We start from the raw sequence: 144,179 nt of genomic DNA on the forward strand, positions 1-144,179 counted from the left end.
AGAACCTTGTTCGTCAAATCTGGAATCTGGTTTGCGCTGGCATGGTTTACAGCTGAATATCGGATTAAGGTAAGTTTAATCAAATACGTACACATTTAAGTTTTATATAAATAATATGATGTCTTAGTACTACTAATATGAGGCTTTATAAATGCAGGCCAACAGTTTGTACAATATGCATTTAGGTGTTCAAAATTTCGATCAAAATTTATAAGACATTATGGTAGTAGTTCTCATAAAAAGCTCCTATAAAATGTCTTATGTTAAAATCGCGGTGCGAAACGTATCAAAACATCAAGATAAGATGACGTACTTGCATGTACTTCTTCCATGATTGTTGTTCCTCCCTGATAAAAGCGATGTTCAGTTTTTACTATGTCAAAAACTGTTTGCTGAAGTGGAGTTGCCACTTCTTTTAGACCACTTTTGACTTTTGTATCGAAAGCTTCATCAGCGATAAACTTTACTGCTTCGTCGATAAATGTCGTAATCTGTCTGTGATAAAGTTTAAAATCATCTTCATTCAGCTTTGGATTTGGGAGGTGGCATAAATTGTTTCGAATATCTTTCACATTTTCAATGTCATGTTATTGTGTCGACGTCACGTTTTGTAAAATTTTGGTTAATATCAGCCAGTACATCTGTACATCCCATGTCTCCAAATCCGTGCCGGATCCATTTTGAGGGAAAAAATCGTTCTTTCTCTGTAGTCCAATTCCCCAAAGAAGAATTTCTTGTTTTTTTGACTGCAAAAATATATCAAGTGTTGTACCCGAATCTAGGACGTACTTTAAAAGAGTTTTTTTCTAAGCAACAAGTACACGGGCTTTGAATGGTGAAAAGCAATTGTGTAAAGTAATCCCGTCCTTTCTGTTCTTTCTCGTCGAACATAATTCCTGCATCAGACATGTCTTTGACCTGTAAATAAACGCAGCTTATAGTAAGGCCACACTAAATTGGATCTTTGATCGATGTATTCCCTGAACACATTGTTTGAAGATGTAAATACTTTCCGACTTTCCGACGCAGCTACTTCCCTTTACAATTAAACAGTATTATTTCAAAAAGAGAATTCATTGATGTGTGTAGTTTTTAAAGAAATGAAGCCTAGAAATGGTTTAAATAATTTTTCAAAAATTGCGGATCTCGGTTAGAATTGTGTTAAACATCTAAAAACGATATGTTTTACAACATAGATGAGCACTGTCAGCATTTTTTTTCAAAAGGCAACATAACTTATAAACTTTGACTGTGCACTGTGTTGCATGTATTACATGTACAAAATAGAGAAATGTTTTTTCAAGACTTAAGTTAATCTAAATACGAGTTTTTAAATAGTTATTTTCGCCATTTTCGCCAAAAAGACTATCAAGTGAATAGCGTCATGATAAATAATGTGACCTCGTAACTTCTTTGAGTTGAAAATAGCCTTAGCCCACATGAAGATGTTTCATTGTTTGGTCTGAAATGACGTTTTCAACTTATTTTTGATAAAATAAAGTAATGAGTATAAAAGGAAACAGTATGGTACGAATACACAAGCTTCTATACAACAAATATTATTCCGAACATACTATTCATTTTTTTTTCAACACATGCCATTGCTTTTACTACCTTCTTGCTTAAATGTTCCTTGATAACAGCCTGAAAACAAATATCAAACTTCAGCCTATAGTCACTCAAATTACATGCCAAACCTTACGCTTAAAGTGTCGTGTATCAAAGCCTAATACAGAACCCAGCATTCAAGTGAAATACATTTGAATCAAGTCCCAATTAAATGCCAGAACCTTCAGATACAAGGCAACTGGGTCAAAGCCTAACTACTTTTCCCATCATTTAGCTTAAATGCACTGGGGTTACAGCCTAAGTACATGCGACTACTTTCAGCTTGTAGGCACCTGGGCTGGTATTCATAAAACATCGTGTAGTTAGCCGCTGATCTACGTGTCTTTAAGGTGACGTTTGAGGTACATAAATCTACATTTAGCTTAGAGGCACACGAATCAAAGCCTACCTGCATATGCACCAACCGTCAGATTACGGGATCATGAATCAAAGCATAACTTTTTAACTAAAGTTTCAGCTGACAGGCACTTCAACACAAGCCTAACTATATACCCGATTTACAGCCGGAAAGTACATTGATCAAAGCCTAGCTAGGTAAATTCAGTCTCAGCTTTAAGGCACGCGGATCATGCTAGCTCGATGCCCACACGTTCAGCTTTAATGTACCTGGATCAAAACTTAACTACATGCTACAACCCTAAAATTAAAAGCACACGGATACAAGCCTAGCTACATGCCCCAACAAATGGATCAATTCCTAAATACATAACTCAAACTTCATATTAAAGGCATGTGTAACAAATACTTACTACCAACCCCAACGTTAAGGCATCCGAATCAAAGCCCAACTACTTGCGCTTACCTTAAGCTTAAAGGCGCGTGAATCAAGCCCTAACTACATGTTTCAAGCTACAGCTTAAAGGCACATGATGAACGTCCTACTACATGCCCCAGCATTTAGCATACAAGAACGTCATAAATGCCTGGCTGCATGCACACACTTTTAAGCTCCCATGAACATGCATCAAAGTCTTATTACATAACTCAACATTCAGCTTAATTGCACCTAGATCAGATAATAAATACAAGCCCTTCCCTTCAAAAGCACTTGAATTAAAACTCAAGTGCATGCCCCAAACCTTAGCTTAAAGACACGTTGATCAAAACCTACATGCTGAATACTTCAGCTTGAATGCACACGTATCAGACCCTACGTACATGCTCCAACTTTAGATATAAAGGCACTCAGATCAAAGCAATACAGCATGCCCTAACATTCAGGTTAATATCAAATCCAAACTGCACGCACCAGACCTAATCTTAAAGGCACACACACACCAATGCCTAGATACATGCCCCAACCTACATGCTCCATTTTTCAGTTAAACAGCACCTGGGTTAAAGACTAAAGGCATGCCAAAACATTCCGCATTATTTTACATGGGTAAAACGCCTTATTACATGACCCAACATTTAGCTTAACGGAACATATATCATCGCCTGACTTCATTCACCAAATTCTAAAGCGTACAGTTACATGAATCAAAGCCTTACTACAAAACTCAATACTCAGCTCAAAGGCACCTAGAGCAAAGCCAAAACAAGCCCTCACCTTCATTTTCACGGCATATGACTCAAAGCATAGCTACATGCCCAAAATTTCAGCTTAAAGGCATACGTATCAAAGCCTACTTACATGCTCCAACCATAGACTTAAAGGCACATGAATTACAGCTAACTACATAAATCAACATCCAGCTTAAATGCGAAAAGATTAAGGCCTATCTGCATGCTCAAACGTTCAGCTTTATGGCATATGGATCAAAGACATGCCACAACCTTCTGATTAAAGACACATTTACCAAAGCCTAACTGCATGAATTAATCTTTACCTTAAATGCACCAAAACATACACACTAAATGATCAGACTTTTATCTTTAAGGTACATGGCCTAATTTCGTAAATTTGTTTCAGCCTACAGTCACGAGGATCATAGCAAAACTTCATAGCTCAAACTTCACCTTAAAGGCAACTTAATCAAAACCTTACTGCTTGCCCTAACCTTCAGCATAAAAGCTCGTGGTTCAATACCTTACAAAAAGCTATAACCTTCAGCTTAAAGGAATCCATCTGTATGGGCGAGACTTGTTTCGGGATTTAAGCAGACATGTAAGGCGTGAAAGAAAATAAAACAATAGTGTTCACTGTTATATCAGTGTCCATAGCAACGTCCTTCGACATACCCGGAGCACGTCCACAAAACGCATTTTCAACATTTATTATATTGCTTACTATCACATTTGCGTGTTTTGTGTACAATATTTATATGAAATCCTACAGAAATAACTACTTGAAGTTAAAACATCAACCCAGTTTAACAGACAGGGTAAACGCCAAAGACATAGAACACTAAAACAATGCCGTTTAATACAGCGTTGTAGGCGTGTTTGTGTGAGATTGTGCGAGTAGGATGTATAAGCATCAAAACGTAAAGCTGAAGGAATGTGTATGTTTAAGCGAGTACCGTGTGTTTTCATCAATATGCGCGTTTGTAGGTGTGTCTTTGTTTGTGCAAGTAGAGGGTTTGTGCATCAATATGCAACGTTGTAGGATTGTGTATGCTTGTGCGGTTGTTTGTGTGTTTATTGATATGCGTTGTAGGTATGTGTATGTTTGTACGAGTAGGATGTTTGTGTATCGATATGCAGCTTTGTAGTCTATGTATGCTGAGCTAGTACTGTGATTGAGCATCAATATGCAATGTACATCGTCTGTGTATATTTGTTAGAGTTGGATGTTTGTGTATCGATATGCAACCGTGTAGGTGTGTGTTTAATTGTGCTAGTAGGGTCAGTGATCGGTATGCAGCTAAGTAGGCGTGTGTATGTTTGCGCGAGTAGGATGTTTGTGTATCGATATGCAACGTTGTAGGTTTGTGTATGATTTTGCTTGTAGGGTCAGTGATCGATATGCAGCTAAGTATGCGTGTGTATGTTTGCGCGAGAAGGGTGGTTGTGCATCAATATACAACAATGAAGAATTGTGTATGTTTGTTTGAGTAGGTAGTGTGTGATTCAGTATGAAACTTTGTAGGTATGTGTTTGTTTGTACTAGAAGGATGTGTGTGTGTGTACCGATATGCAGCGTTGTAGGACTGGTATGTTGGGTTTTTAGGCATTATTATACACCGTTGTAAGTATGTGTATTATACTGCGAGAAGGATGTATGTGTATAAAAAGGCAACGACGTGTGTGTGTGCGTGTGTGCTTGTATGTGTATGTGTGTGCGTTTGTGCGTGTGTGTGTGAGAAGAGTGCATGGTTGTGCAAATGGAACGTTAAAGATGTATATGTTTCTACTAAAGTGTTTGTTTGCATAAATATGATATGATTAAGGTATAGCTATATCTGCATGGGTAGAGTGTATGCACATGAATATGTAGCCGTGTAGGTGTATATATGTACCCTATTGCTTGTAGGGAAATTACGTATGGAACCCGTCGTTCTTGTACATCATCTAGATATCTTTAAATGTAGAGATTCCGCAAATAGTGCATTTGAAAAGCTCTATCAAAGCATCTGTGAAAGGGAATTTCAACACCGTTTTTTTTCTTAATTATTAGTATTTCAGAATCTATATTGAAATACCTCCTCCTGCACAGTTTTGAGTTCCCAAGATATATTTCATAATATTCATTATTGTAGTTTATGATATTGAACTGGAAGAAATGACCTTGATTGTCTGTGAATAATTAGATTGTTTATAAATCCATCCTCTTTTGTAGGGTATAAAGTTCATAAGGTAATTTTCAAAAGGTAAAAATGAAAACCAAAGCCAGTGTTTAAACTTGATTAATCATTTAATTAAAAAATGACTGCTAAAATTATGGATGTATTCCTACTTATTTGATTTAAATTTCAACATGAATATTAAAGTAATCTTTGTGTTTTGATTTCAATCATTGCGTGTTACTAAACGAAACGCTTCCAATACTAAATCAAGTAAACAAGAATATAGCATTACAATCAGACTGCAAGCTATTAAGACACCAATTGATCATATTATAAACCTTTTCAATGTCAGTTGTATATCGTTTAGATCTTGATAATGCTGGTCCTTGTCATTATTTAGCGGAATGTTATTTGTGTCAGAATTAAACTAATTCATATTGTGGTCGTAAAGATAGGTTTACATTTTGCCATTTAACTTGGCCTCTAATTAGATTGATCCGTTGGTCTAGTTTGCGTTTAGTATTGTATTGTCTTTGCTAAATAGTTTTAAAACATTTTTACTTTAGATTTATAAGATTACGTGAGACGTTAGACAAACAACAATTTTGAACTGTGTGTAACACCAATTTAACGATATTATAGAGAACTTACGTACACATCTTTAAAAAGATTTTATACCGCAGCTTTACCTACATTTACAAGCATGTCAGTATTCTTTATAACGTAGCACCTTAAACCTTGCTTATGTTTGAGGAGGTCAAATTGCATAATAAATATAAGCTTCAACAACATTATGTTATAGTAAATGTATAATTTGGTTCAATGACGTTCAAAAGAATAGTTATCGTTCAATTATTCTTAGTACTTTTAATTGTATAGTTATGGAAAGCTTTATATTATTCTATATCTATTTTAAGTACATATTTCATAAAATTCGATTCAACGAAAAGATATTATACTAACTCGTTGTATGAGATACATATTTATATGATAAACTACAGAAACAAACGCAGTAGCCAAATGACATAGACAAACCCGCACAAGCTTATTTGATTCACTGCAATCGTCTCTGTCTACACGAATCTTGCGAATTCCATTTCATCTGGTGTTTGATAAGGAGTTAAGCTCAATTATGTTTTTGTTATATAAAACGATCCAAGTAAACACGACCAGAAAAATAAAACGTTTGATAAGTTTGTATTTATGAAATCATGTACTGAAAGAAAACGCATTCGTGTTAGTTTAAGACAACAGTAAATACAAATTGTTTATATTAAATATGATAACTTACCTATCTGTTCGAATATGGAGGTAATGCCATCCCACAACTAGCGAATATAGGTAATCCAAAACATGCTTCTTTATTTATAATGAATACTTAAAGTAATGATCAACTCGTAAGGTTTGATATTGTCTTATATCTATTTTAAAAGAACAAAGCTTTGCGCATCATATTTCCAAACACGTCATTCTAAATATTATATCGTGATGTACAATTTCAACAAATAGAGGCTCCTTGAATTTAAAACGTATACATCTTAGTTAACAGATAATGACCAACGAACTTATCTAAACACTTTCGAGTTCTTAATCGAATCTAGGGTTTTAAGTGTTTTATGAGACAATAAAGCATTATTTAGACAGTCATGGGCTATTGCATTTGTCACATATATTTATTTATCTGTTACATGAATAATGAGAATATATATCACAATAATTGATTGGATATTACCCCCTTTGTTTGTCTCGACATGTTCACCAAATACATTGCAATTCCTAAACTGTTTGTGTTGTTGTATTTTGAGATTAGTGAATAATTAGTTTACTCACGTATTGAGTGAGTAAAAACATTTAACAAATGATAAGATTGCAATAGTTCAACAAAGCAAAATATGTCGATTTATTATATGACAATTTAAGTACGACATTTGGAATTACATATTCAACTATTGTATCAATGTGTTATCTTTTGTTTGCTCAAACGGTGAAGGCTAAATTAGTGTTCAAATACCCAAACTATCGCAAGGGATTATAAAAGATGTGTATCTTTACTCTGTATTGATTGTTAGCATTTTTCCACTGCGTTTTTTTGTGATTAAAATAACTCAAGGTTATCGTCCGCCTTATGATTCAATGCACATCAGGCTCTTTATTATTGATATTTGATCAGTGCTTCTTTAAAAAAATATTATTGAGCAGTATGGTATTGCTGAAGAAAAATACATTAATAAATATGAGATAATTTATTTGTTGGCACATTCCTCAATAAAAAACCCGTTTTTAATATGAATGTTATGGTACAAAACGACCTGTTTCACTGGCCTTGAATCGAATAGTATCTTCGGGCAATCTCCGACGTTTGGACGCTTCACACGTCCGGGCCTTCACGGACGTTGTTAGTCAATATATCTTCGGTCACTCAGTGAAATTGAGAGGCTGAACACTTCTGAGCACACTTTTAATTAATGAGCGATACATTTAGAGCCCTGCTCGACCTTAAACGGTTGAATAATTTCAGGTTTTAACCGAATTTGATCGGCGGTATATCATTCTGCATTCATCGATCTTGAAGGGCATTTACTGACTCTGGTAGTCAATAAATCCTCCTTGAAATGCCGAACAATTTCGTGAACTCTGACTTTGATAAGCGCTGTATTTTCGGTCTTCGTTGCAGTTGTACAACCGGCTACATATGTGAAATTTCATCACATATATAAGCGTTTTGAAAAATGCTGCCTTGAACAACATGCGTTATTCTTTCTGTTATTCATGATGTTACTAAAGCATTTTAACAGTTGTAATTTGTCAATAAACAATTAATGGAAAGTCTTTTCAGCTGTTTGTATTTAATATAGGTAATATTTAACGGTACATTTACAATCGGTATACTCTTTTTAAATCCTACACACTCGGTTTTACAAAGGTGAGCAACCGGTCATCAATTGGCAAATAATTGATACATAACTGGTAAACAAATGTTAGCACATAATTATCACATCCAATGGATTATCACACTAATTGCTTTTATGATTTACCAGTTATGACGTCAGTCTGCCTACAGTAATCAGTGTCAATTTACACACTAAAAACGGAAAAGTGTAATAAATGATTTGAGAATAGCATAAGGATGATAACAATACAAATGTGAACTTGTTTCTGACATCATATCGAGCGTACCCATTTAACTACAGAAGTAGTGCGTAAGCGCGTCACTCGGTACAGTCAAAAGCAATGCGTAAACGTTACATTAGGTATCGTTAGAAGCAACAGGATAGTGCAACATTGCGTATCCTCAGAAGCATTTGGAATCGTTAAGCTACATTGTGTGTCTAAAGAAGCCATGCATAAGCGCTTCTTCGTGATGTAAAATTGAATAACCTTTTGAATTTTACATATAATAATATAATCTTCACTATACAAATATATATTTATATGAATTCATTTTCACAAATTTAGGATCGTCCATCCTCCACTCCGTGAATCATAAAATATATTGTTTGTAAGATAATTATATCAAATACATATATTGTGTAAATATTTTGTTGATGAAAAGCCGTAACTTAATTTTGAATCCAAAAACTGCTGAAGGTCATTTGTATAACTTAATACCTTCTTCCACAAACCTATTTACTATCTAAATGTGAAATGAGTCTTTACACTGTTTTACACCACATGTCAATTTATTGTGTAATGTAGATTACCAATTGTATAATGTTATACATGTTGAATATACAGTTTTTGTGATATTTCTTTACTTTTACTTTAAGGTTTAATAAATAATGAGATTAATTATTTCAAACTATACCCTTTTACAGATGTATGCAAGATGAACAAATGTGTTTTAAACAATTAAACATAAGGCTAGTTCATGGATGCAATAAAAGAGGAAGCATAGATATAACCTAACGTATATTATATACCAACTGATGCTTAAAACAAGCATTGAAAAACATGGGCAAATTCATTTATATTTAATGTCCGTTGTTCTTGAAACGTATTACTCGAAAATTTATCTCTTTTTGTGATTTTAAAAGGCCAACACTGCGCTGCAAATTAGATGTGTTTACAATGAGTCTTTATTACATACAACACAAGAAACTAACATTATTAATTTAAAGAAGAAGATTTGCATGACAACTTGATACTGATGACATATGTAAAAACAGTGAACGTTTCACACATATTTGATTTACCTGTAATTTCGCTTAACATGTATTTCTAGGTTCGGGTTTTTAATGTTTTGACTTTGTGTCCACACTTTAATGATACTTAAAACCGTTGATAAACAAGGTAAGAACTCAGCAATTACATTTACGCAACAAATGTATAATCTCAAGAATAAATCTTTATCAGAGTTATTAATTTACTTTGTTAAGAAGTTAGTTCTCTGAATGTCATATTTTGAGGCTTTTTGTATTGCAAGATTTCTTAAGTGGTGTATATTTCATTATTTTAAGAATAACAAAGATACTACTTCACGATTTAAATGGCATATTTTTCTAGACTATAATCTACACGTATCATTGCGTATTGTTTAAATGAATAAATACCCTTTTACTGCTTGAATCATAATAAGTTTTGTGAAGTTGAGTCAGTGTGACACCTTATTTCGACTCTTGTTCAGTACATGGGTTGCACTTTATTTATTCAATTCATGAACGCTGTACTCATGTCTTTATCGCGCAGATAAGGTTTTTTTTGTCGGTGTTATGGGTTTAAGTATGATTTTCTTTCTTAGGTTTGTTTAGAGGCTAAATTGCTTAACTGGGTAACTTTCAATGTTTACGTCCGTTCACATTTAAACTGCATTTAAAATGCATGGAATTAAAATAAATGTGGTCGGTTGGATGGCCTTCAGCATGATTGGTTTCTCAGGTTTGTATTATAACTTTTTAGCTGTATAACTTTATGATTGTTTAACTGGGTTTAATTTTCATTATAAACGTTATATTCTCCTGTTTAGCTGTACATTTTTTAATCAGATGTTTCTGATGTGCAACATATCTTGCCGTTGCAAAACTGTATAAAGCCTTTTAAATACCAGTTCTTCAAATATTATTGTAAAATATAAGATACATAATAACTCGGCATTATCTTTATATTACTTCCTCCAAGTGCATGTTTTATATTTTCTGAAAATTGTGAAATAAGGTCATGCTTGTCATTTCAAAAAATGTGTATTTACCTTAACCCTGCGGTATCACCTCAATACAGAATACAATTTGAGAGGCTCGAAATTACACATAATACACAAAAAATTAATGTTCAAACATGTTTTTAATAAATATAAAACATAAGGACGAAGTACACGAGAAACAGGCTTACCAGGCTAATAGGCACATAGTGCATAATACCCAGGGCACCCTTTCACAAGAAACACACAAATATGGACAACGGGCACAACGCACAGGTACATAGTGACAACGTCCACAAACACATTGGGACAGAGAACAAATACCACGATCACATAAGGACAGCGTACACTGGACATTAATATATCGGTACATAGTACACAAGGCATAATGACGGAAAAAATACACAAGGCATAAACACATAAATATACAGTACTAATGATACAATCACATAAGGGAATGTTCATCAGGCAAAACCACACCACATAGGAACAAACTAAACAAGAAACAAACTCAGAAAAATGTACACAAAACGCAAGCACATATTTACATATCACACAATGCAAACATACATAAGGACGAAGTACACGCACACGGGGATAAAGTATATAGGAACAATTACTTTAGTAAACAATACCCATGGCAGAAACGCTAGAGGACAAGGTCAAAAAGGTAAAATCACATGAAGACAAAATAAACAAGCTACATGGGAACATATGGGGACAAAGAACAAAATAAACATATCAATAGAAATCGAACAAGGCAAAAGCAAAAGAGAGGACAAACTTACAAGGCACAAGCACATAGAGACAGAATAAAATAAGCACAAACAAATAGGGACAGAATGAACAAGGCACAGATACATATCGTCAAAGTGAACTAGTCATAAAAACATATGGATAAAGTTGACGAGGCACAGTTACAAAATGAACCAGTACACGAGTTATAATTAACAAGTGGAAAAGGTCCACACGGCACAAGCACATATTGACGAATTACTGAAGGACACGAACTAAATGATGAAAAGTACATAAAGAACTGTCACATGAATAGGGGATACTAACGCCAATAACAGTAGTGATGCAAGGACATATCGTACACGTGAGAGAAGAAAACAATGTACATTAAAAATTACAAAAGTTGGCAAGGCAATATTACGAGTAGACACATATATGTAACATTTTCATAATATGCACAAGACACAACGACACAGGGACACCTTACACAAAGCACAGACACAAAAGGACGAAGTAAATAATGAAAAAGTACATGGAGACGGCGTACATAAACCAAAGCACATGAGGATAAAGTACACATGCAAAGATGGAATCAACGTTACATGGACACATGCGCAACAACTTTCGCACGAAGTCCGCAAGCACATGCACATAGGTAAAAGTATGCATTGCACAAACAACAGGTTTGGACAAATCACGTGTACGCAAGGTACAATCACATGGAGGCAATCACATTGGCAAACCATGGGGACGAATCACACAAGGCACAACACGTAGGAATGCATGATACAAGTACAAAGGGGAAAGTACACACGCCAAAAGCATATGTCAACAACGAACACATGGAAGAGGAAAACTTGTATACACCACAACATTAACGCAAAGTACACAAAACATAAGCACATCGGAAAAAGTACACCAAAAAAAAGGGACACAGACGGCAGGGCTAATGTACTCAACACTCACATGGGGACAAATATACGGGGCATCATGCGAGCAAAGTACACAATGCGCAACACGAATGACCGAAAATGATACGACACAAGTACAAAAAAGGAAAAAATAAACAATGCACAAGCACCTTAAGAATAATTATACAATCGGAGTCACATAGTGACAAAGTAAACAATGCACAAACACATGGAGACAAAGTACGAAAGGCACACACACAAAGGAACAAAGACCACAAGACACAAGCTACTGCGACTAAGTATATACAATAAACACATACGAACAACCTATACACATTAGATAAGTAAAAAAGGCTAAAGAACATGTGCACAAAGTGCACAATTTAAAACATCAGGGAAAAAACTACACGGAACACAAGCACATGGTAACAATCACATAGGGACAACATGGGGATGACTTGCACAAACAAATATGTACGGAAAACATGGCAGAATACAATAGGGACAAAGTACACTTTTTAATGAAAAGGCGCAAAGGGACAGGGTACACAAAGTTCAGGTTTTTTTTTCAAAGCGCCCAAGACACAAATACATAGGTACAAAATACAAAACGTACACGCATAATTATATCGAAACATTATACTTTGCACAAACCCATACCATGCGGACTAGGTCTACAAGACGAAAATACATGTCGATAAAATGAACAAGGAGCAATCACATAAGGTATAAGAACACAAGGTATAAGAAAAAGTACTGAAGGTACACATAGGGCATAAACACATGGGAACAAACTGTTGAACTGTGAATAAACAAGGCACAGATATAAGAAAATAAAATCAACATGACACAATCAAATGGAACAAAAATACACAAACATAAAGAGATAAAGTACACAAGCTAAATGCAAATAGAGACAGAAAGTGCAATACCATACCAATTAGACCAGGTCGAAAATACATGTCGATAAATTAAACAAGGAAATATCCCATATATACTAAGAACAAACTGCGCAAGAACATTGGCACAAAGTACACAGGGTACATGAATACAGTGATATTGTATACATAAACAAACACATGGAAACAAAGTACACAAGTCACAAGTATACCAGGACAAATTACACACTGCGCAAGCACATTGGCACAAAGTTCACAAATACAATCACGTAGAGTCAAAACACAATCACAAATTCATATCGACTTAGTACTAAAGAAGCAAGAACATAGGGTCAAAGTACATAAGGTACAACCACATAGCGAAAAGGTTACAAGGCACAACATCATTTAGAAAAAAAAAACACACAAAAGGCACTAGGTACAAATCTCGAAGAAGGCACAAACAAAAAAGTGACAAGGTATGCAAGGCACAAGCACATGGCGAAAATACACACGCCAAAAGCACATGGACACAACATACCCATGGAAAAAAATCAACGCTAAACATATTTTGCACACAGTTAATAACTGGTACAAACTGGGGAAATAGAACACAAGGAGCAGGCACATGGGAACACAGTAAACAAGGCACATGTACAGCAGGCACAATCGTTGTGGAACAATGAAGAGATGACATCATGGGTACAATGTAAAATGCACAAACATTAAGAAACAAAAAACACATTGCACATGAAGAAATACACGAATACACACATAGGGTTAGAGCATAGAAGTCTCAAAAACAAAGATATAAAGTGCACAAGAAACAAGCACAAAGTGACAAACTACACACGGTGCAATAACATACTTTGAAAATGCACAAATCTCAATGGCATAGGGACACCATGCTCAAGGTAAGAGTTGCGAAAAAGGTACACAAGGCACTAGCACATGTCGAAAACACAAAAGGCGCAAATCGCTGAATACTCTAATTCATACGGACAATTCGGACAAAGTACTTAAGGAAAAAGCATATAGCAACAAAGTACCAAAGGCACAAGCATAAAGTAACAAAGAACACAAGCCATAAGCATATATGAACAAGTACCCAAAACACAAGTATATAGGAACAAAGTAACCAAGGCACAAGCATATAGAAACAAACTACCAAAGGCACAACCAAATAGAAACAAGGTACCCAAGACACAATCATATAGAAACAAAGTACCAAAAGCACAAGCATATAGGAACAAGGTACCCAAGGCACAAGCATATAGGATCAAAGTACACAAGACACAATCATATATGAACAAAGTACCAAGGACACAGGTATATAAAACAAAGTACCAAAGGCACAAGCATATAAGAACAAATTAACCAAGGCACACTCATATAGAAACAAAGTACCAAAGGCACAAGCGTATAAGAAAAAAATACCCAAGGCACAACCATGTATCAACAAGGAACCCAAGGCACAATCATATAGGAACAAGGTACCCAAGACACAAGCATATAGGAACAAAGTACCCAAGGCACAAGCATATAAGAACAAAGTACAGCAAACACAAGCTATTAGGAACTAAGTACCCAAGACACGACCCCAGCAAACATTTTATATCGGCCCGACGTCGGGCCGATATGGAACACTTCATCGGCCCGACATCGGCATTTACATAGGGCCCATGTCGGATGTGCAACACGGCTCGACATCGGGCCGATGTCGGCATATTTTTAATAGTCGACATTTAGCCAGCATGATGCCGATATCCTTCCTATTTCGTCCCAATTCTTATACAGATGGATTGTCATGCTCAATGACAACATAACAAGATAGTTAAACACAAGATTTTGTCTTGGTTTATCTTCCGAGAGAAAAAATAATAATGAAGAGAAAATCAACCGTAAACCTGCATGCATTTTATATACTTACAAATTACTACATAATAAAATAAGCTATTTGATCTTATAAATTTTTATTATTATTATCATTGCTATAAATATTTAAACAATTGGATTATCACAAAATGTGGATAATACCCCTGAACAGTTTATCAAAATGTTCAAGTTATAATACAAAAACATGCCATAATACACACAGCCTGTTACTGTATAAATAAACAAACAAACAAAATAAGACTTGAAATAAAAGTTATTTCATTGAACAATACTTAAGGTAACGCTACTGCATTAAACATTAAGCGTTTTTAACAAAATATTGCTTTGTTTTTTCATCCCGGTGTTCCAAGGATGCACTCAGATATTTGCGTCTGCCTCATTTCCCTCCCACCATCTCTGTCCGATGCTGTCTTCATCAAGGCGGCATTTTTCGCTCGCACCTCTGTTGTTGCGGAATTTCACGACAACCTCTGGAATAATTGCATGTACTGTTAATACATAGGCGAGATAGGTCTTTTCCAGGATATGGGTATTTACATAATGAATTTTCAAGGAAGTTCGTGCAACTGTTTGGGGATCTTATAGTAACTGTTGTGATGCCTGCAGAACAGTCCTGCCATTGCCACTGTCACCTTCAAATGCCTTGGTGGTGTTGTCACTGACATTTATTCATCCTCATCTGATTAAACACGCTTCCTCTGAAATACATTACATTTTGTTACAGTTACAAATGCATTAGTCGGTTATCCTGATCATTCTCCCCTTTAGGTAAATTTAAAGGCTGGCATAGTCAACCTGCTTTTTCTAAGTGTGAAATAGTCAAATACCCTAAATCACCTGCGTTTTATCAGTACTTTCGATCTTAATTCATTAACAGATGTATCATAAATTCATTTGCCTCACAAAGATATACATATGCATCCTGACAGACTGATTGTAACTAACATATTATGAATATGAACACGTTCAATATAAATGGTTATGCACTAGTCAATCGTAACCACGGCCCCCCAGCTCCGGGGGTATACCGGGGATAGCCGGGCAAAAGGGCCGGGTGATTGCGGTGGTTTTGTCATAGCGCCAAATTTAGCGGGGATTGGGCTTTATATATAGTCTCCGGGGTGTGGGGGCATTTGGCCGGGTTTAACCATCAGTTCGTCACCGCAGGGCGGAAATTTTACCCGGGGTTGACTGGACTGAAAGTCAAAGTCCCGGCTATTCCCTGGACCTGGGGGGGGGGCGTGGTTACAATTGACTGGTGCATTACAATTGAGACGTAAAGACATACCCCCCCCCCCTATGATTGTCTTTATTCCTCTATTTCAGTCTCTCAATTTGCAGGTGTCCGCTCTCTGCAACTTTGATCGATCTTTCCACAATATACAATACTGTAAATTACAATGTCTCAATTATGATTCATAATTGATAACAAAATGTTCTGTTTTAAATTTGTCTACAATGGAAGCAGATAAATTGATCGTTCAAACCCAACCAATTCATCAATGTAATACTTTGCTTTTGAATGCACATAATACCTAAATGTAGATTTTAATCAAACTCATAAAACAACAAAGAGAACTAGTCACGAAAATATGTTACACGAATTCCTTTTCAACATATTTACTCGAAATAAAAGTATTTATATCACTTTTGAGAATAAAACTATAGATTAACAGAATATAACTATAATAATTCCTTATATTAATGCGTTCAACAACGATTCAAAGATTACTTACCATTGATAAATACTTAAAGTATGATTTGACTTGCATCATCTTTTTGAAATGGCACAAATACCGCAGTAAATATAAAACTAAATAATTTCGTAGATAAAAATCAAATAAACATGAACTGAATCTATTAATTACAGAATTAATTTAAAATAACCATATAAACTTAAATTGGTTTTATTATTTAATGATAATTAATTTAAATATTTATTAATCGCCAGGGGAATTAACTGCTAGTGAAAGTTGCAACATATGCATTGCTCTCCCTTGAAGCAATACCGAGTATACATTGGGCCAATATCGGACCGATATCGACATATTTATAAATGTTTTTTCCATAAAAAAACAAAAGCTATTGTTTATGTTATAATGTTTAAACCTTCGAATTTAAATCATATAGTATTATTACAAATACAATGATTCAGTCAATATGCCCATATCGGGCCGATGTCGGGCCGATATCGGCAAACACTGGCCGATATGCCGATATTCAGCCGACATCGGCCCGATATGTTCATGTTTGCTGGGACCATATTGGAACGAAGTACCCAAAGCTCAACCATATATGAACAAAATACCAAAGGCACAAGCATATAAGAACAAAGTACCCAAGCAAGGCATAAGTATATAGGAACAAAGTACCCAATGTAAAATTATATATGAACAAAGTACCCAGTGTAAAATTATATATGAACAAAGTACCCAAGGCACAAGCAAATAGGAACAAAGTACACAAGACACAATCATATATGAACAAAGTACCAAGGGCACAGGCATATAGTAACAAAGTACCCAAGACACAATCATATATGAACAAAGTACCAAGGGCACAGGCATATAGTAACAAAGTACCCAAGACACAAGCATATAGGAACAAAGTACCCAAGGCACAGGCATATAGGAACAAAGTACCCAAGGCACAGGCATATAGGAACAAAGTACCCAAGGCACAGGCATATATGAACAAAGTACCCAAGGCACAGGCATATAGGAACAAAGTACCCAAGACACAAGCATATAGGAACAAAGTACCCAAGGCACAGGCATATAGGAACAAAGTACCCAAGACACAAGCATATAGGAACAAAGTACCCAAGGCACAGGCATATAGGAACAAAGTACCCAAGGCACAGGCATATAGGAACAAAGTACCCAAGACACAAGCATATAGGAACAAAGTACCCAAGGCACAGGCATATAGGAACAAAGTACCCAAGGCACAGGCATATAGGAACAAAGTACCCAAGACACAGGCATATAGGAACAAAGTACCTAAGGCACAGGCATATAGTAACAAAGTACCCAAGGCACAGGCATATAGGAACAAAGTACCCAAGGCACAAGCATATAAGAACAAAGTACCCAAGGCACAGGCATATATGAACAAAGTACCCAAGGCACAGTCATATATGAACAAAGTACCCAAGACACAGGCATATATGAACAAAGTACCCAAGACACAAAAGTACCCAAGGCACAGGCATATATGAACAAAGTACCCAAGACACAAGCATATAGGAACAAAGTACCCAAGGCACAGGCATATAGTAACAAAGTACCCAAGACACAAGCATATAAGAACAAAGTACCCAAGGCACAGGCATATAGGAACAAAGTACACAAGACACAATCATATATGAACAAAGTACCAAGGGCACAGGCATATAGTAACAAAGTACCCAAGACACAATCATATATGAACAAAGTACCAAGGGCACAGGCATATAGTAACAAAGTACCCAAGACACAAGCATATAGGAACAAAGTACCAAGGGCACAGGCATATAGTAACAAAGTACCCAAGACACAAGCATATAGGAACAAAGTATCCAAGGCACAGGCATATAGGAACAAAGTACCCAAGGCACAGGCATATAGGAACAAAGTACCCAAGGCACAGGCATATAGGAACAAAGTACCCAAGGCACAGGCATATAGGAACAAAGTACCCAAGGCACAAGCATATAGGAACAAAGTACCAAGGGCACAGGCATATATGAACAAGGTACCCAAGACACAGGCATTTGTGGACAAAGTACAAAGACACAAGCATATAGGAATAAAGTACCAAAGGCACAAGCATATAGGAACGAAGTACCCAAGACACAAGTATATATGAAAAGTGTACTCAAGACACAAGCATATAGGAACATAGTACCAAAGACACAAACATATAGTAACAAAGAACACAATGAACTAGTACATAATAACAAAGAACACAATAAACTAGCACAATAGGATGGGCTATATATAGCAGAAGGAACAAACACATAGGGACAATGTACACAAATCGCATCAAAACGGAGGCAAAGTACATAACATAAAAATACACAGGGGCAAAGAACAAAAGGCAAACTTGCATGAAGACAAAGTACAAAAAGCACAAACACATAACTACAGATTGCAGAAGGCAAGAACATGGACAATGTACACCTATCAAATTTACATGGAGACAAATAAAACAAGAAAAATACACTGGCGCAAAGTACAAAATACACATTGGCACGGAGACAAACTAGGCAAGGCGGAAGTACATAGGGACAAGGTACACTTGACACTGCTTCTTACGGGCGCAAAACATACGATACTGTAACAAAGGCCTGAAGTACACAAGGCAAATGTACACTGTAACACAATGCAAAGTGCACAGTCAGATAAGGACAATGTACGGAACAAAATATCATTAAGTGATAAGGTACACAATGCACATGCACATGTGCATAGTGTAGACAAGCACAATCCCATTGGTACGATGTACACAAGGTATAGTTTAGACCACATTGGTATAGTTTAGACAAGCACAATCGCATAAGGATACAACACACACAACAAAGGCACATGCGTAAAATGTAGACAAGTACAACTGCATAGTTACAAGTGTTAGAACAAAAGGCATAACAACACAGATGTAAATAAAAAGTTTACAGTTGTATGGTGATAGTTTTCTGAAATTTAGAAAAAGTAATTGTATCCAAATGAAGAAGTGGTATTAAAATAGTTATTGTTTATGTGTTAACATTGATACAATCGACCCTTTTAAGTCTGAATACGACTAACATAACATTGCAGAAAGCCTTGCACCAGAAAAGATTTGCTCCACTGTCCAAAATATTGAAGAAGCTTACCAGAAGTCAGCATGCAAGCCGATTGGATATATTACAACGTTAACCTGGATCGTTCAACAAACAGATATAAATGAAATGTGCACGTAAGATGGCTTCTAGAGCTATTCACAACAATATACTGTTGATTTTTTTTTTTAAATAATCAATTGTATTATTACTTCGGAACAAATACGTTATCAAATGACTCAAGCGTAGGGTGTAGAATCATTTCAGTCGACAGTGAGATATTTGAGAACTGCTGTCAATATATAAAATTGTTAAGCATAAGGCGGTGTGAAATTGGTATATCGATATCAACATTAAATTCAATAGACATTATTTTTAAAGACCAAATACAGAATGACAAGACAGTTCTTTAATCAGCTCGACTAAATCATTCTAAGTCCAAATATTAAGCAGGCTCGTCAATAAGGTCGACAGTTGGCTCTAGAGTCAAATTTCGACAGTTGGCTTTTCATTCACCATTAGAAACGACAAAGTTAAAAAGCTAGCCGTATGATACGCAAGCTGGAGCAATGGAAATTGAGATTTTATATATCGAGTTGAATAAAGGCCAAGCTCACCATTTGAAATTTACGACGAGCCAAATCAATGTTCGGACATTGTCGTATAGAATATCGAGTACTTTATTCTGAAGGATCAGCCAACATCATGCGACATTATTATTTTCCTTATTACTTTATGTTTAAAACAATTATGACACCGTTCATTAGATATTTAATTTACAGAGAATTAAACGAGTTGCTGAATTGCGTTGCTCAATCAATTTTTGGGTGGAGTGAGCTTGAGAAAATAGAGCCGTGTGTCCTGCACATGCGTACTGCACTTCGAAACAAACGTGTAGACTCAATGTTTGCAACATTGCCCTTTAGATGGGAGTCCTGTGAAAGTAAGCTTCATAATGTTTTAGCGTGCACGATTCTTTTTGGTTTTCCGTTTTCTTAATTTGTTACAATGACATCATCACCTATAATTGTCTTATCTAATTTATTATACCAACAGCCTGAACTACTTTTATCGCTTTATTTAAAAGGGGTTTCGACGACAAAATCACATATCTGTTAAAATACGATGTATATGTAGCTGGCACTGTCACTGTGCCTTAGAATAATATGGAATGGAAAAATGTAAATAATTCGCCAATATAATAAAATGTCTATTACTATTGCAGGAGTATGGTGTCAAGTCCGGCACGAATACACAGATGATCAACTCAGGTGTATTGTAAAGTGCCTTCAAATACCCAAAGCTAAAGTTATTGGAGGAACTCTTGCTTTAATATGCTTTGTGTTATTTTGTCTTACCGCCGTTCGATTATTGCCCACGTTTAAAGCCAAAACCTATATGGTCTGTTTTATTCTTGTGGGTGTAGTTTTACAGGAAAACTTTAATGCAATCGTGTTGTATTTGATTCCAGAAATTACTAAAGCAAGAGGTGCATTTTACTGCAATTGCTGTTACATATAGAGCAGTGTTTAATGAATGTGGTGAATTATATGAGGAAAACTACAATGAAAAGCCTGGATTTCAAATATAAACCATGTTAATATGCACAAGGTATAAGCCCAAACGACCCAGAATGAGAACTGTTTTAACCGTTTGTGTATCAAACAGTATAACATTTTGTAATCATTTGAAAGAAAAGATAAGCTAATATATGTCGCTTTTATTGTTATTTGTTCCCAGTTTTAGTGCATTGATGCTTTTTATTATGAAACTCTATGACCACACAGTTTTAAACCTTTTATTTGCTAAAGCAGACTGTGTGTGATGCTCATAGTTTCAATAATGACGGCATCGTATCTTTGAAAGGTTTTTCGGTTCTGTACTCTGAATTGTATTCCTCCGTCTGCAGATAGAGTTGGGATCTCTTTTCATTGCAGTTCTTGGGGTTTACCTATTAAGTTATTATTATTTGTTTTATTACTTAGTTTCCTCAAGTTAATGCATACTTGATAAGATTTACCTTTTAAGTTTTTTCTTTATTCAAGATTGTTGGGATAAGAGTGAGGTTTGTCCATGTAAACTGGTTTTAACCCCCAGTAAATTTGCATTTTACTGACCGTTCCAAGGCGGTACCTAACAATCCTTGATAAACATAACTAGTTTTTTTATATAGTATATATGCACTGTGCTGTTTGTGGAATTTTGTGCAGTTGTTCCATGTTTCTTGTTGGTGACTTTGTTTTTGTGTTCTATGGCATTGGCATTGACACTGTGCCATTAAACGGTTTTTATGTTTATACGTTTGGCTACTGAGCTTATTTCTGTAGTTTTTCATATAAATATGACTATACAGGTTGGATACCGTCTTGTAATGGTCAGTGAAATGTACTGGAAGGCGTTCTATCTTCAATTAAAAACACCTTATGTTTGATGATTGAAGATGAACAGCAAATCGAGATCATGGAAGAAATCGGTTGATTGCAGTAAAACAAACTCGCTCTGAAAATTGGCCTTAAGAAACCAGTGGATGACAGTAAATATAACTTAGAAATTCAGTTGATGGTGGTAAGCATAGTTTGTTCTGAAAACGGGTCCTAACTCGTTCTAGGAATGGGCCCAGGAGTTTTCAAACTATAATATGTACTCGCTTAAACCTTAGTTGTTTTTTCGCAAGCTCTTCATGTGTAATTTAAATGTTGACATGGCTTTACCAACTATATTTAGAAAACAAACACTACGGCAACTCTCTTAAACTGCGGACTACTTGATAAAGCGTATAAGGTTAAACACAACAGCCTGAAAATGAAACAAAGCTTGAGAAAGAGCATGTTTAAACGCTTGCTTACCAGCGGTCTTTTTCACCAAATGTTGCTGCTAAGTCAATACAGTCTGCACTTTGGGACATTATTAATTTTAGCGGAAAAAAATTCTCCGCCTCCCACTTCCTAATATCCGTCATTACAAACCTCATCCCGGCCTTTAGTTAAATGCTTCAAAGTGCAGAACAGTATGTCATCTCGTGTCAGTAGGAGTGTACACTAAACCAGATGTTTTTAATAATTGTAGCGGTTTTTGTTGGGCCAATTCAGGGTTGAGTCTGCCAATGTTAATTAATTTTCACGGTCAATTGATTATTAGAATGATTTTTAGTTTAAAGTAGTCATCGCATTTTCTAGAACAAAGCTCAAATGGTTTTCACAATAATTTACATATGCACATCAGTTTATTGTACTAAATGTTCTTTGTTTTCGGTGTCATGTCGGTAAAGCACGTTTGGGGTTATTAACAGACGGTCATATGTATAGACAATTCCTCTATGTAACTAACCATATCTATTTTTGGACCCACCATTTGCAAGTCACTGGCTACTTTACACATGTAACAATAAGTAAAATGAGACAAAAGACCAATTTTGAATGTCATGGAACGGCATAGGCAGACATGGGATCGAGCTCTGGACACTCAGATTGAAAGTCCAGTGGGCAAACCACGGGACACGGCAAATCCAGTTTGCTTTAAAAACTTGGTGTTACTAGAAGAACACAATAGGAAAATACATAAAAAACTACCATAATTAAGACAGTAGTATTTCTGTATTTTTACGATCGCTCATAGATAAGGGCATGGAAACTTTGAATGATTTTATTCCCAATTGAATTATATTTGGATGCTGAAATGATGTTATATGGTCTACTGCATATGTAAACGAATCGAGTTTTTTAACGAGAGACTGGGGATAAAGCATGCACATCATGGAAAACAAGGCAGCTACCACAACTGAACTGTTTGTTGGAAATGTTTATGTCGACATGATACCAAAAATAATATTGAAATATTCCTTTCGTTCTTAAATGATTGTAAATAGGCCAGCTGACGCCCATATCAATTGAAATTAAAACCACTTGCAAACGGCAATTAATATATATATTGGATTTTAGTCAGATGTTACACATTAGTAGTCAGCAAGCGATATCATATCAAATGCTATCAAGTTTACATGGGACGAACAACAAATTTTAACGTCATTAGATCGATGAAATGTAAAGCTTTTTCGCACAACGAATGATTTAAATGTAACTTAGGCATGTGATGAGAAAATGTGATTTGCTGTCAATAACCGCTTGATCAATGTTCGTCCTGTTGAAAGAAGGAACTATACCAATAACAGGACTATGAACATATTTCAAAATGCATATCTGGATACTGGCATATTCTTTGATAAATTATTGCGAAGGATTTGGTATGTTTTATATATTTTCTTATAATACATTTATTTCATGTTTGCATGTTTAATGATACTTGATTGAACTTTTTTATTGCTGTAAATATCTGTATAAAACTGTTTTGTTATTGATATGAGCATTTTTGAATAAGTCGTTACTTTCATTTTTTTTTCTTTCAATTTTAAGTATGAATGATATATCGCATTTTCAACCTAATCGCCCTGCATGTAATCAAACTGATTTTAAAAAAAAGTATGTGAAAGCTTTCGCTTACATTTCAAAACTTCAAAGCCCGATTAGCTATATTTAAAAAAAAAGGAACAACACTGTAAATAGGGCAGTGGTTGTGATACTTCAATAAGTTAAAGGTCAGGTGTATATGTTTAATGTATCCTTAATACAAGTATTTCAATTGTTGATGTGATCCCATATTGTTTTGCTATCAGTTGCATGAAGTGTATAGAAAGTAAAATTGTGTAAAAAGTATACCGGACATTTTATTCCAAACAGGATTTTTAAAAGATGCTTTTGTTGTTATTTTATTCAACGCATTTCTCCCCAAGAACATAATATTGTATATGTGTGCTAGCCAATATTATATATAATTAAAATGATGAAAAGGGTTTAACTTAAGTGATTATTGTATAATGTAAACAAAGTTTTTTCATTGATCCCCCGTCACGACTTCTTATTGAGTTTATTGGCCAAGAAACCTTGTCGAGAGAAAAAGCAGTCACTTGTATAGAGCTGGACTCAAATCCGGCGTGTTATATTAAATGGGAATCAAGTATAATTGGTGACTTTAAGTACACGTTATTTGAGCAGTCAAAAAGTCAACAATAATTTTTAACGTTACTATTGTCGATTTTGGAAAACAAATAAGGTGCAGTGCTGAATGTCCAGACTTTGTGAATGCTCCCTCAAAATCAACAACCGTTATCTTCGCAAGTAAGTGCTTAACAATGGGGCTAGAGTTATTGTGTCGATGTTCCTTGGATCATGATTTAAGCATTCTCCCTTCAAGCAAAATAACAAAGTATATCATTACATCTGGTATATATATTCACATTATATAGTTATTCTTAAATCTTGCATGGGAAGCATTTTGTTTGATACTTACTCAAACGAATTAAATTAAAAATAAATTATATACTAGTATTGTCAATGAAGATTTACTAGTTAGCAAGTTTCATACCAATACATACCTTCCTTGCATGCTTTTACAAGAGCTGCTCCATCGAAACAATTGTTTAACGATGGAATAGAATGTACTATATTAATGTGGATGTCTTCTGTTACACATATTTTATGTGATGTCGTCTATCTAAACTCTTACAGAAAAGCCGAAAGTTGTAATTCAACCATCGTCCGTTTAACCAGTTCCACTAAACACCCACTTAGCGCTCACCTGTTCTGCAAATGCCTATCCTGATGGCAATATCACTTGGACGTTGATGAAAGCGTCTAATTCACTACAATCACATACAAAGATGTGTTTAAATGCATCTACATGCACTTATGAAATGACTACATCTGACGTTGAACAGGAGTATTTGTGCATTGCAAAGAACGAACATGGCAGTGACAATGGGTCCATAATTGTACCAGTTCGTAAACGTGCATGTAAAGATGGTGAAACAACTGTTAATTGTTTTGTGGCTCTTGTTAAGTATCCATTAGACCTGAACAATGATCATTTTAACAGGAACTTAGATGGCTACATCGCATGTCCGTTTGGTTAACATATGTGACGCGTCATGAGACTTTTGGCCCGAAACCGATAGCCTCGATTTCGAGAAAAACGTGCGCAAAGTTGAAGTGTAAAAAAATAAGAAAGTAATGAAGTTTTTATCGTAAAAACAACCATTAAACAATTTGTCACCCTAGATTGTTCAGTCAAATATATTCTTTAAAATGTAATCTTCATAGAAATAGTGTTTTTTAACCACTTTCTTTCGTATTGTTTATTACGTTTGGTGTTATCTCCCGTAGTTGTCATGAGCTATTTTTAACCCAAATTTGAGGATGTAGGTCAAGCTGAACCAAAGGCATTTATATCAAATTAGGAATTTGTTGGTAAGTAGAATTATTTTCATTGTTTAAGCATATAATTTTACAAATGTGTATATCTTTAATGTAATGCAATATATTCTAAATTCGGTCAAATGAATGGAAATTGATCGCAGGAAAAGAAAGCGGAAGTGAAATTTGACAGTCTGACATTGAAAATGTAAACAGATCAAAATCCAGCAGATATTCTCTTTTTGCATACTTATGATGACTGAAAAAGGACATAATCAATTTTTCATCATCTTACCGCGGCCAACTATCAATACAATTTTTGATGGATTTTACGAATTAATTTTGAGTTGCATTTTAACTGTCTTTTTAGCTATGTTGATGAATTTAAAGTTGTAGATGAACTATTTTTTGCAATGTTGATTTATGTGCATAACATATCATCTCATGAGGTTCAGGTACATTGAAATAAATTTCTGTTATGATGAAGATGATCATGATGATTATGAAAATAATAGACTTATGCAGATGGTGGAAATGTTTATATAGAATTAGAGCACAATACTCTAAAAGCCAGGACCAATATTACTGACTTTAGCTGCAAGCTGCTTTTTGAGTATGCATGACATTCAGACTACCAGGAACTTTCTTTGGCATGCAATATTGTGTACATGTTGATCGGCCGGGACATCACCCCAACTATAAACAGTTAAAGATTTGTATTTCTGTAAATACATATTTTTAGAACATTATGATCAAATGTGAATTTCAGGTCAAGCACCTGCTGTACATAGAACAACAATCCATTACAGCTTTGATTATGCCGAGCAGATCTTCTGCCCATACTAGGCACAGCAAGAGTGCCCTGCTTTGAAGTGTTCTGTAAATCATATGGTAAATTTTATTTATAAATTGAGTGGTTAATACAGTTTTGCCACTTGACTAAATTATTATAGAGGAAATGGAAAACCTTTATATTTTGTAAATTCACTGAAAAAACAGTGAAGCCCTCACATTTGCTCTGCGGCCCTCTTGTTTAAATATTTTATATCACCTTTATTCAAAGTTCTTACTTGAACATAAAATTAAAGTGTAAATAAATATATATATATATATATATATATACATCTTTTCTATTTCAAAGTGTGTTTTTTCAGGTTCACAGATATCTCAGTGATAAGGGTTTAGCTGTTAGTGGCCAATGGTGTGGTACCTCATTTCCAACATTATCCATATAGAGAAGACTCTGCATACCTGCACATTGACAACTGTGTTGGGTGGAATAAAAACAATGCAGCCATTTGGTATGATTGACAAAAACAGTGTTGAAGTACATCACTTATGCACTGCATTTTGACACACGAGAACATTAGAATAACAAAACAATGTAACATTTATTATTTTTTCAATACAAGTAATCAGAAATCTCAAAATATTCATTAGTCTTATAAAAAAAGTTGGGCTTAAATCTGTTCTCTTACTTCTCTAAATGTTATGGATTGAAGGCAATCAGTTCAATAAATTGTATGTAATTCTATGTTTAAGGGTCTGATGTATTCTGAAGGGAGAGAAACAGCATTTACTTAAATGGAAGCAGGTGACATAAAGTTCAGTCTTGTGTGAGATTTGGTCTGTGGAAGGTAAGTTGTAAGAATGTTGTTGTTTTTGTTTTGTTTTTAATTTTGGTGCTTTAAATGTTGATTTAAACCCAAATTAAAGGATTTTGTGTATACAAATATTGACGTTTGGTACTTTATTTAAACACTGAAGTTGGTTATAATACCTTATTATGTAAAAGAAAGCTTGTGTTAAAACAATAGGTATAATATCATAATATAAACAACATGTTTATTTATTCAGACCAAATGGAGGCAGCACACATCCTTTGTGGATTGATGACCTTGGCAAACTGGTTATATTCTTTGACTGGTTGGAGTACACCAAGTGACCCCTGAAGTCCATTCCAAACTTGAGGAAATATCATCACTTCAGGTATAACAAAAGTATTATAGACTGCCTGTGTATGTATATCTATGAACATAAGTCAAAAACAATTTTAGATATTTTGTCCATTTTATTCAGATGTGAGTTTTGATGTTCAAGTTAATTTGCATAATTTATTCCAAACACTAAGTAATGTACATATGAACATTATTTTGCAGAACTTCAGCTGACAACCCCGTGAGTGAATTTATGAAAGAGCATGCCAAGGACAGTGAGATTGTAGTTAAAATTGACAAGCCCACAACAATGGCTTTTCCATGGAGAGTACCCTGAACGCATCCAACTAAAAGGACTTAATGCGAAAAGGCTCTGATCCCTTAAATAAGTGAAAAAAACAATAAACTGATATGTAATCTTTATAAACTAAATATAAGATTTGAGAATGAGCCCGTTACTGAGCTGATGAAAACGTGTATCAATTTTGTATTGACAATTATTTATTCAATAGAAACATGTTCATGTGAAATTAAGCTACCAGTGATTTTGAGTGAAAAACTGTGGTTTTAGCAAATGAGTGATAGAAGGTAGCTACACCCTGTCTTTTGTTGGTAGAGCCCCTCTGCCATATAATGGAGACCGCTATATGATTATTATTAATACAAACTTAAAACAATCTGGCAGTTGAAGCCTATAAATGCTTGAATTGAAGACATTTATAATATTGTTTGTCAATATTAGTTACTTCACAGCCTGATAAAATGCACCTTAGCAACCTTTCAGTTTTTCTTCAATATCTTTATTTTTAAAACCTTCCTGAAACATTTTCAGCTTTAACTTTTACCTATGAATAAGCATCGAAAATATAATTTGTCATGTACTATGTGACCAATTGCATACCTCTTGAAACTACATAATGACGTGTACATGCTAAGTAGTTAGTATGTTAAATAAATTGCTTTCATTTTTGTAAAATGTTAATGTTATGTTTATTAAAATAAAAGTATATATACGAGCTTTTCATGTTTTATGAGCAATGAATGACTATTATTGCATGATAATACAAAAAATCACATTTGAGGTAAATTGGTTAAGTTGGTGTGATTATAATCATGTTTGCGGCATGTTGCCCTGGTAACCAGGATAAAGAACAAACCCTTAAATACCATTCAAATAAGATAAATTATAGTAAATTACAGGGGTAACATACTTTTACTTCTAGATATATACATTGGTTTGTATTAGGTGCAAGTTCCAACCTAATTCCAATTTATTGTGAAAAATTGCCAATAAACTACTGTACTTGGCGAACAGTTTTTATTTATTCTGATTTTTTTTTGAATGTCAAATACATACACCATGTACAGTAAGGTTTGAGGATATCAATTAACAAATCAATTATTATTGAATGCTTCATATGGCATTTATTGTATATTTAAATGCAAATTTAACCCCAAAATGCCTTTTTCAATAATGGTTGCCATGGTAACCAATTAATTTTCATTTATTTTCTCAATAATAATCGAGAATGGTTTTGAAAATATATTGTTGTCGTTATAATGTGGGAATTGTGTATATTGTAGTGATGAATATTTATTGCATCTGTGAATACAAATATTTCTATAAATTCTTGAACTTTACCGAATTTCCAGCTGTTTCTTAACCAAGTGCCCTTCTAGTTTTTGTCATAATTTCGTTAAAAATAGGAATTTTTGAATTTTCTTTTCAGTATTTTTATCCTAAAGAATAGTACAGTCAGAAAGCACTCATATCTCATTTTCGCCCAAAAAGTGGTTTCGGGCCAAAAATCCCATGACTGGTCACATATTTGAATATTATGAACTCTAAAAGTATGTTATTAAACATATTGCAGTTATTTACATTTATGATCGACCGTAAACAACCATGCTTTAATGTCGTACTTGATAAATGTCAAAGTTCCATTGTAAGAATATCCTTAATTTTAGAACTGACTGGTGAAGATTCCGTCATTTTGGGCGTCGCAATAGGTATTTCTGGCGGAACATATTTTTTTATTATTGCTACAGCTGTAATGTATTTATGTTGACGTCGAAACCAAGGTATTACAAAAGTTCCATTCTTAATATTTCAAATATGATTTTTTAATGCTGGCAGTGGTAACTGTAAGAACTGTTTTAGCATTTTTTGAAGTTATTAATATTTTTTTTACAAATACAACGTGTATGCATTCTTTTGATATGTTTACGACCTCTTCATTATTTTATTTCAATAGCAAAGCTACAATTATGGAAAGAGGATACTCAGATCGAGATTGCCGAGCTTCAGCCACCGTTCGTATACCAATTTCAATATTAACAATATTGTCTGAATTAGTTAAATGAAGAACATCATGAATGTAAACGTAACTTTTACAATTCAAGAGGGTGTCAGTTGAACCAAAGTTGTTGTCTGCTTTGCGCACCAGGGATCGTTTGTTCGAGGTCCTTTACTATAAGCCGCTTAAATATACATCATATGTAAATCAACTGTTTAGAGAATAGAATAGAGCTGAGATAGATGTAAATTTCTTAATTTTATTTTCAGGACAGCTGCAGTTGGAGATGGTAAATATATTATATGACGGAATAATCTTGTTCCTATTAACGATTAATTTAAATTTTGTGGTGGTATTCTAGTGGTGTTTACACATTCAAATAGTAGATGTAAGCTAAACAACACAGTTTATCCTTGATATGTTTTTGTTCCGAAGTGAGTGCATGACATTGTGTTCGAAAATGTGAAACATGTTACAAGTGTCAGTAAACCGTCTCATTCTATCTTTCATGGAACATAATATAGAAGTAACACAAACACATACTGACGGCGCTGAATATGCTGTCATCGACAAGGCGCACAGAGATCAGGAAAACATTGCTCTGGTAAAACATTTCTTGAACGCTTTAAGTAAAATACACACAATAACTGTATATCAGCATGTATTATTGGTCAAGACTACTTATGAAGTCTACGGGGCTGGACTTGCGAACAATATAGTATATAGTATGAACACTATGAGACAAAAAAATATATTTTCGCTTGAAATCCTACAATCCGATTATATAGTGATAATAACAATACCATCATATAGCTAAAACGTCATTGCTTAGTCAATTATATGACATACTTTTATTTGTGAAACCGGACCAAGAAGGGTGTAAATCTTACTTGGTTTGTAAAAAATATTGATTGTATATTAATGATAGAATTATCAACTTTATCAAGCTAAACATAGGTTTGTAACATACTATTGCAGAGAACTATTTTAGGTCAGTTTAGGTGAAATGCATTTGAAATTTCAGTGTATATGAACGACATGCTTTTCATCTATTCACAGCCATCGAGCAAAGATATGCCGACATGTGAGGCTAAGAATAAATGCTTAGAAAATGCAGCCACTGAAACATTAGTGCAGGTAGAACAGCCATCAATCGAGTATTGTGTAAACTCATCGGAATCAGGTCCTTCTACGAAACCTGAAAATAGGTAGGCATACGAGGGTTGATAATAAATGTCGTCGACTTTCCATGCAAATGATATTTATTTACAAAAAAAAGAAAACAGTTTCAAACTCTCTTGAACAAGTATTAAACGTTTCATTAAATACGCTTGTTTATTACGGATTTTATAATAATTTAAAAACGGTCATGTCAGGGTATCCGGAGCAACACGTCGACCTTGACTACGTCAAATTGTACGTAAAATCTGCTTGAAATAAGATGTAATAAGGGATATTAATATTAAAACAAAAGGCTAGGTAAACACATTGGTACCTTGGTTATGAATAATTTAGTACATGTATCGAATATGTATCTTTTATAATTATTAAACTATATTCAGTTGATGTTATGCAATATTTTTAGTTCGATTTTAACCCTCGGTAAGACAATGCAGTTATACTTTTTTTTCAAATGACACTGTTAGATTTAAGGTGTAATACATGAATATGTTAATGACCTTCTACTTCATGTGGATATGGCTGGGCTATCGTTATAGTTTGGTAATATAAGATATTTATTTCTTGTTTTAATGTGTAACATATTCTTTATAAATCAGCTCTATCAATACATTACAGTGGATTTCAAAGCAAAGACGATAGTTACACAACAGGTATAGTGAACACTTATTTTCTAACGCGCACATTATAAATGTAATTCGGTACCCATACTGAGACAAAACTTATCAGCCATAATCTATGTCGTAAAAGGTGTTATGATGGTACAAAGGAATATGCACTGTTTCTAGGTCTCAACGCATCTGAAAATTCCAATCAGGAAATAGCTTTATTTACAAGGAAACCATCGTTTGCAGTCATTGGTGAAGTGTTTGTATTATGTCCATAATGTTGTACCGGATGGTGACGTCTGTCTAATGTGTGTTTTTTTAAAAGGAAAGTGAAATTGCCTTTGTTTATAATGTTAATGGACGTACATTTCTCAAGTATTATTCTTACATTATAGAAAATATCTGAATTAATTTATATTGCATTTAATGTATATGTTAATGCATTTTAGAGATGGCTCATGTTTTAAGCTTGTTGGAGAGAAACATTCTAAGAGCACTAGTAGTGCCTTAAACTTATGTAGCTTAAAACCACTGCGATTGTACCGCTTTAAATAATTTGCTGTTGAACATTTTGTGCGTTAACTAATGTCGCAATTTAGTAAACTAAACTGCAAATGAACGACCATAAAAAACACTCACATGGAATTTCCGCCCAAAAACATGATATGGCTACAGCACCTACAAACATCAATCCCCCCGATAGAAGAGGGTCGATCCACCAGGCATGACACAGTCAGAAACCAGCAGCGTTACACTGTGTTGAAACTTATTTGCTTAGGTTAAAGTCTCATTTTTGTTCGTGTCAGGACTCGCACCTGCCGTAGACTGAACTACTTTATCAAAGGCATCATTTTGTAATGTGGTATTTTCAACCACAACACAGCTGGTCTCTTTAGGTATACGTGTTGTCGGCATTGAACCACAAACAAATTACAACACCCATTAACAATCTTAAATCGTCGCAAAAGATTACTTTAGTTTGATTTTTCGCCAACATTCCTTAAGGGAACTGAATGTTTATCAAGCTTACCACTTATTATAAGTGGTTGTGGTGAACTGGTGCCTAAATGCTTCCTATTTATTCACAAGCGATTTACAACATAGATTACTTCAAAAGACCTCAAACAACATTACCACAGGTCACAGCCGTTTCATTTATCGACACAGAAAATCCTGAAACCATGACGTCGTATTTTACACTTACGTTATTATACTATAAGAATTATTTCTGCCATTCAGCAAGATCTTACCGTTCAAGGTAAACGACATCAACGTCTACATACAAACCGAAAAAAGAAATAAAGTATAGCACATGATATATTGGTATAAATCTCCTTAAAACGTAAACAAGCGAGGGAACGAACACATATGTGGCTCTGCGATTAGTGTATAGTCAGGCAATAAAATAGGTTGGAACATCTTTTTTTCTAATGTCAATATAAAATACCTTTGTTATAAAAACCCAATCGTTTTGTTTGTCTAAGGCTTTTGTAAAAATGATTTTTTTTTTGTATTAATATTTAAAAACATTTTAGACAGTCTCTTCTAGTGACTGTCTGACCCATATACAATGACAAAACGCGATCATAGATATGAGCGGTTCCCGCGGAACATATAGTTCGTGGCCAATACCAACTAGCACGTTACTGATAATAAACACGCCCAAGTAACTTTGTAAGGCATGTATCGTAAAGTCAACATGCTTAATCCATATTCAGCATATATATAATGATCAATGATACCTGAACACGCATTCATTTCGTCCACATATGAAGGAATACACGATATGTCATATTTGGTGTCATTAGATGATGCCATTCATCGTAATTATATAATATTTATATAATGCCCAATCATACATTATTGTATATCCCTTCATTGTATCAAAACAGGTTTAGACCAATACAATACCATTTTTGCCACATTTCAACCTTTAATCACTGTATAACGGATATACCAAACTGTTTATTTACATCAGTAAATTATTTCGAGTTTAAATTCGTTAAATTATTTATTGGAGGTTGCAGCGATTATAATGAAATTATCATCACCATTTAGACTATATGCACATAAGATAAAAATGAAATAAGTTACCCCAAAATAAAGATTGCTATACTATTATATATCATCAATTGAATTTTGATATAAACTAGTATTAACTGTTGACGTGACGTCATAAATAAATGGTATTTGATTGTTTTATAGAGTCTTGTTTTTTATCAAGGTAAGAAAACGTGTGTGATAAATTTCGTGTGAATACCTAATACAATATGTTCTGCTCTGTATTGCAAGATTACCTTTATGCATATTTGGAAACCTAGAAAAAGAGTGTATTTTCAACGTTATCACACACCAATGCTGTGAGGCAAACAGCTTGGAATGTATGCTGATTTGAACCAGTAACAAGAAACCATAGTTCGAGTCAAAGATGAAGTGTGATTGCATTCCGCAATTCCCGATAGAGTATGACGAAAAAGGGTGTCCAAAAGGTATATTGCAATTGCTGGAATAGACCTATTCTCGTAATACAGAAATAATTTAGTTGGAAAACTTCAGTCCCGGTCTTATTAAAGGTATTTATCGGCAGTAGGTTTAATATAAACACTGTTAACGCCTCACAACATCTGCTTAAGCGTTGTATTTTCAAGAGTTTTAAATTATGATGCAATGGAAACTACGGGGGCCAGTCTAGAAATAACAAAAACAAGTATAAGCCCTGTTGAAACGCACAGGTTAACGGCCCAATAGGCGTTGGAGAAGATACGCGAAGCTTATACTCACTATAAATACACCACACATGCATACATATAGATTTATCGGTAAATGATGGGAAATGGCTTTCGAACGGCCAGTAAAACATAAACTCACAGTACCACAAAACTACCCTATCGAACGCCAGGCATTTGAGCTATGGTACCAAAACGAATAACGTATGTTGGTAAGACGCGATCGGTGCTGAAACCCGGGTTCTTCCGTATGTATACTTAATTATCCTGAACCATAGAAATAAATACATGAAGAGATCGTTTACATCCTTTACACCATCTACAGAGATATTTGGAATATATGCATACGGAAAAAGGATCATCACTTCAATAGTAACATTTGTTACCTTGAATACGAACGAGTAGCTAAGTAATGTGGATTTAAGTTTGTGTACAGACAGTCACATTTTTAATAAATATTAATAAAAACTTTAATCGCCTATATTTTGTGTTTCATTATCTCTATGTGTCAAAGACATCAACCAAGTGTGATGAATAACCAATTGCCCAGGACTTCTTTAAATTCTATTATACTTTACGACAACAATAATTACAATATAAGAATTCTAATATCGAAAATTAAATACTTGCCCCAGTTGCACAAACAACCACTAATAACAGAATCAAGCTTGCCTTATTATTTTTGTTTTGGTTTTGATTTGTGTATATTCATATCATAAGAGATTTGAGACTCTTAAGGGAAGTTACCTTTAGGATAATTGTAATACAATGCTTCATGTCTTTTAAAACTAAGTTTTAATACCTAGTTTGGCTATTTACGCCTAAGATATGTCGAGAAATTAGGGCTTTAAATTTAACGCTTTAGTACGGTTCTGGCATTGTCTTTCGTACAGCGCCTGCCAATCATCAAACTGTGTTCCTCTAAGTTGGTTATCGATAAATCTTTTGGTCTCTGAGCTTGTTCCTGTAGTTCAGTGTATTCAAAATGACGTTAAAGTTGGCATTCTGCAAAGTACATTTGTTATATGCTTTCCGGTGATTTTAAGAGTGATAAAGAGTTGTTACTTTTCTCTTAAGAACAGATAAGGAATTAAGGAACAGCATTTTCATCAACAATTTTCATTTAAGCCTGTTTTTTACTAAACTTATATATGCACTCATTTTGCAATATATCCATTGATAGACAAAGTTCTTATTTGTCATAATTGTGAAGGGAAATTTTTTCAATTATTAATTTAACCCTCTAGGTTTTATCGCATGGTGTTTATCTAAATTCACTACCGATTGCATTAAACAAGTTCTAGTGTTTTGTATTGTGGTATGCTGTACATTAACGATATACATAAAAACGCCGTAGGAATCAATCAAAGAATATTGGTATACTACAAGTGCTGTCGCAACATGAACACCGATTTATAACTATTGCGCCTTAATATTTGATAGTATCAAAACGCTACAGGGAAAGTGTAATCATCAAAGCTATACTATAGGGACACGCACAACCTAATCCACTTGCCCTCTTCAACAATTGCTCTTTCCATGGAGTCTATCATCTCTAAATTGGTTTTAAATGGACGACGTGACCAGTCAGGCTAATAAAATATTTCCATTTTGCATACCTCCATAGTTTTCCATACACTGTATCTTTGTTTGAAGGACGGAATATGCCTAGAGTGGTGTCCATTCCTCTCTGCGGCAAAGGATGCATTTCAATTAAATGGCTTTGAATAACACTTTTGCAACTGTCCACGTTATTCATCTTGTCGCGGATGTGGCGTCCATTCTGTTTTCAAGGTGTGCTTTTTTGCAATTCACCTTCAAACAAACATTAATCTCTTTTACATCCCATGTTTGTTTGAATATTTCGTTTGTCATAATAGGCAGCATTTGCTTTTGCAGTGATTTCGCTGTAATTTTCAGTCATGTTTTGCTTTAGATGTTGAAAATATATCAAAAAACAGCAAAGGCAAAGATTGATAAAATTATAATACCGCGTCTCCTTTTTCGTATATTGCTGGATGATTATTAAAAGATCTATCGTCACGTTGTCTGTTCATGGTATAATAAAAGACAAAAGACACGACTTATTTTATTTATTAAACGTTAAGTGAAAATATTATCTAGCACACAGGATAGGCATTTCCGGTGAATTTAGCCGTGCTGGAAAATTCCATCTGGCACACCCCATGCCAGATGAGTCACGCGCTGTGACGTAATATTTTTTTATTTCTTTTATTTAACACTTTTTGTAGCCAGAATTATGAGATTTCAAAAGATAAACATAAACAATAAAGATACAAAAATATATCTTCAAAACAAAACTAAATAACCCTTTAAAGACGTGAAAATGAAGGAACTTCTTGACGTAGGCAGAGAATAGAAAAAACTGCGCTTCATGACGTCAGTAAACATCATCGCACGCCCCTTTTGGTGGAATGTATAAACATGCACTTTTCTTTGTATTTTTTTCATTTAAAAAAAAAATGAAATTTTTGGTATGCAAGAAAAATTATATGTCATGTGTGTCCGATCCGGATACAAAAATCCGACCCTCGGGTGAGCTTCGTAGCCGGTAACTCGGCATGCCAACGCAGGTGCCCTCGTGTCGGATTGTTTTATCCGAAACTGAAACACATGATAGATCCAGCACTGCATCAATATAAATATCATCATACCAATAACGCTTTCAATACTTAATGAACATGTCGTTTTATTAGAAAAGGTATACATGTATCAATTACTGTAACTAAATATGTAGAAAATAAATATGTGTTTCTAATCAAAAATCAATCTCAACACTGCTTTAATTGTAATACATATAGAACAAAGATATTTGACGTTTCATTATCCATAGTGGCGCATAGTCTTGTTTGGACGAATTAAAATATGAGGCTTTTTAATGGGCGTGATTAAAAACATACATCCAGAATCTATTTGGTAGCGATAGTCGAGAGGTCAAGCTATAAGTGCATCGGACCTCCGGTGTGACCCAGGTTTGATCCGTGTTAGAAACGTTGTCAATGATCTGGACTAGTTAACTATAACTTGCGTGAGTGAAGGCAGTTGATTAATCGCTGCCATGCAGTATGGAAGGAATGAAAGTCGGGATTACCCGGTTGATGTATTTTCTCTTAAGGAAATGATATCCGATTCAGGCTTTACGTTGTTAGCAATCATAACAATTCATATAAAATATACATAACATATTAAAAATCTTTTTTGCATTCACACCAAAAATCATACGACTCGCATATTTGTTTACATATCAGTCAAACAAGCGCACAACGTTGATATATATATACTTCACAAGCGTCTCTTACACTGAATGGTCAAACTGTGTTCTCGACGAAAAGTGTTTAAAGTCTTGTATCTAGGTACAATAGTTATGCAAACTACAGAAACAAGCTCAGTAGCAAAATGTTTAAACATAAACCCGGTTTATTGGCACTGGGTAAACGCCAAAGACATATAAAAATAAAAACAAAAAATCACAAACAAGAAACATGGAAGAACAGCACAAAACTCAACAAACAGCCCATAGCATACATACTATTTATAATAAACTAGGTATGTTTATCAAGGATTGTTACTTAGGTAACGCCTTGGAACGTAATTCATTGAGTCTATCTCAATAACAAGTTTGTTTCAGTAGGGAATTTACCAATATGTTAAAAAATGTAAATCATACAATGTATGTAACAATCTTATGCCTAAAACCCCAAATTATAACAGTAAGTATATATCATGCATACATCAAGGAGACAATATATATCTTAAGTATGATTAACTATGTGTCTTCTAACACAATCACAAGATGTTTAACTATTGAAAAAGTCGTACATTAGTTACATCTGTATGATGATTGGTATAAATTGTATTATTGTTGTTGTTGTTTTTTTGCAGTAGATGATATTTGGAGTACGGCGTCGAGAGTCCGAAAAAGACAAGGATTACTTCCTGTTTTAGTCGGCCGTACAAAAGGTGGATAGTGTCGCAGGCCTCTTAACAGCTTGGAATGATCGCAGCACGAAAACTTCAACTGACAGTTTAAACTATTCAAATGTTTGCCTTCAATTTATAAAGTACAATCCTGTAATATATCTGTAAGGCAAACCGTATATAAACTTCATGCCATTTATCTTTCTTTATAGTTGTAACAATGAACAAGAGTATACCATCAGTTGAGCACTGAAACTTTTTGTAGTTTTATCACAATGTTTGGTAACACAGAATCTTCGTTTCCAACCTTCATACCACGATTTGAATCATAAACAGTGACGACAATGTGTATTATAGCCAATCAAAAAAGGCTTCCACTAATTTACTTCCATTCGGCCCATTTACGATTGCGGAAACGGTCATCTGTGTACCTCCAAACTTCATGTCTACTTTGACAGTCGTTGCGTCAAAGTCAACATTGGGTACAATAAAACACAAGCCCAACTTTCTGGCATTCTGTAACAAGCATTGGTGGTTCGTCGTCCTCTGACTTGTAAACTTCAATAGTTTGATTCTCTCGAGTCAACGGAGAGGGTTTGAAGGTATGAGTAGCCGTTGTTTGTCCAGGATCACTTCCTCACCCTTCTTAACAAAGACCTTGAATATGTCTTCACATTTGTTGGACCCATCTCTTTGCACAATATGTGACAACGGATGATGTTCTTCAAAAAACGGAGCCGATGTACTAATTCCTGAAATAAGACATAAAGTATTTACTGTACATAGTTACTGCCAAGAATGATACCTGTTTAAAGCGGACAACATAATCTTACAAACAAATTATAATATGCGTCTGCTTTTTGTACTTCATCATCTTGAAGCATGCTCTTCTTTCTTTTTTTCAAAAAAGTTTAAGTTTTCATCAAATAATTGACATCATTTGCATTCCTTTACATTTCTCTAATAATTAACACAAGGATTTATAGATATGAAGAGATAACTTAAACCTACCATACGAGTATTTTGATTTCCGGGTTGATATAACTGATGGGTTGAATCCATATAAGACAGCTCCTGAAAGAACACAACCAAACATATGAAGCTTCAAACATGATACGCAAAAAAGAAAAAGCAACATCGCATTCATTAATAAATTGATAGTTTAATGTATATTTGGTAGTAACAGTTGCTTCGGGCATGATGGGATTTTAGACAGTGGTTGAATAATGAGAAACGGGGTAATAACAGGAAAGGCGAAAGCCTCGATAAGAAAAAAAGCCGCATGCTAGAGCACATGGCATCGGATCTTCTATGTCATAGTATTGCATAATTACCGTGAACAATAGCTGAAGCGCTGTTCTCTGGTATTATCAAGTCTACTTTCGGGTAATTCTTTAGAACGTCTTTGATTGCTTCCTGAACTACTTTCGAGTCTGAAAATCCGCCAGCCATAACAACAGCATCCAATCGTCCAACTCGGTCTTTCCCAGCAGAATGTTAAGATGTTGTACGATTTTCGAAACTGAATTTTCGAAGGCCGATAACAAAATTGAATTGTCAATCTGGAGTTTACCTTGTATGAGTTCATATGTTCCGCTTTCTAAAGCACTTTCAAACTGAGCAGACTTTGTTCCTTCACGCAATGCGAATGGTAGTTTAATCGAAATAGTGTTATTAGCCTTGGCATTACTTTTACCAACAATTGTTCTCTTCTTCATTTCAATTTCGGCATCAAGCTCGCGTTTTGATTCGGCTTGTTCAATGTCGTGTTTTAGGCCATTCATGATATCCGCTCCAAAGAGACCTTCAAATATTTCTAAAAAACCGTCATCGACAAGAGTCCCTCCCCATTTCCCACCTATAGGCTCTATAAGTGCCTTTAGGGTGCCGTCTTCTTGCACTTCATGTGCGGAAATGTCGACAGTTCCACCTAACAAGACAAGTAGAAAAAATGAAACATCAAATCTCAAATTGATGTATAAACTTAAGTAATAAAATGATTATTGATTAAGGAAATCGCATACGAATTTGCCTTTTTGATTATGTTTTTGTCTTGCCTAACATATGTCGCCATTGATGACAAGGGCAACATTTGTCCAAAAGTAGTGCCAATCATTATTATAGCAGATAGCTTAAATACATGACTGATTAGTATGTGTGACATTCTTAAACCCTGTCATAAGATACACTGCAATGTCAAAATAAATGTATTCAAGCTACACTCACCTCAAAAATCAAGAACAAGAAACTTCAGTCCCGTAGGAAACGGTTGAATTGTTGCATCTTTTCCTGGCTCTTTAAGCTTTGCAAGTCTTATATGTTTGCAGTAGATAGCCGCAGCTTCTGGTTCGTATGCAAGTGATAATTGATCTTCTTTTATTCCAGCCTTAGAGAAGCAAAGATATAATCGGATTGTATCTGACACTTCAATGTTTTTCAACATTTATATTCAAATATAATGTCACACAGACCCAACTTAATGAAACTGAAGGAGGCCCATATTTTCTATCAAAACCATATTTTCATAATCAAATGCATTAACGATAATATCATGATACAGTCCAAATGAAAAAAGATGCCGTGTTGTCACAGCAGGATGTCAAATTGTCGGTGTGACGTTCATGTTCTTAATGCAAAAATTAAGAAAAACATTTTATTTGGAATTTTAATTATGACGTTAGGCGTATAAAGTTATGATGGTTTAAATTACCATGAAAAAGCCTCGTATCGACGAATTATATGGATGCATTTTAAACTAAGTATGACGACAAACCATTTCTGCCGCCTCAACCATGAATTCTTTGGCATCATCACTCCAGATAGCAGGGACGGTGATCACCCAACGAACTTCATGCTCCTGGAGTTTTACCCTCAGCCCAGCCTGCTCCATAAAATGATTCTTCAAATGTTTAATGGCAGCGGCAAAAACTTCCACCGCAGGCATCTTTCTCCCTTGTGCATCTTTTATAGTCATTTTCCGTGTGAGTTTCTATAAAGTGGTTAATTAGACATCAAAGAAAATTATGTTTACGTTTCAAACAGATAATTGTTTAGATAATTAACAGTTAAATAGTTATGTTAAGTTTTAAAAGTGGTACTACCTGGATGTTATGCTTATATCAACTATAAAAGTACACAAGTAAAAAACAGTTACTGTAACTAAATAATGGTATGCATTGTTCAATTTTCAAAACACATATAAGTAACAACATACTTTCTCTCTGTGAAGATCCATTTTGAACCTTCGAAAATATCGCCAGTCTTTATGTTCTTTTCTTTTTATAAGTCCATCGTATTTCTCTTCCGCCTTTAAGTGAATACATATCAGCAATGTACGACATATTTCGATGTAGATCACTGTCCGAAAGCAAATATACTTATCTGCCTACGTTGGTGAAAGATTCCAACACCTGGACTGTCAAACTATTATTCTTGTAACGGTTGCTATAGGGTTAATCCCCGATCATTGTTAATATCCTCTTTGATTGCGAATAAAATTAAAAGTAAAGATAATAATAGTAATCCGGAATACAATTTTTTTCGAACAAACCTCGAATCCGAAGTAAGATTCCGTCTTTTCACTGTTGAACAGTAGCACAGTAGGGGCTTGCGGAAGAATCTGGCCATCCCAGCGATTTGAATATATCTGTATGTAGATAACGTAGGTCCATTTTCTATTTGCACAGCGTATGTGATAATACGACTTGTAATTCTACAATTATTAGTATAATTTAAACCCATTCATTCTGATTCAACTGAAAACTGCTAAATGTAGCTCGCTAATTTTTATTACCAAACGTTTTCCCGGTTATGCATCTGAAAACACTTATTCTAGTATCATTATTTTACTCTTTCATACGAAACTTGCAGAAGAAAACACAAAGTTTAAAAAATGGTCGTAGTAGGGTGCGAACCCGCACCAGTTAAGTAGAAATATAAAAAACGAGACTGATACCTGTAGGCCACATGGTCTTTTACCAAAGAAAATGAGAATTTGGACCTTTTTTAGAAAACAGTGATAACATCACGTGATAATGTCAAACAACCAATTACGCTACAACGAATCGCTAAATCCCGTTAGAAACTGAATTCAAAAGTCTGGTCTTCAGGAGAAAATATCAACATTTTCTGAAGAGTTCCAGCTGCCAGTATCTTAGTTTAAATACTTGATTTGCAACCATTACTCTATGTGTTTGTACAAAGTGCATTTTAGAAACCATGGTCCAGTCCCTTAAAGACATGTCCGACTTGTAAAGCCATAATATTGATATTATGTCTATTTCCCTGGGGTAGTGGCAGGGTGCCAAATAATTAGCGAATTGATAATGTTGTCAGTGCAAACTTTAAAGGTTAGCCTATTGATTAAAAAAATACCTCTTGGCACACAGGTATTAAATCAATACTTGATCAAACGGGATATATTCATATGTTAGGCTTAACCAAACTAGAATGAATACGCGGAACATTTCTTCAATTGTAAAATCCACTCTTGTGGACGAATTTTATTAAACCTGATTCGAACAAATCAATAGCTCATCTAAAATACATGCGTTAATTATATATGATAAAACATTTGAGGAGTATTTCAATATATTGCAAAACTGTCGAAGCTGAAATCTTATACATTTCATACACTTCCACTTCCATAACATACTTGGTAGATGGGGACAACAAACTGTACCTAAATCTAAAATAAAGTTTCTCTTTGGCCGATGTTGTCGACGAAAAGCATTACTTTTAAACTGTCATTTTTTTTAATTTCCATGAATGAAATATTTTTAAATTCATTAAATATATTTGACCAAAAGCGTTGACCTTAAGAGATATTTTAAATGTTTGGGACCCAGAAATACTACAATGCTTGTAAATCTACAAGTTTATCAATTTAAACGAAATTGGCAAAGACAATGTTTTCAAGTATGTTATTATATCGGTTGTTTCAGTTTATCAAATGTGTTATGTCATGTTTAATATTATAAGTTGCTAGCCACATTCCCCAAATAATTATATGTAAATATTACCAAACGTCTGAACTGAAATAGACGGCATGTACCCACCACCCTAACTTAAATGTCTATGTAAAACTATGTAGGTTGTTTGCACGTTAATGTGCTTAACTGTAAACTGATGCAATTAACAAATATTTATATATTTGAGTAAATTACCTAATTAACAATTAAGACTGGGATAAAAAAAGTGGATGCACATTTACATAACAACAAAATACGACCATTAAAAAACTGTTATTACCAAGATATAAATTAAGAGGTCACTAAAATTTAAATTACCCTTTTAGCATTTTTTAGACACAATTATTATGTTTATTTTAATAAACCATTTTCGAAAGCCTCGTATCCACGTATGATACAACAGCATTGTAATAGGTCATCAAGTACAAAGGTAAATTGGCACAAAAATACTATGAGTCCTGTATGTAATGCCTGTAACATACTTGTTGCATTTTATGGTTGTATTGTTTCAACAGATAAATAGTAACGTAAAATAGACAACACCAAAACTAGAAATTGGATATAAGTTTGATGAAAGAAGTTAAATAAAAAGCAGTTTTGACAAAAATAGATAATGCCGCAGGTGATCTACAGACATTTAATAAACGACATGATTAAGTATTGCGGCTGCTTAAAGTAGTAGTTTGTAATTTTGGCTTTACGTTTTTAAGCAATTAAGTAACAAAATAAAATGCATTGCTTCCCAGCGGCTTAAACGACATTCAAGAATTATTGAAGGCTTTGCTGTTTCTGGAGTTTTGTACTGTTCTTCTATGTTTCTTGTTTGTGATATTTTGTTTTATGTCTCTGGCGTTTGCCCAGTGCCACTAAATCGGGTTTATGTGTAAACATTTTGCTACTGAGCTTGTTTCTCTAGGTTTTTGCATAAATATTTACATACTCAGAAATCGGTATGTTTAAAGGGGCAACATTCGCTGCCTCGGCAGCGAGTAAATGGGGAGTGGCTTATTGTAAATTCCCTCAGCTATGTACCTGTCTGTTAAACTCAGTGTTCTATCTTTAGCACACACAAGAGAAATGTAAACAAACAGGGCTGATCAGAGCAGACGATGTATTTCCCAACACTACAATCTTCTATATGAAATAAAGATGACCACGCCAACTTTTCCAGATGTTTTCTTTGAAATGATTGTTTCCTGTTCCTAACTGGCATTTTGTAAGCTCGACTAGATGTTTTTTCTGTATGGGACATCCATCTCAAATGTTTAGAATCAGCATTCTCATTCCAATCCAAAATAGCAAGGTTTATTCTCAGTCTGGAATCCAAAACTAATTATTTTGTCAACAAACAATAATAATGCTTTATTGAATGCATCCACAACCCTAGTACAAATTAACCTTATTGTAAACGAGTTCAGCAAGGAAACAATTCAGATAGTGTTGACACCTTTAATTGGTAATTAAATGTCACTGGCTGGAATCTGGTTTGTGTATTGATAACTGGAAATCAAACGCACATTTTGAGTCAAAAAGGAGGGAACTCAAACACAGTTATACATGAACATTTGCAAGCCATGGAACTAGGTACTGTATTCCTTTAAAATAATAACTTTGGGCACAATAAGAAGACTCAAATTATGGAACAAAATAATCAGGACAAAGATATACATGACTGAAGAACAATAGGAGATATTCACTTTACCTGGCTGGGATATAAACATTTGTAATGATTACAAAGCTTTTGATAGAAAAGCGAAGGAGCAACTAACATTTAAGCAAAGAGGCTCATAATTTTTTTTTTTAAAACGACAAATATGAAAACAATGTTACATATTTCAACCTAGGAATGATTCACTAGACTTATTAATTACGTAACGCTTCAAAAGTAAAAAGTGTTAATATCATAGAAAACAATTAGACTAAAATGTAGCATATGAAGCTGATGATATCTATCAATAATTTTCGGAATAGCAGGTGGAATAAAAACTTATCAAAGTTTGTTCACTTTTATTACTACAGTATTTGATAGTGAGGCATGTCGTCTGCTACAAGTAAGCTGCTAGGGATGTTAACATCAGCACGTGGTAATGTTTACAATAGAGAGTTCATAACCCCCAGAACACCAATTAGCAACTCCCCCGGCAAATTCAAATGTTCAATCTGACAGTTGGATTTTTTTCTCAAAGTCATGTTTCTAGTAATGTTTCAAAAACAAATTAAGATTTTTTTATTTGTTTAACCTTCATTCTACATGCCTGCAAAGTTTCATGTCTCAACTTTTTGTAAGCATTGCATAAATTTGGAAAATGTGTCCCTGATGTGAAACATGAATAAAATTATACAAAAGCTTGCATCAGCGCCACCTGGAGGGTTATATAGTCCTGTTGCCCCTTTAAGTCCGATGCAAGTAGATCGCGAAATAATTTAATTTTGCAGCTAAAATTAATGTCTTAACTCTTGGTAATCTTAATTATGTTTGCAATAAAACACTTCACTGGCAACCAGTTTAAACTTAGATCGACAAATATAAGTTAAACTACTTCATATAATTAATGATATAATTCGATATTTTACGAACTATTCTACTGATGTACCGGCATACATCCGAGGTTGTTTTAGATAACAATGGCCGAGGAGTTCCGAATGTGAACTGTACCCGTCGTTCAAAATGTCACCTAGTTTTGGAAAACGAAATGGTATATTTTTGGTATTTGATTGCAGAAAACATTGCACATTTCAACGGAAATAATAATTAAAATGAACAAAAATCGTGTTTTTTGGTACTGTAGAAATATTAACTAAAAAAAAATAGGTTTGTTATAAAAAGGCATGTCATTTCGTTCATTATGTTCAAACGATTTCCTATATATAGAATCATTTTAAATAGAAAAGGAGATATCTTTACCTCTTGCTGTTAAAGTTCATTCATTACAGCCCTACCGTAATTAGGTAGTGAAAAACCGTTTTTATCCAATTTTACCATTAAAAGTGATGATTAGGAGTATTTCAATATAATGGATTCTAAAAACAGACTCAAGTGTTTTAAAAAAATATTTAGAGCAAACTTTAAATATAAGTTTCGCACACATAGTACATGCCTATGGAAAGCGAAAGCACGAACCTGAAGAGGATCTCGTAAGTACTCCTCCCTATAAGAGTAGGCGTAACCAGAAAATGTCGTTCCAAAATCTATCGCCGCAACAATTATTTCATTTATATTTGTTTCACTCATCTTTTTTCCGTTTAACTTTGTATTGAATACACACTTACACACTTTCTCTTTGTTCAAACTCAGGGCAATACCCGTCGTTTTCCTATACGGGTAGGTTTATTATACACGTCATCTTCATATCTATGAAATGTAAAATTAAGTTGTTAACCATTTAGTTATTGGGTACTGTTAAAAATGATATCTTAAAGGCTAGTGCGTGCTCTTATAAAAGATATCAAATATCGATTCAAGTGATTCGTTATCAGAGTGAGTGTTAGCAATAATCTTTATTTTAAACTTGAGAAGTATTATTTAACTTAATACACGCAAACAAAATAGCAACTGACGGATACTCGTTTTTATCAAACCAGTCACAACAAGAAATAATTTTCAATTAATTTATTAAAGCTTTTCGGCACAATAGTACATTTTCTGAACAAATTCTAAATAATCATTGACTCTCCTCTGAACTTGAAATAAATATATTATAATGTTATTAATTAGGTTATTTCATATTGGCCTTGTTATTTTTCCAAGGTTAGCTGTATTTGCCTGAGCCCGAAAGGGCGAATTCAAATACAGCTGACCGAGGACAAATAACTTGGCCAATATTTAATCACCTTATTAATAAGTTTTTTATTAATTAACTATTACCATTTTGGTTAAAAACATTCTTATAACTTACCTTTAGGTCACATTGAAGCCGAATTTATCCCTTATTAATGCATGGTGTCTGCATTTCTAGACTTGACTTTGCTGATTTTGACATGCATCTTTATAGTGACATTGCACATACTTATGAATAAAGCACTGTACATTGTAAGGAAGCATGTCTTTTCGTCTTAATTTTGTAAATCGTTTGCCAACACGTCAAATGTTTCACCTTCGTCGTCCATTTTGTCGGCGTACAAAATCATAATAGTCGTAAAATCCACCTACGGGTTAAATACAACTGTTATATCAAACCGTACAAAGTGGTTCAATCGTTCAGTAGGTTCAATTATGCCAAATATAAAGGTTTATACAAACACAAAATTTTCAAAACAGTCGGAAACTGAAAACAAAATGGCTACCCTTTAAAATTAATTTCCAGCGTATTTCTCATATAGGGCGAGTTCCGACAGCCAATGAAAATGGCTCATTTCTCAAATCCTATATTAGGCGAGTTTTGTAGCCAATCAAAGCGGAGTAAACTCATATTAGGCGAGTTTTGTCGATATTGGCCGAGTTTGGTCGATATAGAGCGAGTTCTGGCATATATTGTCTTCAATTGTCTTGTTTTGATACGGCAATAGTCTCTGTATCTCGTTAAATACGTTATAGTTGATTAATAATGCTAAATATTATTGAGACACGCGTTTTGATCACGCTTCAAACGAAACTATTATTTAAGAGGTCTAACCTTAAAATTCTAGGACGAGTCCCTTTAACCAGTATACAAATGAATATTTAATACATTTTTCTTACAAATGATTTGCATATGTATCATCGATTAAGATATATATTTATTATGCTTTAAACTGCTGATATATGTCACGAATAATCTAAGGTAACATAAATTATTTGAATCAAACACTGAGGTCCATATTTCACTGACCGTTCAAAGGTGGTAACACAGATCCTTATTAACAAAACAATGTCTATGTTGATGTATCTGTTGTATGTCTGGAGTGTTGTCACGAACAAAGCGAATTATCGGATTATTCATATAATCTGATACTGTAGAATGTTTAACAATTTGGTACAATTTACATAACGATGATTATGTTTCATAATTGTATTTTTTATATGAATTTAATAATATTATTTGAATTATCTTAAAGTATAATATAAAATTCGTTTATAAGTGATAAGTCTTTGAGTATTTCAAATTTGTCGAGAAATAAATATGGTTTATAAAGCAATACAAATTTAATTTTATTTCACAAAAACACGTTATGGCTGAGAAAAGATACAAAGTTGAAGTTTAGCTGACAAAAATGCAGCATTTTATAAATGGACAAGTTCAACAGAAAGAGAAATATCTTGAGCGACAAACAAGGAAATATATTCCGAAGTGCATATTACCAAAACTAGATCTGAAATACTGTAATGATGATAAATTGAAATAGAGTGCATAATACTTTTTACGTTTTATACTGTAAGGCGCCTTTATGGAGTAGCACAGAATTAAGTAATATGGTATATTATAATTAGCCATTGAGGTTTAATGCATTTTCTTTTTCGGGGGATTGAGTGACATACATGATAAATTATTATTGTCTGGTTTATGATTGAAAACAGATCTGAAATCTTTACCTATTGAAGAAATTCATTACTCTTAAAGAAATAGTGATAGTTAAACATTTGACGACATATAAACTTATTGTAAAATAAAAAATATTTGAAATTCATTGAGCAGTTTTTCGGTTCATATTTGCTCTTAGTGGGTAGCAAATCATAAGCTTAACTGTATTTGATGTTCCGAATACAGTCTGTCATAGAACGCAATCTGTATATGCTTTGTAAAACAAACTATTAATTTTACCTTTTTATCATGTCAACGTTTTCCCAAATAAGATTTACCACAATTAATAATTTTGTTTGATATTCCAAAAATTTGAATAAATGTCAAAAACAACAGTTCTTATGAAGGATACCGAGTTTAATTTGAAAGAAATGAGCATAAAACTCGGTACCTCTATCGTATGAGACTATAGAAGACCACAGTTAATATTTTAGCATTCACAAACCATTTAATAATTTTAAGTTTTCTGCTATTAAATACAAGTATACAATTTTGTTATTAGTAATTATTATTTTTTTCATAAATGCACTATTGAGTGAGCAATAAAAGGTTTATCAGTCAAAATTAATGTTTATTATAAATGTTTAATATGTATTAATTTTGAATAAGAGTGTTACTTTAAATTAAGCATACTGTTTTCAGGTAATAAAACAATTTTCAAATTTAGTTGCGTTTTGCGATGCAATTTAATTCAAATGTTTCAAGAGTTTATTAGTGCATCTTGACTTATCTTACATTTTTTGTGGTGTTTGTGTTTGTGTATGTGGTATTATTTTTTTTCGGTGGTTATATCTGTGTATGTGTTGTTTATATGTTTGTATCTATGTTTAATTGTCGTTAGGACCCTTGCTATGAGGTCCTTATTTTTTTTTAATTTTCTCCTGGGCTTGTCCCTGTTTTTTCATTGTATTATTAGGCGACAGTGTTTTAACAAAAAAGCTCATTTATTTCAATAAATCATAAATTTAAACTTGAAATATTCTCTAGCTGTATTTTATCATCGTCGGCAACCACGGTACTTTCTTCCGTTACACTTCATACATACCGTGGGACAATTGACTGACAAAATCTCGTTTTACTGAATATGCATGAGACAGGAGACAACTTTTTTTCCAATGAATTTGCATGTTACACTTAAATAATTTTCAAATATTTAACAGTGTCAGTAGCCTCCGTGACACTCCATCTTGACTACTGCATAATATTACTGTACTGCGAAGACGGCCCCGGTTCATTTCCGGCCATCGGTAGAATATTTTCAACCGTAAAGCATTTGGTACTTCGCGGAACCAATGAAACTTTTTTCCCGAATAAGATTACTACACGTAACACAATTGCTTAAATGTACCAAAAGGATGGAAAAGGTCGAAGAAAACCGACTTTTATTTGAAATAAAGGTGCAGAAACACGGTATTTCTACATTATGAGATGAAAGAAGATCGCAGTTAATCTTTTAGCACTCATCAATCATTTAATAATTTTGCGTTTTCAGCTTTTAAACACACGGTTACAATCCTCTTATCAGTAATTAGTAATTTTCATAAATGCATTATTTAGGTAGTAGCTAAAGGTTTATCACTCAACGTTTATGTTTGTTATACATGTTTAAGTATTGATTTTGAATAAAGGTGTCACTCTTATTGAATTGTCGTATGTTATACATCACCATCTTAATTGTCAAATCCCTAGCAGCAACATGGTTTATCTAAGCTACATGTGACATGGTAAGAAAGGTTCAAAGGCATTAAACGTTAACCAGCTGTTTGAATAGATTAAATGACGTCATTTTTTATCAAACTAAAGTCGCATTCATTTAAATGCAATAATACATCAATCGACCGTAAAATCAGGTATTCTCAAAACGTGCATTCTAAAACGATGCAACTACTTTAATATTTTTTTACAATCAACGCGTGTTTCGTACATTTTATTTTGAAAGGAAGATAATATTAAGTCATTTAAGCATAAATATTTATTAAGGTTTTGTAAACAATACATAAAGACGTCGCCTTTCAAAACGAGTTAATGCCAAAAGGTTTAATGACAACATACAATTTCAGCTTCAACTACTTCTAGTACTAATATTTCTTCAACTTCTGACCAGTATATCATTTAAAATGGAATGATTATTATATATGCCATTCCTCCATATGAATGAAGAAATGAAAAACATGACAAAAAAACCTAATATATTGCTTGCACACTGTGAGTGTTATTTCTTAATGTTAAGCAAAACAACGTGATGGGCTTAAATTGTGTTTCAAGTTGTGTGTTTTTTCTTTATGTTGTAGTTAATGCAAACTAACGCTTAAAGATATCGGTTACCAACTATAAGACTACAAATATTATTTTTTCGCGGCAAAAACAATCCATAGCAGCTGCTGTGATAGCAGTTTCTAAATACAATGTGGCAAAAAATTAATTAATATTCTTGTTATTTTTTGTTAAGTTGTTTAGGTTGCCAAAATATTACAACGTTTTGTAAAATTGTATGTTGATGTGACTCTGGCAGTTTAAGGGATGAGGTCAGGTGGGAATTCAGTAGCAGAGTGCTACTTACAGCGATATAGGGCATTATGTACAGAGAAACTCATATTCAAGCTGTGAATAAAGTAACTGGACTGATTGACTTAGAATAAGTATAATTAACGCAACACATATTTGCCATTCTATATACATCTTAAGTAATGTCATTAAACATATCTGTTTCTTAAGAATTTTGGTAAATGATAATCACATAAAAGAATATTTTACTAGTATAGCAGTGAAAATTCAATATCTCCCTAATTATTCAAACACAAATAACTGAATTATAGTATCTCTGTTGCAAACATCATGAACAGTTCGTATCGCGGTCACCATGCTGTAATCAACCCTCGTAACGCGATGACCTTCCTAATGCTTCCTATCAACGTCTTTTGTCACGTTGTAGGAAGGTATTAATAGTGAAGCTGACAACCCCTAGGCTCTTAGTATTATACAGGGCGGCTGTAAGGTGACTGTGTGACTTCTATTTTAGTAGTTCGTTCTCATCATTAAGATAAAAGCAATATTAACAGATATATTTACACAAGCCCCGGGGTATTATTAACGGAACTCTCTGTAGCGCCGTTTTAACTATCAACTGCAAAATGTCGCAGTCCTCAGCTACCATCGACTCCAGTGCCCGCAGCGTTTAGTTGTCCCTATGGCTTTGCTTCTAGAAGAGGATCACTCATGAAACTAGTTGACGGATGCACTAGCTACCTGTGCCTTAATGGCGAACGAAACGTGATACCACATAGATAAACACTTGCTCTTACGGCACTAGGAGTTTTTGTCCACAAATACCGCAATGTGGTGGGACGTATTGGAGAAAAAAATATTATGCTTAGTGAAAACGTGTCAGACATGCGACTTGAGGCATGCGAGTTTCACATGATGCATTTTGGAATAAACGAACATGGTAAAAGCATGTTTTTGCTTCGATATATGCTCTGATACATTGTTACATGTCTATAAGCATACAAACATGTTTTTACCATGTTTGTTTATGCCAAAACATATCATCTATGTATTTGTCTGTGTGACCACAGTCCTAGGCTAATTTCTGCATAATAAGGTAGAATGGAGATCTAGCCTTCACCTGACTTTGCCTGTTATATCACCCCATGCTTTCAGCATGAGTTGGTTTCATGTCTCAACGTCTACCTGTACATGGAATAGGCTATTGTTTCACAAGAATGAGTTCATTCATGTCGAGCACAATCGTATGCACAGCCAGATTTGTGCTCTCTGGATTGGGTTCCATGTCAGTGTCTCTTCCACTAGTTAACCAGACACTCGATCCGGCATTTGTGCGATTCTTTTAAGTCGGGATATATATATTCATCTGCTATTTGCGTCTCTGGCGTCTCTGTTCCAGACTAGAAACGTGTTCAATGATTCTATGGGACCTCACTCGCTTCTCACATACCACAGCCCCAAATGCAAGAACCTTGTGCTCTCCCTGAACTCTTGCCTGAATACCAACAGTACTGACGGTAAGTATATATCCCAATAAAATATTTTTATTGGCACGTGTGCTTTAGAATAATGCTGCGAATGCTTTTCAGTATCCGTATTACACATTATACCTTGGTGATATGATTTTGCAAATAACTGTTTAACAAACACCAGCTCAGCTACGTCATTCATTAACTCGAACGTAAATTGAGACCCTCTTTCACTCAGTATGTGGGAAACCAATCCTACATAATTGACCTTAAGTAATTTGGTCTGTTTCTATACTCGGCAGAGCTTAAGCTTTAAGGTCGTCTGCAGCGGACTTAATTACCGTACCGGTTTCCTCTGTCCGATTGTTGGTATTTAGACTCCGCTCCTTTGGATAGGCTCATCAAGATATATATTTGTTTTTGTGTTTGCTTTTGTGTAAGCGGTATACATAGGGGATAAAATGATAGGACGGTTTCCTGTATCACGTCGAGTTCGGTGTGTAAACACGTATCCGTCGAGACCGCAGGTCGAGACGGATACATGTTTACTCACCGAACGAGACATGATGCAGGTCGCCAGAAAATCGTTTTATCGTAATATTTAATATTCCATTTCTTAAATACCTGCCTATTCAATTACTCCTTTTTGTTTTTTGGTTTCAATTTGATTTGATTTTACCGCCATCTGCCAAATGCGCGTATGAATTCGAATGTGTTAACGTAGTTTGTGTAATGAAGTCAGGGGAGGCTACTACAGCCAAACGAATTCAGAACATTACAGAATTCACTTAATTGAGCATAATAATAACAAAATATTTTATATTTTAGCAAAATTAACAATTATTTAATGTCACAGCACACAAAAACCATCAAAAAGCGGTACTTATTTTACGAGTATACACTAATCGTCATTTCCTGTAGACGTAACGCGGCCATTTTTAAAAAAGTAAATATACTTGGGACTTTTTGACGATAATAATATGCAGAATTGAGGAAAGTTCGTGAGTCAGTCACTATTTCTATCGATGACTTGAAATCGCCTTCTTCTTTATATTGGCGAGCTGCTCACATTTATGATAATAAACATGGATAATCATTAATGCAACAATTTATGAATTTCGAAATGGACAACAACTAGTTCACTGAAGTAGCTATCTTGATAGACTGGAAGTGTTCTCTCCTTAACGCTTATCCTCATGGTTCTTTGAAGAACATGATAACCATGTTCCTGAATATTTACATGCTTCAGAAGCGTGAGTAAAGTTAGATAGTTTAATGTGTTTAAAGGTTGACAGGTTTTACCAGTTTTTTTGTTATGCTTGTTTTAGCAACGCGAAAGTAGTTCCAAGATTACGCACGGTACTCGCATGATACGGAATCAGAAAACGATAGTATCATGGTACGGATTTTCAATACGCCGTGCTGTATTTTCATTGTTGGATATGGAAAAGGAATTTGATTGGCATTTAATAATAGTGACTATGTTTACTGTGGAAATGCTTTCATCTCAATTTCGACTAATGAGTTCACGGCGAGATTAGATGATCGGTCGTTTAAAAATCACGTCATTCGGTGAACACCAACATTTTGCGTTGCTTTACAAACTTCAGCATGCACTTAAGATTAAATGAACTTGAAACGTCAATTACCTATTCAAACTTCTTAAGTCGCCAACTTAAAGGAAATTCTTAAATTGTTTTCCTTTTTGGTTCGTATTTAGTTTAAGTGAAATATAATAAACATTTTTATTTGTGTTTTTGCAACAAATGTTGATGCCTTCCAAAAATGTCATACGTTGGACAACACAGCAAAACAAGAAATTACACAGACATCCGTAATGTGTTTATTATGCAATATATTTATATGCACATTTTATTATTTGGATAGAGATTGCATATATTATATTTTTGTTCAAATATGGCTTTACAATCTAACATCAATATTGTTAACTAGCATTTACATTTGAACACCAAATTATTAAGAGAGCAAGTTCAATGGCAATAATACATCCTAGATGCCTAACAATTAACCAACATTAAGTTTAGAACACAAGTTGTAAGGTAAAACAGGCACAAAATGAAGGTCCTTCCGCCTTACACAGTCACAAACAAAACGTCATACACAGTTGTCGGGATATCGTCTCTGCATGCAAAGATTTCTACGAACGAAAATCAATAGGGTTTGTCCAATCGTTTATTAACATAGTGTTAAAGCTAACCAGCCACAAAAATAAAATCAGAAAGTAGAAATACAAAAGAGAACAATAGTGGCACATCTAGAATGTGGTCTGTTTGTGGTCTCTTACTCGTTCCGTGCTATTGCTTTAACCTGGTGCCACCTTATATGGTTAAATTTGAGTTAATAACATTTTGCTTTCTCTATAATTCTCATTTATAAATAAGAATGCAATGCTCCGTTTAGGCATAGATGTGCAGGTGTTATCTTGAAATCACTTACAAATTTTGTAGAAAGCCCAAACCATAATAAAAACAGTTCATCCTTTTACACCAATTTACTTTTAACATGACAGCGGTATTGTTAAAGGTAATTTTTGGCCCATTAGATTATCGCTTAATATTTTCACCTCAATTTCCATTCCTTAAATCAACTGCATCAAACAATATATTCGATGAACGGAACCTTCTCGGATTTGTTAGTATAAACATTATACATTTTACAACAATTTGCAAAAAAAATTATGCTAACTTATGCAAAGTCACTCTCGTAGGCACGATGTTGTGCGAGAGCATGAAATTGTATTGTGGGGGAAACTGGAGTACCCGATAAACCCACTTGTCCGGCTTTTTAACCACTAACCAAATTCACATGGGCCCCAGGCCAGTTATCGAACCCGACCGTCGCCTTGGTGAGAATCGAGTATGCTAACCACTGCGCTAACCGGACAACCTCGATCGTGAATCACCATATATGGATTTAAATAGCGTACTAGGCATATCATGTACATGTCTGGTCATCGAAATGAAGCCTCGGGGTCTATATAGATAATTTATGAGAACGAATTACAGTAAGGTTTTCTAAAATGATATTAAAAATTATTTTAACAGTTCTGAAAATAAATAATTAGCTTTTGGTGTAAACATATGTATTGAGTTGCGTTATAAATGGTATTATCGTGTATATGAACGCAGTTGGGCTGGTTAAAGTACGCGTGGAGTCATTCGGACACCACATACTATAAGCACCCAAACTGCGTTTATACCCCGATAGTGCCATCAATCAAGCGAATCATTCCTGAAATGAGAACAATTTTGTTTGATTTACAAGTAATCGAAGGTATACGTATGTCAGCTTAAAGTCTTGCTACAACTCCTATAGGCATGATCTCTTTTCAAAAATCAACTATACTTCACAGCAGTCACAGTCTATTACAAATTTAAGTATATTGACTACTGAAAACAACGTGAACAACTTTGGCTTGTAGCCAATCCAAATAACAGCAACTATCATGACCAACAAGGCCTTAATACACCAGGCTATAAACGAATTATTGGAAATTCTTCCAACGGCGGTAACAAGGCATAGAAAAGCAAGAACTCCCCCAATACATATAGCTGCTGGACCCAAAAGGCACCTAACAAAACATGCGACTTGAGCATCTGTGAATTTGTGGAAGTTTTCACACCATACAACTGGAAAAATAAAAAGTACATTATAACACTGGGGAATCAAAGACACATATTTTTCAGACTGTCATATCCCCTGCTGTATGAAGAATAGTTTTTTTCAGCATTTTGATACTGGATAATTATAAACAAATATCTAAAACTACATGTGTACCTTAAATAAAATGTAGGTTTTGTTTTATTTTAAGCTGCACTCTCACAGATTGAATGTTTTGACAGCTTTATTTATTTTTTGTCTTGGAACGATCCAAATTATGCAAACATGCATGAACACCAGTAATGTAAACTTTTCATATTTAAGTTAAGAAATTGATGATTTATGCATTTTCTTAAACCGTGAGTAACGCTTTTCGCCATAAAACATAAATTTTCGAACGGAAATATGAAAATCTGAAATCTGATCTTTTGTCAGCAGTCCTTTTTCACTGTTTTTTTGATAATCATGCAAAAATTGGCCCATTCAAATACAAAAAGGTTGTCACAACGGAAAATCTGTGAGAGTTCAGCTTTAAGGTGTTTTTCTGCTAGGGTGCCAATTTGTGAAAACAATATAATGTCAAGTATTCCATTTAAGCAAATTTGTTTTAAAACAATATGAAGCAATATGATATGGGTATGAATATATCCAGCGTTATGTGTCTTGCACCTCATTCGATAAAATCTATCTTACTATAAATTAGAATGTCAAAACCTAAAACAGACTTTGGAAGTAATGCTCCGGACAAAAAATAAGTGTGTAAATGAACACAGCGCAGATACCAAAGTAATACAGAAAACAAAGGTTCCTTAACACTGCCATTCCCCTCAAAATGATATATCTAAGTTTGAATTTTGAAGGCTAATCTATACCAATTAAACCATAGGGGTTGTGCTTTGGATACAATTTAAGTATAGAAAAGAACAAACGGCAATAACTTAGTTATGGTTCCGGTGCTCCGGAAAAAAAATAAGCATAAAAAGAAAACAAAGCTTAATAAGGATGAAACTATTTTCACAATAACAATGGAAACAATATGTACATCTAATTATAACAAGCGCTGGATACTACCGTCGAATACCATTTTAAATCAATGCGCTAAAAGTAGTTCAGGTAAAGGGCATAGCAAGTCCTCTAAGTTGTCTCATAAGTGAGAGTGTCGAAGTACAACTTATGATAGCATACTCCTGCTACTAAATTAAACATATGTTAACCAATGACTTTACTTTACAAATATCAATCCGTTTTAAACAATCGGGCAACCAAAAACACTACGAGGCTTACCTTCACAGAACTTCCATTTAAACGGATATGCTGGAAACATTGAACTAACATGTGTGTCTCGAAGCGCATCGCGCATGTGCAGAACACACGATTCTATGTTCTCATGCTCTCTCAAACCATACATTGATTTAGCAACGCAATGCAGCAACTCGTCTACCAATCTGAAAAGGCGTATCACAATAATTGTAAAAGAAGACTTACTTTTAAGTATAATGGTGTTGGTTATAATATTTAAGCAAGATGGCACATCCTTTAGCAATAAAATATTAAGTTCGATAGCCCGAACATTCTACTGACTCCTCATCAGCTCGATGTTCTGTTATAATTACAAAGTTAAATCGGTGAGCTTATCCGTCTTTCATCTCACGTTCAGCTCGTTATTTAAAATCATGAATTCCAAAGGCCCAGCTGGTACGTCATGCTGCTTTAATTTTAACTTCGTCGTTTAAATGTCGATCTAAATATCAAGGTGAATAGCGAGCTAATTACAGCAAGACAATAACAATTCGGCTCTAATTGTTTACATGGATATCTTGTTAATCAACTCGACATAAGGGTCTTATGACTTAAAGAAAATCTGAAACACTTAGGCTTTTTTATATGTAACGAAAGATCCAATTTCACGAAGACTAATACTAAACAATGTATTTTCAATGACAGTATATTTAAATATATTACTTCGTGGCTGTATATATGAGGACTACTCAAAGTTCGAAAATAGTATTTAAAATGATTCTACACATTACCGAAAACGAGTTTTGAAAAAGGTAATGATTAAATTTCTTGCTTTCATATGTTTCTGCAGTTAATAGTTAAAGGACGGCACTTACGTGCATGTTCCGTTCGTTATACTAACGAACCAACTTAACATTCTGACATATCCAATATGCTCGCATGCTGACTTCTCGAAAACCTTTGAGATAGCCTTGACATCGGTACAAACATGCTCCGGCGCTAGGCTTCCTGCAATGTTATGTAAGTCGTATCTACACCTTGTATACATATTGCGTACTAAAGTAATGTTAACATACACGCAAAACGGTTTACCAATAGTTTTGATGCGGTTTATATCAGCATCTTATAATACAAAAATAATTGAAAAAATACACTTTTATAGACTGCGTTTAATATAGGGGTAAATTTCCACCACAGGTTGGTCTATGTAATTTGAAGATATTAAAAGCTTTCAATATTATTGTTTATAATATAGGCAATAATAGTCCTCCCAGCTATGATAAAAAATGATTTAAACGTTTTCATACAATTTAATTGTGAATTGCAGACGCAATAATTTAAATAATCATTAATTTCTCATTAATTAATCATACTTCCGTGACACTTCAAATGAACTTATATGCATAATCTATTTACGATATATTCTATAAGCGTTTGTATTGTTTTCTACGGAATTCTTATCATCAACGCGTATATAAATATTTTTACAAAACATGCAAAATTTGGTCTTTCAGTTTAATTTCGAAATTGGCAGTTTCTGGAACTAAACGTTTTGCTGTTTACGTCCAATTTACGTTAAGATCTATTTATGTGGAATATAACATTCACAGCATACAAACTTTTCACAGCTTACGTCCTGTTAAGTTTAATACCTATTCATGTGGATTATAATGTACACCGCTGACGTGCTGTTAACGTAAATACCTACTTGCATGTGCCTTGTGTACTTTGTATAAATGCTTTAATGCCGTGTTCACTTTGTTTTCATGTGATTGTGTACCATCTTAGTTGTTTCTATGTTGTGTACACTGTGTCTCTAAACATTGTGTCTCTATATGGTTGCACCTTGTGTCTTTGTGTCAATGTGATGGTGCCAAGTGTTCACTTTCCTGTGGGCAAGTGCTTGAAAGTTTAATTTTGACCATTGTGATTGTGTCCTCATTAATGGTCACTGCATGTATGTGCCTTGTGTACTTTTTCCCCATGTGATTGTGACTTGTATGTGCTGTTGCCATGTACACTATGTCTCAATGCATTTGTTTTTGTGTATTATGTCTTGTTTACTTTATATTAATGTGCATGTGCCTTGTTTACATTGTCCTAAGATGTAAGTCATTTCATTTCCAATTGCGGTAGTGCCTTCTTCAATATGTCAAGACGTGTTTGTTTATCCTGTAGCTTGTCATTGAGCGAGTGTACCTTGTGTAATGTGTTCCTTCTCCTTCTCTGCCAGCTCTTTGTGTACATTGTCCCCATGCGTCTGCCTTGAGTGTATTGTATTTCTTGTCCCTTTTCGATTGCTTCTTCTGCAATATGTCACGGTGAGGTTGTTTCATTCTGTACCTTGTCCCTGTGTGATTTTACATTGTGTACGTGATGCCTACTTGCCTTGTGCACTTTGTCCCTTGCGATTTGGCCTTGTGTTTCTTGTCAATTGTGCGTTTTGGACTCTGATTTTATCCAAATATTCACATCTGTTAATGTCTTCGGTTTTTACCTCATGTGCTGGTGCCTTGTTTATACCTTGTCCCTTTGTATTTATGCCTTGTGTTTTTGTTCCTTTGTACACGTGCCTTGTGTTCTTCGTCATTATGTGTTGTGTCTTGTGTTTTTGTCCCCTTGTGTTGTGCCTTGTGTACTTTGCCACTATGTATTTGTGTCTTGTGTTCTTTGTCCTTATGTACTTGTTCCTTATGTATTTTGTCCCTATGTATTTGTGCCTTGTGTACTTTGTCCCTATGTGTTGTGTCTTGTGTACTTTGTCCCCATGCATTTGTGTCTTGTGTTCTTTGTCCCTGTGTACTTGTTCCTTGTGTACTTTGTCCCTATGTATTTGTGCCTTGTGTACTTTGTCCCTATGTGTTGTGTCCTGAGTAGGTTGACCTTATGTATTTGTGCCTTATTAACATTGTCCCTATGTTGAAATGGGCCGTGAGCCGGTAAAATAACCCGGTTACTTTAGCATCTTCACCCGGCTGATTTTCCCGCATCAGCAAAAATAAATTATGTTATTTTTGGTAATGTTTTTTTCTGAATACATCCGTTTAAAACCCTGATTGTTGGTATTGTTTATTTTGGTTTCCGCGCGTTCCTATTACAATACAGCATTAGCTCGAAACGTGACGTCAATAGTCGCATCACTCTCTGGGATGTTTTCAAGTACTAGGTTTTGGTTTTTCAGCGTTCCGAATACAATAACATTAGCTCGATGCATGACCTCATCAGTTGCATCCCCTTCCGGGGATGTTTTGAAGTTAATAATTTGCGAAGTAATGGAGGGTGAAAAAAAGAATATTTTTCCCCAGATCCCAAAAGAAGTAATTTTGCAGCATGACCGTGTCTGGCCTTCTGTTAGTCCTATTTCCATTAATCCCACAAGGGGCGTTGCCCCCTTGACCCCAACTGTGGGAGGACACACATGCCCACCAGGGATATTCCCTTTAGGGATATTCCCTGCTTCTTAAATTATTTTCTACACCCCTGGATGTATTTGTTCCTTGTGTACTTTGTCCCTATGTATTTGTTCCTTGTGTACTTTGTCTCAATTTATTTGGGCATTGTGTACTTTGTCCCTATGTATTTGTGCATTGTGTTCTTTGTCCAAATGTATTTGTTCTTTGTGTTCTTTGTCTCTATGTATTTGTTTCTTGTGTACTTTGTCTCTATGTATTTGTGCCTCGTGTACTTTTTCCCTATGTGTTAATGCCCTATGTACTTTGTCCCTATGTGTTGTGCCTTGTGTACTTGGTCCCTATGTATTTGTGTCTTGTGTGCTTTGTCCCTATGTATCAGTGTATTTTGTCCCTATGTGTTATTTTCGTGTGTACTTTGTCCCTATGTGTTGTGCCTTGTGTGCTTTGTCTCTATGTGTTTGTGCCTTGTGTATTTTGTCCCTATGTAATTCAGCCTTGTGTTATTGTCCCAATGTGTTGTGCCTTGTGTACTTTGTCCCTATGTATTTCTGCCTAGTGTACTTTGTCCCTATGTTTTTGTTCCTTGTGTACTTTGACCCTATGTCATAATGCCTTGTGTACTTTGTCCTAATGTGTAACTGCCTTGTGTACTTTGTCTCTATGCGTTGTGCCTTCACCAAGGACTAGAAATATTGGTTAAAAGAGGCTTAAATTCATCCCACAAGGGGCGTTGCCCCCTTGACTCTAACTGTGGGAGGACACACAGACCCCCCAGGCCTACTTTTGGGATATTCCCTGCTACATAAATTATTTTCTACACCTCTGAATGTATTTGTTCCTTGTGTACTTTGTCCCTGTGTATTTGTTCCTTGTGTACTTTGTCTCAATTTATTTGGGCATTGTGTACTTTGTCCCTATGTATTTGTGCATTGTGTACTTTGTCCTAATGCATTTGTTCTTTGTGTTCTTTGTCCCTATGTATCTGTTTCAGTGTACTTTGTCTCTATGTATTTGTGCCTCGTGTACTCTGTCCCTATGTGTTAATGCCCTGTGTACTTTGTCCCTATGTGTTGTGCCTTGTGTACTTTGTCCCTATGTATTTGTGTCTTGTGTTCTTTGTCCCTATGTATCTGTGTATTTTGTCCCTATATATTATTTTCGTGTGTACTTTGTTCCTATGTGTTTGTGCCTTGTGTACTTTGACCCTATGTAATAATGGTTTGTGTACTTTGTCCTAATGTGTAACTGCCTTGTGTACTTTGTCCCTATGCGTTGTGCCTTCACCAAAGACTAGAAATTTTGGTTAAAAGAGGCTTAAATTCATCCCACAAGGGGCGTTGCCCCCTTGACCCTAACTGTGGGAGGACACACAGACCCCCCAGACCTACTTTTGGGATATTCCCTGCTACATAAATTATTTTCTACACCCCTGGATGTATTTGTTCCTTGTGTACTTTGTCCCTATGTATTTGTTCCTTGTGTACTTTGTCTCAATTTATTTGGGCATTGTGTACTTTGTCCCTATGTATTTGTGCATTGTGTACTTTGTCCTAATGTATTTGTTCTTTGTGTTCTTTGTCTCTATGTATTTGTTTCAGTGTACTTTGTCTCTATGTATTTGTGCCTCGTGTACTCTGTCCCTATGTGTTAATGCCCTGTGTACTTTGTCCCTATGTGTTGTGCCTTGTGTACTTTGTCCCTATGTATTTGTGTCTTGTGTTCTTTGTCCCTATGTTTCTGTGTATTTTGTCCCTATATGTTATTTTCGTGTGTACTTTGTTCTTATGTGTTGTTCCTTGTGTACTTTGACCCTATGTTATAATACTTTGTGTACTTTGTCCCTATGTGTAACTGTCTTGTGTACTTTGTCCCTATGTGTTGTGCCTTGTGTTCCTCGTCCCAATGTGTTTTGTCTTGTGTACTTTGTCCCTATGTATTTGTGTCTTATATTCATTGTCCCTATGTATCTGTGTATTTTGTTCCTATGTGTTAATTTCGTGCGTACTTTGTCCCTATGTGGTTGTGCCTTGTTTTTCTTTGTCCCTATGTAATTGTACCTTGTGTTTTTGTCCCTATGTTTTGTGCCTGGTGTACTTTGTCCCTATGCATTTGTGCCTTGTGTACTTTGTCCCTATATATTTGTTCCTTGTGTACTTTTTCCCTATGTGTTAATGCCTTGTGTACTTTGACCCTATGTTTGTGCCGTGTGTACTTTGACCCTATGTTTTATGCCTTATGTACTTTGTCCCTATGTGTTTGTGTCTTGTGTACCTTGCACCTTTGTATTTGTGCCCTTGTATACTTTGTTCCTTTGTACACATGCCTTGTGTACTTTGTCCCTATGTATTTGTTCCTTGTGTTTTTTGTCCCTATGTATTTGTGCCTTGTGTATTTTGTGTATTAATGTCTTGTGTAATATTCACGATTTGTTTGTGCCTTGAGTACTTGGTTCCTATTTATTCGTGCCCTTGGTACTTTTCAACTATGTGTTTGTGTCTTTTGAACTACGTCTCTATTTGTTATGCCGTGTATATTTTGTACCTTTGCTTGTGTACTTTTCCCCGATGTGTTTTTGACTTGCGTACGATGTCACTATATCGTTGTATCTTTTGTAATTTGTACCTATGCTTTGGAGTAAAATTGAACTAGGCTTAAACCTTTAATTGTCGAGGGTATTACTTGTTAGTTTATGCCTATTGCATAAATGCGATTCTTTAAGGTTACAGTAAATAAACAACTTGTGATTCATCATACCCAATAATGACCTAAATACAACGTTTTCAGAAAATATGAAACAAGGAAGATAACGATGATTCATTTTGATTCTTTAAACTTACCAAAGTTAATCTTAAGAAATGTATATAAACATGCTGTTATAAAGCTTACGGACTGAAAGATATATATGTTGTATTTCAAGAACATCTGATTTTAAAAATGTAAAGCTTAACATACGTAAATAACGGTTATATTGAAAGTAAAACAAGGTTAAACAATCATGAAAACATAAACAAACCTGAGAAACCAATCATGCTGAAGGTCATAAAACCGACAAAAATGCTTTTAATTCCATGCATTTTCATTGTTTGTTAATTTTCACACCTATTGAAAATATAAACCAAGCTCTATGTTTATCTTCAACTTTTGATATTCGAAGTTTAAAACTGAACTGAATATATCCTTGACAGATAAACAAAGTTAACCGAGCAGACAATCCACTAAAAAAACTAACAAAAAGTAATTAGAGCCATAAAACCTTATTTGCACGAAAACGACTGGATTATGATATTCAGCAGTCTCATAAATACAGTGCAATTGATTGTATTGAACATAGAGACATATGTTACCACACCGACGCCAATATTTATGTGAAAAAACTACAGAAACAAACTCAGTAGCCAAAAGTTTAAACATACACCCCGTTTAATTTCGACCGAGCCTCGAATGATTCCAGCAGAAAAAGATTGTTGACTCGTTCGAAAAATAACCAATGCTAGTTTAGATTGTAGTGTAGTAAAATATGTCATTTACACCGTGAAAATGTGTCTTTGTTATTCTCAATAAAAGTATAAACAGTATTACAATACATTGGCATCAACGTATGACAAATGTAAAGTTTAAAAAACATTTTTTTGTTATTTATTAAACCTTTTAGAAATATACATAGGTGTATGAAATGAAACCCAGATCTACATTTATTGAATCGTTAATATTATTAACGATTCTACAAAGTAAATAAATATTACTAAACCTATTAATTCTGAATGAATAATATATATGTCACAGTACCGATACCTCCACATGTGGTGAGGAGGTGTGTAAGCGGTCCGGTAGCTCAGTCGGTAGAGCACTCGCCCTGATAGCGAGGGGTCCCGGGTTCGAGCCCCGGTCTGGCTGCACACTTTTCTCACCCTGTGACATTTGGCGCCCAATGTGGGGCCGTGGCAGCACTGTTTGGCAGCATAATGCGCTCTCAGTGTTAATTATGTGCATTCCTTAGCACTGGTGTTCCTCAAATTCGAGGACGACTTTCCAGTTTGCGGGGAAGTATGTCACGGTACCGATACCTCCACATGTGGTGAGGAGGTGTGTAAGCGGTCCGGTAGCTCAGTCGGTAGAGCACTCGCCCTGATAGCGAGGGGTCCCGGGTTCGAGCCCCGGTCTGGCTGCACACTTTTCTCACCCTGTGACATATACTATCGATAATTTACTTCGAAAGGACAAGATACCAGATGGTGTCGGGAACATCGGAATTAGATATTTTACTATGTTTGTCATATTTAACCAGTTTAACTATTTAATAACTATACCTATAAGTTATTTTGACTCCTTATTTTGACTCCTGATTTTGACTCCTAATTTTGACACCTGATTTACACCTGATTTTGACTCCTGGTTTACTCCTGATATTCTTCCCGCTGTTACAGTATTCCGTGCGTCTCGATTTGTCATTGTTTGCTGCAGTATATATTAATGAGACAAAGCAATAAGGACCACAGAGTTTTCAGAGTTCAGTTGGGAGAAAGATTTCTTTTATGAATCATAATATTCAAAACTTACAATTAGTTAAATGTTTATGTTTAGAATTGATGATAATTATTATTGTATGTATTTAGATAATTAGCCGTAAATAATTCATACACAAATCTTATTTTAAGCACACTTTATGTATTTTAAAGTTTTCAGCGTGTATTATTGAACTTCTTATAGTTATTTCAAAGTCGAAAATGAACTAAAACCAAATTGATAAAGTACACGGACATTTTAGGTTTGATAAAGTTCACGGTCGTTTACAACCTTCAGTGTATATACTCATTATTTCACTGACTGGTGCTAAAACGAGTTATTATAAATTTATTTATTATTTCTATTCTTCAAATTCATTATTGAACATTGCTCCATGTTTGAAAAGACGCATTATAATGGAGTGGCAATGCAAGAATGAACGCGTTTTAACAGTTAGACCGACGGAGTCGCCTAAATGATGGGCTCATTTTCATGAATCATGGAAACATGTATTATTACACTAAAATTCAGTCCCGTATTTTAACAATATATTCGCAATTGACATATAAAGGGCTTTAAGTTTTTGTAAAGGGTGTTCCACTTCTTTTTCGTATCGTATATGTAAAACGTGTTTGTATTCATTATACATGGTAAACAGTAACACATAACTGCTTAGCCCATGCCGTTTATTTCGTTTGAACTATTAAGCTTAAGCACACGTGCAATAAAAACGAATAAAGTGTGTTTTTTGTACAAATGTATCGTATACCTGGGACGATTGCGCGCATCCTATCCGATCATCTTGTTTATCCGCATACATGTAGCTATACTCATGCATAAATTCATATAATGACTGTATCCCATTTTGATGTTCACAACCTAAGTCTGTCCAATATTACGTTACAATTTATCCGTGTACAAAATATGTACTAGTTGTAGATTATTATTTCAACTATAAATTTAAGACATGTTTATTTAATCCTAGCACTGTTATGTGTGCAAGTTATCCATGCGAATCACAAATCATCTGATGTAAACATCAGTTTGTCACTGAAGTCATCTGCGTTTTTATGTTAATGTTAAATACCTTGAGCAAATATTTTGCAATACGAGCTACCCGACACAATATATATAAAAACATCAGTTTTCAGTGGTTTGAATAACCCATTGAGATGTAAACTTCATAACACAGTGAACAGCGAGCATTCAGCTTGTTTTGTTATAAGGTGAATGAGTTGACTTATATTTCAGGATACTTGTTACATGCACTGGAGCGGCAGTAAATGCGACTGGTGAGGATATTTTGTTAATATTAATTTTATGTTGCAGTAAAGAAATGTCAAAAACTGACTGAAAATTATTCAATATGATTTGTTTTTACTAACTTCATTGTGTTTGATATTTAAAGATGATACTATGACGAACATGCTAAAATGGTCATATTTTTTAACTTTCTTTTTAAGTCTGTGGTCAAACACAACTAAATTCAAATACAAAAATCTGCTGCGGAAGCCTTCCTCATGCAAGGTTCATAGGCGGACACGAGTTTGGATGTTTTCAAGGTAAGGTTTAAAAAGTGTTATTTTCGTAGCTCAACCACACGATTTTGTCCTAGCAGTGTTATTTCATTTATATTACGCTGTTATTATGCTCCCCCTTCGAAGAAGAGGGGTATATTGCTTTGTACATGTCGGTCGGTCGGTCGGTCGGTCAGTCCGTCGGTTAACCAAAGCTTGTCTCAACAATTCCTAGACGTATGGCCATCAAACTTGACATGAAGGTTGGGCCTTACTAGTTGATGACCACTATTGATTTTAGGGCTTATCAGGTCAAAGGTCAAGGTCACAGTGACCTTGAATGGTAAATGCTAGTCCGAGTGATGATAACTCCACAATGCCTCCACCCATGTCCCTCATACTTGACTTGGAGATTGGGCCTGACCAGTAGATGACCTCTATTGTTTTTGGGGGTCATCAACCCTAAGGTCAAGGTCACAGTGACCTTTAATGGTAAAAGTTTGTCCAAGTGATAACTCCACAATTGATTTTAGGAGTCATCGGGTCAAAGGTCAAGTTCACAATGACCTTGAATGCGAAAATGTTTCGAGTGACAACTTGACAATGCATGCGCCCATGGCCCTCAAACTTTATTTAGAGTTGCGTCTGACCTGTAGATGACCCCTTATGATTTAAGGGTTTTTTAAACGAAAACAGCGTTTCTGTGTGATAACTTGACAATGCCTGCACCCATGGCCCTCAAACTTGACATTTAGTTTTTTTGGGGCCAGCTGATGACTCCTATGGACTTTGAGGTCATAGAGTCAAAGGTCATGGTCATAACACACTCTATCCTCACACTTTGAATGGTCATAATCATAAAACTGCCTCAACGGCATCATATGTCAGTGACAAATCAGCTGTCATTTCGGTCCATGCATATTTCATTCAATTGTTCATATAATCCTGACAACATGGCGCTCAGAGGGGCATAATGTTTGACAAACATTTCTTGTTATTAATCATATTCTTATTGATGTTCACGATGATGAATATGAATATGAATATGATTATGATGATGATGATGATAAAGATGATAATGATGACGTCGACGACGACGACGATGACGATGATGATCAATAATGATGAAGGTGATGAATCAGGATGATGATGATGATGATGATGATGATGATGATGATGATGATGATGATGATGATGATGATGATGATGGTGGTGGTGGTGATGGTGGTGATGGTGGTGGTGGTGGTGATGATGATGATGATGATGATGATGATGATGATGATGATGATGATGATGATGATGATGATGATGATGATGATGATGATGATGATGATGATGATGATGATGATGATGTTAATGATGATAATGATGATGATCCAGTTTCATATAAAGGAGAATGATGACAGTAAGAATTATTCCGGTTTCACTATAACACTCAAGATGATTACAAAATCAAAATAATTGACTAGTCTTCTTTCCAAGAAATATAGCACGAATCCCTACATCAAAACTTATAATTTGCAATACCTTTTATAAAGGAATTAAACTTAAACGACTATTCGGACTTCTCCCGGTGCAATATTAGAAAAATGTTATTTTAAATAAATATATATACACCCATTTTGGCTTACTTAAGACGTGATTTTAATTGCAACTAATAGGATGCTGTCGTGGTGATAAGGAGCGGTTGTACAAACGCAGATTGCAAGAGTGTTGCAATTGTGTCGTGGTCGATCGCAAGGTTGGTACGGCTCAGGTGTGCCGCGGAACAGAACTGGTGGATAGGAATGCCGGAATACATAGATTACGTCAATGCACAGGACCAAACGGACAAGAAGCAGAATATGACCCAAGCAGTTATGTTTGCTGCACACAAACCGGTAGGCTGTAATATTAATATCCTGTTCTCGATCCAGTTAAATGCACTTACTTGAATATTTATTAATACTGCTATTTTGATGTGTGTGCATTGTATTTCTATGACGTTTGTGTTGTTGGGTGTCTCTCATAAAGTTTGTGTTACGTCTTTGTAGTCACTGTAATTTCCGTTTTATTATTAATAGCTGTATCACCATCACAGTTACTCTTGTTTTCAACCAAACGGCAAAAGCAAACCAAATGAAGTGTCTTATTGTTATTGAAGGGATTACACAATGATCTTCTTACTGTTCATTTCAGGTCTTATAATAGCAAAACCGGGACCAGGGCAATACTTATGTCACGATGATGGCATATATAATTCATATCTTATGCAACTGATACGTCTAAAGAATGGCTCTCACATTGTTGTCCAGCAAGGCATCAACTTATGTGGGAGTGGTAAGCATTCTTAAATATACGGCTGAGGCAGGAGTTTTGTATCTGAGGGATGAAACTTCTCGGGAAGGGGAGGCAATTTTGAACGTTGTTCTAAAATTAAATATATGTGTATAAAGTGTAGTTAGGGGAATTTGATGATCCACCTACAATAAAGCATGAAGTTTGAAATGGAACAGTTTGGTGTTTTATTTTCAACTTTTACTCTGATTTTGATAATGACAATTTTAGTATGTGGGTTGGGCTAGGCATAGAGTGGTACGTTATAAATGTATTTCAACTTCAATTATCGAATAGTTTTATTCACAAAAATGTTCCAATAGGGATCACTGGAGTATGTCATAAATGGTTTTATGTATTTTGTAATTTAATAAAAACAAATATATCAATAAGTTTTTTTTTTCAAATGTTAAGCCAAAAGATACTCGTACATGTTGTGAACTTTCCTTTATCTACATATATTCTTAATGGTCCAATGCAAAACAATATTTAATGATTAGCATTCCATCTGATTGCAGCTTTTATCACAACGCAAAGTCCATTTTATTACATCTACTGCTGTGACGGTGTTGTTCCTCAATTTGAAAAGAGCAAATGGAATACTATGGAATGTTGTGGGACAAAGACAAGCCAAACATGCTGCAACAACACTATTTTCAACGGTGATCAGAGATGTTGTCAAGGACGTAAGAATTACGTAGTGTTTATATTTCAATTTAACATTAATTAAGTTTATTTTATGCTTTCTGGTGGTTTATAGAGAATTATCAGTGATATAACTACAGTGAAAATATCAATTTGATAATGTTCACTGTTTTGAAATTCAAGCCCGCTCTCAGTTCAAAGTCAAACATCAGCGCACAGCGGGTTTGGACCCAATTTCTACGACGTCATTTCCGCGTTTTTCAAATATTGTGTATTGAAATGCCTTTTTAATCCAATTATTATAATAAAAAATAGTGTTTGTGTCAGTGTAAGATAGCAATATATCTAACATCGTGAACACCAAAATTAAGTACGTCAGTGGCAACGTCACTCGTGAACTATATATTTTGATGATCACTTGGTCACGATCTTACACTGAAACAAGCTAGTATCCCCTATTCATATTTCAGAATTATTGACGTTATACATTCATTTGTAATACTTGTACACAGGGTCTGTGTCAAGTGTTATCCAGTCACAAATATACAACGAAATTAAGCTCCGTAGGCAAACAATAATAAATAAACCCTATTTAGAGGCATAAGCTATGGGTCCAAACGACAAAAGCGTAAACACAAACACACCATACATGCATCTACATGACTTCATCAAAACATGTACACGATTTTATCGCTGCCTTAGATGGCACAAAGCCTGAGTATCCCCCTAGCAAAAGTACGTTTTGGGCTTTTTGTCTCGGACATTACAGTACAGTAGACATAAAAAGAAAAAGTGACAGCAAACTTCTGAAAAATATCATGAAGGAGGGAAGGCTTGACTTTTGTCTGTAAAATTAAATAATGTTTATCATCAATTTGTATCTTCGTTTATATCCAATCGTGAATGCACTTTACGTATATTTCTATATTCATCGCTATAACAAGTACTATAACAAGTATTCATCGCATTTGTTCCACGTATATTTTAACATAAAGGAAAGCGAAACACATGGGCGATTTGTTTTCACTCTAGTCGTCAAGATTTGTAAAAAAAACGATGTTAAAAGAGAGGGCAATAAAAGCGACTTAGATTTAGGGTCGGTCGTCACAAGTCCTCGAATTTAGGATCCGGAGAAAAAACTAAGTTAAATATATCGGCCGTTTGAGAGGAATATTACACAATGGTATGCATTATTAAACGTATAACAAGATAACAGGTATATAAATTGCATCGCGTTTAACAATTGAATGCTTTCAGATACACCTTACATTCTGAAGGCCGAAGAATGTTGTGAAAACAAGGTCATCAACAGATCAAAGGAGCTGTGTTGCAAAAACAATATTGTGACAAAGACGCATCCTTCCCACTACGGATGTTGCAACATTAACCGTGCATGGACAACCTACAATGAGTTTGATCCTCCTGAAGTAAGTACATTTTAATGAAGGCTTGCAGTAAAATTTAAATACCCAACTCCATTATCTAGTCGTTTCACCGTTTGTGTTATTAAAAATATCCGATGATCAACTGATCGAACGGATTATTAATACAATGCAAATGACAGACAAGCCGACATGGAGCAACCAAATGTATAACTAAGACATTTTAGAGACAGATTGTTTGTGGGTTCCCAGCTTCATCAATACACAACAAACCTATTGTTTGCCATTGTTTAAGTGGCACATTTTTTGCAGAAAAATGTTTCTTGAAAGGAACTGTTTTATTTCTTCGTTTATGTGATTTAGTTGTCTAATGTAAGTATGCAACCGTTTGAAATGTTAGTAATAGTACGTTCTTGGTTGCTGGGGTTATTTAAAAAGTTTAACTGTAATGGTTTTTTCATACTGTATGTTTAAAACAAAAAACTATTTTCATTACAGGAGTGTCTTTTGACACATATAAGAAAAACATTGCGTAACAATCCGACAAAAACAGGAAGTAGGTCGGGAGGGAATCAAATCGCAGAAAGTGTAACTACAGAGAGAAGCCCATTAGAAGAATGTCCGTTCACAGAATGTTTTGATAGGGAACAGAACAACGTTCAACTTGCAAAAAGTTTTTTGGTATGGAATAAATAAACGATGTAAAATCGGTTTATTTGCGTTTTGGCTACTTAAAATAATAATTTCTAACATAAAAAATCGGGATCTTGCTTTCAGTTAAATAATTAAATTATGAGAAATGAAATATGATTGTTTGTCTCGGATTTTCTTTTTCAAAATTCAAGAAATGTTCACAGTTGTATTTCTTTTTATAAGATATTTAAAGTCGAGTTATTTGAGAAGAATAAGAATGGTAAACATATTCCAACATGTGTTTTATTGTTCTTACAGACTTGGACCTTTTTCTTGACGACGTAAATTTTACGGATGATGGATCAAATATTAACGTAACAATTATCCAGCCGGATGAATTTGTCAACAAGAAAGTCACAATATTTTTGCCATACATATGTCCATGCCTCGACAGTGGCCATGTGTACACGTTATTTACAAACAGGGGATGGGTTCGAAATTTGACAATAGACGGAAACCTTGAATTCACAATCTGTAAAGCAAAGCTGTACATACTGGTGTATTGTGTACCTTAAGGTGCTCATTGTAAAGTAAAGCTGTACATACTGGTGTATTGTGTACCTTAAGGTGCTCATTGTAAAGCAAAGCTGTACATACTGGTGTATTGTGTACCTTAAGGTGCGCATTGTAAAGCAAAGCTGTACATACTGGTGTATTGTGTACCTTAAGGTACTCATTGTGAAGCAAAGCTGTACATACTGGTGTATTGTGTACCTTAAGGTGCTCATTGTAAAGTAAAGCTGTACATACTGGTGTATTGTGTACCTTAAGGTGCGCATTGTAAAGCAAAGCTGTACATTCTGGTGTAAATCCAAGATTTGAAGCTGAAACATGTCACATTAATCTTGACCTTTTGACAATGGACAACGAGATCTTTCGTCACACCTATTCTTTTTGAAATGACGCGAATGAATACATATAAATACAAATATTTTACCGACTACATAGATTTTAGCTTCCACAGTCATGTTCCGGTATATTCCAACGACAGTGCACATGATATCTAGGAGATGGAACGCATCAGTTGGTCTGATAGATGAATTCAAACCAAATTGTTTCGGAAACCTTCTTTCTGAACCAAATATATTTTGTCCGATTTTAAACATGACATTGATATCGTTATAATCTTCGTCTGTATCGCAGAATACTTTTTCAAGTGTATCTTCTGCATTGAAAACGATGCAGTCTCTGCATGTAGAAATGATGGTCAACGGACCAATTATCGGCTTACCTGAACATATCATAAATTATAAAATATAAATCAAATCAAACACACTAGGATTCACATGTAGAAAACAGCAACCCTATTTTTCAAAAGTAAAGCTTAAGTGTTAAATTTTGAAAAATGTTTAATTAAAGTAACGACTTATTCAAAAGTGCTCGTATCAATTACAAAACAGTTTTATACAAATATTTACAAAGCAATAAAAAGTGCAATTAAGTATCATTAAACGTGCAAACATCAAATAAATATGTTATAAGAAAATATATAAAACATACCAAAACCTTCGCAATACCTTATAAAATATGCCAGTATCCAGATATGCATTTTGAAATATGTTCATAGTCCTGTTCAGTATTAATATAATATCTTCCTTCTTTCAATAGGACGAACATTGATCATGCGGTAATTGACATTAAAACACATTTTATTCATCACATGCCTGACTTACATTTAAAACATTAGTTGTGAGAAATAGCTTTACATTTCATCGATTCATTGACGATAACATTTGTTGGTGATCCCATTAACACATGACTGAAAATCAAATATTGATATACTAATCGCCGTTTGCATGAGGTTCTTTATTTCAATTGATATTGGAGTAAGCTGGCCTATTTTACAGTCATATAAGACACAAAAAATAATATTTTAATATTATTTTCGGTATAATGTCGACATTAACATTTTCAAAAAACAATTTCAGTTGTGGTAGCTGCCTTGTTTTCCATAATGGGCATGCTATATCCCTAGTATCTCGTTAAAAAACTCGATTCGTCAACGTATTCAGTAGACTATATAACATCATTTCAGCATCCAAATATAATTCAATTGGAAATAAAATTATTTAACGTTTCCCTTTCCATGCCCTTATCTATGAGCGATCGTAAAATTACAGAAAAACTACTGTATGGTAGTTTTTGTATGTATTTTCCTATTTGTGTTGCTCTAGTTACACCAAGCCTTTAAAGCAAAATAGATTTGTCCACTGGACTTACAATCACAGTGTCAAGAGCTCGATCCCATGTCTGCCTATGACGTTCCATGACATTCAAAATGGGTCTTTTGTCTCATTCCACTTATTGTTACATGTGTAAAGTAGCCAGTGACTTGCGAATGGTAAGAACAAAAATAAATACGGTTAATGACATACAGGAATGGTCTATACATATGACCGTCTGATAATAACCCCAACCGTGCTTGACCGACATGACACCGAAAACAAAGAACATTTAATACAATAAACCGTGTATATGTAGATTATAGTGAAAATAATTTAAGCTTTGTTCTAGAAAATGTGATGACTACTTTAAACTAAAAATCATTCTTATAATCGATTGACCGTGGAAATTCATTTACATTGGTAGACATTGTACTCAACCTTGAAATGGTCCACCAGAAACCGCTACAATTATTAAAACATCAGGTTTAGTGAATACTCCTACACACACGAGATAACATTCTGTTCTGCCCTTTGAAGCATTTAACTAAAGGCCGGGATGAGGTTTGTAATGACGAATATCAGGAAATGGGAGGCGAATATTGCTTTCCACTAAAGTTAATAATGTCCCAACTGCAGACTGTTTTGACTAATCACCCACATTTGATAAATAAACATGTGGTTAACAAGCTTTTAAACATGCTCCTTTCTCAAACTCTGTTTGCGGCTGTTATGTTTAACCTTATAAGCAATTTCAAGTTGTTTGCATTTGAAGAGAGTTGCCGTAGTGTTTGTTTATTAAATAAAGTTGGTTAGGTCATATCAACATATTAATTACACATCAAGAGCTTGAGAACAAAGGTTTGAAGACGGAGTACTTATCATAGTTTCATAACCTCTGGGCCCGTTTACAGAACGAGTTAGGACCTGTTTCAGAACAAGTGATTTTTACTAGTATCAACTTAATTCTTAGGGCCCGTTTCAGAATAAGTTATGTTTACAACCAATTACTGGTTTCTTGAGGCAAATTTTCAGAGCGAGTTTGCTTTACTGCAATCAACCGATTTCTTCCATGATTTAGATTTGCTGTTCATCTCCAATCATCAAACATGAATAGTTTCTTATTGAAGTGAGAACTCTCATTCAGTGCCCTAGATTTAACAGTTAAAAACGCCAGACCAAACGCCTTATAGTACATTTTGATGATCATTCCAAGGCGGTACCCAACTTGCATAGTCATGTTATACTGTTTGATACAAAAATGGATAAAAACAGTTCTCATTCTGAATCACTTGGGCTTATACCTTGTGCATCTAAATATGGTTTATATTTGAAATCCAGGTTTGTAATTGTAGTTTTCATCATATTATTCACCACATTCATTAAACACTGCTCTATATTTAACAGCAATTGCAGTAATGTGCAGCTCTTGCTTTAGTAGCTGCTGGAATCAAATATAACACGATTGCATTAAAGTAGTCTTGTAAAACTACGCCCAAAAATATAAAACAGGCCATAAAGGTTTCGGCATTAAACGTGGGCAATAATCGAACGGCGGTAAGACAAAACAAAACAAGGCATATTAAAGCAAGACTTCCTCCAATAACTTTAGCTGCGGGTATTTGAAGGCACCTTACAATACACCTGAATTGATCATCTGTGTATTCGCGCCGGATTTGACACCATACCCCTGGAATAGTAATAGCCATTTTATAATATTGGCGAATTATTTACATTTTTTCCATTCCTGATTATTCGAAGGCACAATGACAGTGCCAGCTACATATACATCCATTTTTAACGAATATGTGATTTTGTCGTTGAAACCCTTTTAAAATAAGGCGATAAAAGTAGTTCAGGCTGTTAGCATAATAAATTAGATAAGTCAATAATAGGTGATGATGTCATGGTAGCAACTTAAGAAAATGGAAAACCAAAACGAATCGGACACGCTAAAACATTATGAAGCTTACTTTCACAGGACTCCCATCTAAAGGGCAATGTTGCGAACATTGAGTCCACACGTTTGTTTCGAAGTGCAGTACGCATGTGCAGGACACACAGCTCTATTTTCTCAAGCTCACTCCATCCAAAAATTGATTGAGCAACGCAATTCAGCAACACTTTTAATTGTCTGTAAATTAAATAACAAATGAACGGTGTAATAATTGTTTTAAACATAAAGTAATATGGAAAATAATAATTTCGCATGATGTTGGCTGATCCTTCAGAATAAAATACTCGATATTCTATACGACAATGTCCGAACATTGATTTGGCTCGTCAGAAATTTCAAATGGTGAGCTTGGCCTTTATTCCACTCGACATTTAAAATCTCACATTCCATTGCTCCAGCTTGCGTATCATACGGCTAGCATTTCAACTTTGTCGTTTCTAATGGTGAATGAAAAGCCAACTAGACATTCGAAATTTGACTCTAGAGCGAACTGTCGACCTTATTGACGAGCCTGCTTAATATTTGGACTTAGAATGATTTAGTCGAGCTGATTAAAGAACTGTCTTGTCATTCTGTATTTGGTATTTAAAAATTATGTCTATTGAATTTAATGTTAATATCGATATACCAATTTCACACCGCCTTATGCTTAACAATTTTATATATTGACAGCAGTTTTCAAATATCTCACTGTCGACTGAAATGATTCTATACCCTACACGTGAGTCATTTGATAACGTATTTGTTCCGAAGTAATAATACAATTGATTATTTAAAAAAAATCAACAGTATATTGTTGTGAATAGCTCTAGAAGCCATCTTACGTGCACATTTCTTTTATATCTGTTTGTTGAACGATCCAGGTTAACATTGTAATATATCCAATCGGCTTGCATGCTGACTTCTGGAAAGCTTCTTCGATATTCTGGACAGTGGAACAAATCTTTTCTGGCGCAAGGCTTCCTTCAATGTTATGTTAGTCATATTCAGACTTAAAAGGGTCGATTGTATCAATGTTAACACATAAACAATAAATATTTTCATACCACTTCTTCATTTGGATACAATTACTTTTTCTAAATTTCAGAAAACTATCACCATACAAATGTAAACTTTTTATTTACATCTGTGTTGTTATGCCTTTAGTTCCAACACTTGTAACACTTGCGGTTGTACTTGTCTACATTTTACGCATGTGCCTTTGTTGTGTGTGCTGTATCCTTATGTGAGTGTGCTTGTCTAAACTATACCAATGTGGTCTAAACTATACCTTGTGTTCATCGTACCAATGCGATTGTGCTTGTCTACACTATACACATGTGCTTGTGCATTGTGTACCTTATCACCTAATGATTTTTTGTTCCGTACATTGTCCTTATCTGACTGTGCTCTTTGCATTTTGTTACAGTGTGCATGTGTCTTGTGTACTTCAGGCCTTTGTGACAGTATCGTATGTATTGCACCCGTAAGAAGTGGTGTCATGTGTACCTTGTCCCTATGTACTTCCGCCTTGCCTAGTTTGTCTCCGTGCCAATGTGTCTTTTGTACTTGGGCCATGTCCCCATGTAAATTTGACAGGTGTACATTGTCCATGTTCTTGCCTTTTGCAATCTGTAGTTATGTGTTTGTGCTTTTTGTACTTTGTCTCCATGCAAGTTTGCCTTTTGGTTCTTTGCCCCTGTGTATTTTTATGTTATGTACTTTGCCCCCGATTAGATGCGATTTGTGTACATTGTCCCCATGTGTTTGTTTCTTCTGCTATTTGTAGCCCATCCTATTGTGCTAGTTTATTGTGTTCTTTGTTACTATGTACTAGTTCATTGTGTTCTTTGTTACTATATGCATGTGTCTTGGGTACTATGTTCCTATATGCTTGTGTCTTGAGTACTTTGTTCATATATACTGGTGTCTTGGGTACTTTGTTCCTATATGCTTGTGTCTTGGGTACTTTGTTCCTATATGCTTGTGTCTTGGGTACTTTGTTCCTATATGCTTGTGTCTTGAGTACTTTGTTCATATATGCGATTGTCTTGGGTACTTTGTTCCTATATGCTTGTGTCTTGGGTACTTTGTTCCTATATGCTTGTGTCTTGGGTACTTTGTTCCTATATGCTTGTGTCTTGGGTACTTTGTTCCTATATGCTTGTGTCTTGAGTACTTTGTTCCTATATGCTTGTGTCTTGGGTACTTTGTTCCTATATGCTTGTGTCTTGAGTACTTTGTTCCTATATGCTTGTGTCTTGTGTGCTTTGTTCATATATGCTTGTGCTTTTAGTACACTTTTCATATATACTTGTGTCTTGGGTACTTTGTTCCTATATGCTTGTGCCTTTGGTACTTTATGCCTATATGCTTGTGTCTTTGTACTTTGTCCACAAATGCCTGTGTCTTGGGTACCTTGTTCATATATGCCTGTGCCCTTGGTACTTTGTTCATATATGATTGTGTCTTGTGTACTTTGTTCCTATTTGCTTGTGCCTTGGGTACTTTGTTCATATATAAGTTTGCCTTGGGCACTTTGTTCCTATATGCTTATGCCTTGCTTGGGTACTTTGTTCTTATATGCTTGTGCCTTTGGTATTGTGTTCATATATGGTTGTGCTTTGGGTACTTTGTTCCAATATGGTCGTGTCTTGGGTACTTAGTTCCTAATAGCTTGTGTTTGCTGTACTTTGTTCTTATATGCTTGTGCCTTGGGTACTTTGTTCCTATATGCTTGTGTCTTGGGTACCTTGTTCCAATATGATTGTGCCTTGGGTTCCTTGTTGATATATGGTTGTGCCTTGGGTATTTTTTTCTTATACGCTTGTGCCTTTGGTACTTTGTTTCTATATGAGTGTGCCTTGGTTAATTTGTTCTTATATGCTTGTGCCTTTGGTACTTTGTTTCTATATACCTGTGCCCTTCGTGCTCTGTTCATATATGAGTGTGCCTTGGTTAATTTGTTCTTATATGCTTGTGCCTTTGGTACTTTGTTTCTATATACCTATGCCCTTCGTACTTTGTTCATATATGATTGTGTCTTGTGTACTTTGATCCTATATGCTTGTGCCTTGGGTACCTTGTTCCTATATGCTTGTGCTTTTGGTAATTTGTTTCTATATGATTGTGTCTTGGGTACCTTGTTTCTATCTGGTTGTGCCTTTGGTAGTTTGTTTCTATATGCTTGTGCCTTGGGTACTTTGTTCCTATATACTTGTGTTTTGGGTACTTGTTCATATATGTTTATGGCTTGTGTTCTTTGTTACTTTATGCTTGTGCCTTTGGTACTTTGTTGCAATACTATGTCCGAATGTGCTTTGCTAGTGTGTACTTGATCACCCTGCGCTTATTATTTATGTTTTACTCCTTTGAGTATGCCTTGAGTTCTTTATGTGTATGTATTTGTGAATTGTGTACTGTATGCTTGTTTCTTGTGAACAGTGTCTCATAGTGATTGAACATTAAGTCACCATGTGAAAGTGCCTTGTAACTATCCTTTTATGCTTGTGTATTGTGTTCTTCGTTCAAACGTCCCTTTACCTACAAGTGTCTTTGTCTTATGGACTTTTTTCCACATGTGCTTGTGCCTAGGTTACTTTGTCCGTATGAATTAGAGTATTCAGCGATTTTCTCCTATATGTTTGCGCCTTTGTGTTTTCGACATGTGCTAGTGCCTTGTGTACCTTTTTCGCAACTCTTACCTTGAACATTTTGTCCCTATGCCATTGAGATTTGTGCATTTTCACAGTATGTTATTGCACCGTGTGTAGTAAGTGTACTATAGTAATTTGTTTAATTAATTAGCCCTCACTGGTGGGGGGAGTACTTAGATTCAGTATCATATTCAATTACATTTATGTAAAGGTTCCATGTTAAAAAAAAAAACATGCACCAAAGACTATAAATTTTGGTTAAAAGAGGCTTAAATTCACCCTATCTGTGGGAGGACACACAGACCTCCCAGGCCTACTTTTGGGATATTCCCTGATACTTAAATCAATTTCTACACCCCTGAATGTATTTGTTCCTTGTGTACTTTGTCCCTATGTATTTGTTCCTTGTGTACTTTGTCTCAATATATTTGGGCATTGTGTACTTTGTCCCGATGTATTTGTGCCTCGTGTACTTTGTCCCTATGTGTTGTGCCTTGTTTGCTTTGTCCCTATGTGTTTGTGCCTTGTGTACTTTGTCCCTATGCAATTCTACCTTGTGTTATTGTCCCTAAGTGTTGTGCCTTGTGTACTTTGTCCCTGTGAATTTGTGCCTTGTGTACTTTGTCCCTATGTTTTTGTTCCTTGCGTTTGACCCTACGTTATAATGCCTGGTGTACTTTGTCCCTATGTGTAACTGCCTTGTGTACTTTGTCCCAATGTGTTTTGTCTTTGTGCCTTGTGTTCTTGATCCCTATGTATTTGTGCCATGTGTAATTTGTCCCTATGTAATTGTGCCTTGTGTACTTTGTCCCTATGTATTTCTGTCTTATGTACTTTGTCCCTATGCATTTGTGTCTTGTGTTCTTTTTCCGTATGTATTTGTTCATTGTGTACTTTGTCCCTATGTATTTGTGTCTTATGTTCTTTGTCCCTATGTGTCTGGTTATTTTGTCCCTATGTGTTAATTTCGTGTGTCCTTTGTCTCTATGTGATGTGCCTTGTGTGCTTTGTCCTTATATGTTTGTGCCTTGTGTTCTTTGTCCCTATGTAATTGTACCTTGTGTTTTTGTCCCTATGTGTTGTGTCTTGTGTACTTTGTCCATATGCATTTGTGCCTTGTGTACTTTGTCCCTATGTATTTGTTCCTTGTGTACTTGTTCCCTATGTGTTAATGCCTTGTGTACTTTGTCCCTATGTTTTGTGCCATGTGTACTTTGTCCCTATGTGTTTGTGTCTTGTGTACTTTGTCCCTATGTGTTTGTGACTTGTGTAGTTTGACCCTGTGTGTTAAAGCCTTTTGTATCTTGCCCCTTGTATTTTTGCCCTTGTATACTTTGTTCCTTTGTACACATGCCTTGCGTACTTTGTCCCTATGTATTTGTGCCTTGTGTATTTTGTCCCTATGTATTTGTGCCTTGTGTACGTTGTCCCTATGTATTAATGCCTTGTGTACTTTTTCCCTATGTGTTTGTGTCTTGTGTACTTTGTCCCTATGTGTTTATGCCTTATGTACTTTGTCCCTATGTGTTTGTGTCTTGTGTACCTTGCACCTTTGTATTTGTGCCCTTGTATACTTTGTTCCTTTGTACACATGCCTTGCGTACTTTGTCCCTATGTATTTGTGCCTTGTGTATTTTGTCCCTATGTATCTGTGCCTTGTGTACTTTGTCCCTATGTATTAATGTCTTGTGTACTTTTTCACGATTTGTTTGTGCCTTGAGTACTTGGTTCCTATATATTCGTGCCCTTGGTACTTTTCAACTATGTGTTTGTGTCTTGTGAACTATGTCCCTATTTTTTATGCCGTGTATATTTTGTCCCTTTGCTTGTGTACTTTTCCCCGATGTGTATTTGACTTGTGTACGGTGTCACTATATCGTTGTTTCTTTTGTAATTTGTACCTATGCTTTGGAGTAAAATTGAACTAGGCTTAAACCTTTAATTGTCGAGGGTATTACTTGTTAGTTTATGCCTATTGCATAAATGCGATTCTTTAAGGTTACAGTAAATAAACAACTTGTGATTCATCATACCCAATGATGACCTAAATACAACGTTTTCAGAAAATATGAAACAAGGAAGATAACGATGATTCATTTTGATTCTTTAAACTTACCAAAGTTAATCTTAAGAAATGTATATAAAAATGCTGTTATAAAGCTTTGGGACTGAAAGATATATATGTTGTATTTCAAGAACATCTGATTTTAAAAATGTCAAGCTTAACATACTTAAATAACGGTTATATTGAAAGTAAAACAAGGTTAAACAATCATGAAAACATAAACAAACCTGAGAAACCAATCATGCTGAAGGTCATAAAACCGACAAAAATGCTTTTAATTCCATGAATTTTCATTGTTTGTTAATTTTCACACCTATTGAAAATATAAACCAAGCTCTATGTTTATTTTCAACTTTTGATATTCGAAGTTTAAAACTGAACTGAATATATCCTTGACAGATAAACAAAGTTAACCGAGCAGACAATCCACTAAAAAAACTAACAAAAAGTAATTAGAGCCATAAAACCTTATTTGCACGAAAACGACTGGATTATGATATTCAGCAGTCTCATAAATAGAATGCAATTGATTGTATTGAACATAGAGACATATGTTACCACACCGACGCCAATATTTATGTGAAAAAAACTACAGAAACAAACTCAGTAGCCAAAAGTTTAAACATACACCCCGTTTAATTTCGACCGAGCCTCGAATGATTCCAGCAGAAAAAGATTGTTGACTCGTTCGAAAAATAACCAATGCTAGTTTAGATTGTAGTGTAGTAAAATATGTCATTTACACCGTGAAAATGTGTCTTTGTTATTCTCAATAAAAGTATAAACAGTATTACAATACATTGGCATCAACGTATGACAAATGTCAAGTTTAAAAAACAAATTTTGTTATTTATTAAACCTTTTAGAAATATACATAGGTGTATGAAATGAAACCCAGATCTACATTTATTGAATCGTTAATATTATTAACGATTCTACAAAGTAAATAAATATTACTAAACCTATTAATTCTGAATGAATAATATATACTATCGATAATCTACTTCGAAAGGACAAGATACCAGATGGTGTCGCGAACATCGGAATTAGATATTTTACTATGTTTGTCATATTTAACCAGATTAACTATTTAATAACTATACCTATAAGATATTTTGACTCCTTATTTTGACTCCTGATTTTGACTCCTAATTTTGACACCTGTTTTACACCTGATTTTTACTCCTGATTTACTCCTGATATTCTTCCCGCTGTTACAGTATTCCGTGCGTCTCGATTTGTCATTGTCGGCTGCAGTGTATATTAATGAGACAAAGCAATAAGGACCACAGAGTTTTCAGAGTTCAGTTGGGAGAAAGGTTTCTTTTATGAATCATAATATTCCGAAACTTACAATTAGTTAAATGTATATGTTTAGAATTGATGATAATTATTATTGTATGTATTTAGATAATTTTATCAATATAATGAATAGTAAAAGTTAGAAAGTTATAATGTGCTCTTTATTTCTAAAAAAGTTAGGTATCTTAATCACGGTTACGTGACTTATTTGGTAAAGTGCACGGCAACAAATGTCAACAAGTCTCGATTCAGGTAAGGTTTTTAGAGATAACTTTCTAAATATTTTGAGAATTTTTGTGAAATAAAGACCATAAACCCCGCATTTAAAAGCTCTATCCACGGTAATAAAGAACTTTCTCTAATATCCTAAAGTTTTCCTGAGAATCTTGACCAACTGATTTCTCAGAGTTGAAATCTAAGGCAAAGTACACGGCTTTTGACAAATATATCGCTTTACTTCATGTTAGCCGTAAATAATTCATACACAAATCTTATTTTAAGCACATTTTATGTATTTTAAAGTTTTCAGCGTGTATTATTGAACTTCTTATAGTTATTTCAAAGTCGAAAATGAACTAAAACCAAATTGATAAAGTACACGGACATTTTAGGTTTGATAAAGTTCACGGTCGTTTACAACCTTCAGTGTATATACTCATTATTTCACTGACTGGTGCTAAAGCGAGTTATTATACATTTATTTAGTATTTCTATTCTTCAAATTCATTATTGAAAATTGCTCCATGTTTGAAAAGACGCATTGTAATGGAGTGGCAATGGAAGAATGAACGCGTTTTAACAGTTAGACCGACGGAGTCGCCTAAATGATGGGCTCATTTTCATGAATCATGGAAACATGTATTATCACACTAAAATTCAGTCCCGTATTTTAACAATATATTCGCAATTGACATATAAAGGGCTTGAAGTTTTTGTAAAAGGTGTTCCACTTCTTTTTCGTATCGTATATGTAAAACGTGTTTGTATTCATTATACATGGTAAACAGTAACACATAACTGCTTAATAACTCTTCATTTTGTCAATTTTGAGAAAGAAAAGTATTCTTGTACTTTTAATGTCTTATGTCTTGCTAGCTGATTTGATAGGCTTATGATTTTGTGACATTTGTTTCATTTCAGAATATGAAGACTCCGACTTGAATGCGGAATGGCATTTCAAAATAAAAAAACAACATCTAGTAGACCACGATAGAAGGCGTTCTGGTCAATTGCCATCGTTTTTGTGGGAGTGTTTTCACAGACGCAGGTTAGTTTTTGGCTTTATTATTTTTCGCAGAGAAATAAGAATATACTAACAGTTATACTTTTATTATGACTCCCCTCGTGTAGAGGTTAAGATGTGCCGTCGTCTGACTTTGTTTTCAACGTTTTTTAGGGGTTGCGTTTTTCACATAACAATGTGGTCCGTGTTTCAGTGGACAGGGTCGTTTAGTTTTATGATGCTAATTACACAATTAAACACTCATTGCGTGGCAGTAATATAGTGTTTCTTATCAATTATATTCAAGTACTGACATTGCCAGCATTTCTCGCTAACTTTTGACAGTACATGTCTTTTAATAGGTGTAGCAATCACGGCGAGACAAAGTTGCACGTTTGCAAATATTGTGGCAAAACTGCTCTTGCAAGACTTGAAGATACACGAAAGACGCGAAAGCGGCCAATTGAAGCTGTGGAATGACACGTCACAAATGTCTACAGTGTCGCTCAGCATTCAAGTTCAAATCTGGACTTATCAGGCACGTTAAGGCGAAAAACACCTAATCAGGACACATTGAAATATCACAATGGTCTAGTAAGAAGTGCATTCCAGTATGTTGCCGAGTTAAAATAATGTTTTGATGAGTTTAACATTTTATTAAGATAAATAGCAAAACGTTCTGTTACCAAAAGGTCCTCTTTTAAAATGTTCGTTTGTCTTACAGTACTGAAAAAATTGCTGTGTAAAATTAGTATGAAAACGGATTGAGCATAAAACATTTTCACAAGGTTTAGAGATGCATTGTTGTCATTTTCCCATTGATGTCCTATAAACTCTTAACTGCATGTATCTTATATAATTCAGAAAGCTTTGAAACACAATTATTTTGTAATCACATTTCAGCCTTTAGTCTAGAACATTCTAATGTTCTATGCTCAGCTCTTATCTAGATGTTCAAGTCTTAGTCCTAGCCTGTCAGTTGGTAATATAGTGCGCTCTCATTCCTCCTTGCTGTTTCTCATCTAACTCCGAGCCTCCATCTTTACAATGAGTTCCTGTCTGTATTGTTCGAATGACCGCAGTTTTACTGATGTAGATCAGATAATATTTGTTCAAACTGAACCATATAAAAGATTCAGCCTTACCTTAAAGGTATGAACAATATGCTTTAAATGTGGAAATATATATAAACTAATTGTGATGTGCGTATTTTATTGTTTTATATCACATCAAAATAGGAACATTCATGAAATTTATAATCACCACAAACGGGCCGCTTACTGGATGTTTTATTCGCCGTCAGTCCAGATTATAATTTATAAGTAAAACTATCTGATTTTTGAAGAAGTGTATGTATAATTCTGAATTGATCTGCATATTTAAAAGTAATCGAACTTATAATGGCAGACTTTCTCTTAAATTATCCCATAGACTATCTTTCAACTCCTCATTAAATATGATTACTAAATATTTAGTTATTTAGGTGTGCGTTATAATCTTATACAAAATTTATTGATACAACTTAAATAAACACTAAACACTATACATTCTGACTTCACGAAAAGAAAATGCTTATATAACTATTAGATTGTAAACCGCACTTTACTTTCAAACATAAACTAAAATGACCGTGTACTTTATCATCCTAAAATGTCCGTGTACTTAATCAATTTGGTTTTAGTTCATTTTTACCTTTGAAATAACTAGAAGTTAAACATTACACGCTGAAGACTATAAAATACATAAAATTTGCTTAAAATAAGATTTGTGTATGAATTATTTACGGCTAACATGAAGTAAATCGATAGATTTGTCAAAAGCCGTGTACTAAATCATAAGCCTATCAAATCAGCTAGCAATCAAAGACATTAAAAGTACAAGAACACTTTTCTTTCTCAAAATTGACAAAATGAAGAGTTATTAAGCAGCTATGTGTTACTGTTTACCATGTATAATGAATACAAACACGTTTTACATATACGATACGAAAAAGAAGTGGAACACCCTTTACAAAAACTTCAAGCCCTTTATATGTCAATTGCGAATATATTGTTAAAATACGGGAATGAATTTTAGTGTGATAATACATGTTTCCATGATTCATGAAAATGAGCCCATCATTTAGGCGACTCCGTCGGTCTAACTGTTAAAACGCGTTCATTCTTCCATTGCCACTCCATTACAATGCGTCTTTTCAAACATGGAGCAATGTTTAATAATGAATTTGAAGAATAGAAATACTAAATAAATGTATAATAACTCGTTTTAGCACCAGTCAGTGAAATAATGAGTATATACACTGAAGGTTGTAAACGACCGTGAACTTTATCAAACCTAAAATGTCCGTGTACTTTATCAATTTGGTTTTAGTTCATTTTCGACTTTGAAATAACTATAAGAAGTTCAATAATACACGCTGAAAACTTTAAAATACATAAAATGTGCTTAAAATAAGATTTGTGTATGAATTATTTACGGCTAACATGAAGTAAAGCGATAGATTTGTCAAAAGCCGTGTACTTTGCCTTAGATTTCAACTCTGAGAAATCAGTTGGTCTCAGGAAAACTTTAGGATATTAGAGAAAGTTCTTTATTACCGTGGATAGAGCTTTTAAATGCGGGGTTTATGGTCTTTATTTCACAAAAATTCTCAAAATATTAAGAAAGTTATCTCTAAAAACCTTACCTGAATCGAGACTTGTTGACATTTGTTGCCGTGCACTTTACCAAATAAGTCACGTGGGTTTTCAACCGTGTTAATGTGGCAAGAACTTCTAAAACAAATAGCTCAAAGGATTATCGACGAAAATAAATTTAAGCAAATGAAAGTAAAGTCCGCTACAGATGATCCTAAATCGGCAAATACAGTATTATGTCATAACAAGCCTAGAACTGCTAATGCGAACTAGTAGTAGGCCTATGATACATCATTTAATATGACAGAAAATAACGCAAGAATCATGTTGCTGTCTCATCTGAATTTCCTCGTTTAACAAAACAGCGCATACTGGTTTCCCAGTGCTTTTATTACCTTTAATAGTATCATTTATTTTGATATAAAGGTCTTACGTGTGAAGATTGTTTGCTTATAAACAGAAAGTGGAATTCACTTAAACATAGTTTTTGTATATTAATGTATCAACACATGGATACAAGATATAAAAGAGTATTTAAAAATGTCATAATTTGTCACGTATATCTATTTTAGCGCGAGTTAACAAAAAGTAAACTGGATCACATTGCCTAGTTTCTGTACCTGCGTAATTTAATAGTGCAAAAACTGAATGTCGTAAAATAAGCAAGTGTATAATATTTATAAATACTACGCCGATTAGTGAATGTTTATAAAGTGCTGAAAATGTATCGGTTTTTTTCATATGTTATTATTAAATTAGACCTCGTTCAAAGTGTTTCAAATTATGTCAATAAATTAGTGGAAACTAAAATGACATTCCCAGTAGTCTGTCTTAAATCTAACACAACCTCCTGATAATGCAACTCAACTCAACTCCTTTATTGCATAAAACATATAAACATGCATATAGCAAGGCATATAAAGGCATGGAAGTATGCAGTATCTAAAAGTGTTCACATAAGAGAAAAATATTACTATGGATGGAAGTGAAATTCAATCCTAATTTTGCATTGTAGATATACAGTTACTGACAGGTTATTTCAGAGGTTTCAGATAATTAATTGACACAAATTTGCTTTTTTGCTCATTTGTAATACTAGAGTTTATACATATATATATATATATATATGGGTCGCGGTGTGTTTATGTATCGACATCATTCACTATGCTAATGATGTGATGATGTCCTAAATTAAAAACAGAGTTTTCCTTATCTTTGATAGTTTTAACATATTAGGGCTGTTTTCTATTTGTAATGACTGTATATGGAGAATACATTCAATATAATGGATACAGAAAAAATAGTCCTACACAATCTCATTTTTAAAGGATATATTCTACTTGAAACTTCTTCTGAAAAACTATAACGTCAGAGAATTAACTCTCGTGATATAATGATTTAATAACAGATGCAGGGACAATCACGGAAATATTCCATCTTAACAATATCATGTTTAAAGGTACACGGATAGAGACCACACATATACATAATACATCAAACAAGAGCCATACTGCTTCAAGACAGCAAACATTACACAGTTACAATTTATCTTCATTGGTTACTGTTATGGCAACAGCCCTGGTACGGTCAGTAAAAAGCGATCGTAACTACAGAAAGCCCTTTAGCTTTTAACATAGCCATACTGCTTCAAGACAGCATACATTACACAGTTCTCAATATATCTTCATTGGTAACTGTTATTGCAATCGCCCTGATACGGACAGGGTAAACATTAATTAACGATGGTAAATACAGAAACTGGCCCGATAGCTTTAAATAAAGTCACCATCCTGTTTAAACGTGCTAGCCGAATAAATACTAAATAAGATGCGTTATCCTACATTCCACAATTTGAGTCAGCTTTAAATTTTATAGAGTAAGGTATTAATTACAACATATTATCATATTTTCAATACCACACATTCTTAAAGTACTTATCACCGAAGTCTAACCAGACGGAATATATTAAAACATTACCTCATCGGTCTCCCCCGCACGGGATTTTTATTATGACAAAATTCAAAGTTTAACATGGAATTCCTAAAACCTCATAAGGCTTACTGGGATTTTTCATGTAGAGTTATTTATAAAAATAGCTTGAAAAATTCCCTATATATTAGCTAGACTAGTAGGTGGTGGATTGAACGGGCGTTTATTTGATTTACTGAAATATTACAATATACCTGAATAATATATATGAAACGTTTCAACAATTTAGCAGCAAGGACTACACACTTTGTTTCTATAATATCAGTATCAGAGATGATTCGAACGGCACTGTTGTAAGTAGAGATTAGTGGGTTTTTTTCGTGCAATATCTATATCCTTGCTCATGTTAATTTTGTATTAGCAAAAGACATACCTTTTATGATTTCAATCAAATTTTCATGTACTTTTAAACAAGCTGAATTTAGATTCTGTTTTCAAATGATGTACTAGGCATTCTTAGCCACATTTAAATGACGCAAAGTACACCATCTATTATTGCATTACATATAAAACCTATCAACAATTTTTAAACTGGGATGGCATTCAATTTTGGTCTTAATTGGATCTTAAAACGGCGTAGCTAATCGGAATACTTGTTATTATAACTGACTAATAAAAGTGATGAAGTTAATGATATATGACATTAAGATTGAGTTAAATTGCATATTAAATACCAATTGATCTGAATCTAAGTTTTCCATTACAGAAGTCTGCCATTCGATCTAAAGATAATTAAATGAATTCAATATTTGTATCGACTATATTGTTTTACAATTGATAGATATTTCTTTCTAAGCTGTCTTGGAATGATCATTCAGTTTTCGATTTTATACTGCGACATATGTAGTTCAAACTAAAATAAGCATTCAAATTATTACAAGGTTTATTTGTCTATTTTGCGTAGGTATTTGATTAGCGTACAAACAAATATAATTGGATTTTTAGCCCGCGCCGTTTATTTCGTTTGAACTATTAAGCTTCATGAATGTCACGTGACATGTGCTTTAGCACACGTGCAATAAAAACGAATAAATTGTGTTTTTTTGTACAAATGTATCGTATACCTTTGGGACGATTGCGCGCATCCTATCGGATCATCTTGTTTATCCGCGTACATGTAGCTATACTCATGCATAAATTCAAACAATGACTGTATCCCATTTTGATGTTCACAACCTAATTCTGTCCAATATAACGTTACAATTTATCCGTGTACAAAATATGTCCTAGTTTTAGATTATTATTTCAACTATAAATTTAAGACATGTTTATTTAATCATAGCACTGTTATGTGAGCAAGTTATCATGAGAATCACAAATCATCTGATGTAAATATCAGTTTGTCACTAAAGTCATCTGCGTTTTTATGTTAATGTTAAATACCTTGAGCAAATATTTTGCAATACGAGCTACCCGGCAATGTATATACAAATTTTCAGTTTTCAGTGGTTTGAATAACCCATTGAGATGTAAATTTCATAACACAGTGAACAGCGAGCATTCAGCTTGTTTTGTTATAAGATGAATGAGTTGACTTATATTTCAGGATACTTGTTACATGCACTGGAGCGGCAGTAAATGCGACTGGTGAGGATATTTTGTTTATATTAATTTTATGTTGCAGTAAAGAATTGTCAAAAAAACGACTGAAAATTATTCAATATGATTTGTTTTTACTAACTTCATTGCGTTTAATATTTAAAGATGATACTATGACGAACATGCTAAAATGGTCATATTTTTTTAACTTTCTTTTTAAGTTTGTGTTCAAACACAAATAAATTCAAATACAAAAATCTGCTGCGGAAGCCTTCCTCATGCAAGGTTCATAGGCGGACACGAGTTGGGATGTTTTCAAGGTAAGGTTTAAAAGGTTTTATTTTCGTAGCTCAACCACACGATTTTGTCCTAGCAGTGTTATTTCATTTATATTACGCTGTTATTATGCTCCCCCTTCGAAAAAGAGGGGTATATTGCTTTGCACATGTCGGTCGGTCGGTCGGTCGGTCAGTCCGTCGGTAAACCAAAGCTTGTCCGAGTGATAACTCAACAATTCCTAGACGTATGGCCATCCAACTTGACATGAAGGTTGGGCCTGACTAGTTGATGACCACTATTGATTTTAGGACTTATCAGGTCAAAGGTCAAGGTCACAGTGACCTTTAATGGTAAAAGAATTTTAAAGTTTGTCCGAGTGATAACTCAACAATGCCTACACCTATGGCCCTCATGCTTCACTTGGAAGTTGGGCCTAACCAGTAGATGAACCCTATTGTTTTTGGGGGTCATCGGGTAAAAGGTCAAGGTCACAGTGACTTTGAATGATAAAAGCTAGTCCGAGTGATAACTTCACAATTCCTCCACCCATGTCCCTCATACTTGACTTGGAGATTGGGCCTGACCAGTAGACGACCTCTATTGTTTTTGGGGGTCATCAACCCTGAGGTCAAGGTCACAGTGACCTTGAATGGTAAATGTTTGTCCAAGTGATAACTCCACAATGCCTGCACCCATGGTCCTCATAATTGACTTGGGCCTGACCAGTAGAAGACTCCTATTTTTTGTGGGGTCATCGGACCAAAGGTCAAGGTCACAGTGACCTTGAATGGTAAAAGGTTGTCCGAGTGTTAAATCGACAATGCCTGCACCCATGGCCCTAAAACCTGACATGGAGGTTGGGCCTGACCAGTAGATGGCTCCTTTTGATTTTAGGGGTCATTGGGCCGAAGGTCAAGGTCACAGTGACCATTAATGGTAGAAGGTTGTCCGAGTGATAACTCCGCAATGCTTGCATCCATGGCCCTCATACTTGACTTGGGGGTTTGGCCTGACCAGCAGATGACCCCTATTGTTTTTGTGGGTCATCAGGCCAAAGGTCAAGGTCACAGTGACCTTGAATGATAAAAGGTTGTCCGAGTGATACTTCAACAATGCCTGCACTCATGGCCCTCAAACTTGACTTAGAGGTTTGGCCTGACCAGTAGATGACACCTTTTGATTTTGAGATCAAAGGTCAAGGTCACAGTGACCTTGAAAGCAAACTCGACAATTTTTGGACCTATGGTCATCAAATTTGAGATGAAGGTTGGGCCTGACCAGTAGATGACCCCTATTGACTTTAGGGGTCATCGGGCCAAGGTCAGGGTCAAAGTAACTTTAAACGCAAAACAGTTAACAACCCTTCTCCCAGTGATATCTCAACAATGCCTTTACAAATTATCATCAAACTTGACATGGAGGTTTGGCCTGACCATTAGATGACCCTTATTGATTTTAGGAGTCATCGAGTCAAAGGTCAAGTTCACAATGACCTTGAATGCGAAAATGTTTCGAGTGACAACTTGACAATGCATGCGCCCATGGCCCTCAAACTTTATTTAGAGTTGCATCTGACCTGTAGATGACCCCTTATGATTTAAGGGTTTTTTAAACGAAAACAGCTTGTCTGTGTGATAACTTGAAAATGCCTGCACCCATGGCCCTCAAACTTGAAATTTAGGTTTTTGGGGACCAGCTGATGACTCCTACGGATTTTGAGGTCATAGAGTCAAAGGTCATGGTCATAACACACGCTATCCTCACACTTTTAATGGTCATAATCTTAAAACGGGCCGAGGTCAAGGTCATAGTAACCTTAAACGCAAAACAGTTAACAAATCTTCTCCCAGTAATATCTCAACAATGCCTTAACCAATGATCATAAAACTTGACATGGAAGTTTGGCCTGCCCAGTAGATGACCCTTATTGATTTTAGGAGTAATCGGGTCAAAGGTCAAGTTCACAGTGACCTTGAATGCGAAAATGTTTCGAGTGATAACTTGACAATGCATGCACCCATGGCCCTCAAACTTGATTTGGAGTTGCGTCTGACCTGTAGATGACCCCTTATGATTTTAGTTTTTTTTTAAACAAAAACAGCTTGTCTGTGTGATAACTTGACAATGCCTGCACCCATGGCCCTCAAACTTGACATTTAGATTTTTTTGGGACCAGCTGTTGACTCCTATGGATTTTGAGGTCATAGAGTCAAAGGTCATGGTCATAACACACTCTATCCTCACGTTTTGAATGGTCATAATCATAAAACTGCCTCAACGGCATCATATGTCAGTGACAAATCAGCTTTCATTTCGGTCCATGCATATTTCATTCAATTGTTCATATAATCCTGACAACATGGCGCTCAGGGGGGCATAATGTTTGACAAACACTTCTTGTTATTAATCATATTCTTATTGATGTTCACGATGATGAATATAAATATGAATATGAATATGAATATGATGATGATGATGATGATGATGATGATGATGATGATGATGATGATGATGATGATGATGATGATGATGATGATGAAGATGATAATGATGACGTCGACGACGACGACGACGATGATGATCAATAATGATGATAGTAATGAATCAGGATGAGGATTATTACTATTATTATTATTATTATTATTATTATTATTATTATTATTATTATTATTATTATTATTATTATTATTATTATTATTATAATTATTATTATTGTTCTTATTATTATTATTATTATGGTGATGGTGATTTTTTTTTCACAGACAAAGTTTTCAACAAAACTGAAAAAGTTGCTTGTGGCGATGGACTGGAACTCAGAACCAGTGTGGAAGAGATATACACGAAAGACTTCATCTGTTGTCTTGGCCAGTTTCATATAAAGGAGAATGATGACAGTAAGAATTATTCCGCTTTCACTACTACACTCAAGATGATTACAAAATCAAAATAATTGATTAGTCTTCTTTCCAAGAGATATAGCACGAATCCCTACATCAAAATTTATAATTTGCAATACCTTTTATAAAGGAATTAAACTTAAACGACTATTCGGACTTCTCCCGGTGCAATATTAGAAAAATGTTATGTTAAATAAATATATATACACGCATTTTGGCTTACTTAAGACGTGATTTTAATTGCAACTAATAGGAAGCTGTCGTGGTGATAAGGAGCGGTTGTACAAACGCAGATTGCAAGAGTGTTGCAATGGTGTCGTGGTCGATCGCAAGGTTGGTACGGTTCAGGTGTGCCGCGGAACAGAACTGGTGGATAGAAATTCGGGAATACATAGATTACGTCAATGCACAAGACCCAACGGGCAAAATACCTTATATGACTCAAGCAGTTATGTTTGCTGCACACACACCGGTAGGCTGTAATATCAATTTCCTGTTAGTATTCCAGTTAAATGCAATTACCTGAATATGTATTAATACCGCTTATTTTGATGTATGTGCGTTGTATTTCTATGACGTTTGTGGTATTGTGTTTCTCTCATAAAGTTTGTGTTACGTCTTTGTAGTCCCTGTAATTGCCGTTGTATTATTAATAGCTGTATCACCATCACAGTTACTCTTGTTTTCAACCAAATGGCAAAATAAATCAAATGAAGTGTCTTATTGTTATTGAAGGGATTACACAATTATCTTCTTACTGTTCATTTCAGGTCTTATAATAGCAAAACCGGGACCAGGGCAATACTTCTGTCACGATAATGGCGTATATAATTCATATCTAATGCAACTGATACGTCTAAAGAATGGCTCTAACGTTGTTATTCAGAAAGACATCAAATTATGTGGGAGTGGTAAGCATTATTAAACGTAGGGCTGAGGCAAGAGTTTTGTATCTGAGGGATGAAACTTCTCAGGAAGGGGAGGCAACTTTGAACGTTGTTCTAAAATGAAATTTATGTGGATAAAGTGTAGTTAGGGGAATTTGATGATCCACCTACAATAAAGCAGAACGTTTGAAATGGAACAGTTTGGTGTTTTATTTTCATCTTTTACTCCGCTTTTGAAAATGACAATTTAGTATGTGGGTGGGGCTAGGCATAGAGTGGTGCGTTATAAATGTATTTCAACTTCAATTATCGACTAGTTTTATTCACAAAAATGTTCCAATAGGGATCACTGGAGTATGTCATAAATGGTTTTGTGTATTTTGTAATTTAATAAAAACAAATATATCAATAAGGTTTTATTTTCAAATGTTAAGCCAAAAGATACTCGTACTTGTTGTGAACTTTATTTCCTTTATCTGCCTATATTCTTAAAACAATATTTAATGATTAGCATTCCATCTGATTGCAGCTTTTATCACAACGCGAAGTCCATTTTATGACATCTACTGCTGTGACGGTGTTGTTCATCAATTAAAAAAGAGCAAATGGAATACTATGGAATGTTGTGGGACAAAGATGTATAACTACACAAGCCAAACATGCTGCAACAACACTATTCTTAACGGTGATCAGGGATGTTGTCAAGGACGTAAGAATTACGTAGTGTTGCTTTATTTCAATTTCATATTAATAAAGTTTATTTTATGCTTTCTGATGGTTTATAGAGAATTATCATTGATGTAACTACAGTGAAAATATCAATTTGATAATGTTCGAGCCCGCTCTCAGTTCAAAGTCAAACATCAGCGCACAGCGGATTTGGACCCAATTTCTACGACGTCATTTCCACGTTTTTTTCAAATATTGTGTAATGAAATGCCTTTTAAATCCAATTTTAGACATAATTATGATAAAAAAAAATTGTTTGTGTCAGTGTAAGATAGCAATATATCTAACCTCGTGAACACCAAAATTAAGTACGTCAGTGGCTACGTCACTCGTGAACTATATATTTTGATGCTCACTCGGTGGAATATGTCACGATATTACACTGAAACAAGCAAGTATCCCCTATTCATATTTAAGAATTATTGACGTTATATATTCATTAGTAATACTTGTACATAGGGTCTGTGTCAAGTGCTATCCAGTCACAAATATACAACGAAAATGAACAAGCTCCGTAAAAAAAACAATAATAAATAAACCCTATTTAGAGGCATAAGCTATTGGTCCAAACGACAAAAGCGTAAACTGACCACAAATACACCATACATGCATCTACATGACTTCATCAAAACATGTACACGATTTTATCGCCGCCTTAGATAGCACAAAGCCTGAGTATCCTCTTAATAATAGTACGTTTTGGGCTTTTTGTCTCGGTCATTACACTACAGCAGACATAAAAAGAAAAAGTGACAGCAAACTTCTGAAAAATATCATGTATGTGGGAAGGCTTGACTTTTGTCTGAAAAATTAAATAATGTTTATAATCAATTTGGATCTTTGTTTATATCCAATCGCGAATGCACTTTACGTATATTTCTATATTCATCGCTATAACTACTATAAGTACTATAACAAGTATTCATCGCATTTGTTCCACGTATATTTGAACATAAAGGAAAGCGAAACAAATGGGCGATTTGTTTTCGCTCTAGTCGTCAAGACTTGTAAAAAAAAAACGATGTTAAAAGAGAGGGCAATAAAAGCGACTTAGATTTAGGGTCGGTCGTCACAAGTCCTCGAATTAAGGATCCGTAGAAAAGTTAAATATATCGGCCGTTTGAGCGGGAGATTACACAATGGTATGCATTATTAAACTTATAACCCCACGCAAACAACAAGATAACAGGTATATAAATTGCATCGCGTTTAAAAATTGAATGCTTTCAGATACACCTTACATTCTGAAGGCCGAAGAATGTTGTGAAAACAAGGTCATCAACAGGTCCAAGGAGCTGTGTTGCAAAAACAATATTGTGACGAAGACGCATCCTTCCCACTACAGATGTTGCAACATTAACCGTGCATGGACAACCTACAACGAGTTTGATCCTCTTAAAGTAAGTGAATTTTAATGGAAGCTTGCAGTAAAATTTAGATACCCAACTCCATTATCTAGTCGTTTTACCGTTTGTGTTATTAAAAATATCCGATGATCAACTGATCGAACGGATTATTAATACAATGGAAATGACAGACAAGCCGACATGGAGCAACCAAATATATAACTAAGACATTTTAGAGACAGATTGTTTGTGGGTTCCCAGCTTCATCAATACACAACAAACCTATTGTTTGCCATTGTTTAAGTGGCACATGTTTTGCAGAAAAATGTTTCTTGAAAGGAACTGTTTTATTTCTTCGTTTATGTGATTTAGTTGTCTAATGTAAGTATGCAACCGTTTGAAATGTTAGTAATAGTAAGTTCTTGGTTGCTCGGGTTATTTATAAAGTTTAACAGTAATGTTTTTTTCATACTGTATGTTTTAAACAAAAAACTATTTTCATTACAGGAGTGTCTTTTGACACATATAAGAAAAACATTGCGTAACAATCCGACAAAAACAGGAAGAAGGTCGGGAGGGAATCAAATCGCAGAAAGTGAAACTACAGAGAGAAGCCCATTAGAAGAATGTCAGTTCACAGAATGTTTTGATAGGGAACAGAAACAACGTTCAACTTGCAAAAAGTTTTTTGGTATGGAACAAATTAAACGATGTAAAATCGGTATAAAATCGGGATCTTGAGTTCAGTTAAATAATTAAATTATGAGAAATGAAATGTGATTGTTTGTCTCGGATTTTCCATTTCAATATTCAAGAAATGTTCACAGTTATATTTCATTTTATAAGATATTTAAAGTCGAGTTATTTGAGACGAATAAGAATGGTAAACATATTCCAACATGTGTTTTATTGTTCTTACAGAGATGGACCTTTTTCTTGACGACGTAAATTTTACGGATGATGGATCAAATCTTAACGTAACAATTATCCAGCCGGATGAATTTGTCAACAAGAAAGTCACAATAGTGTTGCCATACATATGTCCATGTCTCGACAGTGGCCATGTGTACACGCTATTTACAAACAAGGGATGGGTTAGAAAATTGACAATAGACGGAAAACTTGAATTCACAAAATTTCAAACAATAAAGAAAAATGATTTTCTAGTAAGAAGAGGAAGTGGGGCGGACAAATTTACATGCACAATTAGACGAAAATATTCTGCTTTCTATAATTCGTGGAGAGCTTCACCAGTTCGTTTAAAGTAATATAGTCGAAAACATTGATGCTTTAACGGTGGAAGAGAACATATTGTTATGTAGAGGAGCCACATAAATTAAATCTAACAATGGAACGTCGTTAGAGGAACAAACACATATTGAAAGATATTTAAATGAACACAGTACGGCAATAAAAGGTCGTTCACCGATTCGGGAAATGATGGTTATTTGCTTAGAACTTCAAAGGAACTGGAAATAAACGTTAAAACGGGATTACTGCAACAAATCAGTTTCAACTCGATTGTGAAGAAAACTATTATCATATATAGTTCATTTTTTGTTTAGACTAAAAGTTGATGTCCAAAAGGACTCAAATCCCAAATATTGGATAAGAGACGGACAACAAAAGTCCAACTCACCCTAGAAAACAACATTTATTGCATAATGCCATCCAGTTGTGTTGCATTCGTTTATTTACCAACACATCATTGAGCGCATCATAGGTCGTTATGTTTATAAAGCAAGTCTGTTATGCTTTAACTGTACAATTCGTTACTTTTTCATTACAAAATCGATTGTGTTCATATCATGTTTTATCCTAAGCACCTCAGGTATGATGGTAATTTTATTAATTTAGTTCGCAATTTACCGTATGTCTGAGTAGAATTTACGACAGGTGTTTGTGTAAGTAAAAACAACACTGTGTGAATAGGCAAAACAGGTAATTTAGATAAATAGGCATTCGTTAAATAAATTTTCAAATATTACGGCTGGTTATGAAATAGAGCTGTTATCTAATGGAGAATATGATATTGTATTGATTTGTAATCTAGGATACCCCAAAAGGATTGAAATCGAAGGCGTCCATATTGGTAGGGTTGATTTATATTCATATGGTATAGTTATTATGGAAGGTTCTGGTTAATAGTAACAAATGCACTAGAAAACAAATATCGTTGTTTATAAAACTTTGTTATGAAATACTGAAACACGTCTACGAAGTTAAAATTTGGCATTGTGTATTAAGAATTTTTTACATACGTAGGATTTTATCACGTTGGCTAAAAAAAATTGTCAAGAATCTTCCCCTGTTTTTGTACGATCAGTATCTTAAATATTATCTAGATTTGTATTAATGTCCAACCTTATAATAAAGGCTTATTTAAATTGCATTAAAATAATATTAAACATAGGACTCGGTAGATAAAATAGAACTCTTCTGAAGTAAATAACTTGTCATATATGTACGGTACTTGTAGAGAAGTTCCATTTACTTGCTTTATTTATACTTCATGCTACCTTTACATGTAATGAAAACTTTACGTTTGACAGGTAAAACTCCTTTGAGATAATCCTTTGTTAAAAATGAACAAGACATAAATCATCGGGTATGGAACGCGTGAATGTTTTGATAGTAAAATAAACCCTTGAAGATTCAAGGGACTTGAGATTTCCATAATTAAGGACATCGTTTGTTAAGTTCATCCTTCCAAGTGTTTGGATGTTCTTAAAATTAACAGTTCAAAATTAATAATGTATGTAGTTTATTAGCGTGTTTTTAAATTATATGTAGTTAAACATTTGTGCATGTTAAAACACAACATAATTACATTATGTGTTCATACTTGTTGCTAAGATGTGGTGGGTATACATTTCCTGAGCTTTTTACAATTCGTAATAGGGCTTAAGTTTTATCTCTGTTTTTTACTCTGGCATAGCATATTTTTGTAAATGGGTATGAAGTTAAATTTTGGTAAGAGTACATTTTGGTTGCAATATTGATCCTATATATTTACCTTTGAAAAGAAATTGTTTGTACAAATATATTGTGCTGTACAATTTGTGTGTGTATTTCTTGTATTGTTAAAGTAGAAAGATGAGATGTCAGAGTAATTCTGATCACTGCTAAACTACACCATTCCAGATAAAAGGTTTTTATCAATTTGAGCCCATTTAGATTACCATGTTATAAAGACATTTATAGATAGATGTTTATGTAATTTAATTAATTCATTGGCTATGATATCCTTCCTCCAAGAGTAGGCGTAACCAGAAAAATGCAGTCCCAATATCAATCGCCGCAACATTAAGCTTTAGGTATTTTATACTCGTTCTACTTATTATTTTATTTTATTCCAATACGACAAAACATGCATTTTTCTTCAAATGGCTACTGTCTTCTTTGGGTAAAGAACAATATGTTCATTTGAACATACTTTCGTAAACCAAAGCTAATAATAATTGCTATATTGATCAAATATATAGATGATATTTGTTTATTTCAGTGTAAGATTGAATTTTATTTCACGTGTGTCATAGAAAAACATATTTTCACGAGTGGCGAAGCCACGATAAAAAATATAGTTTTTTTTCTGATCACGAGTGAAATTAAATTCGATCTTACACTGAAATAAACAAATTTTGTGTTTCGTTTATGCTTGTTTTGGGAGATTTAATGTGTTGTTTTTTTTAATTTATTTTTAATTACCCCCTATTTGTGAGGCACCCCTCATGCAAAAATTATAGCTGTCAACTTTTCTATATCCGGTTGGTTGAGAAAAAGTTCCCTGCTATTCATTCTTATAGCTATTATTCGCTCGTTCTTTAGTGTAAAGCTTTTATGAACAGTAATCAATGAAATTTATTAAGTGAACATATGTTCCAAAAAATAACGAAAACACTTTTATTTTAAGCGAGGCAAGAATACATAACCAAAATACTGTGCCGCCAATTAATGAGTGGAAATTTGGACGGTCAATGTGTTAGCATTGGGTTTCAAACATTTTTCTTAGTTTTAGACTGTATTTCATGATACACGAATATTCAGTCATCTTACTGTCAGAGACTAGTCTGTTCCGCTTGAAAACAGGTTTGTTTTCCAGGTAAAGAGCGAATTCCACGCTTGTTTGTTGACAAATTTTAAGGCGTGGGTGGGGTAAAAAATATAAGATTATCTGTAAATTGTTGTGTGAATTTTCTGGGCAGCTCGTTTTAAGTATTATAACAACAAACAGTTCAAAATTCATTTGAACGATGATATAAAATTCTTTTTATGTTTGAACGGTTGTTTTTGTCTGTAATTTGTTTGGTATGAAAGCAAATATTCGAACATATAGCTTCAAGATCAAGAAACGTTTAAAAACGGGATAACCGGTAATAAACGGTAAGTTGTTAATTTTTAAATATATATTTATTTAAATTTACAAAACATTTCTTTAAATTTTAAACATTTTTTTCCAACATTTTCTGGTTCAAAGTGAAGTGTTCTGTTTTGTTCAAGGGGACGTAACTACAAAGGATTTTAAAAATGGTTCTGAAAGTTGATATTTTAACCCTTTATTTAGCAGTGAAAATATCAAATTAATATTTTCACTGTTGTTTTTTCACTGATAATACCACAAATTTCATCGGAAAGCATGAAAGTTAGCTTCTTCTTGTAACATTTCAACAAATAATTAGAATACAAATGCGATGCTTACTATTGTAGCAAGCATTTTGTATGCGTTTCACAGGAATAAATGTGTTCTGTCTTTCAACAGAGGGACTTGAATAAGCCGAATGAGCCCTTCATGTAGTGCAGTAAATAAATGTAATATTACATCGAACCCCGTTGGCTGGATCTTCAATGGATTGGGGAAAATACGTGGAGTCTCGGAAAATTCGGACCAAACGACAATGCTTACCTTCAGTAAAAAGAAATCTGTCCTTTACATCTAATTCGAGCAAACATGGAATTCGAGTAAAGCGAGTGTCAACGGGGTTCGACTGTAATAGATTATATTAAAATTTCCGATGCACAATTTCATTTCCCCATAAGTCCATATCACTTGTTTCAAATATTCTCATTCGCGGATCTAGGGGAGCGCCATTTTTTGAAAGAAGAACTACTTTTGAAAAATGGGGAAAATCTCTCCCCATTCGGATTGCTTTTATTGCGAGACATTTTACATTGTTTAAAAACAGGTTCCAGTTATATGCGAAATCTTATGTCAATGAACCAAGCAAACTCACAGTGTAGCTGCTTTAATCGACTCTCAAATGGTTTGATTTTTTAATCATCATAACTAACCATCATGATATATTTTTAAGGAAAACGATGGGAGGGGGACCTGATTTTACGATGATTTACTCAGTGTTTGAAGATTTGCTCATTTTACAAGATCTAGCCTTGGAAGAGGTGCGACTTTATCTCAATGGTGCAGTTGCCAAAAGCGAGATATAAGGGAAAGTTAATGATGTTTTGGGTCTTTGAGATATCATGAAAAATAAACAAACCGCAGTATAACACTTTTGTTCTGTGTGGTGAAGGGAGAAAACTGCTGCATAACGAGACACATAATATAGTGAAGAGTATTCATCGGAACCAATTTTATAAATTGATAGAATATTGTTGATAATGAATTTAACATTTTGAAATTGTGTAGTACACACGTCAGTTTATTACTGTTCATCATTGTTTCTTTATCGAGAAAGCCTCCAAATTACTGAGGCACTGTTGTATACAAATATAAAAGTTTTAATTGGGTAAATAATATAATCATATTTTGTAAGAAAGTATTAAATTGGATCATTTAAACATGTATGTGTATTTACTGTCAGAGGTATTCCCAACTATTGCTCAATACTTGTACTCAGTTTCAAGATGACAGATTAATAAGCGTGTAACAGTTTCAACGACAGATTCAATAGGGCAAATGACATTGTTTTATAAGTCTGCAATCTCATTATCGTAGCGCAATAAAACATTAATAGATCCGCATCAAGTGCAGTTTCGTTGTCGCAGTGGTATTTTTGCCATCTTTCGTGTCAGCCGGGCATTCCATAATTTTCGAAATGTTTTAATCACTGTTTACACTCATCATGTGGTTCGTACATTTTATTATGAGACCAAGATAACGTAAGTTAAAAGAGGACATACATGTATATTTAATGTTTTATAAAGTATGTACTAAAACGACGTTTTTCAGAAAACAACACGGTAGAGATGGTGATAAAAATAATAATAATAATAATAATAATAATAATAATAATATTAAGAATAATGCATGGTGGCGATGATGCCTCCTGCAGGAACTGCCCCGCCCCACCAGTCCATGAGGGAGGCGGCGATGGAATTGGCCATTATCCCCTCAGCTCCAAAACCCAAAGCTAGCAGACAAAGTGTAACAAGGCATATGAAAGCTAGAACTCCTGTAAATCATTTTCTTTCTACATTAAACTGAAAGTTATTTTAAGTTTATCACTAATTGGTAAACTTATATTCAATTTACATGTTATGACTTGAATACGACTTTCTGAGTAAATATTTATTTGCTACAAATGTTAAGCCAGTATACTGCCTTAGTCCTTTATATTTATTGATTACTTTTCGCAGCAATTACAATCCATCGCAGCTCTTGTGATAGCAGCTGCTGAGAACAACGTGGCCAAAATTGCCTGGTAGCCGATTCCTAAGACAGCAACCGACTGCATGGTGGCGATGATGCCTCCTGCAGGAACTGCCCCGCCCCACCAGGCCATGAGGGAGGCGGCAATTGAATTGGCCATTATTCCCGCAGCTCCAAAACCCAAAGCTGGCAGACCAAATGTAACAAGGCCTATGAGAGCTAGAACTCCTGTAAATCCTATAGCTGCAGGACCCCCAAGGCACCAGAAAATACAACTGAATTGAGCATCAGTGTACTCGTGTCCGATTTCACACCATACCCCTGAAATATTTTAAAATAAATCCATTGTAATATTAATTAATTAAGCTGATGTTGGAACGTTTCAAGACAATTACGTGCGCCACGAACAATTACAACAACAGTATGTTTTTGTCGTTGATCGTCTTCCGTAAAGGAAGAATAAAATTAGTCATTGTAGGTAAAGATAAAAAGCTACAGAAATCGTTATGAATACCCGAGTGTATATGAAATAAGTTAGTGCTTTATGCCACATTTCATACCATCTATGACGAAATTAAGGGCCATAACTTGTTTTAGCGCAAAGGAAATTTAACAAAAAAATATAGTTGGTTCTACTTGCGACAAAACATATTTCAGATATATTTTACTAAGTCAAGTGCCAAAACACTTTTACGCCCGAGTTAGCTGTGACAGAAAGGACAGATGCAAAATATCTTATGTAAAGCAACATACTGATGAAGTTTGATGAGTGTATGTGCCATATTGTTTATGCTTAATGAGCCACAAAATTGTTCAGGCCAATATAAACCAGGTCAAAGGCCATTACGTTTGGTAGACCAAGTAAAATATGACAGAAATCGTAGGTGCAAAATTGATCATGCTGCCAATCATACCTTTGAAGCTTCATAAGTGAATGTTTAATGTAATATACGCCAAAATATATATGGACGAAACAGCACGGGACGCTATGGAAGGTGCAAAAAACTCATGCTGCCCATCATTCTTTTGAAGCTTCATTAGTTGATGTTTAATGTTTATTGCGCAAAATACGCCACTATATTTACATGTATGGGACAAGATAGATCGGGACGCGTTGCAACGAAAGCAACTACTTTATAGCCCCCTTTTCCCAAAATATATAATAAACAAGAGCTGTCACAGTATATGACGAAAGCCCCCGAATGTGACATTGACCTATGAACAAGGTCAGTACATAAAAAGTTGATCTTGCCTTTACGTGTCAAATACATATGCCTCTGAACAATTTATACTACCCATACTTGACAACCTACACTCTTATGTCCTTATATTCAGCATTCCATTGTGAATAAACACTAAGTGTATCTTTCACCTTAGAGGTAGGGACATGGGTCTTTCACGCGACACGTCGTCTTGGTATGTCGAACTCATGTGGCATGTTATTTTAAAATCTGTCCATACAAGAAAAGGTTACAGCCCGACACGGCAACCTATGTCTATGTCCTTATATGCAGTATTCCATTGTGAATAAACACTAAGTGTGACCTTGACCTTAAAGGTAGGGACACGGGTCTTGCACGCGACACGTCGTCTTGGTATGTCGAACACATGTGGCAAGTTATTTTAAGATATGTCAATATAAGGGGAAGTTACAGCCCGGACACGACAACCTTTACTCTATGTCCTTATATGCAGCACTCCATTGTGAATAAACACGTAAGTGTGACCTTGACCTAAGAGGTAGGGACACGGGTCTTGCACGCGACACGTTGTCTTTGTATGTGGAACACATGTGGCAAGTTATTTTAAAATATGTCCATACAAGGGAAAGTTAAAGCCTGGACATGACAACCTATACTCTATGTCCTTATATGCAGCACTCCATTGTGAATAAACACTAAGTGTGACCTTGACCTAAGAGGTAGGGACACGGGTCTTGCACGCGGCACCTCGTCTAGGTATGTGGAACACATGTGGCAAGTTATTTAAAAATCTGTTTATACAAGGGAAAGTTACAGCCCGGACACGAGTTATTGAGCCGGGCACACGGACGGACGGACGGTGCGATTGTAATATGCCCACCTTCGGGGTCATAAAAACAGTTATCGAACAATCCAAAATACATGTGTATATTTGTAAACGACTATTGACTTGAAAGATAACATTAACATTTATAAGAAAATGGCACCCTGACAATAAGAAGCTTACTGCTACAGAATTTCCATTTAAAAGGCCATGCTGGAAACATAGAGTCTATGTGTCTGTCCTGGATGGCAATGCGCATGTGCAGAACACAAGCCTCTCTATGTTCTCGCTCTCTGTAGCCATAAATGGATTCAGCCACGCAATGCAGCAACTCGTTTACGGTTCTGGAAAATACGAAAATAGTACAATGCCATTATCCAATATTTAAAACATTGGGTTAGGTAATAGTGTTGTAGGTATATAACTAAAATTTAACAAAATATTCCACTACGGAATACACAACATGCAACATTCCAAATAATATTTGTAAGTCTATCCTTAACCTTAGTGGTTAGTCATTTGATAACTTTAAAGTTTCTAAGAATTGAATGAAGGCATTGACTGAGATTAGTTTTAACAGTATATATTTTACAACGATTGTGAGAAAAGATTGGTTACTTAAACTTAGTGTCTTGCGTAAACACGATGGTGTGAGGGAGTGTGTTCTTGTGTTGTGGCGGAAACCGGAGAAAACCCATTTGTCCGGAATGATGACCCAGGCCAAGAATCGAGCCCGGGCCGCCTAGTTGAGAAGCGAGAGCACTAACCAATGTGCTTACCGGACACCCTAATTAAGAATATTAGTTGAAAGACGTCAACTTACGTGCACGAGTCGTTTGTAATCGTTCTGATGTATCCGATGGGCTCACAGCCTGACCTCTGAAAAGCATGTTCGATTGCCCTCACATTGGTACAAACATGCTCAGGCGATAGGCTTCCTGTAATGACATTATATTTTTAGGAGTCTTTAGTGTCGCTTTTATGTTAACTTAAACGCAAAACAATCTAAATGAATAACTGACACACATTGTATCATGATGTTCTTTTCAAACATGTTTAAGGGAATCCCATAGTGCAAAAGTGTGTGGAAAAGGCAAATATAAAAACGTTTTTATTAAGAGGGTAGTAAATGGATATATTTTAGACAAATGTTAGGTTCGAAAGCCATAACAAAGTGAAACCCTGTTTGTTTGTTTGTTTGTTTTGTTGACCGTTCCATGGCGGTGACTCAAGAGGTTCCGGTTAAATTTGTATTAATGTGTGTGTCTTTTGTGTTGTTAGTACATTGTGTGTTTCTTGTTTAGTGTCTTCCACAGTACAACAGTGGACTTTAAAGACTATTTTTTGTCTTTGAACGAGCCAATACTTGCGAAAATTTATAGAAATCAATCATATAAGACTGCTGACAAAAAATAAGATCGCAGATTTTTATATTTAAGTTCAAAAAATGGTGTTTTATGCGTATTTCTCAACCCGTAAGTAACGGTTTAAGCCATAAAACATTAATTTTCGAACGGAAATATGAAAATCTACTATCATTGGTTTGTAGAAATTTATGCTAACATTTGCTCTTTTAAAGACAAAAAAAAAATATAAAAAAGTTGTAAAAATGTTATATCTTTGAAAGTGCAGCTTTAAACTACATATGAAGTTGTATGCATGTATACAATAGTCAATAGTCCTTCCACTACAGTGAGCATTCGTAGGCTCGATAAACTGCTTGCTTATCTTAAACATGAACAAAAGGCGATATACCCCGTGCTATCAAAAAGCATAAACAGGGTTTAAACGTTGAAATCTCCTATAGGTGTTTGTAAATCTGTTACACTAAACAGAACCAAATATATCTTATCTTAAAAGATGAATTAAGTTTAACAAATCATAGAAACGTTAAACATACCTGAAAAACCAATCATACTCATGGCCATTAAACATAAAAGAAACATTTTAAATCCATGCATTTCTAATCGAGTTATTTATGAATGTGTTATTCACACAACTTATCTCATCTGCTCAACAAAGAATTGTGAACACATGGCACAAATACAAAGGGACAAATATTGAACAATTAATGAGTAGAGTACGTTTGTAAATAAGGTAGAGTCGAACTAAGTATGATATATATATGGAAAGACGTACGGGACATTCTGTTTGCTAACTGCTGTTTGCTTTTTATCGCCAATTACTTTTTAAAAATATCTTGTTGTCGATTACAAAAGTATGCCATTTAAGATTGCAAGTGAAATATACAAACTATTTTAGATTTTGCAAATATTACAAACATATGTTTTATATATTGCTATGTAACAAATAAAGCGTGTGCTCTAGGGGTTAAAAACAAAATTTGGTATTTTCAATTCTATATTTATTTTATAATTAAATTTCACTCAATATATGTTTTCACGAATTGTCATCCGGAATGTAATTGTGTGTATTGGGAACTGTTTCCATTAAATATGTTAAAGAAACACACACGCACACACGCACGCACCCCCCCCCACACACACACACATATACAAACATACATACATGAACTTACGCACGCACGCACTCACGCGCACACCAATGCACGCACTCACGCATATAAACACACACACACACATACACAAACATACACACATACATGCATACACCCATACAAACATACATACACACATACATACACATACAAAATTATGTGCACATACATTCATACACTTTACCAAATATGTATGCATATGAATTTTCATTACATACATACATATACTAATATATACATACGCACATATACATACATATACACACACACACATTCATACACACATACAAACACCCCATACATATACACTGTTGCTTTAATTCATTAATTTTTACATCGTATATGCATTGGGTTGTCTATGGAAGTATGGTTTGAAAAACTGTATATGTTTGTTATTTTAAAGTTTACATTCAAGCGAATAGTGAAATTAATCACCTACTTTATTATTGCAATGATTACATACGCGTTTATTTAGTGATATTGCATGCCAGTTGCTAATTTCAAAAGGCATCCTGTGATTTCTTGCTCTAATTTTAATTAATGAAAATTATTGTTTGTTTGGCATTTTAATGAGATATTTTTAAAGGCCAACATTTTAAATTTCTTTTTCCCAAACATTTAGAGATAAATCATTTAGTTTTAGTTTAACATTGTGTTTCGGCCACTTGGAATTTATTTCCTATTGACTTTGCAATTAGTTATTCAAACCACATTTGATAAGATTTATGATATACTCTACTCTCAGGGATGAGAGTTTGTCATGAGTGTTGTTGTTTGGAAAAAGGAATCTCCCACAAAAGGCTGTACTCTTATCATCTCTATCAATCTATAAAGGTTTCATTCCTGTTTCGCTGCATTTCATGTAGTTTGGCGTCGAGCATTTCAATTTAAGTATATACATTACATATTTAAGTTCAACTCTTTCAAATATATAAATAACTAAACCCAGGATTTCTGCACCATATAGCAAACTAGGTTTTATTGTTTTATCAAAATGTTCTATGCGAAGGTCAATTGGTAAAGATAGAAGTGTGCATACATATTATGGGCAGGATCTTGAATAACAACATCATCATTTATTATATTTTGAGCAAAATATGAGCGTTGATCTTTCGAAAATAGTGAAAAGGAAACAAAGAAAGATTTCTCCTCGACGGACACCAATATTACTTGGAAATAAGTTTGAGCAGTCTGAATTCTTTGATACAAATGACGTTTTATTGTTATAAGTGTTCATAGACATTTTCCATATTTGTTTTAATCAGTTTATGCCACAGCCCAGTTTTTCATACTACGTCGAATGCTTGTCTGTCTCAAGTCCATAAAGGCTTGAAAGATGTGTTTCCATAAATTAAGTACTGTATAAAATTACATAGGGACATTTTAAATTATTAAATTTAAACATGGTGTCCGTTACTGTAGCCTAGGTAGTTACTAGGTTATTAGATGCGATGTATTTATCAATGCGATTATTGAATAGGCAAGTAAACAATTTACCAAGACAACTTAATAATGTAACAGTTCAATAACTTTCAGGACGGTTAGGATCTCATTTATTTATATATATAGGATTAATAATTCAGTTGTCCAACACCGGGGAATAACTCCTTTGTCTAGAATTTAACTTTAGTTTAACGTATATACCCTTTAATATGTTAAATGTTCTTTTTATATGCTCCTTTTCAACTTGATCAATACCACACGTTTTATTTTTTAAATGATTTTAATGTTTTTTCAATCTTATCAACCGTAGTTCTTGAATTTTATTCTTCTTGTATTTTCATTTTCGCGGTAGTTTCGTCATTAAGTGTTTCTATCTCTTGCAAAAAATTTAACAGTAGTTGACAAGTTCTTCCAATTAAAATGGTAAGTAAAACGCGCTAAATATTTCGGTTTTTGCAAATATTACAAAGAAAATGTTTTATATAGTGCTTCTTAACATGTAGAGCGTGTGTAGAAATGAATTTTGTCTTTTTGCATTGCATTCTTTTGAGATAAAAAATTGTTCACTCTAACGATACACCTGTAACACAGTATCGCATTTCCGTTATTCAGTTTGCAACAGACATGTACTCAGCCAGATCAAACAATTGATATAAATGTGAAAATATAGTGTCGCCATTATATCGCCATTTATGGTATTGTTGTTCTGTTTTATATGACAGCAATTCTTAATACAGTAAAGAAATCTTTAGCAATTAAACGTTGGCGGATGACATTTCCGCCCCATTGCAATCCAATATCGCAAACCACATGTCCGAGGTACTTTCTACAAACACTTCAAAATGCTACTCAATTGTTACACTACGACAGATCTCCATAGAAAAACTGGCGGACGTTGTCTTTGGGATTGTATATTTGGTACCATTTTGTCTACTTGCTTACGTGTTTGTGGGTTCGATGAAATTTAAACGTAAACATAGTTTGATGTTTTCGTTCAGGAATAGTTTTAAGATATATACTAAAGGAAACTAATGTTAGTCGGTTGATCTGTGGTGTTTATCACTTCTCTACGGATTCTTTCACCAGCAACTCGAAGTGATTCAACACCACGGATCAATGGACTAACATCATATTCCCTATTTATATATCAGTTCAATCATTGCCTGCATACAAATATGTGTGTTTAAAATGAGAGCCCAAAAACTACTTATCCTTTAAAGGTGACTTTAAATTCGGTATTTTTGATCTGGGACTGCTTTATTTCATGATAATGTAGGATCAGGTAAATTTCTTTGGATGACAATCAGATGTAACATAAAATAAAGCAAAAGAAATCATTAAACGTTCTCTTCTATATTTGCTTGTAAAACTGTTACAATTTTACAGTTGCAAGCTGTTGCTTAACGATTATATGATTGTTACAATCTAATTCAGCATTTTGTGTTAAATCCTTATATGCTTGTGTCGTGTTCATGTTATACATTTTGCCATGTTTGTGTCAATATGTGCGACCCTGTTTTCTTCGTGTGGTTTAGCACTCTGTTAATTTCAATATGTAATAATGCCTGCTGTACTCTGTGCTTAGGAATGTTCATTGTGTACCTTGTCTCCGTGTGTTTGCATCTATTGTTGTTTCAGTTTTTCTTGTACATTTGTCACAATGTTTTGTATATTATACTCCTGTGTGCGTCTGTCTTAGGTATCTTTTAACTATGTGCAACCATCCTGTTTCTCTGTCCTTCCGTGATTGTATATGTTGACTTTGCATGTGTGTGAGTGTGCCGTGTGTTCCTTTTCTCCTATGATTTTGTGTCTTTGTATTTTGACCTATAGGAATGGTGTCTTGTGTTTGTTATGTCCATGTGTTAGGGATTTTGCCTTGTTTTCTTTGTCCCCATGCGTTTTTGTCTAGTATGTTTGTGCCGTTTTACTTTGTCCATCTATTCTTCAACCTTTTGCGTTTTTGTGCCTTTGGTTCTGTGTTCCTGTGTGTTTCTTCTTGATGTAATATTTACCTGTGTTGTTGTGCCTTCTAAAATTGTCCCGATGTCTTTGTGTATTGAATTATTAATCCCCATGTATTTTACCCTGTGTGGCCATTCCTCAGTGGGTTTGCCTTTTCCTCTTTATCCCTTTGTGCTTGTGCCTTGTGTACATTATCCACATGCAATCGGTTGACGTGTACTTTGCCCCCATGAGTTTATAGCTGTTGTACTTTGTCCGATTGTCATTGTGTCTTCTGTACTTTGTTGCCATGTAAGTTGACCTTGTGTATGTTGTTCCTGTATGGGGGCTTTGCGCTGTCCCTTTATAATTGTACATTGTGTCATTCTCCCTCCTGTGCTTGTGCCGTGTGTAATTTGTGCAATTCTTGCTGTGCCTTAGACATTTGTCCCATATACACTTTGTTTTATTGAGTTGTTGCCATGTGAAATTGACCCATTGCTTCTTTGCTCCTTTTTATTCATTGCTTGTGGACATTTTATCCATGTTTTTGTCCTGTATTTTAATTTGTATTCTGGTGTTTGTGTGCTCTATCCTTTGTTCTCATGTGATTCATCCTTGTGTGATTGTACGTCATGTTATTTAGCCTTATTGGCTTTTGCATTGCGTTGTTAGTGCTTGTACTTTGTGAACCTCGGTCAGTTTTTCTTGTTAAATATAAGCTTGTGCCTTGTTGACTTAAGGCCTTTATGTCAGTATAATGTGTAATGTATCATTGTGCTGTGTCTACTTCGGTTATATGTGTTTGTGTCGTAGGGAACTTGTCCATTTGTGGTACATTGTGTGCTTTCATCCTATGTATTTGTGCCGTGTGTATTTTGTCCCTATGTATGTTTGCTTTGTGTATTTTGTCTTTATGTATTTCTGCTTTGTGTACTTTCCCCCTGTGTATTGTGCCTTGTGTACTTCTCCCCATGAAGTTGTGCCTTGTGTAGTTCTCACTATGTATCCCTGCTTTATGTACTTTCTCCCTAAATGTGGTGCCTTGTGTGCTTTCTCCCTATGTAGTTGTGTCCTGTGTACTTTCTCCTTATGTATTTCTGCATTGTGTACTTTATCCCAATATAATTGTGCCTTGTGTACTTCTCCCTATGTATTTGTGTATTGTGTACTTCTCCATGTGTATTTCTGCATTGTGTACATTTTATCCATATGTATTTCTGCTTTGTGTACTTTATCCCTATGTATTTCTGCTTTGTTTACTTTATCCCTATGTATTTGTGCCTTGTGTACTGTACCCCTATGTATATGTGCCTTGTGTATTATAGTTTGCCTGTAAAGCTGCACTCTCACAGATTTACCATTTTTACAACTTTTTCATGTTTTGTCTTGGAAATTGCATTTTTTGGCGTAATTATCTGCAAACTAATGATATAAGATTGCTGACAAAGACTCAGATCGTAGAATTGAATATTTTCGTTCGAAAATAAATATATAAAACATAAATTTTTGAACTTAAATATAAAAATATGCGATCTAATTTTTTGTCAGGAGTCTTATACATCTGGTTTCCATGGATTTTCGCAAAAAAGTTGGTTTATTCCAAGACAAAATATAAAAAAGTTGTCAAAACGTTCAATCTGTGAGAGTGCAGCTTTAAGTGTTTGGGACTTGTGTACTTTGTCCCTATGTAATTATGCCGTGTGTACGTTGTCTCTATATCTTTGATTTTTTTAATTTGGCCTCTACATTTTTGCGTCAAATTGAACTAGTCTTAAACCTTTAATTGTTGAGGGTATTAGTTCATGCCTATTACATCAAGGTGATACTTTAAGGCAACAGTAAATCAACAACGAGTGATTCAACATTACAAATAATGACCTAAATACACCGGTTTTAGAAAATATGAAACAAGGAAGAAATATAAAGATAACGATGCTATGTTTTGATTACTTTAACCTTACAATGTTTATTTAAGTAATAATTTTAAAAAAGCAATTATAAAGCTTTGTGACTAAAAGATACGTTGTATATCTGGAACACCCTGATTTTCGAAATGTTAATCTACACATAAATAAACTACGTTGATATTGAAAGTAAAACAAAGTTAAATCATGAAAACATAAACAAACCTGAGACACCAATCATGCTGAAGGTCATAAAGCCGACAAGAATGCTTTTAATTCCATGCATTTTCAATGAAAATGTTAGCTTGTTACTTTAACACCTATTAAAAACATAAACACTGCTCTATGTTTATCACCAGCGTTTTAGTTTCAAAGTGTAAAGCTGAGCGGATGTTAACCGTGATAAATAAATCAAGATAGCAATCCACTGCTGTCTCATCTGAGTAACCCCGTGTAATAATAGCGCATACTGGTTTCCCAGTTTATATCATATCTGTTTGTTGGTACAGGTATATATCTACATATATTTACCATCGCTATTTTTAAACTTGGAAGAAAGAGCTAAAAGCTATAGTGGAGTAACAGATTACTACACATTCCATTGAAAGAATGAACGCGTATCAACACATTGCCAACCTATTTATTTCATTGGTAGTTTGTTAATGCGAAAACAATAAAGTGGTGATTAACTGACTGTTTGAATTTTATGGTGATTTCATAGACTGATAAACACTTTTTCAAAATGAGTAGTTTGGGAGTCAATTTCTCTGGACTGATAACATGTTCGTTAACAACGATATTAACATCAACCACATTTCAAAATGCCCTGAATCAACTGTTAAGTTGAGGATTTTAGGTTATTGTGATAGGCAGTCAGCACTTAAAGTTGGAACCGTAAAACCAAAAGTACGGTATCTTAAAGTAAGGCCAAGGGGAACAACTTTTCTTATTCAATCTCGTATATTTCCTATAGTTTGTAGTTTATAGTTAAATATACCATAATTAATGTTTAATATAAATGAATAAAAACAATCACTTTTCAGTTCATTTTTTATTAACGTATTTTAAAAGGGAATCAACCTGTATTTTATAGAAACGTAGTCCGCAAAATGCATGACGTCATCGCAAGTGAATCATCTTACCCGGGTCGGGTAAGATAGAAATTTCCAGGCCACTCGGGGACTAATGTCCGTTATGCAAGAATCAGAGATCATCTTCAAGAGTTAGGACTTATTTTTTCACGGATTCGTGTTCAAATTATAGGAATCTGATCTATCCCTAACCGTCGATTTTACTTCGAAGATGCATATTGTTTAATGTGAAAACGTTAGTCTATTAAACAGGATTCAAAAACAATCGGTCATTGGTGTTCAGCATTCCCGAAACTGCATTAATCAGAATAAAAGATGATTATGAGACCAAGTGTTTCAGCAGAATATTCTTAGGTCGCTGGTCGGTGGGTTTTCAATGTTAGGCTGAATGTATGTTTGCCCCCCCCCCCCCTCCATCGGCTTGATTCACACCCAAATTTTATATATGTCTATATAAGGACTTGTTCAGATTCGTAGAGATAATTGACCTGTTTATTACCTTCCATATTTACAATCAAATAAAACAGTGCATTATGTTGTTGGTAAAACTTTTTTTATTCCAACTTGTTTTAAAAATCATATCATCTAATTTGATTCAATCATAGAAGTCTTTAGATAAAACAACCCTCCAAAATGATCACTTAATAATTGTTTCTAGTTCTTTATTTTCTGCAACAAACAAATTAATGTTTCAATCAATTTTCAATTGTCAATACACAGCGCAATCATCATTATCGATTATCGAGTTAACACAACATCACAGGTGCAATATTGAACGACGCACCGGCTGTCAAAACAAAGTGACAAAGTGACACGCGATTCGCGAATTCCTAATACACAAAATCATTTTGACATGTTTGAACAAATATACGTCCGGTTTTGTGAGGTAAAATTACGTTGACAACTAACAAATCTTCTAGATTTTTTGTCCGGTATCCGGAATTCCGAGGTTCCGGTTTTGGAGGGATTATTTTACATTGAAAATAGAAGGGGAAAACCGGGACTCTGAAAGAAGTCCGGCATCCCGAGGATTCCGGTTTTGTGGAGATCCGGTTTAGTGAGTTTCCACTGTATTTAAACGTGAAAGAAACCTGTCAGAATATGTTTTATTAAGTTAACTATAATTAAATCAATAGACAGGTATAAGGCGCAGTGGTCATACACAATAGTACTGTTATAGGCTTTATTCTACCTGAAACATCTTCCAATAAACTATAACGTCAGATAATTACGCTCTATATAGATTGAAACAATAACAGATACGGGGACAATCACAGTTGTATTCCGTCTTACCAATATCATGTTTAAAGGTACCCGGATAAAGACCAAACATATACATTATACATCAAACAAGAGCCATACTGCTTCAAGACAGCAAACATTACACAGTTATCAATTTATCTTCATTGGTCACTGTTATGGCAACCGCCCTGGTACGGTCAGTAAAAAGCGATCGTAAATACAGAAAGCCCTGTAGCTTTTAACAGAGCCATACTGCTTCAAGACAGCAAACATTATTATTTTACATTATTATTGGGTTGGTCAAAGTACGCATGGAGTCCTTCGGACTCCACACACATTGACCAACCCAATTGTGTTCATACCCCGATAATGACATCAACCCCGCAATTCATTCCGTAAGTGAACATTAAGAAACGTGTTTCTATTTGAAGCAACTTATCGCTGTAATTTCCATTGACATCATCTTTGAATGCGGCCAACCTCATCGGCCTCTACTGCACGGGATTTTTATTATGAGAGTTCGTGAAACATGGAATCCCAAGCGGTAATCCATGAATGATTAATGGTATTTACCCAATGTTGAGCACTTACGCAAGTACATGAACAGAACTATATACATATATGTATTGTTTTAAACCAATTATTTTGAAATTGAGTTACTTGTGAACATTTAGAGACGCATTTCTTTTTAAAGCAACTAATCGCTGTAATTTCCATTGACATCATCTTTGAAGGTGCCAACCTTAAAAAGTTTCTTTACACCTAGATAACACCTCATCTTCTATCCTTAAATGAACAGCCTGTCGCCGATTGCAAATATTTTCCGATGAACGCAATATCTTCGGATATGTTCGGTTCACGAATCACTGCATAAAATTTTACAATATACTTTGGATTACACACATTTTAACCAGCCTAACTGCGTTCAATACCAACTAATGACATCAATAGCGCAATTCAATCCTTAAATGGAAACACGAGTGAGTGATTAACTTCTTATACTGTACATTATACGTGTTAAGGTAACAACAAACGCGATAGAAATTAAATACTTTTAATATATTTTTCAATAAAAATAAGCCCTATACGAGGTGTCAATTTTTATTTTTAGAATGGGAAAGCCCTATAAACTGTATGCACTGTTACGAAATATATCTAAAAATAAATCATTTTGAGCTTTGACATATATTGAAAACCCCATTTCTGTTTTTGACAAATCGGTTAGAATATGGTTGATTTTGTCATAATGAACTATCTAATCAACCTTATACATGCTTATCAAACTAAAACAAATCGATACATAACGATCAATTGACACCATGAAAAACCTAATGCATACAAAAAACGTAATCCAAACCAAAAGTTGATCCTTACAACTAATAAAGCTTACTGGGATTTCTCATGTAGAGTAAGTTATAAAAATAGCTTGAAATATTCCCCTTCAGCTAGACTAGTATAAATTAGTAGAAAAATCCGAAGGGTCATTTAAAACTAGACAGGTGGATTGAACGGGCGTTTATTTGATTTACTGAAATATTACAATATACCTGAAAAATATATATCAAACGTATTATCACTTAGGATAAAACGATACGAAACAAGATAAATCAATTTTGATTTAAACAATGGGTGAAAGTTAAAATACTAAACGATTTGGTATAAATAATTGAACAATTTAGCATTCAAGGACTACACACTTTGTTTCTGTATTATCAGTATTCAGGGATGATGAGAACGGCTCTATTGTAAATAGAACTTAGTGTTTCTTTTACTGGAATATATATGTCCGTTAAACCGAAGATAAGCTCAGGTACATTTAAACAAGCTGAATTTAGATTTTATTATCAAATCATGTACTAGGCATTCTAATTCCATACATTTAAACGACGCAAAGTACAATACTTATAATTGCATTACATATAAAACCTTTCAACAATTTTCAAACTGGGCTGGCGTTCACATTTGGTCTTAATTGGATCTAAAAACGATATAGCTAATCGGATTACTTTATCATAACTGACAAAAAGAGTGAATGAAGTCCATGATGAATGCCCATAAGGTTAACTTAAGTTGCATATCTAATAACATTTGATATCAATCAAAGTATTCCATTTGAGAAGTGTGCCATTCGGTATAAAGATAACTAAATAACTTCATTTTTGTATCGATATTTCCTTTTAAGCTGGCTCAAACGGTTTTTGATTCTGTCCTGCGACATAAATACTTAAAATTAAAATGAACATTCACCTTATTAATATTACAAGGTAACTGTGTTTATTTGTCTATTTCTGGTCGGTATTTCATCAGTGTACAAGCAAATATAATGTTATTTTGTTTGAATTATTTAATTTTCATCAATGGTCACTGGACATTTGCTTTGGCGCACGTGCAATGAAAACGAATATGAACATACAATGCACTTTTACCTTAGGTTTTTTTTTATAAAAGCATCGCATTCCATTGGGACGATTGCGGGCATCCTATCTGATCGTCTTGTTTATCCGTGTACATGCAGCTATAAATTTAAATAATAACAGGATCGTCGCATTTTGATGTTTTCAACCGAAGTCTGTCAAGTTTTACGTTAAAATCTATCCGTGTAAAATATATGTCCAGGTTTTAGATTAATATTTCAACTATAAATTTAAGACATGTGTATTTAATCCTAGCACTGCAATGTGTGCAAGTTATCCTCGAGAGTCACAAATCATCTAGTGTAAACATAAGTTAATCACTGAAGTCATCTGCGTGTTTATGTCAATATTAAATAACTTGAGCAAATATTTTGCAATACGAGATACCCGACACAATGGATATACAAATTCCGTGTTCAATCTAATGAATAACCCATTGAGATGTAAACTTCATAACACAGTTAACAGCGAGCATTCAGCTTGTTTGGTTATAAGGTGAATGAGTTGAATTATATTTCAGGATACTTGTTACATGCACTGGAACGGCAGTAAATGCGACTGGTGAGGATGTTTTGTTAATTTCAATTATATTCTGAAATTGTGACATAATTTGAAACAAACAGATTGAAAAATATGTAACATGATTGTTAAATATGTTTTAACTTGCTTTAATGTGTTTAATATTTAAAGATGAAATCCGTAATACTATGTAGAACATGATAACATTTTGTAATTTTATTTTTTTAAGTTTGTGGTATAACACAAATAAATGCAAACACAGAAATCTGCTGCGGAAGCCTTCATCATGGAAGGTTCAGAGGCGGACACGAGTTTGGATGTTTTCAAGGTTAGGATTAAAAGGTGTTTTTTCCGTAGTTCACAGTTCACCCACACGATTATGTCTTAGAACTGTTATTTGATTTACATTTTGATGTTGTTATTTATCATATTATTGTTGCTGTTAATAATGATGATGATGATGATGATGATGATGATGATGATGATGATGATGATGATGATGATAATGATGATGATGATGATGATGATGATGATCATGATAAATATTGGTGATGATGATGATGATGATAATGATGATGAATCATGATGATGATGATGATGACGCTGCTGCTGTTGTTGCTGCTGCTGCTGCTGTTGAAGATGATGATGATGATAATGATGACGATGGTGATGATGATCATGATGACTATTATGATGATGATTCATGATGAATCATAATGAATCATGAATCATAATGAATAATGATGATGATGATGATAATGATGATGATGATGATGAAAATAAAAATATTTCACAGAGAAATTTTCAACAAAACTGAAAAAGTTGCTTGTGGCGATGGACTGGAACTCATAACCAGTGTGGAAGAGATATACACGAAAGACTTCATCTGTTGTTTTGGCCAGTTTCATATAAAGGAGAATGATGACGGTAAGAATTATTCTGCTTTCACTACTACACTCAAGATTATTACAAAATCAAAATAATTGACTATTCGTCTTTCCAAGAAATATAACACGAATCCCTACATCCAAATTTATAATTTGCAATACCTTTTATAAAAGAAGTAAACTTAAACGATTATTCGGACTTCTCCCGATGTAATATTAGAAAAATAATATGTTTAATAAATATATATACACCCATTTTGGCTTACTTAAGTTGTGATTTTTATTGCAACTAATAGGATGCTGTCGTGGTGATTAGGAGCGGTTTTACAAACGAAGATTGCAAGAGTGTTGCAATGGTGTCGTGGTCGATCGCAAGGTCGGTACGGCTCAGGTGTGTCGCGGAACAGAACTTGTGGATAGAAATGCGAGAATCTATAGAGTACGTCAATGCACAGGACCAAACGGACAAAAAAAAACAGAATATGACCCAAGCCGTTATGTTTGCTGCATACAAACCGGTAGGCTGTAATTTCCTGTTTGCATTCCAGTTAAATGAAATTACCTGAATATTTATTAATACCGCTTATTTTGATGTATGTTGTATTTCTATGACGTTTGTGGTATTGTGTGTCTCTCATAAAGTTTGTGTTACGTCTTTGTAGTCCCTGTAATTGCCGTTGTATTATTAATAGCTGTACCACCATCACAGTTACTCTTGTTTTCAACCAAATGGCAAAATAAATCATGAAGTGTCTTATTGTTATTGAAGGGATTACTCAATTATCTTCTTACTGTTCATTTCAGGTCTTATAATAGCAAAACCGGGACCAGGGCAATACTTCTGTCACGATAATGGCGTATATAATTCATATCTAATGCAACTGATACGTCTAAAGAATGGCTCTAACGTTGTTATCCAGAAAGACATCAAATTATGTGGGAGTGGTAAGCATTATTAAACGTAGGGCTGAGGCAAGAGTTTTGTATCTGAGGGATGAAACTTCTCAGGAAGGGGAGGCAACTTTGAACGTTGTTCTAAAATGAAATGTATGTGGATAAAGTGTAGTTAGGGGAATTTGATGATCCACCTACAATTAAGCAGAACGTTTGAAATGGAACAGTTTGGTGTTTTATTTTCATCTTTTACTCCGCTTTTGAAAATGACAATTTAGTATGTGGGTGGGGCTAGGCATAGAATGGTGCGTTATAAATGTATTTCAACTTCAATTATCGAATAGTTTTATTCACAAAAATGTTCCAATAGGGATCACTGGAGTATGTCATAAATGGTTTTGTGTATTTTGTAATTTAATAAAAACAAATATATCAATAAGGTTTTATTTTCAAATGTTAGGCCAAAAGATACTCGTACTTGTTGTGAACTTTATTTCCTTTATCTGCCTATATTCTTAAAACAATATTTAATGATTAGCATTCCATCTGATTGCAGCTTTTATCACAACGCGAAGTCCATTTTATGACACCTACTGCTGTGACGGTGTTGTTCATCAATTGGAAAAGAGCGAATGGAATACGATGGAATGTTGTGGCACAAAAATGTATAACTACACAAGCCAAACATGCTGCAACAAAGTCATTCTTAACGGTGATCAGGGATGTTGTCAAGGACGTAAGAATTACGTAGTGTTGCTTTATTTCAATTTCATATTAATAAAGTTTATTTTATGCTTTCTGGTGGTTTATAGAGAATTATCAGTGATATAACTACAGTGAAAATATCAATTTGATAATGTTCACTGTTTTGAAATTCGAGCCCGCTCTCAGTTCAAAGTCAAACATCAGCGCACAGCGGATTTGGACCCAATTTCTACGACGTCATTTCCACGTTTTTCAAATATTGTGTAATGAAATGCCTTTTAAATCCAATTTTAGACATAATTATGATAAAAAAAAATTTGTTTGTGTCAGTGTAAGATAGCAATATATCTAACCTCGTGAACACCAAAATTAAGTACGTCAGTGGCTACGTCACTCGTGAACTATATATTTTGATGATCGTGGAATATGTCACGATCTTACACTGAAACAAGCTAGTAACCCCTATTCATATTTAAGAATTATTGGCGTTATACATTCATTTGTAATACTTGTACATAGGGTTTGTGTCAAGTGTTATCCAGTCACAAATATACAACGGAAATAACGGGAACAAGCTCCGTAGGCAAACAATAATAAATAAACCCTATTTAGAGGCATAAGCTATGGGTCCAAACGACAAAAGCGTAAACTGACCACAAATACACCATACATGCATCTACATGACTTCATCAAAACATGTACACGATTTTATCGCCACCTTAGATGGCACAAAGCCTGAGTATCCCCCTAGCAATAGTACGTTTTGGGCTTTTTGTCTCGGTCATTACACTACAGCAGACATAAAAAGAAAAAGTGACAGCAAACTTCTGAAAAATATCATGTAGGTGGGAAGGCTTGACTTTTGTCTGTAAAATTAAATAATGTTTATCATCAATTTGGATCTTTGTTTATATCCAATCGCGAATGCACTTTACGTATATTTCTATATTCATCGCTATAACAAGTACTATAACAAGTATTCATCGCATTTGTTTCACGTATATTTTAACATAAAGGGAAGCGAAACACATGGGCGATTTATTTTCACTCTAGTCGTCGAGATTTGTAAAAAAACGATGTTAAAAATGAAGGCAATAAAAGCGACTTAGATTTAGGGTCGGTCGTCACAAGTCCTCGAATTTAGGATCCGTAGAAAAAACTAAGTTAAATATATCGGCCGTTTGAGCGGAAGATTACACAATGGTATGCATTATTAAACGTACAACCCCACGTAAACAACAAGATAACAGGTGTATAAATTGCATCGCGTTTAAATATTGAATGCTTTCAGATACACCTTACATTCTGAAGGCCGAAGAATGTTGTGAAAACAAGGTCATCAACAGATCCAAGGAGCTGTGTTGCAAAAACAGTATTGTGACGAAGACGCATCCTTCCTACTACGGATGTTGCAACATTAATCATGCATGGACAACCTACAATGAGTTTGATCCTCCTAAAGTAAGTGAATTTTAAAGGAAGCTTGCAGTAAAATTTAAATACCCAACTCCCTTATCTAGTCGTTTTACCGTTTGTGTACAATGGAAATGACAGACAAGCCGACATGGAGCAACCAAATATATAACTAAGACATTTTAGACACAGATTGTTTGTGGGTTCCCAGCTTCATCAATAAACAACAAACATATTGTTTGCCATTGTTTAAGTGGCACATTTTTTGCAGAAAAATGTTTCTTGAAAGGAACTGTTCTATTTCTTCGTTTATGTGATTTAGTTGTCTAATGTAAGTATGCAACCGTTTGAAATGTTAGTAATAGTAAGTTCTTGGTTGCTGGGGTTATTTATAAAGTTTAACTGTAATGGTTTTTTCATACTATATGTTTTAAACAAAAAACTATTTTCATTACAGGAGTGTCTTTTGACCCATATAAGAAAAACATTGCATAACAATCCGACAAAAACAGGAAGTAGATCGGGAGGGAATCAAAACACAGAAAGTGAAACTACAGAGAGAAGCCCATTAGAAGAATGTCCGTTCACAGAATGTTTTGATAGGGAACAGAAACAACGTTCAACTTGCAAAAAGTTTTTTGGTATGGAATAAATTAAACGATGTAAAATCGGTTTATTTGCTTGCAGCAAATGTTTTGGCTACTTAAAATAACCATTTTTAACATAACAAATTCGGAATCTTCCTTTCAGTTAAATAATTAAATTATGAGAAATGAAATGTGATTGTTTGTCTCGGATTTTCCATTTCAAAATTCAAGAAATGTTCACAGTTATATTTCATTTTATAAGATATTTAAAGTCGAGTTATTTGAGACGAATAAGAATGTTAAAAATATTCCAACATATGTTTTATTGTTCTTACAGAGCTGGACCTTTATCTTGACGACGTAAATTTTACGGATGATGGATCAAATCTTAACGTAACAATTATCCAGCCGGATGAATTTGTCAACAAGAAAGTCACAATAGTGTTGCTATACATATGTCCATGTCTCGACAGTGGCAATGTGTACACGTTATTTACAAACAAGGGATGGGTAAGAAAATTGACAATAGACGGAAACCTTGAATTCACAAAATTTCAAACAATAAAGAAAAACGATTTTCTAGTAAGAAGAGGAAGTGGGGAGGACAAATTTAAATGCACAATTAGGCGAAAATATTCTGCTTTCTACAATTCGTGGAGAGCTTCACCAGTTCGTTGAAAGTAATATAGTCGAAAACATTGATGCTTTAACGGTGGAAGAGAATATATTGTTATGTAGAGGAGCCACATAAATTAAATCTAACAATGGAACGTCGTTAGAGGAACAAACACGTATGGAAAGATATTTAAATGAACACAGTACGACAATGGAATTAAAAGTCGTCCACCGATTCGGGAAATGATGGTTATTTGCTTACAACTTCAAAGGAACTGGATATAAACGTTAAAACGGGATTACTGCAACAAATCAGTTTCAACTCGATTGTGAAGAAAACTATTATCAAATATAGTTCATTTTTTGTTTAGACTAAAAGTTGATGTCCAAAAGGACTCAAATCCCAAATATTGGATGAGAGACGGACAACAAAAGTCCAACTCACCCTAGAATACAACATTTATTGCATAATGCCATCCAGTTGTGTTGCATTCGTTTATTTACCAACACATCATTGAGCGCATCATAGGTCATTATGTATATAAAGCAAGTCTGTTATGCTTTAACTGTACAATTCATTACTTTTTCATTACAAAATCGATTGTGTTCATATCATGTTTTATCCTAAGAACCCCAGGAACCAATTGCATTACTGTTCAAAAAAGTTGTATATGTTTGTTTTTTATACTTCAAGGCAGCAGACAAATGGAGTATGCTATGGGTGCAACTGAGATGTACAATCGATTAGAATAAGCCCCTTGCCATTTTTAATTGTCCATGCATGTCAATAACTTCGACGATAGATACTATACATAATGATTTGGTTCAATCAAGTTTTTCATGTAAGTTTATACTAACGACTTAGACATTTTTTACTGATTCGGTAGACTAATTCCATTCAAATTTAATTATATTTCGTGAGTACTGCAACAGAAGGGAATTATAGGTCAATAAAAAGGGGCATTTTTTAAATCTTTCGAAAAGTTGGCAGAATTCTATATATATATATATACGTTTTTACAATGATGGTAATTTTATTAATTTATTTCGCAATTTACCGTATGTCTGAGTAGAATTTACGACAGGTGTTTGTGTAAGTAAAAACAAGACTGTCTGAATAGGTAAAACAAGTAATTTAGATAAAAAAGGCATTTGTTAAATAAATTTTCAAATATTACAGCTGGTTATGAAATAGAGCTGTTATCTAATGAAGTATTGAAATCGAAGGCGTCCATATTGGTAGGGTTGATTTATATTCATATGGTATAGTTATTATGGAATGTTCTGGTTAATAGTAACAAATGCACTAGAAAACAAATATCGTTGTTTATAAAACTATGTTATGAAATACTGAAACACGTCTACGAAGTTAAAATTTGGCAATGTGTATTAAGAAATTTTACATACGTAGGATTTTATCACGTTGGCTAAAATATTTCTGTACGATCAGTAGCTTAAATATTATCTAGATTTGTATTAATGTCCAACCTTATAATAAAGGCTTATTTAAATTGCATTAAAATAAGATTAAACATAGGACTCTGTAGATAGAATAGAACTCTTTTGAAGTGAATACCTTGTCATATATGTAAGGTACTTGAAGAGACGTTCCAGTAGTTTTGTTAATGTCAAATGTATGTTGAAATAAGTTATACTCATATACTTATAAATTATCGAATGCATAATTGTATATAACGCTTTTGAATTAAGAAATAGAATTGAGAAGTTATTTACAAAATGCACGTTTAAATAATGATATTATAAACACTTCGTTTAGTTTCACCGATTGACATATTCATGTGTCCCTAATAGAATTTAGTTTGATATTGGAATGAAATGACACATCGAATAAGACATTGAAATACACATTTGTATTGGCACCATTACATACATAAGCATACTTGATACATTTGATTATAGTATAGTTAAGCCATACGTCTACAGGAAATTGTTTTGAACTGCAAAAGTGCTATTACATGTTTTCTTTCTGATGTCTGTCTATGTAATAGCCATACATTTATTTTACCGTTCACCATGTATATAAAGCATTAAATACTATTTATGAATTGTCAAGAGTCATATTTCCTATTTTATTGTGTATTTTGTTTGAAACGTTTAATGCAAGTTAAAACTGTATTATGTTCTGAAAATATAGTAGAAATATGCTCATTTGTAAAACTATTTAGGCATATGTAACACTACGTGACCAAACAATTAAATATTTGAAAAAAAATCTTAGCTGTCGTTTCTAGAAATTATTATCAGTATAAACATCGTAATCCACATTGTCTAAGTACCATCTATGGAAAAGCTTATTTCAGACAGTCACCACAATCGTTCATTGACGAAAAACACCCTTAAACTATTAGGTCTGACAGAAATTGAATGGCCGTGCTCGTAAATAGTGGTAACGTTGCCAAAAAATATTAACTATTTGGAAAAAAAATCAGTTAGTTCATCTGACATTTGACTTTAAACTTTTATTTGAATTGACACAGCGTCAAAAGCTTTGCAAGGGGCGTCTATCTATTTGTTACAGTCCAAGTTATTTCCATCAATAATTTATCGTTGGAATGTTTATAGTTTATGCTACGTTTCGATATTGCGGTAAACCCTTGCTGAAAATGAATTATTTGATAGTAAACTAAACTGCTTGTTGACATTCATTTTAATAACATAAATAAATGCATAGTCATTGAAACGACCATTCACGTATAGTTTACTTGCTTTATTTATACCTCATGCTACCTTTACATGTAATGAAAACTTTACGTTTGACAGGGAAAACTCCTTTGAGATAATCCTTCGTTAAAAATGAACAATACATAAATCATCGGGTATGGAACGGGTGAATGTTTTGATAGTAAAATAAACCCTTGATGATTATGATTTCAATACTTTATATAATTGCTTACTCATTGAAGAAGACCATATATGTATAGTTTACTTGCTTTACTAATGATGGCGTGTAAATGGGATCTACAAGGGCGCAAGATGTAGACTATCACTTGTTGTGCTCTGCAAGAGTGGGGGTACAACGTTTTGTGCTGTAAATGGTGAAAAAACACGTTATTTGCTCTGCGAGTGATGGGATACCACGTTTTGTGCTCAGATTGGTGGAATACCACGTTATTTGCTCTGCAAATGATGGGATACCACGTTCTGTGCTCTAATTGGTGGAATACCACGTTATTTGCACAGGAAGTGATGGGATACCACATTTTGTGCTCTAATTGGTGGAATACCACATTATTTGCTCTGCAAGCGGAGGGATACCACGTTTTTTCTCTATTTGGTGGAATACCACGTTATTTGCTCTGCAAACGGAGGGATACCACGTTTTTTTCTCTAACTGGTGGATTACCACGTTATTTGCCCAACAAGTGATGGGATACCACGTTCTGTGCTCTAATTGGTGGAATACCAAGTTATTTGCTCTGCAAATGGAGGAATACTACGGTTTGTGCTCTGCAAGTGGAAAGCAGCTGGTTGCTGCCTTTTTGAGGTAGAAATGAAGTCCTTTGCAAATTAAATTTATTCGAACATTCTTACTATTACAAATAACATTTACAATACAACAGTGAAATCACTTAGTTGTTTACGGATGTTTATACATGTTTTATTGAACATTGTAAAAATATAAAGAAAAATGTAAAGAAAAATCAGAGTTAGCATGGACGAGTTAAGTTTTTTAATCACTGATATGCTTCTTTATTTAAATACCTGTTACAATTTTGTTTATTCAAAATGTGTCATGGATTGCGGAAGCCGAGAAGTTCTACACATCATTTTTTGCTAAGTATCTCATCATACATTAATGATGCCCAATGTTTTCAAAGGGCAAATTTAGATCTCCAGAGTTTAAGGATAAGTAATCTCTACGATTTGCTCGACATTCGCGACAAGCCTAAGTACTAACTTGATTCGGCTTTATTTATACTATGTTAGATGTTAAGTTTATGGTATAGGCGTATTTGGAACAATTGTTTGACCCACGATCTTAGCGCGTAAAAAAATATTTCCGTTTTAAAAATGATGATTTGTCGTCTGCTTGTATACTGAGACGATTGGCTGAAGGATATTTGTGGAAATTAATGAGGTTCTCGTGCTGTGGTTTATAAGAAGCTCCAAGGCGTGATTGGCCACTGGGTTTTTTATTGGCAGCGATAATAATTAATAATTAATAATAATTTTGAGTCAATATTTCCCAGCCACCACTCTCCACTGTTGTGTTTTTTTCTTGATAATGTATAAATTGTTTGTTGTTGTTTTTCATATTACAGACAAATTTGAAGAAGTCCCGTTTAAAACAACTGCGACTGGCATAAATATTCATTACTATGTGTGTTTTTTAATATGAAGGAGACCAGATAAAATGGCTGAGGAAGGTGACCATGTGTCGGTACAGTTCAAATTAACGTATAAAACATGTTTCTCAATGGTTAAATTAGTTTCGTTTCAGTTTAAACTTTACGGACGGAAATTATGGTGTTCATTGCGTTTTGCTGTAAGGTTTTGAGTGAATGAAGTTGCCTCCATTGGAATGCACTCCAAAAATGACATACATCTCAAACCCCAAGGGACTTGAGATTTCCATAATTGTCGGATGCAATATTGATCCTATATATTTACCTTTGAAAAGAAACTGTTTGTACCAATAAATTGTGCTGTACAAGTTTTGCATGTCTTTCTTGTATTGTTAAAGTAGAAGTATGTATGTAATTTAATTGATTCATTGGCTATGGTATCCTTCCACAAAGAGTAGGCGTTACCAGAACAATTTCGTCTCAAAATCAATTGCCGCAACATTAATGTATTTCATACTCTTACTCCTCGTTCTTTATTTTATTCCGATACGAAAAACATGCATTCTTCTTCAAAATGGCACTGTCCTCCTTGTGCAAAAGAACAATATATTCTATAATCGATACTGTGAGGTATTTGCTCTTTGTCATGCTTATCACCGTCGCAATAAACATACAGTTTTATGCGTGCGCAATAAGATATATATATATATATATATATATATATATATATTAAGCCACGTGTATTAAGCACATTTTACATTCAAGCGACATAGACAATGTGAATAATCGGGTTTTAAAGCGACACAATGTTAATGTTCAATTTTCTTAACTTTTGTTAACATTCTGTTGTTTTACATTATTGTACTTCCATGAACAAACACAATCTGCAACTGGCCAAAATTTTGAACATATAAAAACTAAAGCTATCAATAATTGCTTAATTAATCAAAAAGTGTGTTTTTTTGTAACAGCTTACCATTGTAACAGACATTTGGTATGCGTATAAGTGAGTTCTATTTTCTAAGAGGGAAACGTAAATGAGCCCTTAATGTAGTGCAGTAAATAAATGTAATATTACAGTCCAACCACGTTGGCTGGAACTTCAAGGGACCGGCGAAAATACATCGAGCCTCAGAAAATTCGAGCCAAAAAACAATGCTCACCTTCAATAAAAAGAAAAATAATCATCATAACCAATCATCAGTTGTAAGAAACGGTAGGTGGAGAACTCGAGTTTACTATGATTTACTATTTTTTGGAAAATTTCCTCATTTAGCGAGATTTGACATTGGAAGAGGCAGAACTTTATCTCTATGGGCCAAATGTGAGATGTAAGTGAAAGTTAATGATGTTTTGGATCTTTGAGATAAAACAACAAAAAACAAACAAATCGCTTTTGTCATGTGCGGTAAAGGGAGAGAACTGATGCATAACGCAACGCATAAAACAGTAAAGAGTTATTCATCGGAATCAGTTTTATAAATTGGTAGAATATTGTTGGTAATTAATTTAACACTTTTAAATTGCGTAGTAGTCATTCTTTTTAAGTACTGTTCATCATGGTTTCTATTTTAAGAATGAATCAAGACTACTTAGCCACTGTTGTATACAAAAATCAAAGTTTTAATTGGGTAAATAATGAGTATCATATTATGTAAGTAAGTATTAAATTGGATCATTCAAACATGTATGTGTAGCAACTTGCAAAGGAATTCCCAACTATTGCTCAACACTTACTCAATTTCAAAATGATTAATAAGCGTGTAACAGTTTCAACGACAGATTTAATAGGGAAAATGACACCTACTGTTTTATAAGTCTGCAATCTCATTATCGTAGCGCAATAAAACATTAATAGATCCGCATCAAGTGCAGTTTCGTGGTCGCAGTGGTATTTTTGCCATCTTTCGTGTGAGCTGGGCATTCCGTAATTTTAGAAATGTTTTAATCACTGTTTACACTCATCATATCGTACATTTTATTATGTGACCAAGATAACATAAAGTTATAAAGGATGTACATTAACATTAAATGTTTAGTAAATTATGAAATGAAACAACGTCTTTCAGAAAACAACACGGTAGAGATGGTAATAATAATAATAATAATAATAATAATAATAATAATAATAATAATTATTATTATTATTATTATTATAATTATCATCGTCATCATAAAAACAATAATAATAATAATAATAATAATAATAATAATAATAATAATATTTTTTACTTTACATGTTACAGATTAAAATACGTATTTTGGAGTAGAATCTAATACTTGCTAATGACACAAAGCCAATATGATACAATAGTTTTATATATTAACTAATGACTCAATGAAAATCTTATATTTAATTTACATGTTACAGATTTACAACGTATTTTTGAGTAAAAACTAAATAAATGATGTAGACACAACGCCAGTATAATACAATAGTTGCATACATCAATTGATTACTTTTCGCAGCAACTACAATCCATCGCAGCTCTTGAGATAGCAGCTGCTGAAAACAACGTTGCCAAAAATGCCTTGTACCCGACTCCTACAGGCACTGCACCGCCCAACAAGGCCATGAGAGAGGCAGCAGCTCCGAAACCCAAAGCTGGCAGACCAAACGTAACAAGGCCTGTAAGAGCTAGAACGCCTCCTATTCCAATAGCTGCAGAACCCCCTAAGCACCAAAAGATACAATATGATTGAGCATCTGTGAAGTCGACTCCGAGTTTACACCATAACGCTGAAAAATTCAAAAATGCATTGTTATGTTAAATAATTAATCTCAATTGATTTTTAGACATTAACGTTTGGACGAACAACGTAGGCCACAACATATTTGTGTTGTTGATCAAGAAAACTTTTAAAATATAAACTTTCATTGTTTTACAGGAAATTTTCAAATATATAAATATTTTAGCTAAAATCCGATTATCATCCCATAATTCAACCATTAAACTTGGGAGACATAAAAAATTTCAAAGACAAGATCGGAAATGCTCACTGTGTAATTTCAACAATATTGAAGAATAATTTCATCTTGTATTAGTTTGTCCAATGTATATTGATACAAGGCAGAATTATATTCCTTGAAATTATGTCAGACATCCTAGATTTGGAAAAAGATATATCATTACTCAATTCTGACAATATATCTCTGTTAGTAAGGTATTTCATTTTTAATGCGTGCAATATTGAATTGATTATGTGTATGATGAGCTGTACATGCTTAATTTGAATAAACATTCTGTTCTGTTCTGTTGATCTTCACCCGAAAATTATGTTATTGAAGAAGTTGAAAGATCAAACAAATAATAACACTTGATATGCGAATTCTGTTGCAGTTTCAAGGATATAGGTGCATGAGTTGTATAGCTACATAAGACATAACATGTGTAAAACAATCTATGCTAAATATAAATTATTCTTGAGCCCATGACTGTATATCAAACAAGCTCGTTCAACATGCTGCTATTTTTATACCATATTTTACAAAGTTAAGGGATTTAACATGTTTAAGCCCTGTGTATTGTTAAAAATATCCAGCTATTATGTGGTTTAATTATTTGAGTGAGTCATTGAATGAATTCTTAGATATTAACAAGTAACTGTAAACATTCGTGTAATTTTTGTAAACAGTTTTTTATAATAGTAAAGTTTGGTTTCCAGAATTGTAGAATAGAGACGAGTATTTGCAACTTTAGAGTTCATATTCAAAATATGATCACTCTGTTATTATGTGAAATGTTTAAACGATGTTACGCAAAGTAAGCTATATTTCAATGGTTAACAAGTAACCTTCTATACGACAACGTGATTTTCATAAAAACAATTTTAAAATCATGGCAGGTTCACATGAGCCTTTCCTGAAAAGAATATGCTATTTATTTTGAGCTTAATATATTTCAGATCATATTTTACTAAGGCATGTGAAAATATTTCTTTGAATATCAACTGGAACATGATCAGTAGCCAAAGGTTTAAACTAAAACCCCATTTAATGGCACAGGTTTAATGCCAAAGACATAGAACACAAAACAAAAGATATCACAAACAAGAAATAATGAATGACAGCACCAAATTCCACAAACAACACAGTTTATATATGATATAAAAACTAGGAGTGTTTATCATGGATTGTTAGGAACCGGATGAATAGATAAAACCAGTTCGTGTGCACAACCTCGCCCCAAAACTCTTGTACGTCCGAGTTAACTGTGACAGAGAAGACTGATGCACGATGGCCTATTCAAGGCAATTGATAAAGTGTCATGAGAGTTTGTGTAACAATGTTTATGTTTCAATTACGAGCCACAAAATTGTTCAGACAAATTTTAACTAGGTCAAAGACAATTACCCTTGTTAGAGCAAGTAAAATATGACAGAAATGGTAAGTGTAAAACAACTCATGTTTCCCATTATACCTATGAAGTTTCACAATCGTATGCGTAATGTTTATGGCACTATATACGCCACTATATTTGACTTGAAACACTTTTCAAAAATATTGAATTGGAAACAGTAACCGAACAATCCAAAATATAATGTGTATACTTCTAAACGAATAATGACTTAAAGATAACAAAAATCTTTATAAATAAATGTCACCCTATCATTAAGGACGCTTAGTGCTGCAGGGTCTCCATGTAAAATGACAAGCTGGAAACATAGAGTCTATGTGTCTGTCCTGGATGGCAGTGCGCATGTGCAGAACACAAGCCTCTCTATTTTCACGCTCTTTGTAGCCAAAAATGGATTCAGCGACGCAACGCAGCAACGAAAATCGTACAATACCATTATTCTAATTAAAACATTAGGTCAGGTAACAGTTTTGTAAGTTTAACTGAAACTTAACAAAATATATCAATACGAGATACGCAACATTCGAAATGATATTTCTAAATATATCCTGAACCTTAGTGGGAAGTCATTCGATAACTTTTTTAGTTCCTATGAAATGATTGAAGGCAATGACTAATATTAGTTTTAACAGTATATATTTTACAACAATTGTGAGCAAAGATTGATAACTTAAACTTAGTCACTTTCGTCAGCACGATTGTGAGAGGCAGTGTGATATTGTATTGTGGGGGGAACGGGGAAAACCCACTTGTACTACGTGATGACCCAGGCCAGGAATTGAGCGCGGACCGCCTAGTTGAGAAGCGAGAGCACTAAACAGTATGCCTACCGGACAACCTGATTAAGATTATGAGTTCAAGGACGTAAACTTACGTGCAGGAATCGTTTGTTATCGTTTCGATGTATCCGATGGGCTCGCAGTCTGACCTCTGAAAAGCATCTTCGAATTTCTGCACATCGGCACAAATATAATCAGGCGCTAGACTTCCTGTAATGTTATTGTATTCATTGGAAGGCTTTAGTGTCGCTTTTATGCAAAACAATTCATAGTGCGAAAGAATGTTGAAAATGCAAATTAAGAAACGTTTATTGATAAGTTTTACATTTAGTTTTGATGGACATTGGCTCGAGGGAAAAAATAACATGATTTCCAAGATTGTTATGGAGTAAGAACATCTTTACACAGAAACTTTATACCAGTGATTTGTTGAAATTGTGTTTCAAATTTACGGAAAGTCTTAATGACAGTATTTGTGACAACACTTTAAATACTTTGTGACTACCTATTGGTATGTTTAAAATGAGAAATATATTCAAATGAATAGTGCCAAATGGTGACTTGAATGCGTTTTCTATTCACAAAATTAAGGCTTAATATCTGTCTTTCAATTGAATCAATCACAGCAAAGCAACATGAGTAATTTGGTAGTTAAAGCAATTCTTAATTTGTTACAAGTTTTCGTAAAAAAACATATATTTTGGGCCAAAATCCGATAAAAATGTGTTTATTATTTGCTTGGATTTCAAAATACCTACGAATATATCGCAAGTTTATAATGGTTATTTCAGAACAGACGGAATTCGGTGTATTGGAGATTTTGGTCCTAAAAATCCACATTTGTACTGTGGAAGACACTGAACAATGAACTAACAACACAATATACACACACATTCATACATATTCTGTCCCAGCCTCTTGAGTCACCGCCTTGGAACGGTCAGCAAAACAAACAAACAAAGGTTCACTTTGTCATGGCTTTCGATCCTGACGTTTGTCTCAAATTTATCCATTTACTACCTGCCACAATTTTAAAAATGAAGTAAAATCCCAAATAGCAATGCTTTATTGCCACCACTGTAATAGAGCAATACATTACCTAAACTACAAATGAAGTTGTACGCATACATATTCAATCGTCTTTCCACTGCAGTAATCACTCGTATGTTCGATAAACTGCTCTTCTATCTTAAATCTGAACAAAAGGCGATATACCCCATGCTTTCAACAAAACACAAACAGGGCTTAAATGTTGACATTTTGATGGTATTACGTGCATGTTCTGGCCTAACCAACCATTGCATTGAAGTGATTCCATAAGCAAAAAAGAGTCTCGTGTAATGTCACACCATCATTTCAAATGAAATACAACGCTGCATTGATATTAAATGAAAACATTAAGCGATCGTTATACAAATGCATTATTATTTGAGCTTTACCACATTGATTTAATTAGTGAAGTAAAAAGTAAGAAACCTTAGATGCATGGCCGAACGATATGTTGTATATCTCCAACAAGTGATTGTGAATCTGTTTAAATGAATAGGACCAAATGTATTTTATCTTAAAGCTTATTTAAGATTAACAAATCATGAAACGTTAAACATACCTGTAAAATCAATCATACTCATAGTTATAACACAAAAAAGAAACATTTCAATTCAATTCCCTTCATTGTTATCGAATTATTTATAAATTTGCAAACACACAACTTAACTTATTTGCTCCACAAAGAATTGTGTACGAAATTCAGCAATTCATGAATAGAGTACAATTATATAGTCAGTAGAGTTCAACTAAGCTTTTTATCGCCAATTACTATTTGAAAATATATTTTTGCCGATTGACAAAGACTGCCATTAAAGGTGGCAAGTCAAACACGCACAATAACATTAATAATTTGAAATTATTAAGTGTTGATATACTTTAAGATGAACTGGCACATTTTTTAGTTTAATGCATGCACTTTTGTGCCCAAATATTTGAATCAAAATTATGTCGAACAAACATTATAAAGGAATATATCGGTTCCAAATGGCCTTCTTCATTCATATGAAATACGTTTTCCTATGTTCATGTAAATCAATATTATCAGTATATTACCTCCGATACGGTTGGTTGACTGGCATAAAATACGGACACGTGGTTACGGTAGTTTTTGCGGAAGAATCCAGAACGCCCAGTTACCAGAGACAGCCAAGTATTGATATATACTACCAGCCAACAGATTGGTCACTGAGGACGCTCATTGCAATTCATAACACGCTGTGTGTAGCTTAGACTGTTACTTACCTACGTCAGACGTTTTGGATAACATCCATGAGACAGCACGTAAGAATTACACTACGTCGATGGGTCAACAACTTTAAAGAAACAGGGAAGTCCTACAATGCACCGGACTTACAACACTACTGGCCACGTGACACAGCGAAGAACCCCCCTTCTCTGTTGAGAGTGTAGGTATTAACATAGACTTACATATCAAAAAGGCATAGACAGCAAAATAAAAGCAACATTTGTCTGGTTAAGTTAACACTTGAGTCGCCATTTAGTAAAATACCAGATTTCGCCAAAAAATAGTTTTTGCTGGCTTTTAGACTTTTCGTAAGCAGACGACCACTGGCAAGATAAATGAAAGCCTACAATTACACCACCTTTTAAACTGTCGCCAATCAGATTCAACTTTGCGCATCACTGAATATCTGTACTGCTCTTACACAGATACAGTGGTAGTACACTCTAAATGAGCATCTGTCCGGGAACCTCTTGACTGAACCTCGCACATGTATATTTGGCGGTTGTAATCTGTTTAATGGATGTTTGGTTCACAGAACTCTACTAAATTAAATGTGAATCTACCCGTCTATTCCAATGGCAGGGGCATGACCATGAACACTAAACAATTATACATTAAGAAACAACCTGGCCGTTCATTTCATTGTTCACCTAATGCGAAATCAATTAAACAAAACGGACACCAACGGAAAAGTTTTTTTACACTCGACGGAGGTACATATAAATACTTTTGTTCAGTTCAATGTATACATTTGCTTGATATTGTTTTGTTTCGAAATAATTTTTCATTTTATACTCTAGGACGCCTTTTATTGATTAGCCTACATTTCAGTAAATATCGAGGGCTCAACGCAATACTGTCGTAACTCCGTTTTTTAAAATTGTTCAGGAGAAGGAAAAAACTTTCTTAATTTATATGTGTTGGATATATTTAAAGTATTTGAACATAACAATTTTGTACTGTATGTTAGTTTTAAATCAAAAAATATATTATCTTCAAACATCGAACACAAAAGATGAATTTGATGAAAATTTGACTTACTACGGTTTCACCTCAAAAGTCAGATTTCATCAAAGTATATATTTATGCAGCACTGTCGTAACTTGACTTACGACAGTTTTCCACCTGATATTATTTCAATTTGAGAAAATATATTCATGCAACACTGTAGCACTTTTTATTTTTGTCATTATTAATGAGAAATATGGTTAATAACTAAATGGTAATGGACAACTTTTATATATGAAAATTATTACAACCCCGTAGTGCATCATGTTTGAAACTGTAATTCGAGTTAAATAGAGGTCTAACTTTAAACTATGGGAAAGGGCCAGGCTATAAATAGCAATAAACAATATTATAAAGCAATACTCAGAACATAACACATCATGACTGTATTACTTTTGAACATTTAATAACTGAATAATTTAATTTTCACAAGAAGATTTTGTTCATCCTGTATCTCAAATTTAACAACAATGTTATGGCTTAAACAAAGAATAGATGCATGATTTAAACATAAATTCAAAAACAGCTCTATTTAACATCATTTTCGCAAAGCTAAGCACACGCAATACTGTCATTCAATTTTGAAATACTTCCATTTTATATGCTTTACTTTTTAACAGTCATTCCCATATAACTGACAAAATTTGGCAAATTTCTTGATAATTCCATCTGACTGCCCAATAAAATTTCATTTAAAAAAATCAGCAAAAGCGTTTTTGAAAATATCAATATTGACCATTGTTTTCAAATATTTGGTTTGTTTCCATGTAGAGGAAGTTCTTATTAATATACACAATTTCACTTGTCCTATGAGCCCTACTCAACTGGTTCAAAAACACTTTAGGTCATTGCAAGAAAATATATTTTAGTCAAAGCAGCATTACACCAAGTAAAACAAGAAAAAAACAAATTAACTAATTTTTTTCGGATGACAGAAAAAACTATTTTCATACTATACAATATGTGGAATGCATGTGTTTCAAGCATCCATACAAAACAATTAAGTTTTCTTATTTGCGATGGCTACCCTGGAGTTTGATTCCCCCTGCAGTGTCATGTTAGAGTTGGAGGAAAAAGGGGTGGTGGATGTCTGGAATTATCTGCTTTATGCACATTTTTAGCTTTATAAATCTGTTCATTACATTGGTTGTTTTTTTAATAGGGCTTTGACTTTCATAAGCTAATGAAATTTCCCCTTTGTCAACATCAAGATAAATCAACGGTATTATAATCATCATCTTCCTCAAAAAGACCACCATCATCATCAACATCAGCATCATTGCCATCACCCCAATCAGCACCATAATTATAACATCACCCACATCAACATCATTGCAACCATCCACATCAGCATCATAACCATTAACATCTTCCCCATCAACATCTTTGCCATCAACCACATCAGCATCATAACCATTAACATCTCCCCCATCAACATCTTTGCCATCAACCACATCAGCATTATAACCATTAACACCTCCCTCATCATCATCATTTTTTATCAACCCCATCAACAGCATTCCCACCAACCACATCAGCATCATAACCATTAACATCTCCCTCATCGTCATCATTGCCATCAACCACATCAGCATCATAACCATTAACATCTCCCCCATCAACATCTTTGCCACCAACCACATCAGCATCATAAACATTAACAACTCCCTCATCATCATCATTGCCATCAACCCCATCAACAGCATTCCCACCAACCGCATCAGCATCATATCCATTAACATCTCCCCCATCAACAGCATTGCCATCAGCCACATCATCGTCATCATCATTAACAGCAACCCAATCAACAACACTGCCACCAACCACATCAGCATCATAACCATTAACGCCTCCCCCCACCGTCAACATCATTGCCATAAAACCATCAGCATCATAACCATTAACACCTCCCCCTATCAACATCATTGCCATCAACCACATCAGCATCATAGCCATTAACGCCTGCCCCCTTCAACACCATTGCAACCAACCACATCAGCATCATAACCATTAACACCTCCCCCCCATCAACATCATTGCAACCAACCACATCAGCATCATAACCATAAACACCTCCCCCATCAACACCATTGCAACCAACCACATCAGCATCATAATTATTTACATCTCCCCCATCAACATCATTGCCATCAACCACATCAGCATCATAACCATTAACAACTCCCTCATCATCATCATTGCCATCAACCCCATCAACAGCATTCCCACCAACCACATCAGCATCATAACCATTAGGAACTCCCTCATCATCATCATTGTTGCCATCAACCCCATCAACAGCATTACCACCAATAACATCAGCATCATAACCATTAACATCTTCCCCATCAACCACATCAGCATCATAACCATTAACATCTCCCCCATCAACCTCATCAGCATCATAACCATTATCATCAACCCCATCAACAGCTTTGCCAACAACCACATCAGCATCATAACCATTAATATCTCCCCCATCAACATCATTGACAGCAACCACATCAGCATCATAACCATTAACATCTCCCTTATCATCATCATCATTGCCATCAACCATTTCAGCATCATAACCATTCACACCTCCCCATCAACATTATTGCCATCAACCCCATCAACAGCATCCCTACCAACATTATTCCAATCAACAACATTACTATCCATACCACTTCCTTCAACACCACAACTCTCAACATCAGCCCAATCAACATCACCATCATAACTATCAACATCGTAATCATCAACATCAGCTCATATCATGCCAATCAATGCTGTCATTCATAATGTAAACTGTAACATCAATATTGTACAAGCTTTCACAAACATTTACTTTATTTTCACAAGTATCTCTTAAAGTATTCAAATCAAATGTTTAAAGGAATTCTGAAATGTTATTTAAGTCTGTCATTGCCTCATTCAGAAACAGGTCATCTAAAATGTAGCTGTCTGTGTCCTCATCATCTAAACAACCACATTCTTCACTACTGATGTCTGATACATCTGACACTTCCTGAGCCATGACTTCGCAAACATGCTCATTAGCTAAATATGGTTTGCAAGTTATTTCTCCCTCACTCATCTATCTAAACCTCGACCAATCATTTTGACTCTGAGTACTTCAAACTGTACATTTCCACTTGTCCCAGGCTCAAGAGTCGGCTAACTGGTATATAAACTATGTCATGCTCTCAATATCTTCATGACCTATCAGGACAGCTGACCCATCTCATACTGGCATTCCTTTATTGGACCTACTATGGGGATCAAAAAAGAAGATGCTTTTTCTGCTTTTCATGATTGTGCATGTGTATTTGGACTGGAACACCCCATGGCAAATATGCATTTGGAAGAATCCAATTCTAATGTATCTGCTTAAGGGCATCTTTAAGAGACCAAAAGGGAACTTGGGTACTTTTTCTATCTAAAGTTACATGCAGTGGATGCTCCTTTACAATGTTAATGAAGTCCAGAACATCAGGAATGTCATCTGTTGACCAGTATAGCTTTTTCAAATTGACATTGCTATAAGTTATGCACCAGTCAATTGTAACCACGGACCCCCGGAGGTCCGGGGGTATTTCGGGGAAAGCCGGGGAAATGGGCTGTTTTTACCTTTCAGGGGGCCCCGCAGTGCCGGGTGAATGCGGTGGTTTTGTCTTCGCTTTAATTATAGCGGGGAATGGGCCTTACCTACGGTCCCTGGGGTGCGGGGGCATTTGGCAGGGATTTTACCATCTGTTCGTCCCCGCAGGGCGGGGATTTTAGCCAGGGTTGGCTGGACCGAATGTCAAAGTCTCCGCTATTCCCCGGACCTGGGGGCCGTGGTTACAATTGACTGGTGCATTAGTCACCCCCAAATAAAATTTCATCCATCGTTTCCTCATTCCAGTTTGTTGGTTGAATTGTATAGGATGTTACTAATGTTCACACCGAATTTGCTACACATTGTCTCCCTCTGCTACAAAACACTTTGCTTCCTTTATGCCTAGTAGCTTTTGCTTGGAGCATGATGTGTAATCAAAAGATTGATTACAAAAAACTGACAAGAACTGTATTTGAATCAGCATTATTTGATTCCCAACTGATCAACTTCAGGAAGCAAAAATTATTATCCAAATCACAATATTTTGCCTAAAGTTTTTTTCTTCTACAAATTTCCAATACTTCATTTAAAATGCAAGCTATTTTAACAACTATTTTATAGAAGTATTAGTAAGACTCATTTATTTATCAAAATGCTACCATAAATATCCTATCATTTTGATAAGTAAGTTATGGAAAAAGTCAGTTTTATTTGGATTAGACTTCATTCACTGAAGATGCTACTGCAATAACTTATATCGCCTCAGAATATCAAATATTAAGGTAATCATTTAACTTCTTTAAGCACAAGTTACAATACATAACTAGGATAAGGAATGTTTCATAAGTATTTAAAAAACAAAACAAATAAAAACACCTAAAAACTGTTATCTTCAGATGTGGCGTAAATAAATCTTTAAAATTCTTTGGATTTCATAATTTTTAACATATAAATGTATATGTTTACTGCGGTTGTTTTCTTTGTCTGAGAAAAGTAAAATCACAGCACTATGGCATCATTATTATGACATCATTTTGTTGAAATTCATTGAGTTACTACAGTGTTGCATATTTTTTAAAATCGAAATTGGCATAGTTTTCAGTGCAACACTGTATGTAACTCAAGTTACGACAGTGTTGCATAAATGAAAATAGTCAAATTATGATACGACTTTTTGACAACTTTTCATTTTAAGTACTTAAAAATCAATATTTTTCAAAAATATTTTTTTGACATATGGAAAACTGTTAAAGCATGTGAAAAATGCAAAAACATCATTTTGTGAAAAAAATGGAGTTACAACACTATTGCGTTGAGCCCTCGATATGATACAATTTATTATAATTAGCCATTGAGGTCTATTGCATTTTTAAATATTTGAGATTAAGCGACATACATACAAGTTATTGTCAAGTTCTGAATTCATTACCTATCGAAGAAATTCAATATTTGTGCACACGTATTGCTAGATAAATATTTGAATAATTATAAACTTGAGTTGTGTCAAAATAAGAGTTAAAACCATTCAGTATTTTTCGTTCAAATTTGCTTTGTGGAAAGAGCACGTAAAGAGCACGTAAAGAACTTAATTGGATATGATTTTCCTAATATAGTCCGTAATTGAACGCACTCTTTACGCGCTTTGTAAACCAAACAATGAACCTTTTGGTCATGTCAGTGCTACTTAATAATTTACATATCGCGTTACCTTTGAAAGTTTAAATTTTAGCTCATTATTTTCAGGTCATATATTAATTTTAAAGATTTAGTTGCCTGTAAGAATGCAATTTAAATATAAAATATCTTACAACGTTTATACATCAGTGTTTAAACGAGAAGTTCTTTATTTTCAATAAAAATCATAGTTTTGAACTTTGAGTTATAACAAGTTCTGTATTATCTGGCCCTTTATATGAAGTTTTACATACAGAGTTAAAGCTGTATAGTGTGCCTGTCATCAATTAGAATTGTTAAAAAACAGTGTTTGTACTTCACAACTTCACCAAACAGTGTCTTTTTGCATGATTTAGAATTTCTAAATATGCAGTTCTAATAAATTGAATATAAAAAATAACAAGAAGAGCCCTAATCGCATGTATACATATTTCTGATACAACAATTATAGTAGTTTCATTCTAAACAAATAAATTTAGGTCTCGTTTTTTGTTCGAAAGTAGATTGAAGTTGATGCCAAAGATAGGTACGCCGGATTAGAACAAACCCGAGTCACATTCCATGAGAAAACAAGCAAGTATAATTTACAGTAACAAACTAAATTTCATTGACACATTAATCATCAATATTTCAGCATACTCGAACAATACAAGCAAAATTTCGGGAAGGAGCTCCCTTAACAATCCATATCACAGTTTAACCTTTATTGTTTGGCTAATGGGAAGAGCATGTTCCGAGTTATCCAACCTTTCTAAACCAAACTTAAAATCTACAAACATTTATTAAAGACAAAATTTATGATGATTTTGTAAATGCGAATATAACAATACAAATATTATGACCAATAAATAATAACAACAGATTGACAGCTTAAACATATTTCGAAAATTCCACGCGGCATATAACTGATAATAATTCTTCTCTCCGCCTCTAAAATGTATTTATACCGTACGCAGCTTTTTTGGATATGAAGGGCTGCACACTTGTGAGAAACGTTTAGGCTGATCACGGAATGCATGAAATAACATTAAAATACATAGCACTATATGTCAGGGGTTGATGTACAAACTATAATCATACTCTCTATGCTTGCTCGTCATTTAAAAAATATATGCATTATATTTACCTAGAATATAATAGTATTTCTTTTAGTTCCCCAAAACGCTCTAAACACATCATTTATATATATATCTACGCGTAAGTTATGACTTGTTATTGTGAGAAAGCTACCAGAATGGCTAAGATAGAAATAAAATATATCGAGGGAAATTTCCCCAAGTAGTTATTTGCGTTAAATGCAAATATTTGCCCTTTGCCCTTGATTTATTTTCCACAGATACAAATTTGCCCTAGATGTTAATCTCGTCATATAAAAGGGGTATATACACGCAAGAAACGATTTGCTGATGGGTGAATTTCAATTTTGCAAGAAATTTTCAGAAAATAAATACAGTCCTTTTTTGTTCGAGTTTTTTGCACATCTCTATTCTTCCATTCAAATTTGAAACAGCTAAGCGTGAAGTTTTACTAGTCATAAACTCCTGAGGGACTCTTTTTGATTTATATCGCACTTTGCTGGGGATGGCCTCGTGATCTTGATAGTAGCGATTGTAGTCCGTTTCAAATGTCGCTATCAAAACAGAGTAATCAGGTGTGCGCGTCCTTTCGCGGAGTTTACAGGTTATCTAATGGCAGTTATATGTCACCATATTAAAGCTGCACTCTCACAGATTGACCATCTTAACAACTTTTTTTATTTTTTGTCTTGGAAAAAGCAATTCTTCGCGTTAATATCGCGAAAAATCAGATCGTAGATTTTCATATTTCCGTTCGGAAATTAATGTTTTATGGTTTAAACCGTTACTATCGGTAAAAAAAATGCATAAAACATTCATTTTTGAAATCATAAATAAGAATCTGCGATCTCATTTTTTGTCAGCAGTCTTATATAACTGGTTTCCATGAGTATTTGCAAAAACAATGGCTCGTTCCAAGACAAAAAATGGTTGTCAAAACGTTCAATCTGTGAGAGTGCAGCTTTATGACCTTTTCTTTCTACATGAAACTGAAAGTTATTTCAAGATTGCTCTTGATCACTAATTGGTCAACTTATATTCAATTTGCATGTTATAATTTTAATACGACTGACTTTCTGAGTAAACATTGATTTTCTACAGATGTTACACCAGTATACTGCATTAGTTCTTTATATTTATTGATTACTTTTCGCAGCAATTGCAATCCATCGCAGCTCTTGAGATAGCTGCTGCTGAAAGAAACGTGCCCAAAATGGCCTTGTACCCGATTCCTATGGCGATGATGCCTCCTGCAGGCACTGCACCGGCCCACCAGGCCATGATA

The 144,179-nt window shown here is 34.4% G+C and overlaps 8 protein-coding genes, 1 long non-coding RNA gene and 2 other non-coding genes across 17 annotated transcripts in view; 6 read left to right on the forward strand and 5 right to left on the reverse strand.

The window, feature by feature from the left end:
* Positions 1-17,393: 17,393 nt before the first annotated feature.
* On the forward strand, positions 17,394-18,074 carry LOC128245803 (uncharacterized). The gene has a single exon (XM_052964029.1). The coding sequence runs from the start codon at positions 17,394-17,396 to the stop codon at positions 18,072-18,074; it is 681 nt and encodes a 226-aa protein (XP_052819989.1).
* A 7,805-nt stretch (positions 18,075-25,879) lies between these two features.
* On the forward strand, positions 25,880-28,855 carry LOC128246790 (uncharacterized). 3 transcript variants are annotated; one of them, XR_008263359.1, is made up of 6 exons: positions 25,880-25,954; positions 26,670-26,791; positions 27,055-27,201; positions 27,443-27,537; positions 27,758-27,889; positions 28,060-28,855. It is a non-coding gene; the product is annotated as an uncharacterized LOC128246790 (long non-coding RNA). The 3 variants fall into 3 exon arrangements; XR_008263360.1 differs by lacking the exon at positions 25,880-25,954 and adding an exon at positions 26,075-26,108; XR_008263361.1 differs by lacking the exon at positions 25,880-25,954 and adding an exon at positions 26,119-26,355.
* Positions 28,856-39,216: 10,361 nt separating this feature from the next.
* Positions 39,217-46,845, reverse strand: LOC128246779 (heat shock 70 kDa protein 12B-like). Of its 2 annotated transcripts, XM_052965214.1 has the most exons (8): positions 46,678-46,845; positions 42,137-42,232; positions 41,801-41,893; positions 41,360-41,575; positions 40,813-40,972; positions 39,921-40,516; positions 39,598-39,660; positions 39,217-39,338 (listed from the first exon to the last, which is right to left on the reverse strand). In XM_052965214.1, the coding sequence occupies exons 1-5, from the start codon at positions 46,786-46,788 to the stop codon at positions 40,814-40,816; spliced, it is 675 nt and encodes a 224-aa protein (XP_052821174.1). In that variant the 5' UTR covers positions 46,789-46,845; the 3' UTR covers positions 39,217-39,338; positions 39,598-39,660; positions 39,921-40,516; position 40,813. The 2 variants fall into 2 exon arrangements, 1 of the variants encoding a protein (XP_052821174.1); XR_008263357.1 differs by having other exon boundaries at positions 41,297-41,575; positions 41,801-42,232.
* An 8,020-nt stretch (positions 46,846-54,865) lies between these two features.
* LOC128246782 (uncharacterized) lies at positions 54,866-66,854 on the reverse strand. Of its 3 annotated transcripts, none has more exons than XM_052965219.1 (4): positions 66,574-66,854; positions 58,764-58,896; positions 57,934-58,094; positions 54,866-56,678 (listed from the first exon to the last, which is right to left on the reverse strand). In XM_052965219.1, the coding sequence occupies exons 1-4, from the start codon at positions 66,590-66,592 to the stop codon at positions 56,389-56,391; spliced, it is 603 nt and encodes a 200-aa protein (XP_052821179.1). In that variant the 5' UTR covers positions 66,593-66,854; the 3' UTR covers positions 54,866-56,388. The 3 variants fall into 3 exon arrangements, with proteins under 3 accessions (XP_052821179.1, XP_052821178.1, XP_052821180.1); XM_052965218.1 differs by lacking the exon at positions 66,574-66,854 and adding an exon at positions 64,315-64,781; XM_052965220.1 differs by lacking the exon at positions 66,574-66,854 and adding an exon at positions 64,315-64,780 and having other exon boundaries at positions 54,866-55,186.
* Positions 65,123-65,195, forward strand: Trnas-uga (transfer RNA serine (anticodon UGA)). Its single transcript has one exon. It is a non-coding gene; the product is annotated as a tRNA-Ser (tRNA).
* On the forward strand, positions 65,395-65,467 carry Trnas-uga (transfer RNA serine (anticodon UGA)). Its single transcript has one exon. It is a non-coding gene; the product is annotated as a tRNA-Ser (tRNA).
* Positions 66,855-67,044: 190 nt separating the features above from the next.
* On the forward strand, positions 67,045-75,715 carry LOC128246784 (uncharacterized). The gene is made up of 8 exons (XM_052965223.1): positions 67,045-67,096; positions 67,268-67,366; positions 68,983-69,201; positions 69,500-69,640; positions 70,156-70,323; positions 71,540-71,709; positions 72,163-72,345; positions 72,616-75,715. The coding sequence occupies exons 4-8, from the start codon at positions 69,571-69,573 to the stop codon at positions 72,640-72,642; spliced, it is 618 nt and encodes a 205-aa protein (XP_052821183.1). The 5' UTR covers positions 67,045-67,096; positions 67,268-67,366; positions 68,983-69,201; positions 69,500-69,570; the 3' UTR covers positions 72,643-75,715.
* Positions 75,716-75,854: 139 nt separating this feature from the next.
* On the reverse strand, positions 75,855-82,607 carry LOC128246781 (uncharacterized). Its single transcript, XM_052965217.1, has 4 exons — positions 82,404-82,607; positions 77,301-77,439; positions 76,493-76,653; positions 75,855-76,209 (listed from the first exon to the last, which is right to left on the reverse strand). Exons 1-4 carry the CDS (start codon positions 82,468-82,470, stop codon positions 75,920-75,922), a joined length of 657 nt encoding a protein of 218 aa, XP_052821177.1. The 5' UTR covers positions 82,471-82,607; the 3' UTR covers positions 75,855-75,919.
* A 6,700-nt stretch (positions 82,608-89,307) lies between these two features.
* On the forward strand, positions 89,308-100,032 carry LOC128246772 (uncharacterized). Its single transcript, XM_052965207.1, has 10 exons — positions 89,308-89,618; positions 90,872-90,912; positions 91,086-91,184; positions 93,906-94,037; positions 94,294-94,512; positions 94,811-94,951; positions 95,457-95,636; positions 96,887-97,056; positions 97,510-97,693; positions 97,924-100,032. Exons 1-10 carry the CDS (start codon positions 89,533-89,535, stop codon positions 98,268-98,270), a joined length of 1,599 nt encoding a protein of 532 aa, XP_052821167.1. The 5' UTR covers positions 89,308-89,532; the 3' UTR covers positions 98,271-100,032.
* Positions 100,033-102,993: 2,961 nt separating this feature from the next.
* Positions 102,994-113,866, reverse strand: LOC128246793 (uncharacterized). 2 transcript variants are annotated; one of them, XM_052965231.1, is made up of 4 exons: positions 113,672-113,866; positions 106,458-106,572; positions 105,818-105,978; positions 102,994-103,930 (listed from the first exon to the last, which is right to left on the reverse strand). In XM_052965231.1, the coding sequence occupies exons 1-4, from the start codon at positions 113,730-113,732 to the stop codon at positions 103,584-103,586; spliced, it is 684 nt and encodes a 227-aa protein (XP_052821191.1). In that variant the 5' UTR covers positions 113,733-113,866; the 3' UTR covers positions 102,994-103,583. The 2 variants fall into 2 exon arrangements, with proteins under 2 accessions (XP_052821191.1, XP_052821190.1); XM_052965230.1 differs by lacking the exon at positions 113,672-113,866 and adding an exon at positions 107,535-107,675 and having other exon boundaries at positions 102,995-103,930.
* A 28,248-nt stretch (positions 113,867-142,114) lies between these two features.
* LOC128203497 (uncharacterized) overlaps positions 142,115-144,179 on the reverse strand; it is a 6,151-nt gene continuing 4,086 nt past the window's right edge. Inside the window, exon 4 of the mRNA XM_052904931.1 lies at positions 142,115-144,179. This exon is cut by the window's right edge and continues 184 nt beyond it. Coding sequence (XP_052760891.1) covers positions 144,038-144,179 — 142 coding nt within the window. The 3' untranslated portion in view covers positions 142,115-144,037.

This window comes from Mya arenaria, chromosome 9, assembly GCF_026914265.1.
Source record: "Mya arenaria isolate MELC-2E11 chromosome 9, ASM2691426v1".
NCBI classification, from domain to species: Eukaryota; Metazoa; Mollusca; class Bivalvia; order Myida; family Myidae; genus Mya; species Mya arenaria.

Bases quoted from the DNA above. Each gene is read 5' to 3' on its own strand.
- LOC128246781 (XM_052965217.1), bottom strand. From the start codon at position 82,470: ATGAAAATTCATGGAATTAAAAGCATTTTTGTCGGTTTTATGACCTTC. The intron at 77,440-82,403 runs GTTTGTTTATGT...ATAACATTGAAG, and splicing joins CAGCATGATTGGTTTCTCAG to GAAGCCTTGCGCCAGAAAAG. The intron at 76,654-77,300 runs GTAAGATGGCTT...TTTAATTTACAG, and splicing joins GATATAAAAGAAATGTGCAC to ACAATTAAAAGTGTTGCTGA.
- LOC128246779 (XM_052965214.1), bottom strand. From the start codon at position 46,788: ATGAGTGAAACAAATATAAATGAAATAATTGTTGCGGCGATAGATTTT. The intron at 41,576-41,800 runs GTATGTTGTTAC...ACCACTTTATAG, and splicing joins TGGATCTTCACAGAGAGAAA to AAACTCACACGGAAAATGAC. The intron at 40,973-41,359 runs GTTTGTCGTCAT...TGCTTCTCTAAG, and splicing joins TGGTTGAGGCGGCAGAAATG to GCTGGAATAAAAGAAGATCA.
- LOC128246784 (XM_052965223.1), top strand. From the start codon at position 69,571: ATGCAACTGATACGTCTAAAGAATGGCTCTCACATTGTTGTCCAGCAA. The intron at 71,710-72,162 runs GTAAGTACATTT...TTTTCATTACAG, and splicing joins ATGAGTTTGATCCTCCTGAA to GAGTGTCTTTTGACACATAT. The intron at 72,346-72,615 runs GTATGGAATAAA...TTGTTCTTACAG, and splicing joins AACTTGCAAAAAGTTTTTTG to ACTTGGACCTTTTTCTTGAC.
- LOC128246772 (XM_052965207.1), top strand. From the start codon at position 89,533: ATGAAACGTTTCAACAATTTAGCAGCAAGGACTACACACTTTGTTTCT. The intron at 94,513-94,810 runs GTAGGCTGTAAT...TGTTCATTTCAG, and splicing joins TGTTTGCTGCACACACACCG to GTCTTATAATAGCAAAACCG. The intron at 97,057-97,509 runs GTAAGTGAATTT...TTTTCATTACAG, and splicing joins ACGAGTTTGATCCTCTTAAA to GAGTGTCTTTTGACACATAT.
- LOC128246782 (XM_052965218.1), bottom strand. From the start codon at position 64,381: ATGAAAATGCATGGAATTAAAAGCATTTTTGTCGGTTTTATGACCTTC. The intron at 58,095-58,763 runs GTAAGTGCCGTC...ACGCCTTTTCAG, and splicing joins ATAACGAACGGAACATGCAC to ATTGGTAGACGAGTTGCTGC. The intron at 56,679-57,933 runs GTAAGCCTCGTA...TTATTTTTCCAG, and splicing joins TAAATGGAAGTTCTGTGAAG to TTGTATGGTGTGAAAACTTC.
- LOC128245803 (XM_052964029.1), top strand. From the start codon at position 17,394: ATGAACAAAGTACCAAGGGCACAGGCATATAGTAACAAAGTACCCAAG.
- LOC128246793 (XM_052965231.1), bottom strand. From the start codon at position 113,732: ATGCATGGAATTAAAAGCATTCTTGTCGGCTTTATGACCTTCAGCATG. The intron at 106,573-113,671 runs GTTTGTTTATGT...ATGTCATTACAG, and splicing joins CAGCATGATTGGTGTCTCAG to GAAGCCTATCGCCTGAGCAT. The intron at 105,979-106,457 runs GTAAGTTGACGT...CGTATTTTCCAG, and splicing joins ATTACAAACGACTCGTGCAC to AACCGTAAACGAGTTGCTGC.